General features: G+C 42.6%; 2 protein-coding genes across 2 annotated transcripts; both read right to left on the bottom strand.

The window, feature by feature from the left end:
* Window positions 1-29286: 29286 nt before the first annotated feature.
* On the bottom strand, window positions 29287-127276 carry PLB1 (phospholipase B1). Its single transcript, XM_026059479.1, has 58 exons — window positions 127213-127276; window positions 108495-108535; window positions 106834-106897; window positions 106308-106366; window positions 104814-104854; window positions 103849-103892; window positions 102816-102900; window positions 102220-102271; window positions 100985-101071; window positions 100439-100501; window positions 99017-99099; window positions 96916-96994; window positions 96156-96260; window positions 94523-94615; window positions 88163-88231; window positions 87273-87353; window positions 85739-85805; window positions 84723-84781; window positions 83613-83686; window positions 82159-82202; window positions 81240-81348; window positions 80248-80299; window positions 78244-78324; window positions 77053-77118; window positions 76244-76344; window positions 73501-73582; window positions 72650-72754; window positions 71897-71992; window positions 71314-71385; window positions 70566-70625; window positions 70092-70152; window positions 69309-69367; window positions 67550-67617; window positions 66476-66519; window positions 65086-65194; window positions 61305-61356; window positions 61087-61167; window positions 59907-59972; window positions 59451-59551; window positions 57281-57362; window positions 56762-56866; window positions 54879-54974; window positions 53697-53768; window positions 51739-51816; window positions 49653-49713; window positions 48902-48960; window positions 46476-46534; window positions 45172-45215; window positions 43844-43943; window positions 42410-42461; window positions 40363-40443; window positions 39228-39293; window positions 38576-38670; window positions 37347-37428; window positions 35891-35995; window positions 34683-34778; window positions 31063-31137; window positions 29287-30538 (listed from the first exon to the last, which is right to left on the bottom strand). The coding sequence occupies exons 1-58, from the start codon at window positions 127274-127276 to the stop codon at window positions 30317-30319; spliced, it is 4449 nt and encodes a 1482-aa protein (XP_025915264.1). The 3' UTR covers window positions 29287-30316.
* A 4758-nt stretch (window positions 127277-132034) lies between these two features.
* Window positions 132035-143915, bottom strand: FOSL2 (FOS like 2, AP-1 transcription factor subunit). Its single transcript, XM_026059490.1, has 3 exons — window positions 143665-143915; window positions 139837-139944; window positions 132035-138274 (listed from the first exon to the last, which is right to left on the bottom strand). The coding sequence occupies exons 1-3, from the start codon at window positions 143902-143904 to the stop codon at window positions 137765-137767; spliced, it is 858 nt and encodes a 285-aa protein (XP_025915275.1). The 5' UTR covers window positions 143905-143915; the 3' UTR covers window positions 132035-137764.
* Window positions 143916-144179: the final 264 nt, after the last annotated feature.

Genomic DNA, 144179 nt, shown 5'->3' with positions numbered 1-144179 from the left:
TCTGGATGGAGAAACAATCGCGCTGCATGGGAAGTTTGCCCATTCTGTAGCTGTCTTATGAAAAATGTGTATGGGCAGATCCTCTGCTTGGGTAAATTGTCAGAGTTTGGGTCATCAATTTCAGAGTAATTACCCTCATTTACCCTGCAGAGTCTACCCAACAGAGCTTATATACACTGATGTCAGTCTGAAGCTTTTGTGAGCACCATATATATTTCTTAAACATGACTTTACTGCAGATTAATTGTTCCATCTTTTAAAATTACAAAATGTGCTTCTCAAATGAATTGCATTGGATTTTTTCCACTCTCACACTATACCAGACTTCAAATTGACACATTCATTTTATAGTTTCATGTMTTGGAACAAAGCACATCATAGATTTATTTTTTTACAGCTCTTTATGTCATTTGTGCTAGAAAAATACTTTTAAAGGGTCTTTTTTTACTATTTTCCTGAGCCTGTATTCACTAATACAGTCTCAAATTCTGATATTTTGTCCTTTTCAACCTTTGGTAGGTATGAAAAGAATGTATCACAGTAGACAGAGAATTCCCATTTAACTGTAAACCTGTAACTTTCATCTACAAAATCATCCATCCTCCTGAAAGGGTAAGATATATTCCCCCAATAAATGATATACCGGATTTTAAATTGTATTAAACTCTAAGGCAAAAACCTAATTAAAAAATATACGTCATTGCATGTTACAAGACATGGACAGAACACCTGTTTTTAAGTAACTCAGAAACACTGTTGCAATCTTGTTGCAAAATTATAAACTCTTCTGTTGCTCCACAGCAGGTAAGCAATGAACAGGCTTTGTGATTACTGAAATTAACTAATTAAAACCTTCTCCAACCTGATATGAACATTTAGTTAATCAAACGAGTTGCTTACTTTTCATGCTACAAAGCTTCAAGGGCTACTGTAGTTAATTAAAAAGTAGTAGTAAATAGTTTTGAGAGTCTGGGTTTTACATATATTCCTTGAACGTTTAAAGAGTAGATTGAAAAAACCCTCCTCCAAATCTGAAGGAACCCTGCTGCCTCCCTGCCCTCAGTCTCTGAAGCATCCCCTCCCCGCCAGCCGAATCATCTGTGCGCGGCCCCTCCGCAGCGGCCCAGCAGCAGCGCCTGCGGGTCTCCGTGCTGGAGGTATCCGAGGAAAAGCTGGGGAAGCGCCTGGGACAGCGGAGGCTTTGCTTCTGCCCACGGAGCAGGCGAGGCCGAGGCAAGGACCTGGCGAGCCCCACGGTCCCTGCTGGCATCGCTCTGAGCACCACAAACCAGAGCAGGGAGCAGCCACCACATTCGCCTTTCCGTAGCCTTTGTCACGGCGCTCCACGCTCCCTTCTACATCTCTGCAACTGCCACTGATGTTTCATATGAATGYGGTGCCACATACCTTTGCCTCTGCCCCGAGTCTTTAACACATAAAACATATTAAAAAAAGTAAAACCCCAAAGCATCTCATCTTAACCACAGTGGTAAGTGGTTTCTTGTCATTTGCCTGGCTTTTTTTCAGCAAATAAATATTTCTTTTGGGGAGAGAGAGGGGGACCTATTGATCTACAGACTTTAATGTCAAACAATCTGACTGATCACACTAACCTCCCCAAAGCTTCTCTATTGCTGACTGCCCTACTTTTCCAGTAGCTTAGCAACCTGCACTCCTGGTAGCAGATTTACTGAAGTAACACGCAACTTTTTCAAGTAGCCAGTTCTTTCACAAACGCCTATCTTGATAATTAGAAATTCCATGCTCCTTGGCGCCCCTGGCTTCACAGTGGACCAAATATACGTTTATATACTTTAGGAAGATTTGGTGCTTGTAACTGCAAAGCTGGGAATGAAACTGGCTGAAACAAAGAGCTGACTTTGGCTTCAAGGAAGAAAGTTCACTCAGCCAAAAGTCTGGTGATCATAATGGAGAGGAAAGTAAATTTTACCTGGGTTGAATTTTGGCTTTGAAGAAAGGAAAATATAAAATATGCTTAGGCTTGAAGAGTAATTCCATAATCTGTACTAAGTAAAGCTGCTTCATCAGATAAGCATGCACTTTAATTTTTTCATCCAGTCTCATACAAAAGAAGTTAATTTCTTTTGTACTGACCAGATTATGTTAAGATCAGCTCCGAATCTTTGGAGAGAGTTGTTGTGCTTGGCTGTCTCTCTTTCTGACCCACGACTGAATTCACAATGAGGAAAAAAAAGACAAAAGCGCCTTTCTGTAGCACAGCAGCACATGTGTTAAGAGCCCACACTTCTGCTGAGCAGGTCTGAGAGGGGGGCAGAGGCACAGGAGACGCTAAGGCATCGCCCGTAGTCTGGCAGGGCAGAGGGGCAGTAGAGGAAGAACAGATATTTCTTTTAATGTTCGATATGAACAGAAGAGCCTTACAGTTAGCTGGCAAAGTGCCTGGTTCTCTTCCAGAATCAGGGTCCTAGATGTGGCTCTATTATAAAAAATACCTGAATAAATAACAACAGTAATGGGGAATATACATGGGGATAGGGAGGGAGAGCTGTGATATAATTCCCATTAACCTGACATTTTATTCTATTTTTTCCTTTGTTCCTTTTTCCCTCAAGTTCTCCATTCTTTTTCCTTCCCTCTGTCTCCCACTCGGACTGTGTTTAAAACAGCATTCCTTTCCATGGACTTTGGATCAAGTCCTACAATACACTTGTATTTCTTTAAACTTTTAAATGTACTTGCTCCACAATCTTTGTGCTGTATTTTTCTTGTTCAGATGAAACAATGACAAAATTTGGTTATTTGGTCTAATTCCAAAGAAGGTCTAATACTCTGACCTTGCCAGAAGAAGCCTGCCAGCTCCGCTCTTTAGCCCTTTAGAAAGCTGGGTCCCTCTGAGCACAGTTTTTCACTGCTGTTATGCAGCCACATCATTATACAGTACAACAAATTTCTTGTTCCTAGAGGGAACTGTGATCACAGAAATATGGTGAACTCTCTGCTTTCTCAGGAAGCTGTGTCTGGAAAAAACATTTTGCAGAACTTGATGTGCCTGATTCGGTACTATTTTGTGGCAATATATGGGTTCTGTATATTGACTAGATTTTAGGAATGTTTACTTTCTGAACTGTGTTCACTATATTTTCAGTTTAATCCGGGCAAGATAAACCTGTGGCTCACAGCCCCTGCCCACATGAGTCCCAATGCCGGTATGTTGAAAGCATTAGGGGAATCTAAATTTATGGCTCATAGACAGTATTTGAAAAGCCCATTCAACTTTCAGCAAGGAAAAGATTCTTCTCTCCTGGCTTAACCTAATAAGTAATAATAAAGAAACAAACAAGAGGAGAAAGAATGGCTCAGAATAAGTTTCTCCTCAGCAAACACTCAAAGATTGTTAAGAGACTCTGCCGGGATTATTGATTTGAAAATGAAGTTGGCATAAACAGGAAATATGAACTCGAGTGTGGCAAACAGTGAAAGTAAAAACCTGGAGCAAGGAACCTTGCCCGTACGTACAAGGTGATGGACTATTTTATCCTGAAAACCATGAGCTTGAAGAAGATTTGAGGTTGTAGTGGATAATCAGCCCCTGAGATGGTGCTTTGGCCGAAGAGATTTAATCAATGATTAGATTAGGAAAAAAATAAGTAAAGGAGGTTCTTTTTCTACTAAATTGATCAGTACTAAATTACTATACCCACCTTTAGACACCAAAAGAGCCTGACTTTCAGAGGAACTTAGTACCCACAGCTCTGCACATCAGCTGTTTCTATACCTCTGCAAAGGCAAGCTCACCGACAGGGACTAGGGGAGGCTCCAGCTCAGGGATTCTCCAGCTGGGGATTATAGCTAAATATACAGGGGCTCTGATACACCCACCTCACTTTCCCTCCCCATTTGACTTCTCATTTGCTTTGGTATCAAAGACCTTCATCCTGCAAGGCTTGTTACCTTGAACTAGTGAACAAATGCATGCAGGCCCCATGAATCCCAAGGGAGTGCTAGTCTCCCTTCCTCTTTACAACTATAACATTATTACTTTTGTCTCCTCTGATCCAGTTGCACTGGTGAAAGGCTGATTTCAGCATTTTCCAGAGAAGAATTAAAACTAGATGCTTCCCAATGATAATATTCTTAAAGTAGGATTCTCTAGGTCATTGCCTAAAAAACAAAACCAAACAGAAAATTCCCTACAAAGGGTAGAGTATTGTACCACAAGCAAGTTGGGTAAGCAGGGAAACGCTCATCCATGACAAATGAGTCTCATGACTGTAGCAATTCCTTCTAACTGTATGTGCACATCTGTCATGCAGTCTATCTCTTTATATTTGCTAGCAGCTTTATAAATATCTGAGCCACTAAGCAGATTTTCCCCTTCAAAACCTGTGGCCCAAATTCTTAAGGCCCTAAAATGGACAGATGTGTATGTGTGTGTGTGTTTGTCTTAAAGCAGAGCTGATGAGCTAAATTGTGATGCCTTTGCATAAGGATCAGCGGAAATTTGCCTGAATAAGACCAACAGAAAAAGATGCTCCAACAGATTTCTTGTTTTGCTGACCAGAAGCTGTCATGCAGTCGATACCCTTTACGTTGGTTAATTCTGCCAAAAGTACCAATAACGTGGTGGGGGGTTATGCCTAGAATTCAGGCCAGCAGCCACGTCTCCAGCTCCTCAGGTCTAAGATGCCTCCAGTTATGGCAGACTGTAGCTCCACTTTTTGATTGTTTGAACACAAGAACTTTGTTAGCAATGCATAGAGTAGCTATCTTGCCCAAGGAAGCTTTCTCAGTGTGAACTTTTAGGCTCAAATGGCTATCAAATGTACATCACTGACTTAAGGCTCCAGTACAGTCTCTATGCTTCTTCAGTGGCTGTATGTATCAGTACTGCTATTATTGTTCCATCTACCCAGCACAACGAGTCGACTGATTATACTTAGGAACTCGCCATATGCCTGTAAATTATTATGCTGTCATCTCTGGAAGAAGTATTGCTGAAAAAGAATGACATGGTCCTTCCTTTTTAATTTATTGTCCTAATAAAATTAATTACCCAATATCCAGCTCCTGCAAAACTCCACAGAGGAAATAAAATTCTAAAGATGATCTATTCTTATCAGTGGTAAATGGAGTAAGGAGTGAGTCATTGCACAGGCTTCAATGCAAAATAAAAATGACCTTGGAATAGCAATCAAACTTTAAAAGTTCATTTTTCATAGAAACCATCAAAAKGAATAGTTGGAAGAGGCTGCATTGATTTGAAAGCATCCCCATGCTTTTAAGTATTTTCTGGTTTAATGTAGTTTGTGGTTGTTCCAGGATGCATGAAACAAGGAGTGTCTATCCAGGGCAGCTGCAGTTCTGATCTAAATAGAGAGCTGCACAGTTGCATGTCTMTGACTATTGTCACATGAATGAAAATGCAGAAAATCTAATACAGCATTTTCTTTGGGTTCACCCCTCATTAAAAAGTCAGTTCCCAAGGAAGTTTATGACACCAAGCCACGGCGTTGCATGGAATGGGGGGAAAATTCTCAATAAATCAAGGATTGCAATTGCTCTGCAAACTCAAGGCAGAATGCCACCACCGTGGTCATTGCAAGGTATCAGGTAAATGTAAAAAGGATGGTGAAGAGCCTTAGGCTCCTGGGCATAGCCATGAATACTAAGATGGTTTGTCTTAAACACTTCCACCCATGAAGCTCACTATACAAGGTTAGATTTCCCAGGACCTATAGGGAAGGACCATACTCCTTCCGGCACTATTAGCACTGCTCAGTGCAGCATGCACGCTCCCCGTGACATAACGGGGAAGCAGCCGCACCACTGAGCAGCTTTGCCAATCACTCCAGCAGGCAAAGATGTGCTTTACAAATACTGATGTGAAAAGCCTTCTAACTCAGATTTTATTCTATTTACTCCATCCAAGAGTGAGGAAATTAAGACGTGGAAACCAAACAGCCCTAAAATTTTCCAGTGCTTCACAGATAGTGTCAAAAAGTTTTGAAAGAAAAAAAATCAATGCCAGAAATTTGAAATCCCATTACATGCTACATCCGAGTCCATATCAGTACTGTACAACTCAGTGAATGAGGACTGCAATTTTTAGGAGTCTTTAGAGGATCTGTGGAAATCAAGAGCATCATCCTAGCTTTGCTACTAATTTGCTGTGGTTAAGTCACTTACACTCTCTGTTCTCCCTTACTCCTACAGGTAAAATGAGGACAATTCTAATGACTGCTCTTCCTACAGAAATACTGAAAGATTTAATGAGCTAATGTTTTTCCAACACTAGAGATATATATATAAACTACTCAACAAATGTTGTTTGTTATCCCGAGAGCAGGAGCAGTGGGGGATAGTGAGAGTACGAGCACTTATAGCAAAGGAGGGGACAGGATAAAGCTGTTTTATCAGAGATGGAGCTGACATTCAAATGCGTTCAATCTTACAAGCCAGTTATGGGCTCACAATTGCGTGTCCCAGCACTTGTCTAAAAACCCAGACATTGTGGAGTCGCACAGCGTGTTTGCTGCCTTTCAGAATCTAGGAGCGTGACTCCCTCATCTCCTCAAACACGTCTCATCCTTGCTTTTACGGCGTCTTCACACACAGCTTGCCATTACGTATTCTAAAATCTCTCTTCATGCCAGAGGCAATTAATGAGTTCAAATGTCTTACAGAGGAGAGATTTACAGACTTTGCTGGTAGATGCTGTGCTTCAGCCTAGGCTGGTTTTCCATGGCAGTTGAGCAGATAAAACCTACCAAAAATGATTATAAAACACAGGGCAAGAAACTCAAGTGGTGTAAAAGTAACTTCAGTTGGCCCAGGATTTATACTTTGAGGATCTGGCCATAAGAGAAAGCTTGCCAAGCATAGCTTTTCCTCACAATCTGTGTTCCTTACAGAAGTCGGTCCAATCCCAAGTAATTTCCTCTATTAAACCCCTCTTCCAGCTCAGGAGTTCCTTCCTTTTGCAACAGCAGTGGGAAAATGTGCCCAACAGCATCATATCCATCTATAAAAGCAAGTTAACTGCCCAGATCCATGATTATTATTTCAATTTGCGTAATGTGCTTATCAAAGAAGCTTGAGACCCATCTACAATTCATATGGAAACGCATTTTTCAAACCCATCTGAGCTGACATGTTTGCTAAAGAACACTTTCTGACTCACTGAAATCAAGATTCTCTTCAGCAATAAAAAACATGGGAAAATTAGGCTTCGCATCTTGCTCAGAACATTAATAAGCTTAGAACAATGATAATGCATGCACTGATCAGCAGCAGCCTAAACTCACAGCATGGCATGCATCAGCAGTTATTGGAAGTCTTATCCTTGTAGATGTTTTAAACACATTCATAACTTTGCTCATTTCATTAATTCCATTAAAATCAAACTATTCACATGAGTAAATGTACACATATGATCAAATAAACCTTTGTGGTAGGATCATGCACTGTACTGGAGTTTGCAAAACAGCACTGCTAGCTGTAGGTTTACCAGAATGTGTAACTCTATGCTGTTAACTGATATATATCTATTCACCCATTTTAACAAATAACTTTCTTAGCAGTGCTTATACCTGTACTCTAGTTTGAATTAACATAAAATAACATTGTGCATCATTAACATCCTTTCAGCTGAAACCCTTTATGTGTTTGCAGCAATTTAAAAAATAAGCATTAATTGGAAGAAGGTGCGGTTGATATGTTGGGGGTCTTTCCTTCCCTACAAACACACCTCATGCTTTCATCCATTGCACCCTGAAATATGTCATTTGCTCATCCCAGCACAAATTCACTTTCACCTGTCACACACACTTATTTTTTGGTCATATACACCTTTCCTTTTTTCCCATCCCTTCTTCCCTTCTCTGTCTATATACACAAGCCATGTTGCATGCTCCTCTCGCCTCCCCCCTGCCCACACACCACCTCTCCCCATGCTCACGTCCTTCGCGCGCAAGCCCTCCTCCCCGAGCTGGACTCGTCCTCTCCCACGTGCCACCTCCTCAGCCAGGCCCGCGGCCCTCTGCCTTCATTCCCACTGTGTGTGCACACATTAACCTTTCTCATTGGCACCCTGTCATAACACACAGGTCCCCAGGAAACCGGTAAGTGATGGCAACTGTCATGGGAAAATGCCTGAGGCACACACAAAAATAAATGCTGATGCTCAGCCACTAACAGAGCATAGCCCATGTTTATTGTTTGGCTTGTGGTCACTAAGGGGCCTAATGCAACAATATTTTTCTTATTATTCACTTCTTTGTACCATTTAATTTCATTAGGTTTATAGCTTTCATAGAAAAATAGAGTGCTAAACATGGATGAGAAAATATGTAGTATAATYTTTCAGGACCATTTCTAGGTACCATATTTTTCTGATTATAAGGCAGCCCCCATATCACCTCTGATCTATACATGAGGGTTTGGTCAATACTTGCAGCAACAGCAAATGTTCGTTTGGGGTATGGACTCCCCCCCCCCTGCAAGCCAGACCACCCAGCCCCGTCCACGTCAGTGGCATGGGAGCCACCCGTGGGCACAGGGGGAGGCTGGTGGAGGCCCCGCAGCAGGGGCAGGGTGGCGGGAGCAGCAGGCAGTGACAGCAGGGTTGGCAGCGTCCTGCTCCAGCAGAAGAGATGGCAGCAGCAGCAACAGGAGGAGTGATGACAACAACTCTCTCCCCCCGCCAAACAATCTATTTTATCTAATTAAAAAAGCACAGGGTCAATATCTGTTCAGGCTGATATGAGTACAATAGAGTAACATCAAGGTATTGACCTGCTCCCATCTTTCCTGACATGAGCTGTATAAGAGTCATTTACTTAAATGCAACTTTGGCATACAAGTATTTTGACCTCAAGTACTTTTAACCAGCTCCAGGCAAACTTCTCTCAGGACCGGGTAAGTATAGCCCAATTTCTACTGTGGCATGAGGAATAATGTCATTTGATCTGTCTTTTTACTTTTTCTAATGCTTTTGTCTCTCTTGCCTACTCCTCCTGTTACCCAGTATGCAATATGCTCCTTAAGATATCTAGGATGCATTATCTCAGGAAAATAGCAATTAATTATTAAACTTGAACCTACAACAGCCTTCCAGGTGTTGAGACAATCTGTAAGCTAAGCACTGATGTTTATCTCTGTAACATGGCACTACTCCATGAAACGTGACAGGTGAACTACTGCACAAGCCACTTTTTTTTTGGAACTCTTACAGTGAAAAGGTGCCTTTCTGCAGGGGGAAAAAAAAAAAAAGAGAGAGAGAGAATTAACCTTGCACTGATTTTCAATACTGTACTTATCTCTTTTGCTCTGTATGCCATCAGGAGCCAGAAACTTTGAGCCAAGTTTAGATCTATCACCTGCCATTTGCAAGCCAGTTGATTTTCAATGGGGTTACCCATGATTACATGTCATCTAACTACTTTGAAGAATTTGTCCCCGGAACAGGAACAGGGTAAGGGAGAGCTGGGAATCTGGCACCAGCAAAAAATGAAAAGCTAGGAGAAAGGTTTGTCTTCCAGGGATTTGCAAGCGCTGCAAAGGTCCAATGAGCTTATGGATGATCAGGTCTCCTCAGATTCACAGACCTGGATAAGAGACAGCCAGAGAAGATGGCTATTCCCAGACTGTCATTTTGGTGGATCCCAATGATACAGCACTGAAATTGCCCTTAGCCTCTAGGATCTAAGTTGTAAAGGGGTAGCAGGAACATTGAAGAAAGCCCAAATGTCCTTCTGAGCCCTGTTATGCCACCATTTGAAATGAAACATAGATAAAATTAGAGCACTGAGACGGAACAAGATTTTTACAAGGCAGTGCCAGAGAAATCTATAGAGAAGTGCCAAGCCCAGCAGGACTGCAGAAAGATGCTGCCCTGAAAATACCCTCTTGGATGGAAAACACTCATAGTACAATTTGCCTTTATTACTATTATTAATATTATTTCGTAGTCCACAGTAACAAATCTAAAAAGTCCAGGTTTCTTATGGATTTGTGTCTTGTGGTCATTTGCAGGTACAAATTGAGGTGCTTTTTTGACATTTATGATGTCTCTTCCTTATGAATTCTTTGGTATCTAATAAGATGCAAATTTATCTTCTGCCTTTCTTTCTGTTGTGTGACTGAAGGGTTGCTCTTTCCCTCCAGCTAGCTGCCTACTTGCATAAAACTTGTAGGAATTCAATTATCTTTGAGTCCTCTCTCCATCAGCCAAATTACACCAACCAGTGTATTCAACAGTTATTTGAGGACATACATAGCATTATCACGTAAGCCTCATTTCCTGAGGAAACCAGACTAGTAATTCCTGCTTCTAAGAGCTAATGACTTGCAATGGATGCATGAAATAAATGGGAAAATATGAAGAGAAGAAGATGGCAGAAAGGCTGAAGTTGGGTAATAACAAACTAAGTATACTGTTGTGCAATAAAATGAACATTAGTCACAGTCCATCGCTGACAGCTGGCATCAGTGTAGCATCCTGGAGAGGCATGTAAATGAAGGATAGGAAGTCAGGAGGGAGGGGGCAAGGTGGATTTTTGTCCCAGATTTTCTAATAGGTGTAAGGCAGCATGTAAAACACCAGAAGTACTTGATGGAAAAGTTAGCTAGTAAGAGTGAGAGTGGTTATGTCAAATCAGCAGCGGCCGGCTGTTTACCTCTGCATTCAGCCGTGCTGATACAAGGAGGCTGGCCTCCCTCCAGCCTTGCCCCTGTAGCTTCTAGTTCATCCCTGGGTTTCTCTGCCCTCTGATCCTCCAGCTGAGTGGCTCATACAAACCTTCCTCCCGCTCCAGCTGAAGCGGAGCAAGGGGGACATGTACCTCTTTGGTCCAGCTTGTCCTTGTGTGGACAGGCTGAGAGTGCTCCTGCCGGACAAGAGGTGCAGTCACCTTTTTCAGCCCCATAGCTGCCGGCAGAATGGGTGTCTGTCCACAGCCTGCACAGAGCACTTGGTCAGCGTGGAGCTGTGTTTTCAAAAGCCTTCATTATGAAAGCACAAAGCTTGGGTTTTAATGTGTGGAAGGGGAACGGAGACAGCCATGTATTGAGAAACATCCCAACATGTTCGTGGCGTTATTTTTGTGATGGGAGACATCTAGGCTCTCACCTTCCCTTGTGAGCACTGGGAGTTTGGATGGAAAGAAAAAGGTGAATTTAAAGAAACATGCTAAGCCTGAGACATGTTTTGGCTGACATGGGTCTAGTGAGAAGAAGCAGGCTACCAGTGCTGGTGTTCAAATGGTGGGATATATAGGCCACAGTGACAAAGAAAGGCGGGAGACAGGCTAGATTACAGGGGAATATCAGACTGTGATGCTAGGACTACTCACCAGTTTGACTGTAAGTTTCAGTTAACCATAAGGCAAGGTGAAGTTTTACATTTGGTCATTTGGAGGCAAGCCTGAAACAGATAAATCTGCGAATTATTAGCTGAAGCTATGAAGAATCAGACACATGCTCTGCCTCTAGAAAACCTTCTGCTCTCCTTCCTCTGCTTGTATCAAGAGCAGGAGATGGCAGACTGATCAGAGAGCCACTTTCCAGCTTCCTCCTGGCAGAGCTACCTTGTTGCAGGAGATTTTTTTCCACTGGCTAAGCCCAATGCTTTAAGGSCCATGAAGGCTTTAAAGCTATTTACAGATTGCAAAGTGACCTTTTTAGACTGGAGAATCTGAGACCTGCTCAATTGAACTGAGAAACGCTGAAAATAGAGAGCAAATTTGCTTTCATATTTCTAAACTGTCATACATCCAACCTATTTAAGAATACTCAATGCTTATGAAAAGCTTTCTATCTTAAAATATTTTTGGTCTCAACCAATGTCTCCAGCCCAGGACCACCTATGTGTGAGAAGGAAAGAGAACGACAAATACAATACATTATACTCTTCCCTGTGAAAACGAGACACAGGGTAAGCCAAGACAAACCTTGGATGAGGATTCAGAGCAGATGCGGACAGACTCATGCGCGCAGTGCCCGCAGCGATGAGTCAGGACTCTGTGGAAAGGCCCTGCTTGCCAGGCAGCTGCTTGCCCGAGGCTGCACAGGACATTTAGCCAGGATCACTCCTGCAAACTCTGTCCTCACCAGCCTGGTGGCAGCTCTGCTTCCAGCCACCGTGCCAGGTAGGCTAGGCAGCTGCGTGGGTCTCTGCTCTCTCCCACTGCAACTGCACAGCCCTTCTGAGCCCCAGCGCTGACTGCCGTGCAAGCTGGGGCCATGCGTTTTGCCTCGGGAGAGGGTCCTCGGCGGGGAGTCAGGCAGAAAGGGTCCTGCTACCTCCCATGCTCTGCAATGTAGGACAGAAATAGGCTGTGCCACAGGCCGTGCGCTCTGCCGGCCTCCCCATCTGCAAAGCACAGCAAAGAACACATAGCTGGGCGCTGGGGGGACAAAAAACAGTTCCTCTCTCCTTACCAGCTCACTAAATTCACGTTTACTGTGCCCCTGCTAGTGCAGTTGAGTCTAAACCTGTGTATTCATATAGCTGAGTTTGTTTACTTTCTTTTAGAAAGTTTATTTAACAGCTCCTTACTAATGAGTTTGGCTTTTTCTGTGATCTGCCAGACATCAGTATTGCAGGCATACAAGGGCCTGAAGCACAAAAATCAAGCACTGTGTATTTCAAATGGCAAGTGTTTTGTTAACAAAAACAAATAAATAAATTCAGGAGCAGCCCAAGTGCTGAGATTGTGACTAAGAACAAAGAACGCAAAGGTTAACTGGCAAAACGTCGCTGGAGCCATCCTGCAGTGGGCACTTAGGATTTACAAGCATTTTGGTAGAAGACTGCTTCAATCACTAGATTGCACAAAGTACTTGCAAACTTAATACCAATATTTTCCCTACTTTAGAGTCAAAAAATACTCCCTTTTGAAATGTAGAAATATGTAATCAGATTCTTACGAATGACAATTTTTCCAGGAAAAGCATTAGTGCTATGAATAACACTGTAGGCATCTCCAAGAAATAGATGAAGAAGAGCAAGGGGGAAGCATCCACCTTTCTTTTTCTCCTTGCTTTTTGTGCCTTCCATAATGAATTCCCTGGAGGCACTTTCCCCGTTTTTCCTCTGCTCCTCTTTGGTCTGTTTCCTCCTCTTCTTGAGAGGAAGCAGACATTACCCCCCCACACACAACATGCGCTTTTCGGCCGACTCCTGGCACTGCTGGCTGGGCGGGATGCTCGGCAGTGCATGCCAGCGATGCCCCAGGGCAGCCAGGGCCAGCCGCTGGCTACGGACGCCCTGGCGCTGCCCCAGCCCGCAGCTCTGCCCCCCAGGGGCTGGCGCGGGACTCGTCTGCTGCTCTTGCTGGTGCCCAGGGACCTGCGCTGCCCTGCGGCCAGCGGGACGCCTCTGCCACAGCAGGTCCGACTGGGAGCCTGTCAAAATAGTACCGTACATATTCTGTTGTGTGCTTACACTGCATTTATAGAAACCATCAGTTACCCAGGCCCTAAAGGTGTTAAATCCAGATTCATTTAAAGACTAGTGTTCTCCTGGACTCCTGCAAAGGAAAATCAAGTTGTTACAGTCCTCAACTAAATCTTGTAGATTCAATTAGGTCTCTAATGTTCAGCAGGGCAAAATCTATATTCACAGTCAGTCTATACTGTTTATATTAATCACAAAGGTAGACAGATGCAATAGGAAGTGAATCTCAGGTTGACCTTTTATGTTATACTAAACAGGCCTCACAGTAACCCTACCTTTATAAATCAAGATTCAGTGGAGTGACATCAGTATGGAGCTAACATAAAATAAGACAGAAGTAGCCTCAGAACTGGTAAAAAATCAAAGCACAGGGAAAAGACTTAGCTCCTTCTCCAAGCTAGAGTGAACGACTGAACTGTTACACCACTTTTAAACTCTAACCTCCATGCATCTCTGACCATAATTGGTCACAGCTGGGCTCCCTCTGGTTGCCTTCAGCTAGAAGGAAGTCTGGAGCACAAAACGGAAAACATATGTGAACTACAGACCTTGTTAAATGAGCTGTAAGCAGCATTTTTCATTCTTGATGTGGTGGCATTTTAAGGAGCGTTAGAGTGTTTTTATCAGGACTGCAGCTTCTCGGGCAAACACTTTCTTTATAGTCATCCAAACATAATTTATGCAGCCATAGCACATACCTTATAGGCTAGGACATAGGGATAACAACAGGCAGTACTGGTAAACAAACTAACAGTGCAAAAAGTGATAGGCACGGTACCGCCACGGTCAATGGATGCATGTACAGTCATCCTGATTTTGACTCTTAGGCCTGAGGTGAGTTATTTATCCTCTGAGCTTGGGTTTCCCAAGCTGTCAGAGTTTTCATTTGAATTTACCAATTCATCAATGATATTTGCAAAAGTAAGGTACTATGTGTAAGACATTCTCAAGATAAGCATTTTACATTCTGAATTTTACTAGAGCAATGGTGCTAGAAACAGAAGTTAGGCATAAGACAGTATGACGTGTCGCAGGAATGCTGCTGCTTATTCCCTGTATAACTGACTTACAAGGGCAGAGCAATGTTAAGCACCACATAGTCCATAGATTTGCTTATGCATGCAAAACCACCTCTGCAAATTTAAGCAGTGTCTATACCTATTGTGCAACAGGGTAAGCTGTGATGCAGTTTGCTTTTTCTTTAGAATTGCAATTAGATCCCATCTTTTCCCCCCTTTCTTCATTAACTATTCTACAGAAAGCCAAACCACAGGCAGCTTTCTTCTACAAACCAATCTAATTAGCAAAGATTGTGGACAGATTAAGATTTCAGACTCCACAGAGAAGCCCGGATGAAAATTCTTTAGGTTACTTTTTATTCAAAAAGCAAACAAACAAACAGGAAAGAAGCGAGGATTGCAGCACATTTAACTTAGAGATTGGTGGGTGGAGACCCCTCCCCTGAGAATTAAAGGTCTCTCCTTTATTATCACCCTTAGAAAAGGGAGAGTCATATACGCCAAGCTATAACCAATTACAAGCAAGGACAGGTATGTAGGTTGCTGTGTCATAGAGAAAGATGCAGAGCAGAACCTGAGCAGCAGCCCGCACGCAGTGCCCCAGGACCAAAGGAGGATGCTGAGACACCTGCAAGAAGACCCCTGGCCCTGGATCAGGGACCACAATGGGGCCCCGCCATCCAAAGGAAAACCCTGAGCACAGCCTGCTTCTGCCTCTGGACTAAAGGGTGGCCACCTTGGCCACTGTCAGGAGGGAGCTGATGAAAAAAATCTTTGATGAAGAATTCTTAGGATTTTGGAGAGCCAACAACAGGGGGTGCAAACAGGTGCAGGCTGTATGCAGGCAGTTGCATATACAGCATGAGTGATTTCTCCTACTTGGTCCTACTCTTTGTTGTGTTCTTTCATCCAGAAAACTGGAGTCAAAGAAAGGAGAAAGGAACAAAGACCTCTCTCCTAAGGCCTAAAATACAAATTAGGCAGAGAGCAGGGTGGATACAAAGGTTTCAGACATTCATTTCTGGGAATGGGTTAGGAGAGCTCTGAATACAGCTTCAAGGGAAGTGAGTCATCAGCTAGTCTGTAGCTCAGGTTGAATAAYTTCTATATCTCTTAGAAATGAAAGTTGTCAGCATACAAAATGGGCACAGTAGGCTTAGAAATGAGTGTGTGATATCATCCTGCAGGTCCAGCTACCCAGCAGGAGTCAGTAGGGTCAGAAATGCAGTTTCTCTGCTGCTTTCCAGTGAGAGGTGTTTAGATCCACGTGATTGCAGAAGGTGCCACCGCTGTTGTTACCTGTGAGGCAGCTTCCTTGATTGTACTGTGTCACAGAGAAATAATATATGACTATTTCRCTGGAACATGAGGTGGGTATTTCAGGGCACAATATTTTAAATAACTGTTTATGCATAAACAGTGCACTGCAATGGAACCATCATGTGTTCCTCAGGTTGCTTGGTACCATAGAAAAATAGAACGAGATGCCAGCTGAGGTCCCTAAGCTCTGGCCTGGGTGCTATGAGGGGGCCATAAACCCCACAGAAGTGGCAAGGGCCCAGCACAGCACTAGGAGCTGCTTTGGCTGCCCACAATGCATGTGCTAGACTTTGGCAACCTTTAAGCTAAATAGCTTCAGTATGAAGGGACAACAGTAACACTACAAACATCTCCGTTGCGTCAGGTCTTCTGTCATCCTCAGAGCAGTGTTATGGTACCAAGTACTTCTTTCACTACCAGGCCTGAACAAAAAGGTACCAGTGTATCAGAAATATTTGCCATCAATAGGGCTATCTTCTAACTAAGAGTTCTATTGTGTGATGAATTGTGTATTTGAAATTTGCCTTCATTTAATCCTGGAACAAAATCTGAATGCTGCAAAACTCTGAAAAATATATTTTTAGAATTGTTCATAATGTTTCAGCTGAATGAAGTTTTTTTTAATCTGCCTTCTGAGTTTTTACGTCATTATGAAAACAAACATTTCACCTAGAAAATTGAAATGTTTATTCCAAAAAAGTCCCCAAAAGTTAGATTAGGACACTTCATCACTGTCCAAAATTTGCAAAACATGTGGACTTCTGTGGAACTGTATTTTCTGCTGGACTGTAGCAGCTACAATTGGTTATTGTTTTTCTGTCCGGTTCTAATCAATATAGCAATAGCCAGTAAAAGTGTAATGAAAAATCGTATCACATTTCTGTATCAGTAGAAACCCTACTGTTGAGGTATTTATAACGACAAAAGAATGTRTTTACTAATGTGAGATAGTGGCAAAAAGCTGGTTTGCATTAGCTGAGCCTTGGCTAGAAGTAGTGCTGGAAGATCTATACCATCAAATCTTTCCTAGTGAGCAGCAGGCTATAACAAAATTCTAAACTGGAGCATATTGGTCATTTTGAGCAACCTGCCGTTTAAAAAAGACAGGACAAGTGGCAGGTTTAGAGAGACCAGGAAAACAGAGTCAGGGTTCCATTATTAGCAAGTCAAATTGTGAACTGACATCAGCAACAATGTGATGATTATATCATGAATTTCACAATATTTGGTGTTGTTTATACAGCCCTAGCTTCTGCAACTCTGATTACATGAAAATTGCTATTCTCATCTAAAAGTAAAAAATGTTTCCAGCCTTGAAAGTTTAAAACCATTAAGCAAGCATTCCAAATGCAAAAAAGCAAATAAAAAAGCACCTCAAGCTAGTTATTAAAAAAACCAAAAACCCTCAGCATTCCAGGGGACAGCTTGTTCTGTGTGGTGGTCTGAGTTCAGCTGATAGCTGCCAGCTGTTTGACTCCTGGAGTAATTTTGGTTTCCTTAAGGGGGGAGACAACTAAGAGGAAGTATCTGTTTTTATAAGATAAGACAGTAAAATGTGGTGGCTCCGTGGTTGGTGTTCTGCAGGATCATCCATGGTTTTTATGTTTTTGGTGTGAGCCATGGAGCTGGGAGAAAGACTAAGAGTGGAGTCTAGCTAAATCTCTAATGACAGTCTTTGCAGTTGCTCCCTCTCTGTCTTTCTTACCCACCACCCCAGAATTTTTCATGTGTTTGGGAAATGCATCACTAACTGGGAGAGAGAGGTATATATTTATATATGCATTTGTGTGTATGCATGCATGCATACGTGTGTGTATTTTTTAAATGCCTGCAAGCCTCTTTTAGCCAAGTAAGGCCTTGTAAGAGGCAACAGCCACAACATACAGGAACCATGAAGTAGAAATATATCTGCCACAAATCCATCTCTAATCCTCCTTTAATTACACTGGTGAGCAGGGCATTAATGCTGAGACAGCTCCATGCTGCAGTGTGCTCCAACAGGCATAAAGGAAGCAGCAGCACCTGATGACGCATGACAGTACAGTATGGAGGGTAAAGTGAAGGCTATAATTAGGAAACCACTTTATTGTGAAGCAGGCGGTCTAATGAAAGCAGCTGAAGGGGGCCAGCTAACTGCATTTACATTGACAATAGCCTGCYAGCATCATTAGTATCTGTCATCCTTCCCCTCTTCCCGGTACAGCTCTGTTTGGAGTGAGGTAATCTCCCTGCACAATGAAGACTGAAATCTTTCTTTAAATTGCTCCACTGAGATCTCTCCTAGCTCACGCATTATGGCAGCCATTATACCAGTAGGGAGAATTTCACATATAGGCACACCTATGGCAAATAGCCAAGGCAGGGTGGATCCACCATACTCTTGCTTCCCACATGCTCACTCACAACATAAAGGATATGTAGAGAATATAACTACTCAGAGTAGATGAAGAGAAACAGATTAGGCTAAGTCCCAGCAGAAAGTTAGATAACAACAAATACAAGGCACTTATACAGAACTCTTCACCAAGGAGTTCAAAATGCCTTTATGCACTTAATTTATGAATTAATCACTCTGACTCTTGTGAGAAGGTTGTTGAAATTCACTTATCTGTTCTCTAGACAGGAAGATGGGGGTAGAAGAAGAGATCAAGTTACTTGTTCAAGGCCTGAGACAGTAACAGAAACCAGGTCTGCTAATTTTCAGTGTTTTGCTCTTAAAAATTGTGCTTACATGCCTCAAAGACCTTCAGAGGTCCCCAGTCCATCTGTCCCTCATGTCTGCTACCCTATACTTTTTTCCAGAGTATTTTGCCCAGTCTGGGCTAGAGAGACTATCAGTGTTACTGCATATGGTGACTGGACTAGCCTCTTGTCTTCAGCTTTCAGTGCGGGTGGAAATATATACGGGAAGACACTGGCCCTTTCGCTGTCCTGGATGTACCTAGTCTGAGCCTACAGGATTTCAGGTCTCCAGGACTCTCAGTCTAGCAACTTGTAAAAGCATTACCAATTTACTACTCTTTTAACCAGTAAAGAAAAYAAATCCTTCTTGCCATAAATGCTAATGTTTTCACACCAAGAAATTCTACGTGAGGCCACAGAGAGCCGGAGAAACATTCCCCCTGTGATGATTAAAGTGCCAGTTCATGAAAGCTGACGTCAGCATGTGCTTTTGGGGAGGCAGAGCCCTTTGCATTTATCCTCTCCTTGTTTGTGCTCCATCTGGACGGGCTCCAGTGGAAAAAAGGAGGAAAGGAGAAGCTAATGCCTTTCTAATACATTTCTGAATTTCTTCAGCTTCACGCAGGGAAAAGGTCCTGAAGCACCTCGCTTTGATTGCCTGGGTCCATTAGATAAAAGAAACCAAAGGCAGCTAGTGCCAGTGGCCAAACTAAATTATAATTAGACTGCAATAGCAAACAGTCAGTTGGTACAGCTCCAGGGATGACTGAAGGAAAGCACGTGGGCAAATCACATAATCCCGAGATTCAATAATTTGCAGAGGCAAACCTGTTTCCTGTCACCCTGAGTCATTCCAGCTCACAATTGCTTTCATATAAAGTCATGATCATTCAAGAAATAAAGAGTTAAGAAGCGAGTACGAAGTTTCTGCTAAACATGGTCCGACAGGAAGATGGGAGGAAGCCCCTGAGCAGCTCCCTGACCCCGAGCTGTTGCTTGGAGGTCAGAGGGTAGCTGGGGTCAGTGTGAGGTGAGGAGTCAATGTGGGTCTCCCTGCCCTTGCAGGGAGCAGTGCAGGGAGGGCTTCACGATCCCAGCAGTGGCACCACGCACCGGGTCACCCCRAGCAGTTTGCTGGCAAGAGCTGCTGGACCTTGTACTAACAAACAAAGAAGGACTAGTTGAAGATGTGAAGGTCGGGGGCAGCCTTGGCTGCAGTGACCACGAGATGGTGGAATTCAGGATCCTGCGAGGCAGCAGGGCACCAAGTAGGATCGCAACCCTGGATTTGAGGAGAGCAAACTTTGKCCTCTTCAGGGACCTACTTGGAGGAATCCCATGGGTTAGGGCCCTAGAAGGAAGGGGTGTTCAAGAAAGCTGGTTAATATTCAAACATCACCTCCTCCAGGCTCAAGAGCGGTGCATCCCTATGAGTAGGAAGTCAAGCAAAGGAGGCCGGAGACCTGCATGGATGAGCAAGGAGCTCCTGGCAAAACTCAACCAGAAGAAGGAAGTATACAGAAAGTGGAAAGGGGGACAGGCCACTTGGGAGGAATATAGGAACATTGTCAGAGTATGCAGGGATGTGACGAGGAAGGCTAAGGCCCGTTTGGAATTAAATCTGGCTAGAGATGTCAAGGACAGCAAGAAGGGCTTCTTCAAATACATCAGTAGCAAGAGGAAGACTAGGGAAAATGTGGGCCCTTTGCTGAATGGGGTGGGTGCCCTGGTGACGAAGGATGCAGAGAAGGCAGAGTTACTGAATGCCTTCTTTGCTTCAGTCTTTACTGCTCAGGCCAGCCCTCAGGAACCCCAGACCCTGGAGGCAAGAGAGAAAGGCTGGAGGAAGGAAGACTTTCCCTTGGTGGAGGAGGAGTGGGTTAGAGATCATTTAAGCAAACTTGACACCCACAAATCCATGGGCCCTGATGGGATGCACCCACAAGTGCTGAGGGAGCTGGCGGATGTCATTGCTAAGCCACTCTCCATCATCTTTGAAAGGTCCTGGAGAACAGGAGAGGTGCCCGAGGACTGGAAGAAAGCCAATGTCACCCCAGTCTTCAAAAAGGGCAAGAAGGAGGACCCAGGGAACTACAGGCCAGTCAGCCTCACCTGCATCCCTGGAAAGGTGATGGAGCAGCTCATCCTGGAGGCCATCTCCAAGCATGTGGAGGACAAGAAGGTGATCAGGAGTAGTCAGCATGGCTTCACCAAGGGGAAATCATGCCTAACCAATCTGATAGCCTTCTATGATGGAATGACTGGCTGGGYAGATGAGGGGAGAGCAGTGGATGTTGTCTACCTAGACTTCAGCAAGGCTTTTGACACTGTCTCCCATAGCATCCTCATAGACAAGCTCAGGAAGTGTGGGYTRGATGAGTGGACAGTGAGGTGGATTGAGAACTGGCTGAATGGCAGAGCTCAGAGGGTTGTGATCAGCGGCGCAGAGTCTAGTTGGAGGCCTGTAGCTAGCGGTGTCCCCCAGGGGTCAGTMCTGGGTCCAGTCTTGTTCAACTTCTTCATCAATGACCTGGATGAAGGCACAGAGTGCACCCTCAGCAAGTTTGCTGACGATACAAAACTGGGAGGAGTGGCTGATACGCCAGAGGGCTGTGCTGCCATTCAGAGAGACCCGGACAGGCTGGAGAGGTGGGCAGAGAGGAACCTCATGAAGTTCAACAAAGGCAAGTGCAGGGTCCTGCACCTGGGGAGGAATAACCCCATGCGCCAGGACAGGTTGGGGGCTGACCTGCTGGAAAGCAGCTCTGCGGAGAAGGACCTGGGAGTGCTGGTGGACACCAAGTTAAGCATGAGGCAGCAATGTGCCCTTGTGGCCAAGAAGGCCAATGGTATCCTGGGGTGCATCAGGAAGAGTGTTGCCAGCAGGTCGAGGGAGGTGATCCTSCCCCTCTACTCAGCCCTGGTGAGGCCACATCTGGAGTACTGCGTCCAGTTCTGGGCTCCCCAGCACAAGAGGGATGTGGCGCTACTGAAGCAAGTCCAGCGGAGGGCTACAAAGATGATTAGGGGATTGGAGCATCTCTCTTATGAGGAAAGGCTGAGAGAGCTTGGCCTGTTTAGCTTGGAGAAGAGAAGGCTGAGAGGAGATCTTATCAATGTGCACAAGTATCTGAAGGGAGGGTGTCGAGAGGATGGGACCAGACTCTTTTCAGTGGTGCCCAGTGACAGGACGCGAGGCAACGGGCACAAACCGAAACACAGACAATTCCATCTGAATATGAGGAAAAACTTCTTCACTGTGAGGGTGACAGAGAACTGGAACAGGTTGCCCAGAGAGGTTGTGGAGTCTCCTTCTCTGGAGATATTCAAAATGCGCCTGGATGCAATCCTGTGCAATGTGCTCTAGGTGACCCTGCTTGAGCAGGGGGGCTGGACTAGATGATCTCCAGAGGTCCCTTCCAACCTCAGCGATTCTGTGATTCTGTGATTCTAATCAATATGGTCATACGAATGCTGCAGCTGATACAGTAATTATATTGCAGGGTTTCTTACTGAAAACACCTAGGGATAATTTAGCTTTGGAAAGGTACTTGGACCATGAGGCAGTAGCAGGAGCCCAGATAGAAGTGGAGGGAAAAACTCTGTAAAAGGGCAATATTGCACTTACTGCTCGTCACGATCCCTTTACCAGGGGAGAGAAGAGGATCAGGAACTGCATCATTGCCACCACTTGACACAGGCCCTTATAAAAGTAAATTCCCTGCCTTGGCACTGACAGAAAGCTGCAGACTTTCCAAGCCAGAACTGGTTGCCTGTAATGAGTTGTCATGCTAATTCATTTTCACCCACATACCAAGAAAGCAGACAAAACTGTAAGGGCAAATACCCATGAAACTCAGGCTCATTGCCAGCACTCAGGCTGGGGGAGCACATCTGGAGCTACACGTTGACATCACTGAGCTGTGCGGATGCTGTGCACGACAGTGGTTTTGCTCTGCGGTCTTTGATGATAACTTTGAATTTAGTTGAACTATTCAGAAGAAAGAAAATTTTCCTTCTCCTTGCACACACTGACATTTTAAAATTAGCTCCCATTTCAAAATCAGGATGGCAATACAAAAAAAATCAAAAGTTTCCAAATCAGTAACATTTTTCAACTGTATGTTTTAAATTGGAAAAATAAATTCAAAGGCAAACATCCTATGCTTCTAAATATTCTGAAACTAAATAGTCTTTGAAATAACATTCTGAAATGAAAAATTTCACTTCAGATCAACTTTTCCTCACCATTTTTCTTCCACAAAATAAAAAAAGACAGACCAATAACCTTCTACAAGAAAAAATGTCATCCCTTTCAACAGCATCATTTTTTCCCCAATAGAATACTTTTCTGAGAAAAATTCAATCCCACAGGATATACCTTCCCCATGCAAAATAGATCTGAGATCAAATCGCAGAAAATCCTGACCCTTCCTACTCTACATGGCACGCAAGGATCCCCTGAGAGCGAAGCAACGCGACRGTGCAGCCTGCAGCCCTGCCTCTCGCAGGCAGGAGGTGGAACCTGGCAGGCTGATTACTGGGTGTGGGAAATGCAAGTGGGAGCATGACGGGAGACCAGTGAATTTCTCTCTCCTCTCTGTTCCCCACCCTGTAATCATTACAGGTTTGTGCTCTGCCAAAGCACTGCCGCGCACCCAGTGCCCCGGTGCGGAAATGGGGCATCAGGGCAGGTTCTTGGGGACCTGCACACAGCACAGCTTGTAGCACCCCATGCAGACTAGCRATGTTTTGCTGCATTTGCATTTAAGCTAAGGGGCAAACAGGCGTAGAATTGGTACAGCTACCAATGTAGCTACATTAGTGATAGAGTGATAAGTTATGTAGTGGTTACACAACTGGGCTGTGTCTGTGGAGCCAGGACTTCTGGGTTTAATTTCCTGCTCAGTCACTGACTCATCACACAGCCTGGGGCACATCACTTCACCTCTCTGTGCATAAATTTCATCGTCTTTAGTGTGGGGGTAATAAGACTATCTCACAGGAATGTTAGGACACACAAATTACCCTCATAAACATTCGCAAAATGCTTTAGATGATGCTTCAACAAAGGCATCAAGTATTTCACTATTGAATAAGTAACAGCCAGGGGAATGTCCTAATTGCGAGGATGGCTTATTTACTTACCTTGCACCATAGATTTCTGGCAGCCCTAAAGGATGTCTCAGGTAGGGGAAAGGGTGAAGAGGTTGTGCAACTAGTGCAGTATGAGCAGCAGCAGAAAAAGTTCGGCTCATGCCACAGAACAAGTGAGTAACGGATAAACGTTATATGGAAGGGTAAGAGGCATTTGCGTGATATTCAGACAAGAGTCAGAAAAAAAACCTTATATAGTAGACTTTCAACAATGACGGGATTTAGACATCTAATCCTAATAAGTGTGGTTCACAAAAGTCTAYGTAACTTTTTCAGACTCAATAGACATTACTGTTTTCAGGTTTAAAAAGTATTAAGACATTTCAAGTTCTGCTACTGCACATTACCGTCTTGCTCACAGTGAGCATCTCACTGTCTGTCTTCCACCTGAGGCTGTCTGGGATTCACAGCCTAGGTGTGTCAGCGCCTCAGATCCCCAGAGAATCTAAACAGGGAGGGATATTCAGATTGTATCTGAAATACAATGCTAGCATTAAGTCTAATCCAAAATCAGGAGTCCGTGACCTTTGTTCAGGAACAGGATGGGTAGTTTCTACAGTCCAGCAGTTGGAGCATTTTCCCAGGAGGTAAGGAATCCACATGCAATGTTCAATTTAATGCAGATTCACAGTGACATTTCCTACCTGTTAGAAGAACACCCTAGATATCAGGCTAGGCTGAGGTGGTGGTGGTGTTTGGAAACCAAGACACTGTGCAGAAACAAATGTAAAACACATTAGGGAGGGGAGAAACAGGGGCTATGGGTTCATGGGATTTTTTTCTGTTTCTACTGATCAGAGGGTATTGCTAGGTTCTATGACCTGTTCCTAACATTTCTATATTTTAACCTTAATATATAATACTTAAGCAGTCCTAGAAGCACACCAGTCATCTTCTGGTTGTGCTTCAAAGGAGGTATTCTAGGCCTGCAACTCCATCAATAGCCTATCACCTATCATTTCCCTCATCCTGTTCTCTGGATTTTGCAGGGATCAAGGCTCAGCTCTGTAACCTGCAAAGTTTCCCTGGTGTTTCAAATGGTTCCAATACTTTTCCTTGCCTCACTCCATATAATCATATAGTTTTGCTGTGGGATGGTAGAGTTGCAGCACTCCTGCCCCTAGAGGCTGTATTTGCACAGGTGAGCTTTCTGGTAGCCCTATGCCAGCACTGAAGTGATAAAGGTCATCGCTGAAAGGAGAGCGCTATGTAGAGAGCCAGCCTGAGAAACCTTCAGAAGATACTTGACTTCTGCTGTCTAATCTGTCTTGACTGTGTCTTCCCCACTATTTGTAACTTCTATGCTTTACTTTGATCCAAAAGCTGATTCAGAGGATACTTGTGGGGCAACTTGGCAAGTGCGTATAAATCTCTGGCGGGTGCTGGCTGAACTGGCCAGTTCCTGTGACTTTAGCAGAAAGCACTGACCACAGAACCRAGTTGGTTTAAGAGCGCTGAAAGTACATTCTGCTTCATTCACCCACTGTGAAGCCGTTAAACATATTTTTCTGAAATGCCCAAGGCCCTCTTTTCCTGCTGCTCCTAAACTGAAGCACTGCTGAGCAGCTCTGGCAGCAGTTTTGCTTTGGGGATTTTATCTTATTGCAACCTGAGCCCACTCAGGGCCTACAGGTGGTGCTTCCATTCACGCCTAGTCTCTAGTGCAGTAGCCATAGTGTTAAAAAGGACATAAAAGGAATTTTTAAAAATCCTTGATAGTTATAATACAGACACTTTAAAGGTAACAGGGCACTTACTTTCTTCCCATCAATAATCAGTTTATACAGGTGAGAAAGCAGTATTAGATATTCGGAAGCAGCCGGTTTCTCTTACTGAAATAACTCATGCCAGGATCAGCCCATGGATCAATAGCAGAATACTCTTTTGGTGCTCACTGACCCACATCCACACAACACTGCTAGTCCAAAGGGCCTAATAAATCCTTCTTGTAAGGAAAGTATATTCATAAGCTACAGAATGACAGATTCTCCCCTTTGAAGCAGAAGGCCTGGAGAACACAAGAACCCAGCCACAGAAACACATTCACGGATCCCATACTCCTGACAGAGCTCACCAGCACATTTTCATGCCTGACTTTTACAAATCCTGCTAAAGGACTGCAATCAGACAAGAAAGCGCAGGTCACTGAATCAGTAAGTACCTGACCTCCAGAAAGATGAACTTTCTCACTAAAATCCACATAAGTGCTTAATAACTTAATCTAGCACAACTTTCATTAGTGACAGTTACATAGATCACAGAAGAGGAAGAGACATAAGCACACTTCTTCTGCCCTCTGACCAGTGCAGTTTCAACCACCCCTTATACATGCTCTCCTGTATTTTATCTGATTCATTTCTAAAAATCCCTCAAGCCATGGGCTTTCTGTCTTTTCCCTTGAGTAACTGTTCTCTCTGATGGTCAAAAACAGGACAGTTTTTGCTTTGTGCTGGGAGGTTCATCACTAGCAGCTAAGTTAATAAGCTTTTTTTCTCCCCTGCCCTGTCAAGCATGTGTTGATAGCACTGGGTTTCAAAATGTATCAGAGAAACTTACTGAATTCAGACAGGAATTCAATGGGCAAAAGATGGTGTCACATGTGGTATCCAGAAAAGTTAAATTGTGGCAAGGCTGGTCATTTACAGTTAAACCAAAGATGCTCAGCATGTGCTAAGCTAAAGCATGCCAACCTCTCTCCTCTCTTCCATCCTCTTTTTTTGGATACAGACTACTGCTGTTACAAATATTTCTCCATTCCCTTGTTTCATTCCAGTAACTTGTGAGTCACTTTTGGAAAGACTTTTGTCTCGCTCCTTCCAAAATCCCAGACATCTTCCTTCCAAAAAAAAAAAAAAAAAAAGGGACTAAAAATGAGCAAGCATTGCAAACCTGTGGTCCTCCAACAGCAAATTCTTTAAATCCTTCAAGAAACATCAATCACCTGATTGCAGAGCTGTGAAAATCTAGGGCTCTTCTATGCCTGAGTGGCAAGATTCCCCAAGCCCCTCTCTTGAGGGTGCAGGGGGTTGTTTCACCACTTTTTAGCTAAATGCCCATCAAAGCAACACAACTCCTGCCCAGATGTCCCAACCTATAACACACTGATAAACTGTTAAAATGGAATTATCTGTAATCATTATGTTTGTATTTAACCAGCTAGAATGGGTTGTTATCTAGGTGGGGGAAACATCAGCAATCTCCAAAGCCACACAAAATTTTTCTGTGCAGCTGCTTTTCAGAGTTTTTCTTCTCTCCTCTAAGTTCACTGTGCACCTAAACTGGACTTTGGGACAAACTGATGCTAGGTGAAACTCTTTTGTACCATTTGATCATACAAAACAAAATGCAGATGCTGCACCATGACAACAGTGAGGTCCATCAGCAATGAAAAGGAGGCTAGAAATTGAATTCAACTGTTAACCTCAGCTGTAAGCAAGCTATTTGCAAACATCTGTTAGGCTCCATGACTTCCCTATTTGAAGACCAGACTACTTCCCAAGGCAAAACAAGAGCATAACACTTACCCCACCAGCCCTTCATAATGAGCTGAGTCAGGCAGCAAGGCCCATACCCCCAAATGTCTTGGGGACAGTTAATGCTCCCAAGAACTGAGCTGTAAGTCTCCTCCAAAGGAAGAATCTGTAAAGCATGTTTTCACAGGTGATTATGAAATCACTGATCACTCAGAAGAGATACTTTCCAGTGGTAGGCAAGATCACAAATGACCAAAGCAAAATCCTGGGCTAATATAGCAGCTGTTTAATGCATTTTTCCATACAGACTTGGAAGTTCCTTCTAAGCACTTCTTATTTTGCTTCAATAGGCAATGTGGACTACATTAGAGGTCCAGTGAGGGAAAATGCCATAGGGCAATTGAAACCAAAGGCAAGCTATTAAAGAAAAAAAGAAGAAACAGAGAACTGACAAATCAGGAGGCAAAGATAATTCTGATTTAATGCTACACTGAATGCAGTTGGACTAAGATCGAGACCTAATAATTTGTCATTCATTCCATTTTAACGTTACCTCTACTTAACGAGCACAGAGGGAATGCTCTGCATTAATATTTTCAAGAAAACAATTTTGCTTGTGCAGCAGCTGCAAACTGTATGACTCTTGATTTTTTTTTAAATGTCAGTGCAGTTCATCACGTACTTCAGTCTATACATGAAAAGTGCCAGGAGGTATTTCTGGAGACTAAATTAAGGGGCCCACCAAGCTTCAGCTCCTATGTGGGGCTGTAGTGCAGTAGGGCTATGCCACAGCTACAGAAACTAAAGGAAAAGTCTTGCGTTGCAGGAGAAGCACAGAGCAAATACAAGTTAAACTCTATAGTCTCTCTATTCCTGAAAGCTTCAGTAGTGAAAACATTCATTACAGAGCTGAGTGCTGAAGGGAACTAAGTACCTACAGTCCTGAAGCAGAGCCACCCAAACTCCCACACAGGAATTATTTCCACTCTGGGAGGAATCTGGACTTCAGGATGCTAGGGGAGCCAAGCACCATCTTTTCTCTTCACTTCCCAACAGGCTTCATCTCTGATGTTTTGGCTTTCAGAAGCTGAGAACAAAATATAGCCTCCTAAGTGAGGAAACAGGCTATGCAGTTATTCTAGTGAGGGACACCAGCATGAAAACTAAGATACTTTTGTACCTGTCTCCAGGCAGTAAGAACCCAATGTGAGAAACTGTACAGTATTTTGTAGCTCCGACTCATGCTCTAGGACCCGCATCCCACTCCCTGCACACACAAACACATCATTTAGAAGGGTAAATCAACACTGAACAGTTTGAGCTTCCTTTAAGATGCCTAGTATTGATGAAAGGTTCTGCAGAGAATGGTATCTTTTTTTTTCTCCCAAGCCAAGGGCAACTTAAATCGTGGCTATCCAGGGTCCCAGGAAAGAAGGGGACTTGCAAAAACAACATTTAGGGATAAGAGGAGATTTTAGCCTTCATGGTCCACTTGGATATTTGCTGAGGTTGCTCGCTAGCGAGGATGATACTTTACAATGTGTCTGAGGTAAGGAAGGAGTAGAATGCAGTGACCGCGGTAAATCTTGTCTCCTGCATCACAGATTTGAGGCTGTGTTTGCTTCCATTTACTCAGCTAAATAAATGTCAACAGTTGGGATATCAGACAGACAGCTGGTGATCCAGAGGGAAATGGGGACAGAAAGAGCAGAAGAGATGGGTTGTCTGAGCTTATGCCCAAGTTGCACACAGCTGCTTCTGTTTTGCATTCCAAATATTTCCCCATTGGGGGCTTCATATAGAGCTCACAATGGAACTCAAACACACATCTCTGGCTAACATTTAAACAAAAAAAATTCTACCAGCAATAACCCAAGCTGTGAGAACAGATCAAACGAATGGTGAATGGAACCACAGTTCCTGAAACCTGACTATACCATCTGCATTTTACACACTTTTTTTTTTTTATTTCAACAAAGACAATGATGGGAGTGAAATGGAAGAATGGTAGAGTTTGAATACCTTCTGTGTGCATAATGAGCAGATTTAGGAACCCCAGAACAGGTTTTTCCCTAAAACCATTTAATTTTCGGTTCATTTGCATTTCTGAAGTGGGAAAGTAGCATGCCTCACAAAAATCACACCAGTACAAAGCACACTTTGGCTTCAATTAAAAAAAAGGAAAAAAAAAGCACAATATTTATTAAAATGTTTGACACAGGAAATTACAATGATATGGAAAACAAGACCACAGAGAACCTATCAACCTGCAAGTATAAGACAAGGAATGTCTAATTTCCAGGAAAGAGCTTTTCCAAAGTCCTGATTGGAATCTTGAAAGAACTCAACAAATTCTTTCCTGGAGAACAACCACGGAGACTCCAGTTTGGGGGCCCTGAAAACACTACAGGTCCTATGAGAAGGGTTAAGCAGTTTAGGCTGCCAGTCAGATACTTTACGCTTGTTTAGATCCCATAGCCACATGCTTGCACAGAAATTCATTCTGGAACCAGTCACAGTACAGCCATGGCCAAGATGATACTGGACTACCTTGGGCTATTTAGCCCTAGGGAAGAAGCTGTGAGCATGGCACAGCTTCATTCTAATCCCAGATAGATAGTGCCCAGAGTCCAAGATAGTATTCCTGCCCAGCACTGCTCTATGGATGCCACATGGTTCTAGGTTGCTCAGAAGTTGGCTTGAAGATCTTGCCATGGCATTGTATTTCTCAGTGTAAAATGACCTTAGCACCTCCAACTCAATGGTCTTGCTGGAACCTAATGCATAAAATTGTGGCTTTTCTTTTCCTCTCACCTCACTTACCTTGCTTTTGAGGAACACCAGGCAATAATCATGGACTCTTTTCTAACATTTTATATCCAGTGTTTCATAAGAAAAAGGAACAGATGTGCAAGTAAGGTGGCAACATGCATGAACAAGTTTTCTCATTTCATGCAAGCAACTGACATCCTGGGTAATTCTCATGAAATGGAGAAATGTATCCCAGAATGAAAAATGTTTTAATGCTTTCAACTTCTTCCTCCACCTGACTGATCTGCAGAAGTTTATGCTATAGTATGTTTCTGATTAAGATGCTGGGCCCAAAAATCACTGGCCAACAAAGTTTGATTAATATTCAACAGTTTGGGKTTTTTTTTCCTGCTGCTCTCTGCATAACACTAGAGCAACCTCAGTGGAGATAGATATTTGTTCCACTTGCTTCAGGTTTACAGAGATGTTGATTTCAAATTCATTGCTGTGTCCATCTCATGTTGGCATTTCTTGGCTCTTCTTACTGACACAACCCAGATGAACAGAGAACCTGCCAGGACTCCAGCTATTGCTGCCACAATGACAGCCCAGTAGGGGACTGAAGGTTCGTTTTTCTCCAAGATGGGAGACGAATTTCTGAATCCACTGTTTCTTACTGTGAAAAGAAAGGGTTTCTCCTACAAAGGGAGATCAAAGGGTTTTACTGACCACAGATGACTCAACAGGCAGCATTCAGACAATATGCCATCACCCCTTCCCAGAGAAGAAATGTCAATCTTTAGCTAGATTATCAACCATTTCTCCCTTCTGTCTATTTTAGTCCAAAAGAATTAAAGACTATTTTCTGCCTTATGGCCTGAAAGTTCTTAGAAGAACAAAAGAGGACCCGTTTCAGAATCAGCAGTGGTGGCATCAATTCCCAATTTGTTTGTTGCAGACAGCCAAATGGAAACATGTAGACTAGTTAAAACTGGCTTAAGTGAGAGGCTTTCCACTACAGGGAGGATGATATTTTTGCATTAAGTCTTAAGTAGATTTTCCTGAAGACCTGCCGTGTGATCACCTGTTACAGAACAGGAGGATATTTTTGCTGTTTAAAACCTTCAAAAAGATACTCTTTTAATGAACATCACCAACAAGAAGAAAGGAGAAAAACAAAAGTAGTTCAAAGGAGAGTATGGGCATCTTCATCTTTACTTACTGCAGTTGGACACTTGAGTTTTGATCTGTCACGGGTAAAGTTGTTGTAACTCTGCTTCTCACCAACTGGCTCCAGCTGAAGAAGAGAAAAGCAATAGTAAACATAATGACGAAGTTTGCTTCCTCAAACTCTCCTGGCTTGGGTAGTTACAACTTCTTATCTAATCTTTTGATGCTTKGAGCAATGAAAAAATGTAGGAGAAGATAGATCGCAGGAAAGTTTCCAAACATTTTAACACTCATGAACCAAAGACACTGAGAATCTGATGAACTGTCTCCTGAAATGCTCCCTAGGAGTGAGGGGCATGAGAAGCCTTTCCTTCTTTTTGCGCCAAGTGCAGGAGAAAATAACTCTGAATACCACATACATTAAATATTCTGCTAAAACAAAGAGGTTCAATATACACCCAGTTCTCCCCCCCACCCCCAACACACATCCCAAATGACAGTATAAGCCATTGGGAACAAACCACATGACAGATGTTAATCATGTTACTTAGCATGGTACTGAAAGAAAGTAGATGCCACAGTGGTGGCAGCGGCTTCAGGAAAGATACAGAGTTACAGAGACCGGACAAGATAGTACCAATCTTTGCAGTCTTCACTTGGACAAGAAATTCCCTGGGAGTTTTAGCTAAGGCTATGTTCACCAGATTGAAAGAACTGAGTTAAATAGAGCCTTTTACATTATCAACTAAGCTGCACTAAGGTGACCATAGGCTCACCCTGAGTGCATTTCAAATGCAGAATAAAGTACGTCCAGGCTAATGCCATAGCATTTGTGGTTGGCTAGGAGCGCCACATGCCATCAGTTACCATGGTTAAGCTAACAAGCAGAAGCTTGCTCAGTCATGTTAACTGAAGTGTTTACAACTGTGTATGAAAATGCCTGAAGTAAAGGCTTCAGGACTGGTCTATAGAGAATAGCAGAATTGTCATCCAACACTTCTGGGAATACAGTGCAGAGCAGTGCTGTTGCTTCTGCTGTTATCTATACAGGCATTTACTGTCCTCAAGAGATTAAAGTGTCACCTGTATGGTGAAGAGAAACAATACCTCAAGAAACCAAACACGGTGTGGAGAAAAGAAAAGAAATTCTACTAATAAGATTCCCATATGGAAACACTGGGAATACTTTTTCTCTATAGTTTGGTGATAAAAAGTGGAAGTACACACTGAAAACAAAATGAAAGCAATGAACCAAAACGAGATGCGGAAGGTAGCCTCTTTCATATTAAAAACATAAGTAGGGATGGAAAGAAAGCTAACAAATGTGGAAAAGTTGAGAAGCAAAACCACCAAATTGTAAGTTTTGCAGATTGTCATGGAGTTCTGCTGTTGGATAAAGGCAAATGTTGCATAAAAGTCTTAACCATTTGGCCTACCTGCAGGCAAATGTTGAGAAGATTGAATTTGGAAGTTTTGCTGTATCTTAAAGGGAACAGCCAAAATTCTGATGTTATTATTTGTAAGCTATGTGGCTTGTATCCTACAGTGTTCTGTCTGCAGTCCAGCTGGTTATTTGTAGATAATTGTAACACTTCCAGTGCCAAAGCACTTGGTAAGGAGTCTGGCGTGGAGCCCAGACAAGGATGATAAGGTGCAAAATTCTGTAGCCAGCAGTATTCACCTCATCTCTACGCAATCCCTACCTCAGAAGCATTAGTTTCTGAGCACTGAGGATAACCGCATCCCTGAGTCCACATGTGTAAAGGACAATTTTTGGAAGAGAGCAGCACACAGTTCCTGCAGAGCCTTGCAGCAGACATGGAGACAGAATACAAGCTAAATGCACTGTCCATGTGCTCTTCTCCTGCGCCAGTGGACTGAGGAGGTGGATTTGCAACCACTGGGGCCCCTTAAGACAACAGGGCCTTCTGACTTCAGAGAGTGTTTTGCAGTGTGTGAGGCAGGCAGGGCAAAGAGCATCAGGGGGAGAGAGAGGCTCCTTAAGCCATCCCCATCCCTGCATACCCACGCAACAGCCAGGCACAGTCTGGCCCTTCATCTGCACTGATGTGAATCCATGTCATTTGGCCATGAGTCTACAGCCTGCTGAGCTTTTCAGTGAACAAGAAAACAATACAGCCTTAGAGTAAGCTTGCACAACCTCTCTGTACAAGGATGGCAAGTGAAAAACAGAAATGTGCTACCAGAACTAGATTTAAATAATAAACAGCCAAACCTTCAGTTAACACAGATCAACAGAGCTCTATTGAAGTGAATAGTTTTGCTTTACATTAGTAAGAATCTGGTTCTCAGTATCCCAGTAGAAGGCTTTGTGTCAATATTCCTATGTGTGTAGAAAATGAGTGACAGCCTGGACAGAATAAAACTTGGGTGGCATAGAGAAAGGACTAATCATGATTCAGGAATGAGTAACGGCCAGCAGAAACACCATGTGGCAACAGAAATCCAACCTAAAGCTACCATATGCCCAAGTACGATCTTTTTTTTTTTCTTCTTGGAATCTACAGCCATGCACAATTTGAATGTTTTCTACATTTGTTTGGGGTTTTCAGGCCACTGTTAGTCCTACTGCACAATAAAGCTTATCAGGCTGCTGACATCTGGAAGCCCAGAGAGTGAAGCCTGGCATTGGAAAACAGGCAGATTTGCTATGTGTGCACAAATCAACGGTTTAGTGCAAGTGCATGCACTGTACACCTRTTGCTTCCTATAACTCTGGCCCTCAGCTCATATGCTATGCCGAGCAACTGCATGGGTTTCTGCCCTGAATTTCCCAGTCCTTGAGCTCATGTTCATTCCAGAGGATCCTGCAAGTTTCTTGTCTCACTCAAGCTTTTCATTAAAATGAAAAGCAATTTGCCTCCATTTATGTCTATTTCTTGTATAAACCAGGATGCAGGACCTATGCTAGCACAGTGTGTTTGGGAACTGGTGTTTATGAGACAAGAGGAAGAAATGTTGCTGCAGCATAAAAATGTCATAGTATTCCTTCCACAGTATTGCTTTGAAAGTGACGGCAACATTGGAATAACCAAGTTCATCATATGCCCTTTACACACTCTGCCAGCACTATTCAAAAGCTGCCATTTCCCCCCAAAATGACAGAAGGAATGTGGCTGCAGAGGAAGCCTAGGTGCGATTTCAGCTCACCATTAGTTTCAGTGACTCTACTAGAATTGCCTCAGATACTAGAGTAGGTGGTACAACATGTCCATACTATTAATGGCAGCAAAAATTCAATCACATGTATATTCTCCTAATAAATCTAACAATTCACTGTAGAAGGGCAAGCTAATTCAACATAGACATTTTTAGGAAACCTACAGGATTGAATGTTTAACTAGACTGAATTTGATTTAATGCAAAACATTTGCCAAATCAGAAGGGAGTTTTTCTTCAGAACTCATGGGACTCTCAGAATTTCTCATCTTGAATGAGCAAAGGCTTATACTGTTTTATACAACATGATTGCTTCGGACTGTGCTCCCAAACAATGCAACCTGAGAAGGACCTCTTCTTAGAGCTCAGGATTCCCCCTCCTGTTAGCCTACCCATTTTATTCCTCACTGTTTTATTTTGGACACCTTTCTCATGATTTTGTGTGGGGACTCCTACCACAAACACATAAGGATCTATTCCATAATCTCTTACCATATTATTCCAGAGAGCCATAGCCATCTCAGCATAGCCTCTTTCACTGAAATGAAAGCAATCTGCAGAGAAGAAACTCAGATCTGGCTTTCCATTCTGCAACAAAAAGCAAAATACTTTTCTCAGCACTTACTAAACTTTGAGATCTGACATACTGCATCTAAAAGTACACTATACTTGGCATATCCCCTTCATAATTTTGGAATTTTCTTAGAGGCGATATATTCTTATTTCAACACTATACACAAACTTAAGTACCGTCTAACCGCAAGTTGCGTACTGCATCTTGAGACCTTCTGTGTAATGTAGTCTGCTCAACTTCACACAGCACTTTCCATACTAAAACTAAACTTGTCATTAAACTGACAATCATAGCTCTTACATGGACACTGCTATTGACCCATAGCTCACCCTGCAAAGAACTGGTAGGAAACTGGATGCTTATTTTTGCTTGTCAAGTTTCTATAGCTCAGCCTCGGATTTATAATCTTTCAGGTTTTGAAATTTGTGCTGTATTTCAGGTGAATGTCCAAAATTGTGGGCTTATCCAGCTGTGGCAAATGCCTTTCTTAGGGAAAATTTGCCTTATCACTGCCAAAATGGTAACTAGTCAGTGAACTTGAAGACTGCCAGAACACAATGGTGATGATATGACAAAAGGATTATGCACAATTGGGTGCTTTAAACTAGGATTCACACTTAATCTTCATATTCTGAACTACACAGCGTACAAAATGCTAAGGCTCAAGAATGAGAGAATCAGCCTTTAGCTTCCAAAGTTGCTTTCTATTTCTATGCTGGGATAAACTGGACATACAGCATTTTCCAGTGAGTGATCTGGTCTCCACGTGAAGAAAACCTGAACGCATTTCATAACCTAGATCAGAAGGGAATTCTGGCATATGCCAGTTCTAGTCCCATACACAGGCAACAGGGGAACCAAAAGGGGACCAACATACAATCTAGATTAAGTCACAGGGTACTTATATTTAATGTATGCACACCTTGAATGTTTCCCAAAGCCACTTTAATTCACAGAAACTATGGTCTTTCCTATTTTTTCCTTTGTTACCCTTACTTCTGGCTCCACTCTGCACTGCTAGACTATGCAGACAGAAGCCAAGCCAATCCTTGTTCCACGGATCTTACTAACTTTGATACTCAAGATGCTGGTCCTTGAATGATGAGCAAGAAAAAACAGCACTCACGCTATCCAAGGGCACAAAGGCATTTCGGAAAAATGGTTGCATGACAACTGCAAAGTCCTCACGCTGTTCATATCGACCACTGTTGACCATCTGTAAGGCTTCAGCCTGTGTGGAATTGCATGGCCAAAAACAGAAAAGTAACTTACAGGGTTCATCCAACTTCTGTCAACAATCACAAAAACATGCATATTACACTTTTCTCACTGTAGTCAACCATAAATTATTAATATAAATCCAGCTGGATAGTGTAAAGCAGTCCAGAAAATGGCAAAGAAAATAAATCTGGTTCATGAAGAGATTTTTCATGAGAAAAATGCAAAGAGGCTAGGACAATTTATCTGAAATGTAAAGATGATAATTTTTTTTAAACATACTTCATACCTTATAAAAACAGTGCTACACAATTGCAACAAGACTTAAAGTTTACAGAGAATTAAAAAAAAGGAATAAGCCCCAACTTTTTAGGAGTGGCAAATGAGTTCAGAGTGCCAACCTGAGACATTAGAAATCTGCTTGCTTTTTCAGAAAGGTGTACTTGAAGCAAAATAAGACAGGCATTGAAAATCAGCTGCTACTTTTTAAAATTATGGCCATGGACATTCGTGTGTATAATGAAAACACCTCATTACTACTTGGCAGCTTATGGGTAAAAATTCTCATGCTTCTGGTCATATCTCAAAATATTCCTAACCCCATTTCCTCAGTTAAGAACCGCCCCCCCCAGTAGGTTTATATGAGTATTTTCTAGGATAGATTTTTTGAACGTTGTCAGACTCATCAGGCAACATCCTCTGCTAGAGACAGAATAGTAACTAGAGAACATAATTTGATCTGATACAGCAATTCCTATGTTCATAAGAATAATGATGGAAGATTCTTCTGCTCYGATAGCTATTTATAGCTTTTGTTAAATTGGAGTGAGTCTTATACCTTAGGCTATGAAAAGTTACTATCAGATTACAAGCTGACCCATGGTAAGATATCTGTGCACACAGATATCTTTACTTGTGGCAAAAGAAAGGAATATCAGGTTAGTTCGGTTTGTTTTCTTTACTAAGAGTTACCACAAAACAGCTGATGTGAGGTAATTTGTCACCCTTGCAGTGACATGTTAATTCATGTGAACTATTCATCGGATTCATAATGGACAAAAACACATAAAACAAAACAGACATCATAGTAACTCCTTTTCAGCTGTCCACACAGTAACTGGAAACAGAAGTGGTCTCAATCAGCCTCCAGCTCAGAACTGAGGTCAAATAATAAGGCAGCACGGAAAGACTTGTACTGCTGCTAACCAGGTAGCTGGCTAGGGTTTTAGATTGTAGCCACACTTAATCACCCCTATCTGTACTGCTAAGGGTATGTGTGAGAGAAACAGAAGTGAGGGAAGTAGTCAAGAAAAAGTAAATGGAGACAGAGGTGAAGATGACCARTTACAGAATTAAGGTATTACCTGAAAATCTCTGTTAACTCTTTTCATTTCTTGCAGTTCAGAAGAGCTTTCCTTGGGGGTTAAGAAACACGGGCAAACATTCCTTCAGAGAAAGAAATACTAAAATTAAAAGTTAGCATGGAACAGTCTATGTAGTTCTTTAGCAACATGTTTGTTTTCCAGAAGCTCAGAACAAGTGCTCAAAAGCTCAGATGGAGAAGGAGAGTCACCTCATTGGCTTAGAGATGGACAGGTACTTCAGAAAAATATCCCTATTGAACACCTATCATGTCCAGTTAAAGTCAATAAGAGCTGCAGCATTCAGAACCCTTGAAAGTCAGGGACAAAGTGTATATTGTGCCATACATTAGTAGTAAATCACATGTGTTAGAATTTAAAATCTATTCTGCTTACAGCAGAATTTCAGAAATCTTAGAGTTTAAAGACAGAAAAGACAAATTGTTCATGAAATCTGACTCCTCAGACTATTGTGTTTCATTCTGTTACCCCTGTATCTAGGGTAATGTCTGCTTGACTGAAATGTATACTCTGAAAAGGGTCTGGAATTAATATGAAGACATCAAGCAAGACAGTCAATTCACTATTTTCCTTTCTAGTGTATTTCAGTAGTTAATTGCTTTTATTATAAAACGTGCTAAACTTCATGAGGCATCAGCTCCCAGCCACTGGTCTTTGTTATACCTTCCTCTGTTAGACTAAAGAGCTTTTTCATATCCACACTGACTCCTGTGAAGTCACTTCTGCTCTCTAAATCATGTCTCTCAATCTTCTTTGAGTTAAGATTTTGGTCTCCTCCCTTGGGTGTGAAAAGCAGCTCCTGGTTCTGCATTCTGCCATACATAGCCCARCCTGCACCATAGGTTATGCAGCACTGAACGCAAGTAGAAACGTCAGGGATGCCAGCCTCTATTGCTGAGCTGTGAATGGCTAGGTGAACAGGCTTTGAAGTTCAGTAGTATGACAATTATATGGTGACTTGTGCTGTGACATGCTGCCTTAGTCAGAGCTGAGAAGAAAAGCAATGACTTAGACTGATATCTACAGGTGCATGCCTTTTAGCCAGAGTATTGGAAGAAGCGATAGTAAGTTGATGGGAATTAGTGCATTCATTTAAAGGCAGCAATGAAAGCAGCTTGAAAAGCTTGATGTGGATGTCCTACTGTAGCAGCAGTTTAGACTGATCCCAAAAAAAGCACTTTGAAAGGTGAAGATCTGTTCTACTCACTCACATTTCTGATATAGCACACTCTGAAGAGCTTGCTGCTATCTGACGCAGTCCAGAAAGCTCTAGTATCTCCACCATGTTGACAAAGACTCTCGGGAGCTGCAGGGTTTATAATAAACAGTCATACTGAGTCAGCGAACATGATACCACTACAAAGTGAGAAAGAAGTACGATCCATAGGTCAGAGAGTGAGTGCAAACTGCACTGACTGCAACCAATGGCATGTGCAAGGATAATGTATAAGGGAGAGGAGGGGGGTTAGGGAGGCACATAGTGGATGTCAGCCAAAAGATGAGTGGCAGCTTGTAAAAACTAGCTGAAATACGGCTTCACTCCCTGGGGCATTTCCATTTTCTCTAGGGTAAATAACACCTTGTGCAGTTGGTTTAGCCATCAAGATTGGCAGCAGGACTGTACTATATGTTTGGCTCACAGCAAAAACACCGTGAAACACACATTTTTTCTGAAACAGCAGCCCACTTTCTCAGGGCATTATCTAACATGGTCATTAGACTACTCCTCAGTGCTGCATTACAACTGYAGCTATTTGGAAGATGACCTTGGATGAAATACAATCACTGACAGTCTATCAGAGGTGAGAAAAACGTCACTCTGCTGCCAGGAACATAGCTTGCTAAGGTATCTTAAAACCTTACCTCCTCATAGAAAATATCCAAAGTGTCCTGAAGGTGCTTTATATACTTTTGTGCAGAATAGGTTTCCTGTGTAATTAAAAAAAAACAGATCAGTCTCCTTTCAGTAATCAAGGAGTTTACTGTTTTAACTGAACAAAGAGCCCCGTGAGAAGATACACTGACTCAATGCTCCTTTTTGCCTCTGATGGCACAGATGATATTTTTTGGATCAAGAGATTTATTGCCACACACACACAGAGGTTATATAGTGTTTGTTTTTCCACATAACTAATCTTCCCTTAATCTCTGTAGAACCACCCTCCCCAGGTATATAATAGTTCYTGGCAAAGTCTTTCCGTGATGAATGACTCCATAAATCACACYTCAGGATTTCATGGTGTCTTTCATGGGGCCCAGGCCGGGGGTATTTGGTTTATGAAGAGTGACACTTTTTTTTTTTTTAAACTGCCAATTTAGGGAAGTGGAGATGGAGGCAGTCAGGCTCCACAAAGCTCTTGGGCAAAACAACTTTGTGAGGGTAATTGTAGAGGTGTAGCTGTGGGGGCAGAGATGCGAGTTAGCGTCCTCTAAAGGAAAAAGAGCCAACCTGACCAAGCAGTACCCGTCATTTCCATGGGCTGGGGTCCAGGCCCACAGCCTGTGCTGTGGGAACCTTTCTAGAGAGGATGACTGTTGAGAGCTAGGCAAAAGACATCTTTTTCACTAGAAACTGATGTATTTCATTTGGTGTCACTCTGATGCAATAACCAGGCACCTCCAATAATTTTTGCATGGAGACACTTTCCAGAATAAAACCTCACCCATGTCTCTTTAGCAACACGCATAAGACACCATACTGTCTTGATTGCTCTGTCTAGTTAGACTGGGAGATGTCTTCAGTTTATACTCTGTGTTTTGTTCAGTATGGCGCAGATTGCTGGTTCTTAAATAATGCATTGGTCCAGAGCTACAGTGCCGCAACATTAAAAGCTATGCACTCCTTTCTCGTACAATACAGATGAAAGGAATGGCAGTTCTAAGTGCTTTTTAGACAAAGAGGAGCTTTGTCTGACTGAGAGAGAGAGGAAGGCAAAATTTCCAAGGCTGGTCACCTGCCAAGCACCCAGACTAGCATGCCTAATTCAGAGATACAAACCTTGTCCAAGCAGTACTGACACAGGTCGTTGCCTCCAACAAAGACAGTGATCAACTTCCAGTCCTCCTTGAAGTTAATGTTCTAGTGGCACATAAAATAAACAGATTGCAGTGTCCTACCAGCTCAGAATTGCTTAGTCACACAGAGGTAACGTTTACAACTAGGGCTAAACGGGCTACAGGCATCAGGTCAGAACAGCAGAAAGAAGGCTTTGAGCTAAGAAGGCAGAAGAAAACTGTCCGAGGGGAAAATGTGAACTGCTTGCTAGTCTGGCCACAGTTCACTTTTTCTTTCATAAAGAAATTCCCTTCAGTAGACAAAAATTGTCAGGGTGGCTAAGTAGGGAGATATGTTTCTGTGGCAGGAAGTGTGCCAGGATGGATGTTAGCTTCAGGACAGGGATGGACAGGCGAGATTTGCCAGGCACGGCCAGACACCACCAGCAGCGTGGCAGTGAGCAGGGGCAGGGAGCGGATTCAGGAGTGACTCATGGGAGCRGTGGAGCTGGAGCTGCTGGGGATTGCTGCCAGCTGAGCAAGTATTACCCTGACTGCCAGGAGGGGAGAGGGGTGCCTCAGGGGCAGGCAGCTGGATTAAAATAGAAGAGTCCAGGAGGCTGGTGACTTCAGCAAGCTCATATAAGGGCAGCTGCAGCATCCACGTCACTGCAGCTAACAATAGGAGCTGCCAAGAGCTGGAACTCATCAAAACATTTTGTAACGTTCAGTACAAAGAAAGGAATCAAAGGCAACTATTTTTGGAGTGGTGTATTTACATAATAAACATCTGTGAGAGGAGCCCACAAACAGAGGAAGGGCCTGGGAATCACCCACAGGCCTGAATTCTCCTCCTTAACCTCAGGCTTTGCTCGGAAAGCCTTTTACAAGAGGCAAAGTGCAGCAGGGACTTTCCCCCACTCTTTTTAAAGCAGCACAAAAAAATCAGGGAATAAAACAAAGCTCTGGCGCTACCTACTATTTTACTCAAGAGCCAGTGTTTCCAGTGGCAGTTCCCCTCACTCTGCCAAAGAGTCAGTAATGAGGAGTAACTGACAGCGGGGCTAGCATGCAGCTTCCGTCAAGCGTGCTGGCACAGAGAGACACGTGCTTTGACAAATCCTGCTCATTCAATACCTTCCTTTCCCATTCAGCCTGCGCCAAGGAGCACCAGGCACTCGCACTCCCTCACACAGCACTGTCCCTCAACCAACAGATCACACCCAGACAGCCATCCACCCGGACAAATTCAGCCAATGCTTGGTGAAGGGCAGCCTCAGTTTTCTTCCACATTTGCCACCTTCCGACCCAGCTTACAGCAGTGGCCACTATGTTGAAAGCAAAGTAGCCCTTTTGGTCCCTTTTGCAGCCCTCACTGAGGCAGGAACAGCAGATTGTTTCCAGGATGCTAGATCCCTTACCAATTCCCTGAAAGCTTGTGCCACTGCAGGGATTCATCCCCCCACCCTGAGTATCTTGGCTGGTGATTATTACTTGCCAATTAAGAACCAGAATTTCAGAGGTCCTAATCTCCTGGGAGAGCTTCAGTCATCCTCCTTCCTAGCATTGYCATTCCCCAGACCCAAACTCAAAGAGTGAATAGCATGATTCRTGTTAGCCACCAGGCCCCTACTTGAGCAGCTTTGCACTCAGTCTTTATGACTTCCAGTTTCAAGGCCACTGCTCACCTGTACAGTCCTATGATCTCCCTAGTCTTCACATCTCCCCCTTCTCCCCAATACAGTTCTTTCAGTCCCTGGATGAATCACACATTAAATTAGTCTCTGCCCTATCCCCTTCCTTGTGTGTTTGCACACTACCTACATAGATTTATATAGGTAAATTATAATCTCCTAATGGTAGTGACTAATCCATTGCACTTTCACATTGGAAAGCACACCAGAGACAAAACCACTGATTTTTCTTCCATCTATAAAGCACTCTTTACCACTCAAATGTCCCATCAGTTATAGTTATCTACCAGAGACCACAGGATCATTGAGGGTGGCTCAAGCTCCCAGCCTGATAGCTCAGAGGAGCAATCCACTTACCGAGCTGCTTCTCATTAGCTCCACCAATTCACGTGCTTGGGATGACATATTGCTATAGAGAGAGGAGAGAAGCATTTTAGATTTATGCTCTGAAAGCACATCATCTTCCTGCTCTCCCACTCCTCCTTTCAGGAAACCTTAGGAACAGCAGAAATCAGTACAGGGAAAGCAATGCCTCAAAAGGGAGAGCAAACAAACAGGGACTAAGAGCAGCAGCAGCTGCACAAGTGAATAATCTGACCTGAAAGGGCTTTAGCTAGGATGGCTGCCAAGTGGCAGGCAACTGGGATGAATATTTCCCATTTCAGAATTCACTTAAACGCATTTTGTTTGGAGAAAAACACTTAACCCTAGATGCACAGAGACATTTAGTTGCATAACTCCCTTTGAAATCCAGTGAGAGAGTTTGATGCTTACACATAAGCTAGGCACCTAAACAGCTTTCTTGACCTGGCCTTAAATTCCCATGGCTTGTCTCAGAGCTGGAGGACATCACTTACACTGTGGAATTGCCAGGCTGGAGAGTCCCAGCCCGTCTCCGAGCCGGATGCAACATCCATGGAGTGAACCACAAACCATGTCAAGGTACCAGGTGGAAACCTGATATACTAGCATGAGACTGTACTTGATCTAACAAGCCCTGCCTCTCTCCAGCAGCTACACAGATGTGACTACATTGTTTGCACTCCCAGAACCATACTGATTGCCCTGAGTCTTTGCTCAATACATCCATGAAGTATTTCACAACCACACAAGCTTTGCTAGCTACCCTGAAACTCTCTTGCGGTAAATGTAATGACAGTTAAGGCTGTCACACAAAGTCTTGGAAACAAACTCCATGAGTATCCACAGAGCAGGTACAGCATATGCAATATATACTCTCATGTATTTTGGCTCTCAAACTAGAGGAGTTTTTCTTCAAGAGAAGAAAGAAATTAATTCCCAACCGCTCATTCTGTTCTTCTGCTTTGCACCGCAAACAGGGGTAGTTTTTAATGCAATTAGGGTAGCAGTAGGCTTCTATTTGATAATTTGAGGAGCATGTCCCAGAAATCAAGGAATAACTATAAAATGATCATGAATTTTGTCTGATTATAGACATGGCCTGACAATGAATGAGGGACCTGCATACCAAAGGCTGGGTAGAAAAAGGAACTGATAGAATTAGAAACATTATCATTAAGGCATTGTCTTGGAAGTTCTGGGCAAAAAGTCAGATGAAGAAAGGAAGTTTCTCTCTGTCTCTAATTTAGAAAATGATGCAAAGAAATCCCCCAAATATTGAATTAAAAAACAACAGTCAAACCACAGAAACATGCATAGTACAAGGAGATCATCAGTATTAACTCGACCTTAACATGCAGCTCAAAGCTAATCTGCCAGGCCATCGGTTCTCACCCCTCTTTGCCCTTCCTTGGTTACGATTATGCTTACAGTGCTTTGGCGCCTCCCTTCGCTGCATTGAATCCAGCTGTTTCCTTAGTGTTGCCAGTGGAGAAGCCAAAGAGGTTTGGATTGAATTTTTTCAAGATATCTTAAAAGGAGGAGAAGACATGATGTTTAGCCATCCACAGCACAACAAACAGTATTGCTTCCCACAGAAGTGYAAGCCAATCTTGTGGTGAAAATACAGGCTTGGTTTTCCCCTGATTCACTGTGACCTTAAGTAAGCTATGGACACACCTGCCTTGGAGGCTCCAGATACTGTCCAAACTTAGGTGTTGCAACTATTTCTCTCAGTGGTCTCCCAGAAGCCAGGGTCTGGCAGACCTGGAAAGTCACGTGTCTCAAGAAACTCGCCATTCTTGAATATGAGTGCCAGAGTGATCACAGCTACTTCCATTAATACTTCCCTTAATTTAGATGCTCTGAATATGGAGATCTGCCTCCCGCTTCTTCAGCTACCTGTGTTTGTTGCAAAGAAGTGAAGTTTTATTCACATTTAGAGATTTCACCCTCAGTGGGGAAGCATGATGKCTGATGGCTACTGTGTCTGTAACGCTGTCTGAAGCCTCTTTATAGAGTCATATTTACAATGCTGCATACATAAAAAAGTGCCTTTTATTCTTCTTTAGACACAGACGTGTGCGGTACAAGACAAAGCGTAATGAATTTTATTACCAACTATGACAGGTATTGTCAGACTGCTTCACAGCATGAATCGCATACAAATAGATGAACTGTTGTGAACCAAGTGCCCTCTAATTTATGGTCACACTGACCACTTGCAGTTTCCATGGCAACTACAGCAACTGGTTACACAGAACACTAGGACAAGAAATTTATAGTATTTTTAGATTTTTTCAGTGCAATTTAGCAACTTGAAATCACTGGGAGGAACCATAACCTTGTCAACAGCCTTCTCTAGATGGACCACTAATTGCTTCACAACCCTTCATTTGCTCACAGCCATTACAATCACTCGTTGGAAAGCACAGAACAAAATAAAGGAGGGGCAGATCTGCCATGAACTTCTATCACCTTCAGCACATTTGCTCCTCACCAGTCCTGTCAAAAGGATGTTACAATCACATGCAGATCCTGTAGTGCAGAGGAGCTGAATCAGGTTTATAGCTAATAAGGTCAGTCTGTGTTGCAGCTGTGACTCAGATGAACTGCTTGTATCCATAACAGACAGGCATCCCCCACTGTTCGCAAGGAAAGCATGATCATTTCCAGATGTCTCCTAGCATCTGCCTGGATTGCTCTCAGAGTAATACATGCCTTTCCCTTTTCTCATGTTGGTTTTCCAGGATACTCACTGGGTAAAGTAGTCTGAGTCTCCAGGGTCCCGTCACCTCCAATACTACAAAGGGAAAGAGCAGAAGCACTAAGTAAGACTAATCCTGCAACCATCTGTCTTATTGTCACCATATGTTGTTGCTGTAGCAGCCAAGGAAGGAAAAAAAAAGAAACCTTGAACAGGACTGAGAAGATAAACTACAACACAAGTRGGAATTCAGGGAAAGTACCGAAAGGAGATTTTAGATTAAATCAAACTGCTAAGACAGATGCTATGACTATAGCCTAGCAGTAGAAAATGCTGGCAGAAATACCTTTCTCATATACACATGCTGGGATGTCCATCATCAAAAAACAACCACCCCTCTCCCCCCCCCCAGCATATTTCCTTACTAAAGTTGCTCCATGTGACCTTGCTGCAACTGTACTTGTGTGCATAGAAGAGAGAGTGCAGTAAATGCCCATTAACTACCTATCTAGGATCCTGCAATATAGACTATAAAAAAAGTCTCTGCTTCTACCATTTAAAGCTTGTCTATGTGTCTGTGTGCACAGCCAATACCTTCCTATACCAACTCTATCAGCCTCTCCTAAACATACCTATCCCTGCATATACATGGGTGGGAGGGAGAAAAAGGATCAAGGAAAGAATGTATACATGCATGTGCTTTTCTACATACTTCTGCCCATATAAAGCAGGCAGTTTCCTTCCACTCTGTCATGGACATTGAGGTTTGCACCCACCCAGACATATATCGTCTTTGACCACTTTGCAATTGCCTTCAAACAAACTTAGTCATGAAACACATGGGACAAATTTTTTTGAATATACATGTAGTGCTCTCACCATGTTCAGGCCAATCCACATTTGTATTCATAATCTCTATCATTAGATATGGCAGTAGATAATCACAGTATCAGGAATGTTTTGAATCATCTCCAGGGGGACCAGCAGGAGGCTGAAAACTCACTCATATTAATAACCTAATACTGCCAGACTGGGGCACAGGACTACACTGGCAGCAGTCAAATCTGGTCAAGAATCACTCCCTTTCTCTTCCAGTCTTGACAAGCAGATCTTCTTTCCTCTCTTCCTTCCTCTGCCAATCTTTATCCAGCAATACTTGCTCTTAACCTCCTAACCACACATTTACTCCTTCTAGGGAGGCATTGCTCTGTAGGAGTAGGATTTAGTTACTACAACTGTGGCAGCAAACCCTTATTTGGGACACCTCATTCTCATCTTCTCAAGTATGTGACTACACCACCAGGTGACTCACACTTCTAACTGTGTCTGTAGATAAAAATACCAGAGCATTTTTACCTCCAGGAAAGTCCCCTGCAGTCTCCTTGTGGGTCTGTTGCTTGGGCTCCTACTGCAGTCTGGAAAGGATGGGAAGAATTGTTTATAAAATACTAGATGAAAAAAATGCTGCAAGCTGAGGTAAGACAGACATAGTGATTTCAAAGTGCTGAAAGCATTTCATTAACATCACTCTGCACCCAGCTAAGCTTTTCAAGTATTCCTTTGGGACTTAAATGCTCCATACCCTGATTCACCRACATACTTGGCCCCCTAGGCAACCCTATGTCTCCTATGGTTCAAATTCATGGGCTTCTCCTCCTATGCAAGAGCAGSTCATCTAGATAATAGACCATGGGGCATCAGAGGAGATGCAGTCCAACCACAGGGCATCAGACCACAAGATCAAGAAGATACAGCTTTGGAATTACTACTCTAATAAAGTTACTTCAGCAACCCAAGGGGACTCAGATTAATATCAACAGCTTTGTATTTTGGGGGGATTTTTCTGATGGAAAATGCTTCATTCTGGCATTTTCGAAAGAAAGCTGATTTGAGAGAGACTTTATAATCCGGGGCGGGGGGGGGGGAACCACTGATGAAGAATTCCCAGCCAGTTTTAGCTGTAAATAAATCAGTAGAGGAGCTGTTTTTTAATCTTCCACAGAAACAAGTCTTTGGTTTAAAATCCACTTTTCTCTGCTGGACCTAGTTTCCTAGTCTAGCACACAGACTTGATGAGATATAGGCAGGATTTTTTTTTTTGCCAATACAGATAAGCGTGTTGGCAAATCTATTGCTTTCACTGTGCACTGGTGCTGAGAAGTCAGAAACAGACGCATTCCAGCCAGTGGCATGACTAAATTGCTCGATGTTTCATTAATCTCCAACTGCATCTAGACTGAGAATAGTCTTCCTGCAGTGTGAACTTAAATAACTTTTCTTTTAATAAAGAAAAGCTATCAGAACAAAAGAGATAGGTGATGGATTTGAGCAACTCAAGGGCTCACAGGAAAGAGATAGGATTTTTTTTTTTTTTAAACCTCTAGCAAGGTCAGCACACTGACATGCATTCAGGTCAGTAATCATGAAAATGGGTTCTTCTGGAGCTTTATAGTTTATTAGTGGTTTCACTTCATTTCGTTCTCTTCAAAAAGCCACAGTGCAAATTCAGCTGTAAACACTGACTGCATTCAGGGCTCTTGTGGGACCTGTTAATTTCCACCCCCAGTCAGTAGCACTAAATCCCTTAACAAAAACCCCAGTCACATTGCAGTGGCAAGTACCAGTTGCAACTGGCAAGAACAGCATGAAAAACTGCAGCCATGTGTCACCCAGAGTGGTCTCACTCAGCTGTTGAGACAAGGACCTCAAACATCAGATTCTGTGGCCCTTGTGACTATGGCACTCTYGGATGTTTCATGTGCTAAGAGAGTGAAAATTTAGAAAAGACGTGTGCACTTGCAGGAGGAAGTCAAGCAATTAATTTTAAGAGTCATGGCAACAATAGGAAGGAGGCTTACAGGGTCATTGCTGAGGTCTTCTAAGAAAAGCTCAAAGCTCAGCAGGGGGCAAAGCCAGGATTATCTCAGGTCATGCAAAATCAGTTATCAGAGCTAACAAGGAGGTGAAGACATGCACACCTGCCTGTAGAGAAGCCTGATCATTTGAGGGCCTCGGTCCCCTCAATTTCCTCTGAACCCTACAGGAGCTGAAGCTGCTAGAACTAGCACTGGTTTTGCTCAGGAATTACAATTCATCAGAACTGTTGACACCAAGATTTGCTTTCATCCCATGCCAGAACAATTCTGTACTGCTGTGCAATTCTGGAACTTCTTCCTCAAAGAAAGTCAGTGCAGATCTGCAGTATTCCCTGCTATTCTTTTTCACTGCCTTTCTTTTCTGTGCCTATTCTTTTTCATTTCAGTTCTTGGTACATGAAATATATCAGAGTTTTAATTGGAAGGTGCCTAACCCAGGAAACAACATTTGAAAGCAAAATTCTGAAATACTGAATATCAGAAATTACCTTAAATGAGGAACACTCCATTTTGCAGTCAGTTATTTCCACAGGAATTTTCATCAACATTTCTCATTGTATGAAAATTGCCAATTGTTTGTTTTTGATTTTATGTCAGAAAAGACTATTCCTTCAAGACAGACACTCCTCTTTTCAAAAACATATGAAAGAAACCTCTGTTCAATACAGAATGTGATCGCATTTCTGCTTTGGCCTGAGTTATTCATTACTGATTTACACAATTGCCAGTATCACTCACATCCCTTCAGGCTAGCTATTTCTTTTGCAAAGGGACACAGGTGGATGAGTTTTGCTATGCCAAGTCAAAGCAATTTGCTTTCTATCTGATGATGCCTGACTTGACAACAGATGGAAAATGACGATTGTTTTTTTTCCATTTCAAACCTGGGAATACAGCAGTACTCACAGTCAGGGAATCCCCCAGTGCTCCTATGACTTTGATGTCAACAGGTCGCAGCTCATGTACTAAAATAGAGTAGGAAAAAAAAAAGGCAGAATTATTGATAACTGACACAAAATGCTGCTCATCAAAATAAAGATCCAAAACTTCAGTTCCAACCCGATGATATTTTTACAGACTTTTAGGGAGAATAAGCCTAAAAAAGTTCTATCCATCAGCTAAGCAAGAGGCATAAACTCTTGCAACTTGCTTGCAATAATATCCTCAACTAACAAGAAAATAAATGGACCTTAAAACAGCTTTCCACATGTCACCTTAGGAAGGAATGAAAACAGATTAGATACATTTAGAGATGCATACTTTCATTCTCTTTTAATTGGTTTTAAGGTTTGGACCATAGATCAATACTTCCCATTAGCTGTATTCCTGCAAAGCATTCCAACTATGCACAGCGCACCTACTGCRCTGCTTATCATAGCAGGTTCACCAGGCAGGTCAAACTTGCTGAGCCACTAACTTGCCTAGGAGATTTTAATCATGTTGCTGTATGATCACATGTATCCACAGAGAACACACCTGCTGGGCTGCAGAACTTKCTGCATATGGCAAGACAGACTTTCTTGCTATGCTGCTAAATGTGTCAGCCTTTATTGTTTCCTTTCCATCTAGGATTTACAGTTTCAAGATCTTACTGTTTTTAAAAATAAAAGGAGAAATCTTTCCTATTTGTGATTTTAGCTTACAAGTTCTTTCTCACCTGATGTTGGGACAGATCTGGATGGAGTCTGTTCGGAACACAACAGGTCACTGCCCCAATTCTGAAGTGACAAATAACGAGACTGGTCACTTTATGGTTAGAAGACTATATGGAATATTTATGTAGTTGAATTGCACAATTAAAAGCAAAACAAAATCAAGATGTATATTCTAGTTTGGTGCTACGTAGCTCAGCAGTCTTTCCCTTTTCTTTGTGTAATGCTGTCCAAATATTGTCTTTGGTGAAATCTTCTAGCTGAAACATACCATTTTCCAAAGTCAAACATTTCATCTAGATATATCACTTCTGACAAAGTTTCTTAAGGAGAATAATTTTTCCCCTCTTTTCAGCCTGGAGATTTTGTCCTTGACTTAGGAGGTGGGGGCTCCAGGCTTGAAGTCCTGCTCTGATCTGAAGAGACCTCAGATTTAAAAAACAAGCAACAATAAAAAACAAGAAAACTCTCTGCAAAGCTATATTATTATTATTTTCCACATATCTTGCTAGAAAACTCTTCTTTACCTGGAAATTTTCAAAAATGCCTTGCTTTCACTTAATATAAAAATTTAAAAAAWTTTTGAAGCCTCAGAAGTTTCAGATAAACAGAGCTGTCAGCCTCTAATCAGCTTCAGTAACTATAATTTACTATATATTTGCAAACGATATCATAGGTTGTATATTTACTCTGCCAATGATGAAACTGAGTCAATCAAGCACTGCAGAAACATCCTGGTTCACTCACAGAAGCAGCTGACGAATGTACTACCTATGTTCTTTCATAATGACAGCAACAATATTAGCTGAAAACGTAATAAGGCAAAAATTGTAAACATTGCAATGGGCAGTTCCCTGTAAGAGCAGAGATATCTGCTCATTCTGATCTCAGAGCTGACCCTGCTTCAAGCCGGAGGTTGGACTAGGGATCTCCTGAGGTCCCTTCCAACCTGAATTATTCTATGATTGCATGATTTGATCATTCAGACAGAAGTTACACAGACCAATGATCTTAGGAAGTATGAGAGTCTCATGAGGTTAGCACTAAAAGAAAAAAAAAAAAAGCCAAAAAGGTTCTCATGTATAACACAATGTAAGAGGCTGTACAATCAGCCATCTAGTTAAAAGCTGCTTCAAGAGGCTAGAATGGCCAGCTGGGCTTATTTTTAGATGAGAGAAGAAACTCCTCCTTTACTGTCTACTGTCTCTCTCCTTTATCATTTTTACCGAATCTCAACAACAGTTTTTAAAGTGCAGGAATTACCCATTAAAAATATAACTCCTGCCTACAGACAAAAATCCCACTTGAACATTGCAAACTATGGCTTGCTGAAAGAATACTAGCTGTAGCTCTTCATAACCCTCAAGGTATATAGAGGATTTCATAATTTTGCTAGGCATTGAAGACCCTCAGTGTGCCCAGCTAGTCTAGGCCATTTTGACAGCCATCTCCAGCTACTTTTACCAAAAAAAAAAAAAAAAGGGCATCCRTTTGCAGGAATTCTGCATGCCTGCAGCCATTTATCATGAGCAAGTTGCTGCCCTTTTCTTCAAGTTTTATGCAAGGTTTGTTTCTACAGTTTATTTTATCTCCCCTGTGCTAGTTGCTCAGTCATGATGGAAAGTGAAAGCCTCCTTTTGAGACTGGATCCCTGCCAGTGGACCCCTACTGCTTCCTTTGCTGCTGGAAACGTGTCCAACACATACAGGTGACTGCCCTCTACAGGCTAAGCTTACTTGACTGCATGGAAGTAGGACGCAAACTTCCCCAAATTGTGGGGGGGCTCATGGTCCTAAATCCTCTTCCCCCTGTTATGAGCACCTTACCTTTTGATATAGTGGTGCATCCCACATGACTTACTGTTGAGCACAGTTTTGATGAAATTGCACCAATTGGCATAATTGATTTTATATGGCTTGTAGGAAAAAGAAGAGTTTAACAGGAAGATATGCAATGTAAGAGAGACTTCCATGTTTGAAAATTGGTAATAAGTTACCTCATTTAAAAACTCAGGATGACATGCAAACAGTCACTACACAAGGACAGCTTTGCACAGTTTCTATAAAATCAAGCAAAAGATGCAACAAGTACCTCAGCTGGCCTGTTAGTGGGATCCACAGGTGAGTGTGTGTAGTTGCTATTCTTGTAAGTTCCCAGGAAGGGTGTGTTCTGGTGAAAGAAGAAAAAAAAAAGAGAGAAATAGAGATTAGGCAATGAACACATGGCACAGCCCAAACCAAGTGACACTAAGATAGGATGCTACCAAAAAAAATGGCATAATTACTAATTGCCTAAGCTGAAAAATRGGGATCTAGTTTTTGAAACTATGCTCGTCCTTGAAATTCAGAAGTGAGATTTTTGTTCAGCACATTATAGTAAAAATGACATGTGCCAGACATTCAGATCCTGACTAGCAGTCTAACATTCCCCTCTCTTAGCTCTTCCACAAGTTACTTTGACTTGATTAGATGTCTAGTCCTTCCAAAGACACCACCCTGATGTAAAGCCCAGAGAAACCTGGGCAGATCTGCCTGCATCAGAAGAGGAGAAAGGAATATTGAATCCCGCACTACTCACTTTTTCCCCAAAGAACGGCTGTACAAATTGCATGGTTATTTCTGTCCCCTACTCCTGCAACATAAATTCATGGAGATATGTACATTTTATAGGCTAAAAGTCTTCACTGGGATGCCCACTGATCTCAGACAAGAACAATTCCAATAACTGCATGAGGAGGTGTTACAAAATACTAGAATCAGAAAGCATATTTAATTGACTGGAAGTGCCTCTGACCCTTTATTTATAGGTTTTTATCCTACTTTAAGTTGTCTCAATACAAATAATTTTTCTTGGCCCTATGGACCCTTACAGTCTGGCACAGTCGATATTTTCATGGACATGAACACCTCAAGTATGAGTTTAAAACTGTTGTGAGAAACTATGGGAACAAGGGATGGAATTTGTGGATGTCAGAATCTGAAATCATTTACTACTCCCTTTAGTAACAGAAAAGGCAGAATTCCCTGGAAACAGCCAATTCTGTTGCTTTGTACTTTTATTTTATAGTCTTTACCTCAGAGCCTTCTGAATAGGGAAAGGTACGGTGATTACTATCAATGACTTTTTCAAAGCACTGTGGGCATACCATTTCTGAAAATAATGGTTATATATTCTTTGCAAGGGATATAAAACTTTGTGGCTAATTCTCAGCAGCACCAGCATCTTTGAATGGGATTGGATGAAAGGAAAGAAATATGAAAATCCACATTATTTGGCACTGAAGAAGTTGATAAGTTAATTTAAGCTCCCTGGAAAAAATACAGAGTGAAATAAAGTAGGATTAATTTAAGTGAATCTGAGAACTTTTGAAACATGCTGATTAATAACTCAGCAAATCTCCCTTTTCCCACAGAATGGACATGATATGGACAAAATCCCCTTGTATGACCTAAAAGACCATCTTCAGATCTGAGAGCATAGCTCTACACCCTAGTCTGTTCAGTTCTTTGGGATATTCATTGAAGAAAGGGAGTCAATTACCATCATCTGCCATGGTCATTTCCACATGCTGATATCTAGCAACTACACTTCAAATTCAGCAGTTTTGATTTATAAATGTAGAAGCAGTTTCCACAGAGTCCAAAGCATCTCAGTTATGGATGAGGATAGGAAACCCAACCTACCACTAACTCAAGATAGAACAGATGCTGGGATTTTCAGAGCTGCTATCATGCCCCAAACCTATTGATTCTAATTGGAAAGATCACTCAGAATATTCCGTTATTTGCATCTTGAGCTGCCTCAGTACTAAAAAATGTAGCAAAACAAAATCTCTGCTACAACTGAAAACACACAAATCAGCATGCTATCAATTGGTATTAACTGCACAGTTAAAGACCAAGCAACACCTGAGCACCTGTTCACACAGAGTTAATCAGAGAGTGAAAATTTTCAACAGACTTGTTCCCGACATACCCAGTCCCTGCTCTCTCCAGCAAGCACAAGCACAGGCAGCTGATACCTGGCTTCCACAGTGTGGGAATATTTACCTGAGTTGGACAGCTGAGGGTAATGTCAGCCATGAAGTCAAAGGAGTCTGTTTTCTGGCCTACAGGTTGGAACTAGAAAGGAAGACAAAAGAAATTATCTTGTAGCTGTGTCTTCTCATCTTACATTCATATAACAATTCTAATCCAAAAGAATCTAAATACACCTTTCAAATTTATATAAAGCTGCCTGTATTTACAGATCTTGATTCACCCAAGACTGAGATGCATCTGCTTCTCAGAAAGAACATGACAACTGTAAAATAAAACAGCAACTCTAGAAAGAAGTTTAAAATGGGAAGTGGAAAACTACACTGCATCAGTTTAAACTCCAGGAGGATTTTGGCAGGCATATGCAATTCCTCTGGAATTATGCCAGAATACAAGGTCATAAACTATCTTCTCCTGCACAAAAGAAGATACTAAGAGTCCCTCAATTTTTATAGCTAAGCTGCATGAGGCCATCTCCAACAAGAGGTGGTCTATACGCAGAAAATTAAAACAAATTTATTTAGAGGTACTGCTTGACTGCAGGCAATCATGTTAGCTGTTAAGACAATACACTCAAACATATAGAAGTTACCATCCAGGATCTGAGATACTATCTCTGTCTGYCTGCACGCTCCTACTGCACTGCAACGCTAAGAAAATGGGTTTGCTTAAGCAACCTTTAACTTAACAACTCATTTTTATTGAGTTTTATTCATGTTCAAAGGTAGTGAATTAAAGCCACTTTAATTCCTAATGAGGAAACCTACAAGGTTTTAAAACAATTTAAGCAATCCATTTTAAATTGGCATATGCAGTTAGGATTCTTTTTTGGTGGTTCCCCCAAATAAGTCCATAGAAACATCATCTCTACTAAATATTATCCTACCTTTAGTGACAATCGGTGAAATAAACTGGAAGTTACTCAGCTGAAATCCCTAGAGGCTCAGATGATGCACTTACACCACCCCTCCCCACACACTTGCAGAAGCAAGAGCTTCTAGGTTGAGATCAGTTCTAAATTTGAAGGCATCTGACTAGTAAACTAGGAACATAAGCACTGGGAGCTCATCAACAAGATCCAGAGTTATCCAGGCCTTCATTGCAATGTTTATTACATAAATAATTACATAGATAATTGTAGGGGTAGCCAGTTCTAGCTAAAGACTGTATTATGTGCCATGCATGTYACCTTACCATAGCGTTCCAGAGAGCCCTGGCAAGCTGAGAATGACCTTTCTGACTTGCATGGAAACAGTCAGGTGAAAAATAGGAGACATCTGGATGCCCATCCTGAAAACGAAAACATAAAGGACATCTGAGTGCAGAAGAATCCACATAGCTCCAACTTTGGGTTGCTGAGGTCAAACCAGAGCTGCTAATGGAAGCTGCATGCTATATGTATTTGATGCTGCAATGCAGAAAGTCTCTTGATTATCTGGTGATACAAAGTATACTGCAGCAGGTCCACTAGCTGTTAGAAATGCTTAACCTCTGTGTGCCTAGAAGCTCAGGTTCTTTGATGTGCAGATCCACATAGAAATAACAAAAAACAGGATTTTGAGCTTGGTGGTTAGTCTCTCTCAAGGTTCGCCAATAAGGATAGGTTCTTCTCCTTGACACATCATCAGAGCTGCTCCACAGGCAACACTATGCTGTGCAGTGCCTTCACATGGTAACAAGTGTATTACTGATGATGTACCAGAAGGAACAGAATCCATCCCATTTCTCACAGCTGTGTCAGTTCTGCAAGTCTGAAAGAAGTAAAAAGCAAATAAAATGCTTTTGAGTGAAGGCAGCCAAAATGACTGAATACACCAACACAGTGTCCTTCTGAGCACAGCTGTACTTTAGTACAGACACTGGAACATCTGAAGGAAACAGAGTGTGGAAATTTAAAAATCTTGGCTTTCATGCGAGTCTACTGAGATGAGAAAGACTAGATTACAGATGATTGAAACCTTTTTTTCAGAGCATTCCTTCCTCAAAGCTTGAGCAGGTTTTGATCCAGTATGTTTTGGCTAGCTCATTAGAGGTCTACCACCAAAATTTGGATCCATATTTGATCTTCTGCCAAGTTTAGAGGCAGAATTTTCTGTTCGGGAACAACTGAATTTTGTGCAAGGTATTAAAAAAAAAAAAAAAAAACTTTCTTAAAATCTGAAAGAATGATTGTGAGATTAAAGAGTTCAGAGATTTTTCTCCTCCTATTTTTGTTTCTGTGTTCTTTTCCTCTGTACCAAAACCCATGGAAATGAATTATCGCAACAACTAACACAAATAAATAAATAAATAAAAGCCTATTTTTCTGTAAAGTATTCAGCCAGTTTTGACATTTAAGAGTTTTGTCTAGCATCTGAACTTTTCAAACTTATCACAAGCTATTTCCAGGATCACCCTGATCCAATGATACCAGAGCCATATCTGCTGCTCACAAGTTTTTTTGTCCCATCTGCTACTAGTCCCACCTGAAGTCAGGAACTGCAGATGTGTGAGAATTAGCACATGGGGTTTCAGTTTCAGAGAAGGTTTGGGTCACTTCCTAGATTTATAGTTTGCTGGGACTTGCCATACAAGGAACTGAAGTACATTCTAGTTGCCACTGACAGGGAAAAGGGCTCACTGCATAAAACTACTACCTCCATTAGATCTTGTGTAAACTTCTCTTTCTGAACAGGCACAGAAGAATTGGTTAGGGGACATGAAAAGGAGGTGATGTTGTCGTCTCCAGTGAGCACCTATGTTGCTTTAAGAGCTGTAACTTAATATCTTTGTCTTTATTAACCATTTTATATTTTCAGAAAGAAAAATATTTACATATCCTTGAAAACAGACAGAGAACAATCTCTTAATTCAAGTTTTGATTAATTTTTCAAAGCAGTAATTCATATTGACAGCACAATATGTAAAACAAAGAACTGATAACCAAAGAAGTCTAATAATCTGTTATACCAAAAATCAACAAGTTCTGATAAAAAAGAATAAAACATGACGAGCTGAAACTATTTTGCACATCAACTTTAAAGGCTAGATACTTGCACTTAGTCCTTTACATGCAGGCAAGTGTCTTCAGACCATACCTGATGAAGAGGAATCTTGGGATTTTGGAGGAAAGGCTGGACTACCACTGTGAAATTTTCATGGGTGTCATATCTGCCAGACTCCACCAGTTTCTGAATACCAAGCTGCAAGAAACAAAAATGACTCATGATAACCCATCGACATTTTTCTTTGAGAATGCAGGTATCAGTAGGAAGCTTTGTTTTTAACTGAAATACCCAGGGAGACTGACAAAAAGGTGAGCCTTTGCAAAGTGGCTGGGAAGGCTTGAACACACTACTGCAACTGTTTTTGGGGGGACCGGATTTTGTTAACTAAAACCCCACCTATCCATCTGTACTAGGGAACAGAATTTTGCTGAACAGCTTGGCTGCTGTCATATAGTATTTTGAATAACAGCAAATTACCTCCTGGATAGCTCACAGGGCCCATTTGGGTAACACATTGCTATGATTTGCAATAAACAGACAGGTTGCTGGGTATTCAAGAGCTCACCTCAACTAAAAGCAAAGTGACTGCACCACTCCTGATAAACGTACCTGGTAAGCTCTGGTAGCTTCTCTCACCATTGTTACATTTTGTGAGTTTTCTTCTCCTAGAAGGACACAACTACACAGGTAACTGGGGGAGAAGTTAGAGGAGTAAACAGAAATAGAGACTGTTAAAACCTGAGAATGCAGAAGTCACCCTTTGCCACCCAAAGCCCTATAACACGGGAGCAACAAGGAAATCTACACTCTAGTGTTTCTGTGAAAGTGTCCGATGGTCCTTGCCATCTTTCAACATTACAAGTTGAATTAGTCTTATTTTCTGCCTCACATGAGTGATGCTACTCTAATATCGGTTTAGTTTCACCCCCAGGCATATTGAGGTGATGATCACTCTACTGTGCCAGTTTATGTCCCATTCATTGTATCCAGGCATCCAAAGACCCTTTGGCCTGACAGAGGTGCATGCCATTCCCCCTGGAACTAGTAAACAGGTCTTTGAAATTTACTGGCTGCATTACCCCTGAGCCTTTCCAGGCAACCACTCCTTCTGCATTCCTGAGACACAGAACATGCCCCTGTCTAGAGGGTTAGCAAAGAAAGCAAACCACCCATCTCAGTAAAGCCTCTAACCAGGAGAAACTTGCCTACTCTGCAAATACTTCCCATTTCCTCAAAAGGCCTGAAAATCCAGATGCTTGTGGACTTCAACCCACTTTGAGGAACCCTGTATCAATAACTTCAACCCAAGCCCACTGAGGTCTACCTTACATATCACAGGAAGCCCTACAGTTCTAGACCTAGACACTTCACACAGAGGGTCTCTTGGCCTAAGTGTCCTAATCTTTAAGGCACAGGCATCTATACTCTAACCTTAGAAAGAGAAGCCCAGCTCACTACAAACTACTCTAGTGTGGCAAATTCTGTTCCCTTGAGACCTGTAAGACCACAGCAGCCCTAACCCAGAGAAATCTATTTATTCAAACACTAAATGAAGATTATTAGGTGAGCCGAGCTTCCCTAAAACTAATGGTATGTGGAGTGCTAACTAGTGTCTCTACTCTGAGGTTAGAAAAATGGAATGGCCTCAACTGTTGTAACATGCTTGAAGGTCAAACAGCCCCATAATACTTTCAGCCAGAAAGGGAATGATGACCTACAAATCAAATCCACCCCTATCTTAACCAAAGTCCAAGGAACTATTACACAAATCCTGATTTAACCAGCGTAAGAACGTGATCCTAATCTGACCTGGAAGGGAATCCAGCAGCCCAAATCAAAGCATAGTTCCATAAGGGTAAGCTACCTTTAATACAACCCTGCCTCAAGTCTAAACTTGTTACCCCAAACCTTGAGCAAAAGGTTAAGCCTGTTACCTCACTCTTTTTGATCATACCAGGCCCAACCTTCATTCTTTTGCCAGGGGACTTTACCACTTTGCTCATGTTAAATGTTGTCCTGTGCACTGCCTTAGTCCACATCTTTGGAGTCACAGTGAGATCTGTAGCTTCCAAAATCTTAGACGCAATTTAGACCACTGACTTCTAACAAGCCTGGTTCTACCCCTAACCCTTATAAGCCCTCTCAGACCCAAATGAAATCCTCATGCAGCTAGCTCCTCTCCAGCCCCAGCCCTAAATCCCATGCAAGCTCTACTACCTCTGATGCAAGCTCTAGATAGACATGTTCTAATCTCTCTGATCCTGACCTAAGGAGCCTCACCACCTTCCACCCTTATCCTAACTCAAGTATAACCATAGTCCAGGCATCTAAAACTTCTGCTACCTTAATCATAGCCCAGGGTGCCCTATCTGATCCAGCCGTAACATCAGGAGTCCTTACGCGTCTCAGCTAGGAAACCCAATCTACTATTTAGCACAAGCAACTCCACTCTCCAGAGCCATAAACTTTGCCAAAGAACATCTTTGAGCCACTGTACCAAACCTGGTCCGGAGTTGCTTACACTCTGTAACCACAAATTAGTATAAGGAGCTGCCTGAAATACCTGTAGAAACAATACTTGTTCTTGGGAGCCTTTTAAGTGAAAGACAAGATAGGCAGCCCCATCAGGCAGGATGGTGTCAGCACTGGATGGGATGTCCATAGGACTCTAATGCTATCTTTGAACATCAGGTCAAATGATGAGACGAATGGAACAAAAATGTGCTTTATCATCATAGACAGTAAGTTTAGGTGCAAAAGGAAGTAAAACAAGCCTTACTCTGCCAAGTAAGTGGGGCACTGAACTTGAGTATCCACAAAAAACTGCCTCAGAGGGAGAAGGTCCATTACTTCAACCAGATTCACTAGAGCTTTTGGAACCTGAAAGGAAAGTCAGACCTTAGCTTAGAAGGAACTGGCTAGGTGGTCTTAAATGCATTTATTTTATATCACGAAGTCCAGCCACTCCTTTCCCTTTTCTTTTCTGCCTTGTTGAGAAAAAAAAACAACTTCTCCAACCCAGCTGTTGATCCTTACCCAGTCCCATGGTCCAGTATTCCTGTCTGTCATTTCAGACAGCATCTCACTACCCTCAGGTAGACAAGACAAAAGAAAATGTTTTTATGGAAATTAATAGAGTACATTTGGTACCAGAATGGAAGGAACAACAAAAGCTGGCACCAACAGTTATATACCAGTAAAAGCTAGAATGCCGGGACAGTTTCACAGCACTTGCCTGCTCATGCAGAATATCAAGGGTTTCTTGAATTCGTGTGGTGAAATTTACAGCTGAGTAATGATCCTGGTAAAAAGAGAAGAAAAGGGTTTACTGCTAATGGAGACAAGACATTTGAGTAGTGAGGATGGAGACTCACATTAATGCACTTCTTCTGTGCCACAGCAGTATGTTCAGTGGAATGTTCTTGTTCCTTTCTAGAGACCAGGAACTTTAAACCTATCAGTTAATCTAAAATGTACAAAGACTCAGTTAATTTAGGGTTTAAAATAAACCCTCTTGAATAGCAGCATGTTAAACCTGAATCCACTGCGTCCTTCATGTGAGGATGGAGGAAGGAACCTAATATGTTTGCGTGTGAAAAACATAAACCAAGTAGACATAGGCAGGACCACAGTCAACTGATAAGCTCTCAAAGTTAGGTGAAATCATTACTAGTCAAGGACATAGCTATAAATATAGCTATAATTAATATTTGGCGGCAGCAGCAAAGACACCTATCAAGGTTCCTGCAAAAGCAGAAAATTCCCCAAGCGCAAGGGGTGCAGGGGAACTGAAAGTGCTCACAAGTTCAGAAGTTAGTGTATTAAAAGTGAAAGAGTAAGAGCTGGCAGAGGAAGGTGGTCTCTCCTCACCACCTGCCTACTCAGCTCCCATGATCTCTTCAAGGCAACCCTCAAGATAGTCCAAAGAAGCATCAAAAGATACTGAGCACCACAGCAACTTCCCCTATATACACCTCACCTGTTCCTAGCACCTCCCTGCACTGAGTTATGGGGTGATGACAAACATTGCTGGGTTGGACTGAAGGTGGTTCAAAGTAGTATAATTCCTTTTTGGGTGTCTAATTGCTGGCAACAGAGTTACCATATCAGAGGAGTGAAGCTCTTCTTCCCTTTGGCCCTTCCACTTTTTGCTCATGGTCATAAAAGAGAGTAAAGATGACAGTGGTTCCTACCCCAGTGAGCCAGAGAGAACACAGACTTCCTAACTCTGCTGCTGGTGACTGTTACTACATCAGGGCACTGTCAGCAGCACCCCCATCAAAACATACAGCAGCACATACAATTCATGATCGTTCCTGTTAAAGGCTCTAAGGATTCATGGATTTCCCTTAAAGTGTTTCTACTCTGACATCACAGTCCCACTATTGTTTTAGTTAACCATTTCTACTACTCACAGGGTCTTTGCAATAGTTGCACAGATCATTGCCTCCAATATGCACCGTTATGATCTTCCAGTCAGCATTGAAGTCAATTCTCTATGTAACAAAGAAGAAAATAATGAGCCCAATTTTCTTTGACTGGTATGTACATGGTATTTTTGAAGATGGATCTAYCATGGGAAGTAACACCTGTTTCTTTTCATGTTGTAAGATTAAAGTCCCAGACAACTTACAGGATCAGTTTTCATTAATCTCAGGAGAGTTCTTGCTTGATCTGGTAATTGCCTGTGAAGAAGGACAATCAGTGAGTGAAAGAAACACCCTTAGGGAGAGGTCAAAATTATGCTCTTCAGACACCTTAAATACTATGCATTTTCAGATATCAGAAGAGTCAAGAGAGAGACACTACAATTCTCATTTTGCAGTTATCAAATTACATGTTTGCATCTTTGCGGGAAGTAAACATCAAATTGATTGATACAGATCGCATGCAAGTTCAGTAATTAGTCTGGAACCAAAAGTTTAGCTTCTTATTACAGTGTTTAGCACCTAAAACAGCTGAAATGCCAGACACTGCACAGCATCTTGTTTGTTCGCAGACGGTCTGATTAGAACTGGGCTGCTATCAACCTATTCCTTGTGCACTAAAACACCAAAGGAATCATATGTCCCAATATTTAACGGACCTCCTGAGCAAGTTTGTGCACATACCACTCTGTGCTCATTCCCCTGGTTTCTGTAGCTTGCGCCCAGAGTCAACACTTAAATTTTCAATTGTGTACTAACAGCCTTGTGTACTCTACCTTTCTAAGCTAATTAAAAAGTCCAAGCAACTTTCAAGATTACTCAGACAAGTTGACAGCCTTGCTGTTTTGCAATAGCCATTTAAGCACTCTCTCTCTCTCTTTCATGTATATACACACATACATAACTGCAACTGCCATGAATTTTGAGTTACCTAGACTGAACACTTCAATCTTGTTCCACTGCTCTGACACATCGATCCTCAAATATGCTTAAAGAACATGGTTGGAAAGCTTTGGCCCTCCAGGCAGTTCTRTAGTCTGAGATGAGCTGCATCGCTCTCCCAGCTCTTGTTAGAAACACTTCACTGACTGTATATAATTTCTGGAAGTACATCAGCTGACATTAAGCATGACACACTTGTTTTGTATAGTAACCAGAGCTCAGCTCTCCTTTGCAATGCTGTATTTACTGTAGAAGCAGGAGATATTTCCCACCACCTCCCTCCAACTGAATATTGATCTAACACTAACATAAGTGTATTTACTGGGGAATGAGCCCTGACACACATCTACTTGTGACACAGACACTGTATGAATCTAGTAGTTCTGTTCACTCTTGCCTTTGTCCAAAGTCATAACCTACTTATTTATATCCCAAAGCTATCACAGGCCACAAGCTGTAAGGATTTTCCTTCTGTTCTCACTGTGGAAGCCCCTAAGTTATGGCACTGACTTTGGTATTCATCCAGAGGAAAACACCACTTATTGAGTAGACAGCCTGCAACACCTTAGATTTCTCATGCAGTCGTTGAACTGCTGATGCATCCCCAGCCAACAGTCAATAAGATCTAACAATATCCTGAATGAAGCAGCATCAATAACTTTCCATTCTTGAGCTGCAGTCTCCAGAAAATTTACATCTTGATCAACAGAAACATTCTGCTAATGGGAAACACACTGATATTCACAGTTCCTGTCACCTGTTCTCTCTTCCGAGCCTTCAATTCTTCACCTCATGTTTTCAAGTGAAATCAGAGCTGTCAAAAAGACTGTACACTTCAGCAATATGCTTTAGCTACGTGCTTAACTCCAGCATGTACTTAAGCACTTTGGCAATGAGAGGAAAGGGGATAGGCTTAAGAATATTTTGCCGAAAAAGGTCTGGACTCCTACATCGCCATCAAGTTCACTAAGCATCTCTTCAAGGCAGCCACTGATTTCATCTTCGTAAACCCCCACATCTGGTTTTTAAAAGCCGGTAAGGTTGCAGAACTACTTGGTTTCAGCAAGTGCCCAGCACCTCTGGAAAACAGTTTCCATATTGGTACCCAAAAATAAAACAGACCAGGTAACAGTTCTGAAATATCAGCATTAGATGCTTTCATTCATGGAGTATTTTTGCCCTCTGGATAATAGAAAAAAAGGAATATTTTTGGCTGATGAAGAATAAACCCTGGATTACACTATCACTCCAGGGCCAAGTATCTAAAGCTGGAGAAACATTTCCTCTCTCCCTTATGTTGCAACAGTTTTAAATAATTTTACTAGGAGACATGTAACTCCTCAGATACATCAAGAACCACAAAAGGACAGGAAAGAATCTCAAAAAAGGCATCTCAAGTTCAGGGATGTTACTGAAGTAGTTTACTCTGAGACACTGAACTTCTTTTCTTTACTCTTGCACACCTTTCTACAGAGAGGTAACAAATAGAGAAACAACAGAAGACTAGCAGGAATCATGAAGAACTGTCTTCATCCCATTGCTAAATATTTACAAAATAAAAAGGTGGCTGCAGAAGTCAAGACAGCTCTACCTCTTCATGCTTATCTAGTCCAGCTGGATTGAAAGGGAAAAGACTAATCAGTATGGATGAAAAAGACAGTTGTCCTTTGAACTAACATCCATCAATTCATTTCAAATGGCTACCAAATAACTATCTAATATTAATGCCTTGGTTGCTACTGATACGGACGGCATTCATATTGATGACTTAAAAGGAAATATTATCCTGTTTCAATCCTTCTCCCCCTCCAAACAGCCTCTTTAGGCTTTAACTGATGCAAAATGCAAGGCAGCCACCTATCTCATTCTTTCCTGTAACAAACAAAAGCTGAAGTTAATCTGGATATATGCTCCATATAGCAGTCTGTTCATGAATTCTCATGAATGGCTGAATCAGAGCCATAATCCATGCATGTATTTCACTGACACAAACAGAAACAAATTCAGTCACCACTATGAAATGAAATTCCTGCTCTCAGGTATGGGACGCTGTATGATACTTCAGGGCATCTAGCAGACTATTTCTGTCCAGAAAAATAAGCATTTACTGAGAATACTGGTATGAGTCAGAAGTTACTCAAGGCCTGCAGGAGAACCATAAGTAATACCTGATAAATCCTAACTGACATCGCTTAGATGCAGCAAACTCAAAGACCTCACTTGGCTTCTGGATTTCACTTTCAAGAGCTCTTTGGAAATCAAGAGGATTTTTTTTTTAAAACAAAAAAAAAAAGGGGGGCGGGATCTGGGTATTATCAACTAACAGTGTCAAATCCAAGCATGGTCTGCCAGGTCCTCTGCCCAAACTGTGACTGAATCTCAGCAACCATATGTTTTGTTAATTAAACTGCACTGATTCAGTAGGAAGCCAGGAATTTCTAGGATAAGAGTATATCAAAGTTCAACTCATACAGCCTCCCAGGTGTGATTAAAAGTAAAGGGCCAAATGCAGATGACTGCAAGACATTACAGCCCCAATAAACTGGCAGAACTGGCTGCAACTGCACCAGGTCTGCAGTGCACCAAAACTCAGATGTGACTATCAGCAATTCTTTCTTCAGATTCCAGACTGTGACTATTTTTTTCTCTCTGTCAATCTTGCCTGCCTATCCAGATGCCTGAGGCCAGAATTATGGAAGGTTTCATTGAGTTTTTCTCCTAGTAATTCTTTACCAACTCACTACATGCTCATTTTCCTAAAACATCCCTGCTCTCAAAGATTTATAGAGAGATAGATAGATAAATGGATGAATGTTAAAGACAAAGAGTAGAAACCATCACCACCAGTTTCTGTCAATTTCTTGCTTGTGGAGCACATAACCAGGACTGCTGGTTTCATTTGAAAGTTCAGCTAAGCCAGTTTTCACCACCAACTAGACTGGTTTTGCCTGCTGCTCAGAGCAAGTTATGACAGCACATGAGACAGTTGGAAGGGAATTAGATGAAGCATCCACCACCTGAAAGGTAAAACAAAAAGCTACATACTCAGCCTCTGCTTCAGGGACTGCCTGGTTAAGGAATGCGCCTGATTCATTCGCACGCCCTGTCCCAGTTGAATAGCCCACGATCTTAGCATTGAACTCTCGAATGATGTCTGAAAAAGAAGGATGGCAATGAAAGGAAAATGACCTTATCTGTTTCCTGCCTCTTGGGACCAACACACACGAGCACTGCCACATTTTTGCCTTCAGACAACACAGTACAGTTGCTACAGTCTCCATTCATCCACCAAGCAGAGGCGAGAGGAGCAACCAGCTGGCAGCGGCTCAGATAGCACTGGGTCAACTTGCGTGCCCTGTACTGTCACCAGAGGATAAGAAGATCAGAATTTAGAATTTTATTGTATGCAGCTATCCTACTTGTTACAGTGGATAAAGCCTGAACTAAAACCCTCACAGTCACCTGATGGGGACTTGTGAAGCGAGTCTGAAGGGGGTGTCAGCCCTGTAGTAGCTATAAGTGCTAGGTTTCAGCTGGAGATTTTGGGTCGGTCTCACGGCTGTGCAACATCTCACACTATTGACAAAGTTGAAGAAAATCTCAGATGCATGGTTCGGAAGTACTCCCACCTTATGCTCTGTTATCTCAATAGTAATTTCCAAAAGGAGGTAAACAGCAGAATTCAGAGCCGATAATGAGAACAAAGCCACATTATAAACTATAAATGCTACTTTAACCTCAGAGATTCAATTAAACACATTTTAATGGTTAAAAAAGGCTTTATCAAAATGTAATAGCATCCAGTGAATCAATTAATTGCTTATAATTGCTTATAAAGATGATATTCTTGTTACATTCTGTTCATAACAATGAGCAACACAGAGGGCCAGTTTATTGACCCTCTTGAGGCGGAAGTTTATTATAGACAATCTGAACTCAAACTCTGGTGGCTTTACATTAACAATAAGCTGAGTTAGGAGAAGTTGCAGGTTTCAGTGAAAAGAAAGTTAAAATTATTTCCCTCAGGTTACATGTACAAGTAGTTAGCTGTATTTACCAAAGATGCCTGCTCTCTGAAAGCATCCCTTTTTAGGAAAAAAGTGTGGTAGCATATTTATTAAAAGCAAATGCTAATTGCATCACAAACATGGACATAGCAAACTTATTTAGAAATTCAGGTAACGCCCACSAAGCAGTTTGAAAAGGGAGAGGAAAAAGAAAGGAAGGGAATTTCTAGTTTCTTCTCAGTGTCACTGATGAAGCAAATGTTTTTTCATTAGTCTTGGGATATTGTTTCTTTGAAAGGTAGTTCTTGTGAATTACTCTCAGATATCTTGAAGGCATTTAAGAAGATCTCTCTGCAAACACACCGCTCAAATCAGCCCATTCCCTCTTTTTAATCTTGCCAGTTAGATCTAGGAAAGCATTTACTTACTAGGTAGAGTTGTCACATTCTCTAAAGAGGCATCCCCTCCAATACTAAAAAGAGAAAGAGAAATCCCAGTCACTCATCTCTTAGCTGGACACAAACAATAAGGAAAGAGAAAACCTACCACATTGTCTGGAAAATGTGAAGGGTGATTAATCTGGAAACTATACAATCTATCAGACTAAGTGGAAGGGCCAAAAGTGGAAGTGTTATTTGGGAGAATAGCTGAGGTTTCCATGGTAGAGATATTTGTCAGAAGGATATATGTTCTTGCAGTTGTACAGGGGTTTGAGTCAATCATTATGAAATGGCAGAAAAGTGCCTGAGAAGGCTGCATCTTTGAGCGACTGAGCCCTAGAGCACGGCAGACTCCAAGGCAGGTTTGCAGACCAATTTCAGCCTCATGAAGTCGCCCTAAGGCGGCACCGTGCAACCAGCCCCTCTGGTGACTGAGATTGGTGACAGCAGCTCCTACAACTCTTTCCCTGCCTGCTTCCTGCGCAAGAGTTTGTTCTCTCAGGTTTTTCAATTGCTGGAACACACTGGGACACTGATTTATGGGGGGGAGACTATGACAATACAGAACCGCTTCACTTTCAGCTGTGCTGTATTGTCACACCAAAAAAATCTAGCCTTTCATGACTGTGTGTGTTACATGTGCTAAAAGTTCTCCAGTTAAACAGAAACTGTATTCCCTGGTCCAACAAAAAGTTCCAGAATAGCAAAGTTTGAGAAGAACTCCCAAAAGTAAAAATTTCTGATTTGTTCGACCAGTGATTTTTCTCCAGTTCTGTAGATCTCCAATTCCCCATCTCACCACAAAAAGACAAACTGTCATGAGCAGCCCAAGAAAAAAGCATGACAGAAGCCAAAAGATTGTCTGAAAATCTATTGCTGAAAATACTTCATGTAGAACCACATTTGTAACAAAACCAGAACTCTTCATAAAAAACACCAGCCAGAGAAGCAACTCTTTTCCCACTTTCTGACATCTGAAAGTCCCAAAACATGTAGAAGAGAAAAAAACTTTTCATGGCAGAGAAGACTTGTATCTCCTCATCACCTTGGATGAAGACTTACCTCCAAGACAGTCCTCGGTATTCGGTGCTCAAATCCATGAGATTATCTGAGGCAATTCCTGTACCAGCCTGGACATTAGTTTTCATTAACCAAATGAAAATAAAGCACAATTACTAACACAATAGCCATTCACAGTGATTTTATTTATTTTTGAATGGGTCTCTTCAAAAACTTTAGAAGGCATCTGGCTTTTCCCCAAACTTCCTCCTGAAAAATGCATCAATTCCTTTCATGATTATTCACAAGTGTTGTATTGTACATAACGCACAAGATATATGATGGAGCAGTGGAAGGAAGGCTTTCTTCACATGGTTCTAGATGAGGTGAATAATGTTTATAGTTGCATTACTCATGAATGATGAAAACATCTCAAACAAACCCATAAAAATTTCAGGCTAGTGACAGGCAACACTATATGAATCCAATACAGATGAGAAAAACAGGTATCTCAGAAACAAGAAGTCCTGTAATAACATTACACTGTTTTGAGAAGTACTGTGCTACACAGAGAAATTTGTCATAGTATTACAGCAAGGAGGGAAGCACTCTCTATACTCACGCTAACAATGGGGCAAACTGACAACTACGTCCCTCTTTAAAAACCACCAGAACTCAAAAGCAGAGTATTTGCCCACAGTAATACTATAGTGTCATATTAAATTTGAGTACCGGGTAGACTGCCCATTGCTGCCTTAGATTAAACAATACTACATTTTCTCCTATATATGAGCTTTGTCAAATTAACAAAAGACTGGAGTTCAAAATATCTGTGCATTGGCTAAGTGCAGCTCTGAAACAGTAATACACAAATGCTGTTTCTATGAAAACAGATTTTACTCTCAGTTCCTACAGGCTATACTTAGAAACACCTGTAGGGTCCTGGTTATTATCATACAGCAACTGCAGCTAGATACTGACTATCTTGTCTTTGTCAATATTGCAGATTTGCATTCAAATACTTCTATTTATTTCAGTAGCCTCTTGTGTGTAGGAGTTTCAGCACCATGCCTGCCAGATAGTTGTAAAGGCTTCATAGTTTGTACACACAATGTCTTTGTTATTCAGGCTCAGATTCAGAGAACCTAAATTCCAGTTATGGCTTTCTGCCCAGTGTTTCCCATGGGCTGGCTGTAGGATTTCAGGGGATTTGGCCAACAGAAAAACATTAGGCAGAAAGATGTAATCAGAATTTAGGCTGTCTGGATCTTGATACAAATTCCTTCTAGCCTACAAAAGATCCTCAGTGAGAATTACATCTCGGGAAGAAACTGGCTATGAGTTAAAACAGGCACAATAAAGAGACTGAATATTTTCTGAAATGGGTGAAGCCAGAGGACACTCTCCCTTGTAGATCCATATCTCATTATCCAACATCTCCTAGTCACTCTGTTCCTGAAAGAACTGAGGCAACAGGACAGGTTCACTAGCTCTTTCCTATTCAGGAGGAAACTTTGAAACACACAATAACTTAAGACTTGTGCTAAGTCCCATTAGTTTCAACATCACCTGATGTCTTCTGTTCCCTATTCAACAACCCATTTAAACACTTTCTTAAATGATTTGCCTGTGTTCAAGAGCATGTGAATATGTGCGTGGGGGAACAGAGTGTTGGAGAACTGATATCCTCTTTCCCGTTTTAGCTACCAGCCCATGAATGAACGGATCTTTACTTCCAGGAACAACAGCTATTTCCCCTCCACCAGAGCAGGGACATGTTTACAGTTTTACCAAGAAAACAGTAAAATCACCATCTTCTTACCGTCAAAGAGTCCCCAAGGGCTGCTATAATTTTCACATCAGCTGGCTTTAGGGCATGCACTGTAGAAAGAAAGAGATACAGCTGAATGTGCCTAGGAAACAATTATGCTTTTTCACCACTATATATGTGAAATGTGCCATTGTATATTCTGATGCTCAGCCACGTTGTTTTTGCAGTACCCAAATGACAAAACAGAAGCTCTCTGCAGCTCATCTTACATGATTGTAGCAGCAGCACGTGCACAATAGCTAGTTTTTTAATGGCTAACATTGCTACCAAAAAAGACAGAAGAGCGAGGAGAAAATAACAATACATTGTAATCAATATCGAGCACCAAGATGAGGGTGAAACAGTGCAGTATTAGACAAAGCAGGAATGGCATACTAAGTGATGTAAAAAGGCCTAAAGAGACAGCAATATGATGTTCATTGAAAAACCAAATACTGTCACGTCCCAGACTAATGTGCTGAAAGCTGGACTTCCAGTCCCTGTCCCAGAAACGTAGGTGATAACATTTATAGGCTATGTCAGCACCCAAATTTGGATTTTCTCATGAGATATTTTGAAGCTCTCCACAGTCAGTGAGTCAAGGCAAGCTACTTAGTCAGAATGCTACCTTGTGTGATCGTTTGGCATTGTATCTATTAACCTGCTGCTGAAAAACGTGACATCTCTGCTGAGCAGCATTTTTCACAGTCCAGCAGTCATTTCAGCAAAACCAAAAACCATTCTAGAAAGAGATTTGAAAGTATTTCAATCTCTAGACAAAATGGGTAAGACTACCTGAAGCTGCAGAAGGGGAGGAAGGACTCCAGTCCTCACATAGCAGCTGGCTTCCATAACTCTAAAGAGAAGGAGAGCCAAAAGAAAGCTGAATAACATTTGGCTAGAAAATAGTCAGTAGTAACTAGTTATCCTCCTAATAGAGGCCAAGTGGATAAACCAGAGCCTGTTTAGTATATAATTAATCAGACAGACCTTGGTTGCTTGATTCAATAGTCATATAAAGTATTAATCAGATTAGAATAGCATCCTGTGCCAATAACTGTGCTGTCTGAGCATGTGCTCTTACAGATCTTTCTAGATGCATTTTACCTAACTCAGGGAATACTTTCCTGTTCTGTGCTGCGCTCTCCACCTCCCAAACCCCTCTGGCCAAAGACCAATTTTGTCTGTCGTGCAAAGCATGACTCCTCTGGTTACCACACAGGAACACACGCAGCAGAGTAACAGTGGGATGGTGGTGTTGACACTTACTGGAGTTTGGTTAGGGTATGTGTAATTACTGTTCTTATATGTCCTCAGGAATGGCTCAGCCTACAAAATAAGGCAATCTGAGTCAATGCAAAACATCAGAAGAATAAGCAGAGATTTCTATTCCCTGAGCTTCAATTCTCAAGTGTCTGTAGGTGATTAATAACTTGATGCAAACGAAACCCAGGGATTTAAAAAAATTGACTTTTAAAATCCATATAATAAAAGTGTAAACCTGGGGTACTGTTTTTACACAGCCAGAAATTACAGAAGATTTGCAAGACCCTGATGTGTGCAATTAACAACAGGACTGTTGTTAAAGGCACTGCCCAGGCTGATTGCGCCTGTGCCAGCCAGGATAGYTTCACTGACCTCTTGCAGAGCTGTGCTGACTGATGTTCGCATAGGAGCCAGCGTGGCTCTGTCTCCCCCACTGAAGCCATTTCATTCAGTGTGGATACTGAAGTCTAAATGGTCTGACTAGGTAGGCTGAACACCCTGCCCTCATGTTTCAGTCAACCTATGCATGGCTGTAAGGAAGTTTTTTCCTAGGATGAGCCTGCCCTCCATCTCATGGGGTGTGGGGAGGGTGTTTTTACTGCTACAGGTTGTAGCAGCACAAAACATGCAGGGGAGAGACCAAGACCCCTCTTGGAGATGGTACTTCAAGCTGTTGGTAAAGGCTTACCCAGACTCCCAGCCATCCCCAGCAGCACCACACATAACAAACACAGATACCCTTGTAATTTACCTCACTTGGACAGTTGAGAACAATTTCATTTTCTATTTGCTGATTATCTGTCTTCTGCCCTACAGGTTCCAGCTGTGGGGAAAACAGGTGGGGGGGAACACAGAAGAAAAGCAAATGAGTATTGAAGTGCAGAGGTAACTCTGTTTGGGCAACCACTGGAAATCATCTCTACAGCACAGCAAGAGGATGGCCATGCCCTGCCTATGCTCTGACCATCCCCTCCAAACACAGTACCTGCTGTCCCAAGATTTTATCTTGAAAGCTGTTTTGCATACTAAACAGCCTATCCTATTCCCATGATATGTCAGGAATGTGGTGTAATAATCAAAATGCCAGCTATGCGTTATCTCCTGAAAGAAGTCCAACCCCCGTAGCCTTAACATGTCCTGGGATGCACTATTTTGATATGGGTGATTTAATACTTCAGGTGACTTTCCTCCAGATGAGCCTTCTTTTCCTTTGTAAACACAACTATCAGTTCAGAAGAGATAGGGCTATCTACATAGTGGTTCCTTAGGTTTTTTACTGCCAAAGGCAAGATAGAGAAGACAAGGAGAAGCCAATATAACCTTTAAAATCTTACCATGTTGTTCCACAAAGCACGTGCGGCCTGGGAATGAGTTTTCTGGCTGAAGTGGAAACAGTCCGGGGCAAAATATGAACTGTCAGGCAACCCCTCCTAGAGGATGAAACAAGGGTTGCATTATCCCCTCTTTTTTCCAGTGCAATATCCCTGCTGACTTTGAACCAAGTAGCTGCAAAGGCCTTTGAGACCAAAAGAACTGAACCGGGCCAGAGAGCACTAGTAACTCGGAACTACGAAGCCCTTTAAAGCTTTTTAATATATGATTTCCAGAGTTATAAGCAACACAGACAACCCTGATTCTGGGTACCAAATACCTAGGCACAGATATTGATCATATCCTTGATCTCCCCTGACACTCGCACATTATCGTTTTTTTGTGGCATTTGTGTTTTCATACTAAAAGTCTTCTATTTGCCAAAATACTGGAAGGGACTTTGTAATGTATAGGGGATGCGGGATGAGTGTTCCCTGGGGAATATTTTGAACTAAATGTCTACTGCATAATTGTTTGTGATTACAGGGGAGTGGCTTCAGTGCCCCAGATGGTATCTTCAAGGCCCATATTCCTATTTCCGATTTTCTCCAGGCTATGCCACAAGTGTTTTCTGCAATTTTGGATGGTAGCTCTACTGAATACAGTAATTATTAGCCCAGAATAACGCTGGTCACATTTACAGCCAAGGCAATCTTGAAAAGTCAGGGGAACGGCACTAGGATTTAATGTAGGGGTTTTTTTATTGTTATTTTTACCTGTGTCTTTGGCACATTCACATTCATCATAAATGGCTGCAAAACCACAGTGAAATCTTCCTTAGTGTCATACCTTCCACTCTCCACTAACTGGCGAGTTCTCTCCTAAAGAGTCAAAAAAAGTTGTCACTGTTCCTTCTCTTACATTCAGATCACTGTGGCCCTCAGTAACTTRCAGCTCATCCATGGATTCCCCCACCCGAGTGCAGAAACCCAGAAGTGACTGTGAGTTCCAGCCTATGCCAGGCAGCAAATGCAGAGGTTTGAGACACTCATTTCAGATTTCTTTGTAAAAAGGCAGCCTGTGGATTGTTACCTGACATAGGCAAGGCTCTGCTCATTAATTAGATTTTCTATCAAAAGAGGTTCTTCCAGAACCACTGAAGTGCTTTTAGTCTGGCTGACATCCCATCCCTGAGGTTCATTCTTGAGTTATCACATTCTTTGACGTAATCTGATTTCCAACAAGATAAGTTGTCAAAAAACTGCTGGTTCCCTGACATACTCTACTTGCTATGTTTCTTTAACAAATTGTTCCTTATCTGCTTTGTTATTTTATTGAATCAGAGTTGTAAAGATCTTGAGCAGTGCAATTACCCAATAGCCTACTCCCATCTTCCCTCCCGCCCTTTTTTTAAGCACTACTGCAAAATGTCATTAAAGTGAGCAGAAACTGTCCACCAACTCCAAATACTCCCTCAGTGGTCCCTCAGTCAAGTCAATGCCAACAGACCCTGGTATCACTGATAAAACTGTCTGTTATTATTCCCAGCAGAACAAAAAGAGACTATTGCCAGAGAAGAAGAACAGAAGGACTACGTTTAATCTTTAAAAAACTCCATTTGCCTTACCTGATACTTTTTATTAAAGGAGACCAACATGTTGAATTCAGTGGAATTGACATCATAGTTTAGTACACAAGGGCATAAACTCCTGCAGAATGAAACAATATGCTGAGAGTGCTTGTCTTTGGTTTTTTTCCCTCCCTTTCACTAGCTGAAAAGCTGCAGCGTGAAAAGCTTCTCTGAAGGGGGATTTTTCTGAAAGACTAATCAATGATACCATTAACTCCCATCTTTGAGTTTCTACATATCCCCAATTCTTGAGCAGAAACACATATTTATTAGGGATAGATTCAGGAATATAAAATAAGGAAAAGGTTACATGCAAGCAAAAAACTATTCTTAGGTGCACCTGTGCAACATGATTTGCTTCAGTAGAATGATACAAGCATACTTAAGGATGGCGTTTCCACAAATTTGTTCTAATCTGCTATAATAGTCACAAGTTGCAGTGAGTTTCGTGCTGGTGGTGCAGCGCCACAACAGGTGCCCAGAGAGAGATGCTGGAGAATCTCTATCCTTAGAGAGATTCAAAACTTGACCAGACAAAGCCTGGAGCAACCTGCTTTACCTTTGAAGCTAGCCTTGCTGTGCATGGGGGTTTGGGAGGAGATGACCTCAGATATCCCTTCCAATCTGAGCTATTCTAAGTTTCCATGAACTAGCACTGGCCACTTTTAACGTTCCCTGCAGTTTTGACCCTTCTAGCACATGATTTTTTTCTTCTGTTGTTCTCCCGTCCTGGACACACCTCATTATCACTTGAGAAATCCAAATGAGAACAAAACACTCTTTTTAAAAATCCTGTCATGTGATCATAGTAAAGCACCCCTGAGGGAGCTCTTAGAAAAATATCTCCTACAGTGGTGCAGTTATTATGTATCAAGAATATATATATCCCTACCTCCAAACTGGCAAGTCTTAATGGAGAGTAACTAACAAGCAACATGATTTACTTATGTAGGACATCTATATGAAAGAAAGTACAACGCTAAGTATTTTCAGAAGTATTTTGGTAACATAAGYAAGGCAAAATCAGTAGAGACAATTTTTTTTAGGTTATTGGCTATTCTTGGAAAAAAAAGAAACAAGCTTTCAGAAACAAAAGCCTCCTTCAGGCTCTTCTTCAAATCAGCTCCATGGCATTTATTACTCCACATAGGGTCTGCTTAGTACCCTGTAAACTTGGATTGCTGCCAGACAGGAACATGTTAAATTCAACATGATACTTGAAATGATGGGGGAAGGTTACAGGTATCTCAAGATAATCTAATCCTACAGGCTCCACTAACTATAACTTTGCGTGATGACTAGGATCTTGAAATACGTATGCACTCTAGCCAGTAGCCTTAGTTGAAGAAAAATTACAACAGGATATCTGAAGCACCAGCGCTCTGAGTTTAGAAGCTAATTTGCCATTGACAGTCACCATGGAGCCCTTAAATCACAGCAAGAGGTTTGCAGCTATGTTCCTCCTGTAAAACCACCTTCTTCCATGAGACCCTTCAGGTGTCCTCGCTAGCCCAGCCAGGTGCTGCCAGCCTGCAGAGTCCCTCGTGGCTGACAGGACCCAGCCAGATGGCTGCAAAGCAGATGTCTTACTGAGGTGGCCGGATGCAGGAGACCCTGCAGCTCTCCTATGACTCTAGCCTCCAAGCTAACCATTACAGTCTGTGCTGCCCAATATCAGATACAAAATTCTCAGCCCAAGCATTAGTAGGAGCAACGGCTGCCCACGTTCAGAGAAGGTTGTCCCACGTGTCTGTTTAGAAAAGCGTAGAGTTCTTGCTTTTCTGAAACTAAGAAAATCCTGTCGGGAGCACATCTGGGGGGGAGTAGCCATCCTAGCAATGGCTACAAGCCCACACAGATTAACCACACTCAGTCACAGCAACTGCAGTTACTGTCCCTGTTTTACAGGGCATTGCACAAGCAAAGCAGGCAGCAGAGCCAAGGCTGTTTTACAGCTGTCTGTAATTTGTTGCCTGAGGCAACTGCCTGGTTCGCTTGTGTTTGGACTCTAATCCTCCCGCCCTTCCCATCTCCCATTCCTCTCTGCTCTCTCCTCTTGCCCACAGCCAGGAAGAAGGGAGTTCATGCAGGGCTGGTGTGATGGCCCAGCACAGCCCACGCTCCACACAACACCTTTGCTCTCCCAGCCCTGTCCAAGTCACAGACCTGCCACCTCAGCTGGGCATTCATGCCAACCTGTGAAGGTTACTCAGCCGAGGAGCATAAGGTAGCACAACGAAGCATCCCAGATGTCTACCTGAGAGGCTAATTAACAATGCAACTAATAACCAGCAAGGAGACTACAGAGATCAGGAACTACAGAAGCAAGAGGGAGAGTTTTAAGGCTCCAGAAAGGTAAATCTGCAAATAAAACTAGATTAATGTAATCAATTAAAACTCTGTGTCTGAATCTCTTCACCGTCTTTGCCCCAGAAGTGCACAACTGAGCTCCTTCTGCTTGGGCTTGAACTCTTGCAACATGAATGATGAGTCATTAAAATGGAAGCTCCACAAAAAGTGATAGCAGTAGGRCTCATAGATACAGAGACAGTGAAAGAGAGACAGGTATTTCTAAATGCTGTTTTAAAATTAACATGTGGGTACACATGTATACACAGAGAAAGGTGTTTGGTGATCTGAAATACTAGAACCTTTTCCCTTTAAGTAGAAAGTTTCCCAAGAAGACCTTGCAGCTTTTTTTGAGCAACAGTGAGAGCTGTAACATAAATCATCTTCAAACCTCATGATCAGCCTTGGGCAGCTAATGCTTTTCTCTGCGTACAATTCCTGGAGGCTTGCTATAGAAAGCACTGACACCAGATTCACAAATGCCCGTGGAACCTGCCAAGAGAATAAGCAAACCCAGAGCTGGCATCAGGAGCACCAAGTGCCATCTTTRCCCTTAAACTGCCACAGCAGACTTCAGATTGGTGCTAATATAACAGGCCTGCTGATTGAAACAGCTTGCATTATTTATAATAGACACATTTGAAGTAATACTTAATCCCACGCAGTTAAAATACTAAATTACAGCCCCTGCCTATGTGGGCTAGTTCTATTTTAAATATTGGTAGCCAGTCATTTAAAAATGATGATTTCAAAAAGATCCCAAAATGTTGTTACAGGTGTTTCTCTGCATGGCTCAGACATTTGCTGATTCTGAGTGGTCTCACCATCAACTTCACCCTCATCCTGAGTATCAGATTCTCACCCTTAATGATCAGTAAAGTGTTACTTTGCAGTATAACGAATGAGCAATGCATTTTCTAGTTCTTGAATACCATATGTTTGTTCAAATTTGTTACAATACTTTTTACACTATTTGTCTGCAGCACATCAGCTAGAACTCAGCACATCCTTATTTTTTCTGCAACATACTTCTTCCAGTCCTCTGTCTCTCACAGAGGTTTTCCTGTGTGCAAACACCTCTGTATACAGCAGTGCCGCACAGATGAGAGTGAGGAACTAAATTCTCAATCAATAACCACTGACTGCTTTCCAAACAGAATGTGATCCCCACTCCCACATTACTAGAAAAGCTTATTTTACCTCTCTGTGAAGCATGTCCAAGGCTATTTGTATATTGTGTGTGTAGTTTTCAGGAGAATAGTGCACCTGTTGAAACAAGAGGGTCAGTTTATTCAAGCAGGCACAACTGTGGCAATCTGGAGTCTCACCACAGCACTCGCACTTCTAACTCTTGGGTCAAGAGTAATACTGTCCTAAGTACAACTGGCATGTCTCTGCTCTTCAATTCAATAGAATTTGAATTCTATTTCTTCACATGAGGAGCAAAGAACACACTCCACAGTCAAACAGACTTCTGCATTAGAAATGTCTTCCCCCCCCCCCCAATCTTCAGCCTTAATTCTTGATTTAATTTCACACAGAAGTTCCTTGTGAGCCCCACTGGCCTACTCTATAAAGCTAGACAGTTCAGATCCCTTATTTATTTCCTAAATCACATTGTGGTTGGCACTATTGGTAGCTGTGTAACATAAAGGAAGCATCATTATGGTCTTTGAATGCAAGCAGGACATCTCCCTGCCATTTACCTTTATGTGCAACAGCCATTTTTGGTCTGAATCAGGAGCAGAAGGTAGGAATGGTTAATTTGCTCATTCATTGTTTTAGAACCATTGTGCTTCTTTGTTGTTTTTTCCCTTATCTGAAATTAATCATGCAGAATGGAAAGTATGTGCTCTGCCGCTTTTAAGTAGGTAAAACAATAAGGTCTCATCACTATGTGAGAAGCCTACCACAGTGTTTCATCTCCTCTATAATCACACAGAATGAAGGTTATGTGAAGGTTTAATTGCACAAGCCCGAGCTGCTGGCAGACCACCCCATAGCACCGAAGCTGGTAACAGCGCACTAAGAGAGACACTAGACATGAGTGCACACAGGGCCAAGGAAGAGGGCAAAACCTTGACAATCTCTTTTATCTACAGGTGGTAAAGCAGCTAGATCAACAGAAAGTTATCTTAGTTAATAGCAAAATAAAGCCACAGTTATGTAATTTACAGGAGTTCAGAAGATATCACTGCATTTATCATAACAACAGGTTGAACGACCTGAGGGTCACAGAGCAATTACATACCAGAGCTGCACAGCCGCAGTCTACCTTATTTTGGTCTAGCGTCCCTACCCTGCTGAGTTCTGCCTTCTCAYGCACTGCAACGCATATGGACCCAGCGCCCCGGCCAGCCCAGCTCACACTACATGCAGCTGAGGACTTACTGGATCGCTGCAGAATTTGCATAGGTCATTTCCTCCTATGAAGAGTGTTACAAGCTTCCAGTCAGTCTGAAAATTTATTCTCTGCACATACAAAAAAAAAAGAGATGGAATGAAAGTTGTGAAGGGAAAAAAAAAAAAAAAAAAGGTCAGACAACATACTAAAGAGAAATTTAACATTTCTCTGGGGGCCTGGCTGTAGTTTCTAGGTGTGTTCACAACAAAATGAATTTACAGTCATGATTTTGAGGAGAAACCACTATGATGTAAATAAGTTTACAATTGTTGCTTTACAATTTCAATAGTATCACACAAAACTATTGGCTTCAGAAAACTATTGCTCAAGCTCCATCTGTACACTTCTCTTAGTAGTATCTTATGTATACATTGACTGACTCCTCTAACAAATTTTGGTAATATATCTTCATTGCAAAAAAGGTGGCATATGTTTTATTGTGTAATAAATAATGCAGCTGTCCTACTGGAAAATCCTGGAGGGCAATACATTTTGGCTTTATTGTGAGACAAACTGCAAAGAAGGGGGGGGCAGTTTCGGCTCTGTCTAACAATATTGGTAAAAATTGTAGCACCTTTTCTCTGGAAGGATTTTGCAAAGAGATGGCTAATGTATAGTAATTATACCAGAGTAAACACAAACCTTCTTAGCTGCGAAGAAAGGTTCAGATATGATTAGTACCACAGACCTGATGTGGTACTCAGTATCTTAGCACTTGAATTTCAGTGCCTAACACCACAAGGAAAAGCAGTAACAGTACATCAGCCTCAAGTGAGTTAAAAGTATCTAGCTTCCAGTACTATATATCCCAGCTGGTAAAACCCCTGTCCAGTGGTTTGGTCTCAAAATTTACTTATGAAAATTAAAACAGTCTGATGAGAGACTTTTCCTCCTGCTCTAAACAGGTGTTTTAGAGGATAAAGAAGCTCTAAAATCAAAGATATATCACCTCTAATATGAACATTCTTTCTAGTTAATTAGTCAAAAGAAAAAGCATTTGCACTTATTTTTCCATGTGATGTTTCCAAGCTAATAAATATGACAGAATACTGCTTAGAAGCCTTGAACAAAAAACATCCAATTGCTTAGTTGTTAACTGCTATCCCTTTTAATCTCATTTCAGACACAGCCATGAGAGTGAAACCGTGTTTACCAGAAAGTGCACTGAAAAGGAAGGTACTGCAAATATTTTTGCCAATATGTTTTCACTAGGATATTTATCTTGGACACACACACAGTTATCTTGAAAGCTTTTTGACTGCTTTCCAAATGCACGATTGGCAGGCCAAAATAATACCATGTAACTTAGGTCACTGATTGCATAGCCTATTTGTCAAATTACAAATAGAAAACACTCAAAGCAGTAGTTGAGGTGAAAAATCTGCAAGCAGTCCTCAGCCTGATATATATATTACAGACCATTAATCAAATGATTCCTAACAACAAACGTAGTCATCAGCTGATTTCTGATGTATAACTTGCAAAGAAGGAGCTAAACTGGTTTTAAAGAAAACAAGCCCTTTCCTCACTTCACATGTTCACTCCATATGATTACAGTTTGGAAAGCTTGTCCTCCGCATCCTAGCGTGTATCTTCGCAGCTAGCAAAAACATGTGCTTGCAAGGTAATTAATAGYGCCACAGTAAAATACTGGCAGACAAAAGGTTCTGTAGTCTCAAAGGGTGAGGTGACTTGGGAGGGGAGACTGTAGCACTGAACTTACCAGTTATCTTGTGGTAAAAATGATAGGGAGATTTCAGTTAGCTGGATTTCATAGCAAGATAACTATCACATGCTTGTACACATCTAGTTAAGACAAAGCTGTAGTTGATTGTGTGCTGAGGCACACTCTGCACTGAGGAATATTACATTGCACACTGCTGTGCCCACAGCTTTGTTTGGCATCTACTGTTGGCCTGTTGCGCGGTTAGAGACTAATGGCGCCACTTAACTTCATCCTCCTAAAGATACTCGTGACATGTTAAACTCACAGTATCGTTCTTCATTCGGTCCACCAGTCTTCTAACCTGTGCAGGGACATGCCTAAACAGGAAAAAAATAAATAAATTAAAATTAAAATTAAGGAATCCTGCATAGACAGCAGGGAAAAGAGAAAAGTTGATGTATGGGAGTCCATCAAATGTTGTCTAAAAAACTTGGGAAACTCCAGTTATTTTTGTCTGCTGGATGAGAGACATGAGAAGGCTACATTTTAAGCTACTGATGGAAAAAGAAAAAGCAAGACAAAACATTTAGCATCTACCAGGCACTAGACCACTTTGCAAACACAGCATAGTTACACTTTTACAAGCTATAGTAGAAAATATACTGTACTACAACAGAACAAGTATACTTCACTCCTCCCCAACATCACACTGATGCTATTGATACACATATCACTGTGAAGCATCCACGCATGTATCAGTATTATTACATAGCATCAAGCCACTGATGCATGTTTTATAAGATGTGTTCCCAAGGGAAAAAAGGGTTGATATGAATTTCACTGAAGACTCATTGTATCTGGCTCTGGTTAATTCCCAGCTTTGCCACAGACTGACCATAGGCAAGTCACTATTTTCTCTGCCTTAGTTTCTCTAAGTGAAATCTTGGTCCTACTGATATCAGGCTTTGAATATCCTTCACAGCCCTCCTATAACATGAGGATAATTTTTCTGTACTTCACCAAAGGGATGTGAATCTCTTTGATTAGTCCTTGTAAAGTACTTTGAGCTTCTTGGAAGAAAGTGCTAGAGAATGCTTTGCCATTGCTGTTATTTTATTTGACAAAGATTAGAAAAGCTGCAAAGTCCCCAGTGCATTTCTTAGCCTTTGTGCTAAAGGTGGGCTAAAGAAATATATTTGGGTGTGCCTATCAGCCTTACTGCACTCCTGCCAAAGTTTAGGGTTTGGACCATTTCAGTTGGAACTGAATTTTAAAGAAAAGTCAACCTTCTAATCAAAAAAAGAATTTTCTTCTTACTCTGCACGATCACCTGCCACAGCTTGGTTGAAGGCGGCATTATCTGTAGTCTCCCTTCCAGTGCCAATGGAATACCCTCTCAAGGAAGGATTGAACTCACGAAGAATATCTGCAGAAAAGAGTATCTTGAAACATTGCTTGCTTCAGCAGATAACRAATGACATTATAAAGATTAGACCTTAATAAAAGACCAGGTTTATCAGATACCTATCAAAAATAAACCTCTACGTACACTAAAGGTGGAGATTCATCATGAGACAACTATTATCTTGCCTTCAGGTTGCTCAGTTGCATGAATTCAGATGCTTGTGACTTAACATGACCATCTTGGCTAGCAATGTCGTTTTGCCTGGTAAGCAAGGCTAAGCAACCCTACACCCAGGAGGAGACTCTYCTGCTGTCACACGAACTGCAGAGGGGTTGGAGTCAAATCCTTTAGTCTGATCTCCCCAGACTTATTAACCCCAAAGACCTAGTTCCCTTAGGTTGCAAACAAGCCTTACGAACACCCTAGATCCAATAATGCCCCAGCCTCTAAACCTCTAAAGCATGTAAAATCTGATCTTGTAACATGATTCGGCTCCTACCTAAAACGACTTTACCTTACAGTCAAAATAGTTTCTTTAGGCTATGATCTAAGATCTTTGATTCATCTACCCCAAACACAGTTTGGGCAGAATTATAACCAACAGAAGTACACTGAAACAACCAAAACTCCTAGAAATTACAGAATACATTGTTATAGTCATTCACAACAAATTAAAGTCTGGCTATTAAGCAACTTTTGCTCAGCAGTCGACATTGAATAAGAAGCGATTGGTTCTGCCATGATGCACATTTTAAGTTTTCCTTCTTGTCTTTTCTATAAACTAATAGACAGCTCCACATATCTATCAAGTTTACAGAAAAAGGCACTTACTTGCTAGTGTCGTGACTGTGCTTATGTTTTCATTTCCTCCAACACTGTTAAAAGGAAATAAGCAAGAAAAAAATATTCCAAAATATGATGGACTTCTTAAGGTAATGGAATAAGTAAGAGAGCTCCCCCTTATGGTGTTTCTGTGTATATACACATATACGTAGACACACGCACACCCCCCCACAAGGTATTGTTTAACAATCAAAGAGAACAAGTCAAAGCAAGCTCTTTGTGTGCGTAGCAATGGGGTCACAAACATAGAGACTCTATCATAATCATTATATTAAAAACCCTGCACACTAACTGCTCATTCTATTCTCTCATGTGCTTTAGCACATATTAAATGTAGCAGAAAGAAATGAGAATTTTTAAAAACTGAATAATTTCCATCATTTTTGCTAATGTTATCCCTATTAAAATATGTATTACTTCCACTTGTAGTCAATACATCCATTCTGTCCATAACAACAAGTTCTAAAGGTAGATATTTTAGAGTGATAAGTATACTGAACATCTTTTTCCCCAACCCCACTCAGTTGGAAGACTACTACTAGACTGGCAAAATTCACCATCTGTCTGTGTGTTCTTTATCCTTCCTCATATTATAAAGTAATGCTATTATAACTGTTTTTCCATAAATGTCAGTGGAATATTATTAAAGACCAAAATACAAAAATCTGGATGTACCTCTATAGTATCCCTTTAATTTAAAATGGAATAGTTTGAAGCACTCTAGTGCCTGTTTAAACCTCTATAAAGCTGCAGTGTCTCACATGAGTAAGAAATGAGCAGAAAATCAGTTGGACAATGCAGTGCCATACAGCTGCAGAATAATAAATGAACATGATTGTCTGTCTGCAGTATGGCTTTTTGACCTAATAAAATGCTGCATAAGTAGAAGTCTGATAACTGATGAGCTATTCTGCATGATACAAGTAAAACTGGGAAAGGGTCAAGAAACTAAGGAATGTGTAGGAAATAGCAGCATAAGTGATTCCATTCTGGAGGCTGTCTGTAGCCCATTCAAACAAGACAGATGGGCAACATGGGCCATGACTTGAACAGAAGACAAGCTATAGAAAAGGCAGGAACAGAAATACTGAATGCAAAAGTAGTGCAACTGCACTGGGATCCAGAAATCCCCTTTGCAATGGCTACTGAGATGAAAGTAGAGAAAGGGGCCACCTTAACATGGACCTCATTTCATCCATTAATCTAGGCCTGGGCCAGTCATGCTACACCTTCCTCTAGATGGCCACTAGTTTCAATGTTTTCTTTATCACGAGCAAAGGTGCAAGCAGGTGCCTACATGCAGGGTGTGAAGTCAAACTCACTCTGACTCACAAGTCTGGATTTGTTACAAGAATAAGCAAGCATATCATAAGCCAAGAAAATGGAGATTTTCACCCCACAAAACAAAGGGAATCTGGTTGGGGGGAATTCTGGGGACTGACCTCCAGGAAATACCTCGGTACTGAGTGAGGACATCCAGAACATCATGGGGTTTTGATCCTGCCCCATTACCAGCCTACAAGCAGAAGAGAAGTGGAGCTCACCTTCAGAAAATAAGGCTTGCTACAGTACTTAGCTCTCCGACTGATCACAGCAAAAATAATTAAAAGGAATTTTAATGAGGCAAGCTACATAATCTTCCCAAAATATACTAGATCTCTGTTCTCAGGAGGATYAAGGCCTGAGGATATTTCAGCTCTGCTCCAGTGATTTATCCTCTTTTATCAACTTCTTGATTAGATCAAGTGGCAGAAAAGCAGCTGAGAAAGTTCAAAAGGTTCAAATAACTCTAAATTTACATAAGGAATAAATAAGATAGCAGTGTTCTGAATGTATAATTTATTATAATATCCCTTATGTCATAAAGCAGTACAGTGATTTTCCTACTTCCCACTCCCAATTTCCTTGAAAAAGGAGATTACAAGGATTTAATGTAGCAATTAGTACAGAATATAAGAAACATGAATTACAATATGAGCAGCGAAACAATCACTGATCGGAGAATCACAGCCAGTCTAGGAGTAACCATTATAGATAGTCTAGAAACAGCGTTAAAAAAATTCTCTAGATAAGTTACACTTAATATACTTGATGATCTACTGTAATTTGACTCAAATATTTAGTTAGTATAAATGGATGTGGCTTTATAGACTTTGGTAGTATATCTATATACATTAGCTGAAGAATTTGTTCTTTCTATTTACGCTGCTCACTGATAGCTTCAAAGGCAAATACCTGGGGAGCTGCCTAGAATCAACAATGCAAATCAAATGTCGTGGGTTCACTCTAGCAGGGTGTTTTTGCTGCTATACAATCTAATCTTGCAGTTTTTCCTTGTGCAGCACTCTTGTGGACTTTACATGGGAACTGTGCACACATTAGACCTGTGAACTGATTAGTTGTCAGTCAAGGTGGAGCATGGAAAAGAATGCATGAAAAATGTGTTTGGCCCATTAGGGCAGAACTGTATGCATTCACTCTCTCTCTGGTTAAAATTCAAAACTGCTTTTTTACTACTTGCTTAAGTGAGTTACTCAGTGATCTTTACTTACTGTGAGTGAGTCTCCCAGGGCAGCAATCACCTGAATATCTGCCGGTCTCAAATTATGAACTTAAAAAAAACATGGTATAAGGGAGGGAGGGAAGAAAGGAAACTTCAAATTGTGGTGCATATCAGAACTTTTCTTTAGGATAAGCATAAAGTGTTGCAGAAACTGTATTTTAATATTCATGATTGTATCAACTTAGAATGACAGATACTGACAGTCATCAAAACAGAAATGACCCTTTGTACCATAGCTGCCCATTAGCTACAGTGACAGGGGAGGCAGCAAGATTTCACTCTCATATCTACTCTTATTCAAACTTGTTTTAAGCTATGAAAATAGCTAAAAGGCAGGCACAGCTGCAGTGACAGTGCAGAGTGGAATTTTTAGGATCATTGCAGCTTCTGAAAGAAGACAAATGCACCTGGGACAGGATTCCCCATGACTTTTTTGCTTGTCTGAACTGACAAGAGTACCCAGTCCCTACTCCATACTTTGCCCAATAGTGTGGCTATCTTTAACTGATCATTAAGGATCATATTTCAAATTAAGCTCCACTTCAGAGCAAGCATGGAAAGACATCCTATTTATAAACAAGGCTACCTGAGGGAACTTGGAACCAGTCCTCAGGAACTCCTACTCTGACAGATCCCAAATTGCACAGATACCTAAGAAGGTCCACAGTATGCTTTGAGATCACCGACTGGAGGAGCTGGGGTTATATGCAGCTTTACTGCTTCCACACACAGTTCAGCTGAAGTATCCAGCTCCCTCCTGTCTTTTCCACTGTCACTTTTTTGTTCATACATGCAGGAAGCAGTTGCATAAGCTTTCACTGTCCTTGAAGGAAGACTTGAATCTTGCTATATAACTATTTATGTTGCTCAAAAAAGCATTTTAAAGACACAATAAATAGAATGCACTGCTAAAGAAAAGTGCACCTTTCCTAACCCTAACCCATCCTTGTTCCCCTTCTCTCATCAGCTGAAGTGGTTCTACAATACAATTGCATAATGCTGTACCTGACGTCGGGACTGTATCAGAGGGACCATGGCCTGAACAGGGAATACTTGTTCCATAACTCCTTTCCTGGAAAGACAGACAGTGTAAGACTATATCAGACCCTTTATACTCTGGTTGTGACAAACCATTTATGCCCCAGAGCACTAGGTTAATGGATTTTCCACGTACTTTGTATACATCCACCCAACTCAGACCTTCCTCAGGCCATGCCTACAAGTGCCGCTTTTGAGGCAGGCACAGGCTTAATCTGCTAAGAAACTGCACAGCCATATTAGTGCAGCACTGCCCTACCTGTCAGCAGGGCTAGTTATTTCAGACTCCATGTCCCGCTACACCCAGCTGCACAACTTTGTGTGTGCCTGTACTCCAGGCTTATTGAGGTCACATCTTTCTGCTAAAGACTTCACGAACATCCCTGGACTATCCCAGCAYGAAACTGCCTTTGCCAGCAGACCGTTTGCCTGCCTTCTCTGCATGCGTGACTGGGCAGCTGGGCTCATTTCCAGGGAAGTGCTGGGCTTATGTGTGTTCCAGTCTCTCTGTGTGCTCCAAGCTCTACTGTGAGTGAAGATGCACAATAGTACACCAAGGTGAGTGGACCATGGCACAAGACCCAAGGACATGCACTCTCTCCAAATTTCTCCATGGCAGGTAGGTTAACTTGCCTGAGGAAACTCTTTGCTGTCTTGCCCCATTGCTCCAGTTTATCTGTTTTTCCCGCCCCCCAAAACAGTGCTGCTTCTTATCACCTCACATCATAGCTATTACTGAAAATCAGATTAGTAGGTAGTGTTGCCCCATACACAGGTCTATATCATAACTAACAAAACAGATCATTATGTTAAAATGAGTGGAGAAATGTACAGTGCCACTGCAATGTCATATTCGCCATTTTGAGTGCAGATACGGTCTAGATACCATATCTAGGGGCATGAAGATGATAATGCTTCATCTTCATGCATTATCACCTCCCTCTGCAGTTGTTTGAAAGCACCAAATTCTGCTCAAAAGCAGAATACCTCATGACTGAAAAAACATGCTTTTTATCTCTGAACAACTGCAATTATCTCTTGAAAAACTAAAAAGAAAAATCCTTTGTTCTTCTGTTTTACTAACAGGTAAACTAGATTAAATCGGACCCACACAGTGGTGTCATGTTGATCTGATCTAGCTTCCTCCACAGCGGGACTAAAGGGCCCTGTTCTCACTATTTTCTTATCACAGGAAAGTTAACATTGTTATCCGGAAGTTTAAAGAAAGGTTCTTAGCCATGAAGACAAGACTTCAGGCTGACTGAAGACATCTAATTTGATTCACACTCTACAAATTCCATCAAGAAGAAAATGTGCCATTATGTGTCTGACTATTTAGTAACGCATAAGCATGGAAATAAAGAGTTTGAGCTCTGTATTGTTTTCCCCAGTAACATTGTTTGATGAGACTACACCTACAAAATGTAGGTGTACTTCCACCCACCTGCCCCACCTCCCTGGAATACACTTAGTCTGTGTGCTACAAACAGGCTTACTATACCTGAAATGTTTCTTTGGTGTTTGACGTCACTGGGAAAGATGAGTAGTTACTATTCTTGTATGTGAACAAATATGGATTTTCCTACAGAGGTAAGAAAGTATTTTTACCAACAGTAGCAGAAATACACTCAGCTGATGCTGAAGTCTTCTAGATAGGTTTTCCCCAGAGAAAAAAAATCTATATAGCTTTAATTTTTCAATGAACATTTCACTAGTGAAGTAAACCGAGTTAAACCCGAAGATTAAGTACTGGTAAGCCCTAGGCATAGCACTACCTCTTGCCTGAAACCTAACATCAAACAAAACAGATAAATCAGTTTCTGTAATGCTTTAATTGCTGTTCAGTGAAGGTTTTGGATGCCAGTAATATTTTATCACTATCAAATTACTGAAGTCAGTGCTTAGATGCAAAAAAGCTCAAGAGCCTGTTGCTCGAACCTCAGAGATGTTTAGATCCTGAAGACAGTACAGCTCTATTAACAGCTACTAGGACTAAAATAGTCAAATCTGACAGAAGACAGAGCCAAGTCACAGACAGCCCAAACTATATAAAATACGTGGACTCAATTTTATTGCTAAGACTGATTTTAATACTGATGTTTCTCTGATATTCACAATCAATAAATTCAGATTAGCTGATCATCTTTTGAATCAAAAAAAAAATCTGACGCAGTAAGATGATTTAACTAAACTTTGTCAAAAGTTCTTGTTTTCAAAATTTCATCTTTATAAAATAGTCTGTGTCAATGAACTTCAGTAATGATAAATTTCTAGCAGTGGGAAAGTTCACATTCCCAAAAACTTCAGAATAAGGCAGCAATATCTGAAAACTTGGAAATTCTGTAAAGAGTAAATAAATAAAATCTCAAAGTGATAAGGAAATCCTTTTACCTGAGATGGACACCAGACCTGAAGCATTTTTGTGAAATCATAAGGCTTCTTCTGTCCAACTGGCTCCAACTGGAAAAGGACAAAGCACAAGAATTTTACACATACTATGAGGGCGAAGGAAGGGAGAGCAGCAATAATTCAAAGGCTTTAGTGCCTGGAGTTTTCCATCAGGTTCATATACACTAAAAACTTGTTTTGTTTATGATGAATATTAATCTATGCATTACTGCCACATGTATATCTACAAAACAAGGAAGTGAAAACAAGGCTGCTCACATGATCTGACYGTCACTCCATCATTAAAGCTGCCATCCACACTAACACATCCACTCTCTGGCAACGCTGGCCCTGTAAAGGTTCTTCCCACCAGGCACTGATTTTATATCACATAATTTTTCTACTTGCAAACAAGTTATTATTTATCAGCTCAACCATGGTAACTATGGACATCCTCTAGAGGAACATCATAGCTTAAACCATCTCCATGATTAGTTTTCATGCTCTTATGGTATGTAGTTTAAACTCCGCTGAGATTAACAGGTCAGTTTTACTTCCCTGATGGGTTGGGTACGAGCAAGCAGAAGAATTCGTCTGACAGGTAACAACTCTTTGCAGTAGTCTCTCTGTTATCCCAGACCTCATCTGTCACATATTTTTTGTCTACCCCTAGTTTGTGAAAGCCACGCTCACTAGCACTTGAGAAAGGCATGGTTAGAAGTCCTTTCTTCATCTTTCTGCAATGTGTGGTTCTAATATAAAAATAAACAAGAAATTTATGGACTTTTGTGGAGGAGAAAAAGCAGCTTTTAGCAAATTGAAACTCTGAAGAAAAACAATTTTATTGAAGCTCCTCAGAAAATTCAGGTTTGACTCAGATTATACTTTGAAGGTTTGGATAAGTCCACACTGCTTTACCTGAAAAGTCGAAAGCACAAGATCCCCAACATAAATGGAAAACCAAAAATCTTCTATTTCGTGACACATTCATGCTGCATCAACTCTTTCCTTCTGTCTTGTGAGCACTATATTTTTGTACTCCCTGTGCTGCAAATTTATTTTGCAATAAAGTCAGAAATATGGAATATAACACCATAAATGTCTCACACAAAAATATGGAATATAACACCTTAAAGGTCACACACCAATTCTGTGATGATTGTAGCTTCCTTACTAAAAGCTTGCTAATTTATCCCACTTTCAGAGCTGTTTCTTTATCTACCTTTTTATATGTGTTAGACAGTAACAGAAGTGCACTCCAACTCTGTGTAGAGGATTGATAATACTCATATTTGTTGGCCTTTGTTTCTCTTCCCACAAGAGGGCAAGGGGATTGTTATTAATGAAAAATTATGAAATGACTCAAAACTCAATACTGACAACACAAAGTGGTAAATACTATGAAGAATCTTTTCATCTGTTCATGCACCTTGCTGGGTGCTAGTTAAATTGCAATCACACTCAAAAGAGTTGGGCACCGTTTTAGATTTCTCAGTGAATCTCTGCTCAATGTGCATCAGCAGCAGCTGCTGCTAGAAAAACAGACTACATAAGAAACATGATTGAAGGCACTGCAAAATATGGCAATAACAAGCTTGACGTCACTGATACATTCTGGGCAGGAATGTTATATTCTATTTTGGTTGTTCCATCAAAGACAATAATGGAAAAATTCAGAGAGAAGYAGAGAAGAGATTTACAGAATTAGATATTCTTTAAAAGAGGCATTTGAAGAAACTGAGACTGCTTTTTTTGAAAGATAGGAATAAAAGGAATGCCACTGAGATCTGCAAAATAAAGCCCTAAAGAAAAGATACAGTGGGAGCTGGTACTTCTTCCCTGTCCTCATAAGACAAAACAAAGTAGCTATTTAATGACACTCTTAAAAGGAAATATTCTTCTTCCAGCACAGAGTTAACCCACAGAACATGGGACCACAGTGGTTTCTCTTGGCAGGGAATGAATATCAAACAAGTATTACACACTTATCTGCTGCTGGGAGCTGGGTGAGGAGAATGAATTTCTCCAGTAGGCAATTCTTTCCCTGTCACTTGATGGCACTGTTTCCTCGGGGCATGGGGGGACTCACAGCTCCCATGCAGCTCGTTTCTCATGTGGCAAAGGTGCAAGATCCTGGTCATAGGAAATCAGGCACTGACTCTGTATTGCAGCCTGCCAAAATTTAGCCCTACTTCTAACACACCTGCCTTATAGACAGGTTCGCATGCTGGCACGATACTCTAATGCAATGGTTTCCAAGGCAGTGTAAACCACTGAACGCAGAAGAGATGCATGCACAGCCTCCGGAGGGTGCTGCTCCCATTCAGGTTCTTGCCTGGTTTCAGTTTGTTTTTTTCCTGTTCTGTAGGATGGGTTTTTTGTGGTCTTTTCTCTTACACAAAAGGAACACAGGAGAAAAAGCAGCTTTGTCTAAAGTCTTTACACACATGAAAGGAGCTTTGCCTCTAGATATATTTCCAGAGATAAAATTGTAAGCATTTGCCAAAATTAATCAGTCAGACTCTCTGTGGTAAACATCAAAGTTATCTAAATAAATAAACAGCCTCTCTCAGCTTTTCCCAGCTACTCAATGGCTTTTAGCAGACTCTTCTCTGATGTCTGTAGTGCAAGAACCACATTGCCCCTAATTTACTAAGAATGCTTCASTATCCACCTATGTCTAAGACAAAACTTTAGCACCTGCCAGCTCAGCTTCTTTCCACGCAGAGCGAATTTCAGTTCTACTTGCCAACTGCCACTAGATTTCCCAGGTTTTACCCTTTGGTCAGTCAGCAGGTTATCATTCCACAAGGGAGGCTGGTGCCAAGACTCAAAGCGAGTGTGGCCAACATAAAGACAGCCTGGCAGCCAGCGGGAGGAGGCAAATACTTTGGATGCAGTTTTTGTGTACCTCCTCATACTGCTATGTTTGCTGCCTGACTTGATCTGCCACGATCTTGATCTCATATCAGTTCCCAGTGATGCTTTTTTTTTTTTTTTTTTTTTTCCTGGGGAGCGTAAATAGTTAGCTGCTATTCTTAGCAGAGCTACAGCGTCTCTTATCAGGTAAGTGAATCTGCCAGCACTTTTTAAACTGAAAGCGTCTTTCATATCATCTGCTCTTGCGCAACGGCTGAATACGATCACAGGYAGGTAGGTAATAAACCTCGCCAGGGAGGTGCCTTTCTGACAATCTCCAGTTTTCCTAGGAAAATTCCACTAAAGAAAGAAGGCAGGAAAACAGCAGTGGAAAAGAATTGTCAAGGGAACTCTACCATTCCTGCAGCCTCTTTTCAAACCAGAAGCTACATGCGGTTTTGCCACATCTTGCTCTTCCCCCAGATCTCCTGACTGTCCCCTCTCTAAAGGTGCCACCGGACAGTTAGGTAAAACACTGAAATAAAGCAAAGTTGGTGTTTGTCTCCCCTTATGACAATTTTCTGGTTCTGGTGAATCCCTAGTGTGCTCAGTTGCTGAGACAGTGTAACTGGCCCCCAACACTCCTTGAAAGTAACACTTCATTTGGCTTATAGTATTTTGCCACTCGCTTCCACAAAATGCTCCCAGGTGTTAAAGTGACAACAACAGAGTAACACGCCAAAGAATGGGACACTGAAGGACACAGCCCAGAGGATTAAATAACATCAGGGCAGAAAAGGGGAAAACATGCAGAAAAAATGGTGAAGCAGAGTGAAGAAGGAAGGCTCTTCCAACAGCAGAAACTGCAAAGAAAAAATATCATCTGAATGGACAGGAGGAGTTTCTTGCAAGAAGTGTAAGAATTTGAGAGGAGGAAGAAAAATCAGTGTCAGGTTAACTGAATGTGCCTGCATGAGTTGTTAAACTCCAGGAATCAAACCCCAGCCCTCTTCCCTTCTTTAGAGCCAGGATTTTGAGGAAGCAATATAACAGTTTCAGAATGGGGATGATACTATCATAATTCCTTGTAAAGAATGTGAGGTGCCTAGCACTGTCATTCTGCATAAACTGATACCTGAAAAGCTGGGCATTAAGAGGTCACGGAGAACTATAGGCTGGACTTGAAAAAAATGAAAGTAAAGCCCATTAGAAGCACATGAACTCTCCTAATTGCAGAGACTGGTAAAAGAGAAGGACAATACTCAAAGCTGGAGGACAGGTTCTGGTTGATAAGCCCTGAAAAACATAGTAGTTCAGGCTGATCTATTGACATAGGTAAATGAAACTCAAATTCTGATAAATCTGGTTCAGTTGACCCCAAATATTTCCTGCTGGAAAAGCACAAAGTGGGATAGCAAACTGGCAGCACTGTGGTCCCTTTCCTGTAAGAAGTACTGATTTTCTGCACTATCTGAAAAAAACATTCAGCATTTCATTTCAAAAATTTGCTGATGAAAATATAGTGGTAAGCAGATGTAAGGAGCCATTTTTCACATCAGTTTGGATGTTCATACTTCATGTGACTTGCTTCTGACTAGGTTTAAGATTTATAACAGTTAGTATCTGGGGAGGATATGCCATCTCTTTGAATCGTTTCACAGATCATATTTAAGTGATGGTAATAACTGTGTGATCTAGGTAAATATCACCACCACTGATGGGGACACTAAGACATGGGCAGTTCAAGTAACTCACCCAGTTTCTTACAGAGAACTTAGAGACACAGAGAGACTATGTTTAATCCAGAATTCAGGAACTTGACTTTCAATCTCAGGCTTGCTCATTTGACTAGAGAAGCTAGTTGCCTGGTGAAAGTAAGGCAAAGCAGTGATAAAGGAGCCAACATGTATCTTATCATGGCATCTGTTTTACGATACAGTACAATACTGAGATGGGAACTTTGGCATTATTATGAGGAACGTTACGGGTAACAGTGAAGAACAAGATAACTAGATGCAGCACTTTCGTTCCAAGGTTATAGTTTCAGAGGATCAATTTTTAACTCTTCAGCTGCTACTACCTAACTAAAGTGGCAGGTGTAGAGAGAGAGGTAACACCTTTTATTGGACGATTTTTCCAGCTATATCATCTGGTTTAATAAGACACAGTCTCTCACTACAAATCCTACTTCTCTTGTCTTTAAATGATCAAGGGTACAAGAACTACCAGAATTAGCATAAGAGGCAACAGGAACCTGTCAATCTGTATGGATTTATTTTAAAATTTTGTTTGTTAACAGGCTGTTGCAATATATACTTTTTCCTTCATGTATCTGACAATCTGCACAGACACAGGAACAGTAGGTGCTCTCATAAAAGAAAAGCTTAATAATATCTGGCCTTTAAAGCAAGAAAAAGTCTTTTATCTTTAATCTAACTTCATTTGCCATTGTGGATTATTTTTAATTAAAATAAGATTATATATGCTTTTTTTTCTTAAATAACCATGTATTATAAGAGGGTTATTAGGAAAAAAAAAATGGAGAATCTTGAAAATGTCTAAACCAAAAGGAATAATAAAAATCAACATCTTATCTAAAAACCACTGATATCAGAGCACATCCAACCATGATATGCACTAAACAGTAACATCCTAATTTGCTTTGGCAAGTACAAAATCCAGGTGCCTGGCTTTTTTCTCTCAAACACACTGGAAAGCAACTCCAACTCCTTCAGTTGCCACCACCATCAATGCTGATACGCAAACCCCTCCAGCTGTCTGTGCACCCACAGGGTCAAAACACAAATGCTATGTGTCTGCAGCTCAAGCCTGCATAAGGAAACAGCTTCTTACAAAATTGGTCATCGTGGTAAGACCAGAGGGGGTAGGAGAGTCCATGTTTCCTTCAGACACCCCCTCCCTCCTCTTATAAGCCACCATTTGTTGGCTTTCCTTAGCTGGGTAAAATATCCAGCCCTTGAGGCTGTACAGGGGGCTCCTCAAGGCTGTTTATCCTTCTCTTACTATGATAAACAGCAGCAGAAGGATGAGAGTTAATGAGGAAACCAAGGTTATGAAACTCATTAGTAAAGGGGAGGTAGATACAGCATGCAGGAGAGCAAAGACAATAATCATCATAATCTCAGGTTAGGATGAGCCTCAGCTGTCACTGTCCCACTCTGCCACAAGTGTGGGACTAGCAAAAGAAGGGACTGTCACAGTTCATTATTCCCTGAGACTTCCTGAAGGTCTACTTTGGAAATCTTTCTAAAAAGCTTGCAGTAGTAACAGCTACAGAACAGAAGAGAGAGATCTCTTGGGACTGCCTGACATTCAGCATTACTAGACAGCAATATCTCTGCACATCTGAAGGCAGCAGTTATGGGACGGCTTTGCTCCCATATTCTTTCTTCCCCTCCTTGCTACTCAAAGCCTGGCTAGCGTGGAGATGCTATTAGGTATCCATACTAAGGCCAGTAAGCAACAGTGTGTGGTACTGCTCACCATGTTGTTCCAGAGACCCACAGCCATGAAAATGTAATCTTCTTCCAGAATTTCCACTTGTGTCTTTGATATGGTTCTGAAACCATCCCTTTCCTGAAAGAGAAAGCACTTTAGAGCATGATAAAAGGCCTTATTTTATAAAACAGTATTAATATCTACAAGGATCACAGTCTCTGGTACTCTCAGTAACTCATTTGTTGCTGACCTTAGTTACTGCTGATATGTCAAGACAGAACAAATACTGTTCTTATAAGCAACTGCTGCACCTACCACTGTAAGGCAGCAGTGAAGGGACAGCACATCCACGAGACAGTAGGAAGAGCAGAGCAACAACAAAACAGTCACAACAGTGACATTCAGGAGATCAGGGAAACATGCGGATTGTGATCAAATGAACAATTTGGAATAAACAACTCTTTCTGTAGCTGACACAGGCATTAAAAAGTGAGAGCATGACAAATTTGTCTAAGGGTTTTCTTTGTTTTAATGAAATGACTGAAGAGTTCAGTATATTGCACATAGTGGCCTTCAGATGTATCAAAAAAAAAAAAACCATCAGAGGAAGTAAAGACTGAAGCTGTGATATAAGATAACATTTAAAGCAATAATWAATAATAATAAATAATAAATCCACTAAGAACATTGTCACAAGAGCTAAGTCTGCTATATGTTTACAGACAAGTCATTCATGAAACAAGCCCAGCATAAGAAGACACTGCAGCAAAGAAAGATTTTGCAATATAGCAAATCCCAGCCTTCATGGAAAACAAATTTCCTTTTCCCAGTCCATTTTGGGCTGATTCTGTGGTGTGGGGAGCAATTCAGGGAGCTGTTATGAGGCCCAGGAACTGGACTGTGACCCACCACCCACTCATTTTACTATAATCACCAAAGGTTAGATGTTAATAGATTTTGATCCCTTGCTCTGAGTGAACCATTGTTCAGAAAGTCATATTTTCACTTTCCATTGCTGGGTCTCAGACAACCTTGACCTTTGAACTTTCCTTTAAAATCACCTGTGGCAAAATGCTATCTGGCATCCCAGACAACCCTATCAATAGAAATTCCACACTGGCTATACCAGATATAAAGTCTGAACAAAATACGTTCCCAGGAACCCAGACTGCATTAGTCTTAAAGTGTTTTCAGGGAGGTAACTCTACTCTTCAGCATGTTTTACAAAAATCTTTATCATTTTTTTCCTTCACATTTTTAAGTATTTCTTGTTACTCCTTTTTGGCTTTGTTTCCACTAATTACAGTCAAGTCCTCTGAATTCTGACTATAAACACACGAGTGTAATCAGGAATGAATGAGCCAACAACTACAAGTATATGGAAAAGCTAGCAGACCTGACAGTTTCCAGACACTTGTGACCTAATCTACAGAGATGCCATGAGTTCAGCTCTCCAGGAACATAACATTCAAAAACTAAGAGTCTCTGACTGACACTGTTTGAAGTGAGCTCCATTCTCAGGACCTCTGTTTCTGATCCTGAGGTGTGTTCTGCATGCCTGACTACCCTTGTCCTCTGGCGTTATACACAGCCTAGACGGGAAAGAGCCAGCTGAACACTGCACTCAGTGTCGCTAAATACAATCCAGAAAAAAATGGAACGACAGGATTTTGCTCACCAGTCTAAGCAGCAGATTTATTTCTTGGAGAGAAGGCTGAAGAATAACAGTGAAGTCATCCCTTTGATCATACCTCTCAGACTCCAGAAGTTTTTCCCAAGCATCCTGAATAGATAAACATTTAATCAGATGGGTATTACTAAGTAGACTGTGTAATATATATGCAATTCATCAAGGCTTAAACTCGACTAAGATTATCCCCATCCCTAATAAACCACAATAATCAAATCCTGTAATGCAAAACAAAGACAGTAATTTAATGAAATCTTCTTATACAACAATTGGAAACCTGCTTGTGGCTATGAGAAAGCTACATTGAATTATCATCATTTTCTTTGGAAGAACAGCAAATATAGCAAGGCAATGAAATCTCAGGCTTACTGCCTCCCTGTCATTTTTAATGGAATTCCAGCCCAATCGTCCTTGCTTTATGGAAAATTTCCTTCTTCTAAAACAAGTGGCATCAACAGTCAGGTTACTGAACTAGATGGATCACTCCTCTGTTGGGATATAACAAATCATAGGTGGCTAAGAGCTATGTAATCATTAGTAATTACAAAAGATACTGAGATTACTCAGGTATACAGAGAACTTCTCTCCAATGTTTCCAATGCCAGAAGAGGGGTCTGGATTGCTGAGGACATGTGGTAAAATGGCTGTCATAGCTGAAGAATAACTCCTCGCTTCGGCCTAACCTTGAACATGAACAGACACACACCTCTAGCAATATGAGAGCCAAGCAACACCAAATACACCATACCTGATAGGACCATCTCAATATGTTATCATCTACAGCAGAGTGTTCACCAACACAATTGCATTGATTCCTGCCTGGATTGCTGCAGAAAAGAATAAAAAATACAACATTATGAACTTTTGATAAAAAAGACCTGCAGCATGTACTCTCATAAGCCACTGACAAGCACACACTGAAGACTAAATTGTTGCATATATTGACAAAGATACATGCAGAACCCAAATTTTCAGTATAATCGCTGAATGATATTTATTTCCACGTCCAGTGTTTTGGGCAGCTTCTTGGCCTGAATGCCTATTCAGCTGATAAATGTGCCAGACTTGCATTAGCTCAGGGTCTCACAAGCTAGCAGCATGCTCAGGATTAAAATAGCTGCTGCACTAGTTTTCAAACACTTCCTTCTGTAGTCACACTGGAAAGTTGAATACTCTCGAGATACTTTCCACAGGAACTTTTGCCTCAGTATTTGGCAACAGCCCTTCATCTAGAAGTGCGGATAGAAGCTCCGAGTTGCAAAAGCTTATATCTGCCAAAGGGTGGCCAGGCATTATCTAACAGCTAGTCAGTCTCAGCCAAATTCCTGACCTGCAAGTGCATACTGCATATTCCAGCAGCTGATGGGAGAGGATTTGAGTTTTCCTAAGGCTGTAGACAGGAACAATATCAAGTACATTTGAGATTAGTCTGGTTTCAAAAAAGCTACGTTTAGCCAGAAATGCATGRATGGACTGGAATCTGAGAAAATTTCAGTGAGGTTTGCAGGTATAAGTGTTAAGTAGCTGTCAGGATCAGACACTCTCTCCTTTTTACAGAACTCTAGCTAAACCTGTAAAATGGGAGCTTTTTGTTAATGTGCTTTTATTATTGCTGGCCGAGATGAACCTATAAGTGYATCAAACAGTGTGAAGCGCAAGACGTGCAAACTGGTGGAACAGTTCAACCACATAAACACGGCTACAAGAGCACGATAATGAGATAATGAAATAGATAATGAGAAAGAGGATCACCTTAAATTGAAAAGGAAATGTAAGAATTCCTCAGGAAAAAACAAACAAATGATTTTTTTTGAAAGGCCTTCAATATATGGCAAGGTCCATATTCCTAAATCCTTCCTTTCCACCTCTCATCTACCTGCCTCACATCCTTTCCTTCAGTGCCTGTGCAGGAGTAATAAGCTTGCTAGAATGCTCCATGCAATCACTTTTAGATGAGGAAAGCTTATACTTGCTATTAAGCACATGGTTAAGCAGCAGCCAGACTCCTCCCTTGACTGATGAAATGTCTTTGGAGCTGTATATATACAAAACATGAGAAGCACTTCAGGATGACTATATTAGTATGTATGGTGTCTTGTGCTATAGGCACAAGAAAAATAATTACTGTGGAGTAAGATGGAGTGTAATCTCGTAGGCTGTAAACTACTCCATCACAACTGTCCATGTGCACACTCCTACTCTATGCTAAATTGGGACATAAGCTACTCACACCACTGAGGGAGGGAGATGGTTGAAAAAAAWATATATATATATATACACACTCACACATATACATACATACATACACACACACACAYATATATATATATACATGCAGTTACCATAGAAGAATTGACAAGTCACAAGTTTCCCATCCTGCCATACTCTAAGACCAAACAGCAGCTCTCTCAGACTCATAGCCTAATAAAATGTTTTGTTAGGTATTTCTTTTGTGAACCTTGATACCTAGAAACTTAAACTTTTAAAGACACCTAAGATTTTTTGACTTGAGAATTGCTACTAATAAGGAAGGGCAGGAGTAGCACTAATTAAAAGGGTGGGTGTGGACTGTACGGTCTTATGACCATAACCACAGTGTGCAGTACTGAAACACATTATACAAGCTGGCAGTTAAAAGCACCTACTCTTCCCAGTAAATCCATGCCTGCTGAGAGAGTGTATCAGAAAAACATGGAGATCTAAAACTTTTACATGCTTTTGTATTAAGGGCAGAAAAACTGCTCAGAAGACCCTACTTCATAGTGATAATGTCAATAAGTAGCTAACTAGGTATCTGAATACTAGTAGGAGATTGTGAGGGTCAAGCAGTTTAAAAGGACCTCTGTTACCTGGCATTATGACRACCTTGGCGTATATGAGAGGAAGTTGCGAACTCAGTGGAATCCACCAGATTTACAAAGGCTTTGGGAACCTGCAGTGATAAAGTAAAAAAAATAATCCCAATGTATTTTCAATTAGAGATCAGAGCATAGTGATAATGGTAAGTGAGGATGCCTGCCATGTGTGTGTCATCTCTGACCTGGTATTCTGCCTTCATAGAATCAAGGATTTCAGTCTTTCCCAATTCACGCCCRAACCCTACTCCCATACATTCCATCTACAATAATATTAGTGATCATCCATGAAGTATTTGTGACCATGACTTCTTGACTGAGAACCAGCAATTCACTTTACATTACTCAAGGGGCCACCAGCTGAAAGCTTTCAATTACAGCTAAATTGAACTCAAATGAACTAGGAACTACCCTTTATGTGGTAATGTACCAATGCAAAAGCCTGAAGATGCAAGATCCTTTATAATAGCCCAGCACTTCATTCTCATATACCCTGCCTCACCTCCCCCCAAAGCAGAAAGCAGCTTTCCATTTACATAATGATATTTCACTTTTACAAGTGCACATATACAAATTCTAAAAAACATAGTGGAGAGAATCTGAAGAGAACGTATGGGTGGAATTTCACCCATAGACAACATTTGCAGAAGTCAGTCTGAGAAAAATGAGCGGATGTGGTGTGATGCAATCAAAATGTGGCATGTTTAGAACACCCTTTAGGCCTTCACTCCAGCAAAACAAAATTCTTAGAGGATGCTATTGAAATACTTTAGATAAACAGCTAACAGCCTGCTTTAGTAGTGATATATCCTCATCTATTCTACTATTTACAAGAGCACTAAGACTCAGAGCATTTCCCAGAAACCATCCTAGAGAAGCTGATGAGTCCTAGCTCAGCCAGCTAGATAACCTTACAAAATGCTGAGATCTTAAAATGAGCACTGAATAGGAGGGAAGACCCATTATACTAGGGCATTCACCTGTTAAAAATATGTATGTACAAGTCATCACTAGATAATTAGCTGCCTGTACACTGCCAAGGTAGCTCCATGTATCCAATAAATAGATATTAGTTGTTTTCACAGATCACCCTGTTCAACAGGAATGACTTTCAGGCCTTGGTAGATGTACTCCATTATTAATGCAAATCACTTAAGTCCTAAACACAAAGATCAAGTGGTACATCAGCGTGTGCTACAAAGATAAGCAGTTACTTGTCCATCCATTCTGTTTGCATGCATCAGCTTTTAAAAACATGAAGAAAACACTTATTGACAACAAATAGAATCAGTGGATTGGAGTCGATGAGACTGGTGTTCTAAGTCACTTGAACTTTGCTGCAAGCTGTAGCCTTGCAAGGGAGACAAGATAACCAGCAAAGGATTTAGGTATTCAAGGTTGATGAATAAGTCTTACTTCTTGATATAAAAAGTCCAAGACTTCTTTAAGTTTTTTCAGGTTGTCCAATATGCAGTTCTTCTGTAAATGAGATGAGAAATACTATCAAAACTAGTAGGGAAAAAAATTATCAATTTGTCAAAAGTGACAAACCTTGTATGTTGAGCTGTGTACTGAAATGTTACTAATGACCATCACATTCTGGATTCAGCCTTGGACAGCACCAAGGACAACCATGGAACTGGTCGTGCAGTTTGACTGTGTATCATGAGGCAACTTTAACATATAAAAGAAGACAAGGATAGGGGAGAAAAGTATCCATAGACCTGAAGGTGGAAGAGAGCTAGTCTTCTGCTGTGGCATCACAGACTTGGGATTCCAAATTAAGTACAATTGCTTATAAACACAAAACACATTTTTTGCCAGGGGGTTACATCACTGCATAGAGTAGTCCCAACATCCTGGAAACATCTAGTGCTTTGGTTCATTATGGCAAAGAGCAGAGCTTAGAAAAGTGTATTAACCATCTGCCCTGATTGCTAAATCACTCTACAGAAATCTTACCGGTTGTGTGGAGGCACAGGAAGAACATGGGTTTTCAGCACTAAAGAAAACGGTGATCAACTTCCAGTCATTTTGGAAGTTCATCATCTGGAGGAAAATAAAATAAGTATGATGGTAAGAGCCCTATTTGACATTTTCTCACTCTTTTTCCACCCAAGATTTGCTATAGGTTTACATCAGCAAGACTAAACAGTAGTCCATGGCCCAGCCCTGGCCACCCTCATCACCTTCACCTGACTCAGCAGCTTTTCCTTAGAGGAGACAGCAAAAGGATGTTTAGGCAGCAAATGCTACCAACGTACACCAATAAAAATCTCAGGATAAAACCAGAAATTGCTACTGCCATTGGAGAGTCCATTGGAGAAGATGAGCACGCACACTTAGCACAAAGCCTGATGCTGCTTCTTCCCATCACTGTTGCAGTCTGCTGAGAGGGTTAATGTTCCTGAACTGCTGCAATTGGGTCACACTAGTGGGATGAAGATTGGAGCAAAAATCTGAGAGCCAGAGGACTGCTCAGCTACACTAAGCACATTAGACCACACACTCCAGTCCCAAAGAGCATTGGTTGGAAACATTCAATTCCACAAAATCTTATGCTAATTCATCCATGTTCAAATAGTTGATTAGGCTCCCAGTAGAGGGAAGAGTTATGTCAGTACCATTTTACAAAACTATAACATGCCTCAGAGGTTTAGGCTACAAGAAAAATGAGTGCATAAAACTTCAGGGTGGGATTTTCAAAGCACTCAGCCATAAGTGATAATCAGTTCTCACCAGTGTCAACCACTGACATCAGCCAAAAGTATATTTAGAGCTTTACTGGGCTTTTGGAAAATATCATCCTAAAAGACTAAGAGAAAACTAAAGAGACATATTGAGAATTATAATTTTGGATGGCTTCTCAGAAACCCTGGTGCAGTTAAAGAGTGTAGTTAGAGGTCTTACATCCTTAACCAATAGGAAACAAAACTGTTAGTTTCCATACCAAGCTCTTCAGCCACTCTGGTGAACGTATACTAGGTGGGATACTTTCAAGAACAATACTCCATACTTTTAAAAAGGTACAGATTTGATTCTATTTACAACAGAAACACCAAAGTTCATTAAACTTAAGAAACAGCATTTTCTATTTTGAAGAGGTCTTTGAGTTGTGTTTAAAATATTTCATTATATTTCCCCCTTTTTCTGCTTCAACATCAAGCTCTCTGAATTGTGCTGTGCTTTAAACAAACCTGATTCTCTTTCATGACTTTCAACATTTCTTTAGCTTGATCCAGCAKGTCTCTGAAAAACAGAAAGGAAAAGAAAAACTGTCGAGCTACCAGTAAAGATAAAGCTTTGGCTGATATTTACCATTAAATCAAAGAGCATTTGAGACTTCAGGTGGGATTCATCTGCTCTCTTAAATGCCTAAAGATTAGATACTTATCTGAGCTGCACAGGGAGCCTGGAGCAATCAGCTCATATTCTGATATCTCACTTTCAGACACATGCAGTTAAGAGAGATGAAGCCGACAGACATAGGTTGATAGGCATACCACTAATTCCATTTGAGTCCAGAAAAATTGTTTTGCAGCTATAAAGAGGGAGACCTGATGTTAAGTCAGATGATCCAGCCCCCAAAGCATACAGTGGGCTCATTTCCTCCTGCTCCTCACAGGCGACAAGTGAACAGCAGTGGTACRGTCTGTCCCTGGAGTACCTTGTGCCCCCACTACCAGTACTGAACATATTCTGGGTTCACTGAAGTGCTCCAGCATCAAAGGCCTCCATCCTATACCCTTCCAGCCAAAAGTGAACTGTTCAGCCCAAAACCCCTCAGACTTACCTGGCTTGACCTTCTGATGTTGCTCCCTTTGTGCCAGGTGGAGGAAACTGCTGCTGGACCGAGGGATTAAAACTGCTAATGAGAGCTGAATGATACATACAGGTTAGGCTGTTTCTGCTTACAAAGGACTGCTGCTCTGCAATTTCACTATAAACACAACTGATTTAAGCCAGCCAGAAACAACAAGGCCTGGGAACCTCTTGGCTGGCACTACAGATGCAGCCTGTGACTCACTGCAGCTAGTCTCACCAGCGTTGTTCCTTAGTACTGTGARTTTTGAAGCAGAGATTTGAAATACGAGTTTGCCTCCAGACTCTCAGGTCAGAAACCCCCATTCTCTTCTCTCATGCCAGCCACAAGAAGTATAGGGGGAGTCAAATGCGGGCAGCTATAGAAACAAGGCTACTGACACAGACCACACAGAGACAGCTTCCTGAAGTGCCGAGGAGCTGCCAGGTTTTAAACCCCTTTCATGCCAAGGGGAAATGGAGGTGACATTAAGACACTAGGAGGAAGATCTGGAGAGGGGGACCCTAGAGTTATCTACTCCTGACTTAGGATTTCAGCTGACGTGAAAATTTTACCTGCAACATCCTTCAAGTGAGTCAAGGCTACCTTCAGAGCCAGCTGGAGCTGACTGATGTAGTGAATGATGAATTTACATATCTGGTGCTTCTATGGCATCCCCAGCATAAATCCTGAACACATTGTAACAGAAAGAGTACTGGACAGGCAAAACCATGCAAGATTTCACTTGGCCAGTATGAGCAGCAGGCGCAGTGAGGACATGCAATGTGGGTAGCAGTATTCCTAGAGTCTCTGATGGGCATGCAAGACCCCTTTACTGCTATTTATCTATACCGAGAGTCTGTTTAAAGCCAGCATGGATAACCTAGCCTGTACTGCACTCATGTTCCCTGCATACACATTCCCTCAGCCTTCCCCCGCACCCCTGCCCAGCAAAGCCCTGGATCACCTGTCAGCACATCATTCAATCTATTTGCTCAAGTTTTAGTGTGACAACAAGACGCACCTGCTAAAGTTTCCATGCTTACTTCAAGGAAGCACTTTTCTGTGCTACAGAGAGGGAAGAGAAAGCATGAAGTTGYCATGATCCCATTTCTCAAATAAAAGATATGTTACAACACATCCCCAGTTTCTTATTAGCTAGGCTAGAGTGTGCTTATTAGCTCAGAGGGTGTATTCACAGCAGCTGCTGAAATTACGAATGGGGCCTTTCTCTCCCCAAAACAGACATGTCATCAGCTACTGCTGTGTAAGAACAGTGCACTGGGTCTCAACTTCTGCGTCTCTGTACACACCGCATGTTGCAGTAATTGCGTTTATGCATATGAATTAACAATGCAGGAATCTCTCTATGTGCACACACACACACAGACATGGGTGCTTGTTTAGCTATTTAAAAAACATTAATCTTTTAGAGTTTGTCTATGGAGTGCCAGATCCTCAGCCAGGGGTCAATGCTACAACTCAGAAGAGCTAAGCAGATCTGCATCTACAAGGATTAGCCATAGGTTTGTCACTGATTTAGCTCTGGTAAGAGGGGGTAGAAGATGAAAATGGTGTAAAACTTGTCCATGAAGCACTGGGAATCACTCAAACAGAGGGCAGGGTATCAGGACTCCTGGGTTCTTTCTCTGCTTTGGCAAATCTCTTCTTCCTTATTTGTAATTAGTGCATGATGATATTTACTGTACAGGACTCATCATGTAGTAATGAGGCTTAATCAAGGTTATTGCAACCTTAAGATAGCTGCACATCTGGGATAGGACACACATTGTAAGTACAAAGAATTTCTGCTAACTAAGGTTGGGGAAGGATCCAATGACCCAAAATCCTTTTTATTTTTATATAGGCTTCCTTCTCCTTTCAGGATAGCAACAATAAGAATTGCTTGGGCCTCATTCCTACTCTGTGGCACCATATAAATTTGTGTATTGATACATATCAGTGTTAACCTTAACAATTCATTGTTACCTTTGGAGCAAATCTTCATGATGCATGCTAGATCCTGGTGTCTGTGAATGAAAAAGCAATAAAAATACCATTAAGCAAAGCACAGACTAGCTCTGCGCACTCTGTTGTCCTATTGTACTCCACTCCTTTTCTCAGTAGTGTTGTTTTGTACGTATTCTTGCTTCACTGTGTTGCAGTTAACTTATTATTTTATTACASTGTGTTCTCATAACCTGGTAATCCCTTTTTTACGTATGGCTTAAAGTAAAATTTGACTAGTTGATGTCAAATTCGGGCAAATGAATTGCTTTTCCAGACTGTATTGAATTTCTCTGGATCTACTCCTTTTTGACATAGGATATGACCTAAAGCCATTTAGGTAATTTTCATGAATGGCACTCACTGKCATCTGTAGAAAAAAAATAAGATAAACAGAGGGAGTTCATTGATTTCCGAGTCTGAGGAGGAAACAGTGACAGAGATGTTTGCTCTAGGAAAGTAGACATTTCTTAAAACAAAATCATATATACAATTTTGCACAGCACCACCCACAGGCAATAAAGACATTAGCATTAAAAAAAAAAAAAAAAAGGAGGATTTGCTCTAGAGGACCATGCRTCTGATATGGGTGAAGCACCTTCAGATTTATGACAAACCTTCTTTTCTGAACAGGGAGGCACACAGGAGGAGTCCAGGAATGTTAATCTTTTATGTAAAGCTCTTAGCTCAAGGAAAAGTATGAACTTGTTGTGAATACCAACTCAAATTTGAGGTTGTTTTGTGATAAGGAAGCATCTCCTTCATTTCTTTGCAATTGTAGCCCCTGCAATGACTCCCAATTTTTGTCCAGTACATATTTCTGAAGTTCCTCAAAGCTTGAGGATTCTGATTAAGTGCTTCTAATTGGGCTTCACTTCTCTTCCAGATATTTATTTCCAGCTCTTAAGATCAGTAACAATCAACCAAGCCTGACTGTATTAAAACAGACAGAAAAATGTTACCCAGTGATTTATCAAAGGTGTATCTTTGTGATTCATCTAGAAGTTTTGTCTTTCAGATAGGAACACAATCTCTAGAGAAAACACTTCATTAGGATGGAAAATCTACTTCATTCCATGATAATTTGTTCTAAAGGTGACCACCAAAATTGCAAGTTTTTCCAATTTGAATTTTCCCAGCTTCTTCTTCCAGTTATTCGATCTGTTACGCTCATTGTTAGGGAAATCACAGCACTCTAATCACGTATTATCTTTTTCTGCAAGAGCACTGTGATCGAATTTACTCCCACATAAAGTCAACTGGCTATTTTTAGACTCGCAGTATAATGGAACAATGAACAGCAGATATTTCCAGTCATTTTTCACTAGAAACCTTTGATGATTGTGGGAAGTTTCAAGTGCTGAAGTCCCCTAATTGGGACCCAAAACTGCATCATCAGCTCAGTTCATCATCAGCTCATCAGAGTCAGAACTGAGGAAATGGGTCACATTTGACATACTTCATGGTTGTACTTACCATTTGCAAACTTCCTATTGCAGTGACTGTTTTAATGTCAGCTGGCCTCAGAGTATGAACTGCAGAAAAGTGAAAAGCATCAGGTTAGAAAACAGAAGTAACTTTGAAAGAAAATTACATTCACCAGTATACTAAAACATAGCAAAATTAATTAAGAGGTCTATACTGATTTTTTTCTATTCGCTGTTTTAAATCAGCAATAGAGGATGCAAAACTTTTCTTAGGTGCTCAGTAAATACTTTAGGTACTTGCATTCATTAAAGTGCTCAACCATCAATCAACAAGAGAGCACAAAACACTGTTTTGTCTGATTTAAGTAATACCAGGATCCTCAGTTAGCAACTGAAGAAACTAAGGTATAAGTGTAATTATGAACAGAACAAAAAACTCAGGCGTTCATAGGACTCACCCCCACTTAAGTTACCTCCCACCCATATACATCCCCTCGAACAGCTGTTTCCCGCCCTCCTGTTCTCAAATAGTTTTAAGAGGGAAAGCCACTATAAGGATACTATTAGATACAAACCTGAAGATGAAGGAGTCCCAGGTGACATCACCTGCTGACATGAAAACTTGAAGCTTCTTAGAGCCTTTGACATAAAAAATTAGCACAGTTGATTGCTTAATTATAACAAGGAAATTTAGAGTTCATGTAGGTGCCGAACTGAGAAGCCTAAAGATGGGGTCTCTGTTCACAAGCAAGGTCACAGCAGGGACAGCAGCACCTGTAGTGCCCCACCAAGCTGTCACAATATTTAAAACAGAGCATATTTGTGGATGGAGGGGTCCTACAGGGTCCATTCTTACTCAGTCCCAAGCTCTCACTGACATAACAGCAGTTTTAAAGAACAGTAACTCCTCTGCTAGAAATACATAGGAATGCAGATCAGGACAGCTGCATTTTCACATCCACTCTTCCAAAACTGTATACGTTTCTCTCAGCATTCTTACTGATGTCCACAGAATTGGGATGGAGCAAATAGTTCGTGTTCAGCACAATTTACTGTTATGTTCATTGTTGCAAACAGTGAATGCTTAATCTAGAAGAGTTCATAAGACCATCTACTCCATGTATCTTCACATGCTACAAGGCACACAGCACACAAAGAAAAGCCACAGCTCCAATATGCAATAGGAAAGGCAGAATGAACCTAGAGCAGAATGAACCCAGGGCATCAGCCATGCTCTGGGTCCTTGGCAACAGGCAAAATTCCCATGCGATGATAGAAAGCACTAAAGAGGAAAAAAAAATTAAAATGAGTTGTAGTTGATGCAAGGATGTGAGTGATCTGAACAAACCCAGCATGTCAGACTGCTTAGTACCACTGAGAATATAACTTCATGCCTCCCACAACCTGACTGTAGCTATGGCCAATCTCTACTGCCTTAAAGAAAGATGAAGGACAAAATCCTCCAAAGATGCACCAAGAACAAGCAGGATCCCTGAAGCGCAGGGCTGTCATCATAAATATGGTGGAAATACACACAACTGACAAAGCAGCAATCTCCCTTCAACCTCCCCTCTGCTGGTTCCAGACAAAAATCTGTAAAAATGAGACCTCTGAGAAAGCACCTACACAGCACCACCCTGCAGATCAGCCCTGAGAACAGAGTGGAAGAGGCTTAGGTGGACTCTGCCATTGGTCATTATGTTCCACGGTCTGTCACTCCTGCAGGGGCTTCCTTTTGTCACTTGGGCGACTTTCCTGGGGCTTCCCTCAGCACTGTGACCAAGTGTGGCCAGCTGACCGTCACTATAAAGTAAGATTAAATTTGCATTGTGTCAGGGGCCACCATGGTCCCTTCCCACCACCTCAGTTGGAGGACTTCAGTGGTGCCCACACTTGCACCATTATAGCACAAGGATGAGTTTAATCTTGCCTTTCTAAAAGAGCAACAGAGCATCTAAGAACAAGTGCTAACCGCAGTAGGTCTACATACAGGATGTGCAACCTAATAACAAATGTTGCTCAGAAAAACCTTTATTTCCTGATTAGGGTGTGTAATCTTGCACCTGCAATGTTACATTGCTGAGTCATTTGTTTGCATTTCTTTTTGCAGAATTAAACAATTTAGACCATCGAGCTCTATTTTTCTTTTATTTGTCTCAGAGGAAGTAACAGCTAGACAGCTAGACTGATAGATATCGAGAAAAGGAAAAAAGATAAAGCTGTTCTCATACTTTACCTTTAGTTTCTCCTGTTCTTCCAGGACTTGACCTGCATTACCTTAAAAAAAAAAAAAAAAAAAAAAGTGCTATTTCCTTACTTTAGAAAAATGCTTCAGAAGACATAATATACCTAAAAATATACAATACTGAGAAAGGGGTAACCTTTCTCCTCTACCCTAATTTCCAAAGGTGATGCTCACCCCAACAACCAAATGTATTTTCTCAATTTTTAATATACTGGAATAAACTTTTAGTTGTTATAAGCAGATGAGGTCTGTTGAAATTAGTGGAATAAAACAAAGTTAAACACACAGGTGATGGACCGCTTGTGAACCTCATCTACCAACTGCATACTCCACAGGCCTTAAAAAAAAACTTTTCAGTTTTGTACCTGTTTTCCTCTTCAGCACACAGCTTTTCTGCTGTGCTATGACTAAATTTAATGATGTTTCTCAAAGAAAGTGACCTGTCTTTATTTGTTGCATGAAGTACAATATACCTAGGGCAGTAAATAAATACTTAACTCTCAATTAACAAAAGGAGATTTTGCAATCAACAACAAATATGTGCATGAGTCAGCCTTCAATTTTTATGCATTAAGAGCACACCCTAGCCTTATTCTGTAAAAATTTAGAACAATTTAAACACATACATGGTAGAACTCATTGGAAAGGAGCAATTCATATTAATCTACATCTTCCACAGTCAGCGAGCAACACCACAGTGTTGTGAGAGTTTGCTGAGGTCATATAGTAACTGCTGCATTTTCATCTCTTGATAAGAGCGCTGACAGATAAAGTAGTTAGTGGAACCAGAAGTGAGACCTGCAGCTATTTGAGCTAGTTATTCTCTTTTTTTGGCATATACAAAGCAGCTGGCGCTGCAAGGCTTCGCTCTGCTGCCTGCTGGCAACAGCACACCTTTCATTTCACATCCTAAACGGCGTACATGTGGCAGCAGCTCAACACAGCCATCGGGGTCGCTTGGGCCGGGCCAGCAGGGCCCCTCTCCCGAGYAGCCCCATGTGCTTCCTGCTTCCCCTACTGCTGCTCCTTCCTGCCGCAACACTGCGTAAATACATGAGTCGTATCGCATAACTTTGTTCAATAAATGCCATAACTTCTATACATTTTTTTCCCACTTGGGTTTCAGCCATGAACTATTTGTGGATTTATACTATTTTTATTGTACTTGATAGACAGTTGAGACTCTCACTGCCAGGCCGTTGCGTAACATTTTATCCAATGTATACGCTCGTCCTATCTGTGGTTTTAGATGACAGTTGACTTCGGACGATAACCGGAATCCCAGCTCTGTCGCCCGAGATACTGAAAGCATGCGCAACGAGGGGCACACCTGCACTCTGCTAACCTGGTGTAGAAGCTCAGTATCTCCGAGATGTTTAACATCAACAAACTTCAACCACATTTGAGGATAGATTCAAGGGTTACACTGGGGGAGAAAGAGGGTCCAAGCACAGTTTCCACAACTAAGAAAAAAAATCGTCCCTCCCTTAATTTCAAAGATGCAAGAATGGCTGTTCTGTGTCAGACTGAAGGTCCATCTGATCTGGGACTCTGTCTTGGACAACAGCCAGATGCAGATGCTTGGGGAAAGAATAAGGAAAATACAGTTATACTTCAATGCTGTATCCTCCCACTTCCCAGCTAACTGTGCTCCTGGGTCTTCCTGAGCAAGCAGTCAGTTAGTGTTGAAGAACCCCTGCTAGACCTTTCTTCCACAAAGTTGCCTATTTGTTTTTCTAACTCATTCACACATTTGGCTGCCCCCCCAGTCCTGTGGCAAAGGAGCTTCATAATTTAATTATGTATTGCGAAAAATTTACTCCTCATTGGCTGATAACTTGATTTGGTGCCTGGTTGTTCTTGTACAGAGTAGTCATTCCCGTTTCCACAAAATTCATGATTTTGCATACCCCTGTATGCCTATATCATATTCCCATCCATCTTTCTTCCAGGCTGAAGAGTCGATCTATTTAATCTTGCCTCATGTTGAAGTTGTTTCATAAGTTTGATCACTCTTCTCCTTTAACCTCCTCCTAGACTTTTTTAATATGATTTTTTAGGTGAAAAGACTAGACAAGGTGTGGGTGAACTATGGACTTGCACACAGAAGGAGAATTGCATTTTCTGTTCTGTTCTCTACTTTTTTCCTTGACTCCTGAAATTCTGTTTGCCTCTTTCACCATTGTGAATGCATAGTTAGGACAATTTTTGCCCATATACATTACTTCTGAGCTCTTATTTTGAGTATCCTGCATAATTTTGCATCACCAAGCTAGTTTGCCCCCTTATCCAGATCACTTCTGACTATGGTGAAAAGCACATGTCTCATCACAGATCACTATGAGACTCTGCAGATTCTCTCCTCCCTCTTCTTCCTGTTTGAAAACTTACAGTCTAGTCTTATTCTTAATTCCTCATCTTTAAACCAGGGGCCCATAAAAGTCCTCTCACCCTCATCCCATGTCAGCTTAGCTTCTTTAAAAGCTTTCGGTCAAAAGACCTCAGCCGAGTTATCCATGGGCATGTGCCCATAGTCATGAATTTTCTTCTTCAATTCCACAACGAAGCTTTCCCATTGTATCACACTTGCCCTGAGTCAGTTCATTCTGTTCTTTACTCTAGTATCACCAATTTGCCTAGTACAGAAGTTATCCTTACTACTGTACAACTACCACTGCAGTTCCCCACATCTTCCTAAAATGGGGGCAAGTTTAAACCCTTGCCATCTTCCATTCCCAGTACTAACACTCATTCAAGAAATAGTTTGCAGCAGAGCTAACACACTGACATGCTCATCTTTCTGTCTGGCATGCCCCCTTGGGTGAATGTCATCTAGTCCTGGCACTCTTTTTCCTCTTGCATTATCCATTTGTTGAAGGATTTTACCGTTTCTCAGGCTTGTCCCCTGCACAGAAAGATTCTGAGTGCAAAGCCTGTTTCAAACTCCTGTGCAGAGGACACTAAAGAAAAAAAGAAATTAGCTTTTCTGCTAGGCTTGAGCTTTCTTTTATATTTCAGTCAGCCCTACAGACTCCCTGTTTCAGGTGTATTTGAAAAAGGATTTATTAGTTTTTAATTCCTTTAGCAATGATTTGTTGCTTTCCCTCAGACTCTTTTTTGGCTTGCCTGAATATAGTTAACCTATCAGAGCATATATTCTTCAGTTTTTCTTGTTTGGTCAGGATTTATGCTTTCCATAGGATGTCTTTTAACTCCTACTGCTCCCAAAATTACAGTTACTCCCTTACTCTACAGTTCAATAATTCTAGCTTTTAATTTTCTCAACTATGTCACCAATAAAAGTATTTCTCTGACAATTTTCCCAAAATAGTGGAGAAATTTCTTATCCTCCTTCCTCCCTTGCTCTTCTAGTTAACCTGTTGCAACAAATAATTCTTACAGGCTGCTATCAGTCACAGTTTTTTCATGAATCAAGTTTTCACAGGAACTCCAGTCACCATGCATTTTGTTCCCCTAAATTAAAAGATGAATTGTGATCATTTCTTCTGCTTATTTTAGGAACCAAAGCTTCTCAACAGTTAGTTATTTACCAGAGCAGCTTATAGTCCTCTGAAGATATTTATCCTCAAAATCTACTGGTAAGCTAAAGCACTACTATTGCGTACCACTTTCTCACAGATGGAGAGATGAAGCACAGAGCCAATAAGCGTTTTCAGTACTAGAGCACCTACAAAGTCAGCATCTTGCTCCAAGTGTAAAATACACAGACCCAGTATAGGTAATAGAGTCTTTTTTGTTTGTTCGTTTAGCTACATAATTTGCTCGGAGTATACAGAAAGTCTGTGGAAAAGCAGGAATCTAAATGAAGATGCCCTGAATGCCAGGATACTGCATAACCCATTTAAACAGTCTTCCATCACTGGAAAAGCAAATGATCACAGGCACAAATTCAGAGAAAACCTCTGGCACTTGCTTGCACCTCTGCACCATTTGGGGACAGACCTTATTACTAGTCTGATTATTTGATGTTTTTCTCTTCAGAAAACCTTAGTGCCTGCCTCAGATGAAGTTGGTCCCCAGAACAGTGCAAACCAATGCATGTATTTGTATCTAAAATGATCAAACATAACCAAAACTATACACAAGATCAGAGTTTTACTCATAGATTTTCCTCATCCTACTTCTAAGATTTCTGGTATACACTAACCCTGCAAAAACCAAAAATATAGGTTCCTATATACTGTGAAACTGGAATTTTCAAGGTGCCTTTCAAATCTTACCTTCTGAGTAGAGAAACCAAAGAAAGAACAAGCCTAACAGTAGCTTCATGATTAATGCTTCCATGAATTGAGACTCTTCAAGTGCTGTTGCTTAGGCTCTATGGCTGTTCGCAAAGAAATTCTCTTCTTTTTCCTTCTTTATATTTTATCAAGTTGATAACTCAGCAGCCATAAATTTTATTAGCCTCTTCACCTTAGGAAAGCAAATTGACTGTGATAACATTTTCATACCTTGTTTCAAAAAAGATGTGTAACCCTAGTTTATACATCGCCTCATCTACGGGTCAAAGAGCAGAGGTGGCACGGCTTCTCCCACTTCTCTCCTCTGCTATGCACTTTCTCCCCCATTCTGCTCATCCTTTCTGTCCGTATCTATGAGAAATGAGCCACACTATTTATTGAACAAGTAATGTGATCACAAGTGAAAGTAGCTGCCAGTAAAAAAAAATTTGGGGGTTGCTGCTGATGGTTAAAAAAGCTATCCAGAACATGATGTGCATAGCAGGTGTGTTTTGTTGCTCATGCAACAAATGAACTCTTAATAAAGATGCATACGCTTGGTGTAAGCGTATGTTACCCTAGTCCTACGCTTTTAGGAGTTTACTGGTATCACACAATGCAAAYCATACAAACTTTCTCACAGAAGAATAATGAAGTTAAGTGTCCTGCTAAGAATTTGTCTTGTTTTCAGAGACAGCTGGCCGCTTCATAAGAGTAGTCTCACCAAATACGAGCACCTACAACAGTAAGCCATCTCCCGGGACACTCAAGGCTCATACAAGCAATGTATTACACCTCAGTTTGGCACCAGTCTGTCTCTGTTGGGCATGGAAGGAGACCCCATTCCTGAGGTTACGGGGCAGCTGAGACCTTTGTAACAGCCCACATCCATCCAAAAGGGGAAAGTTGTACTCTTCTCACCTTTCCTGCCTCTGCTCCTTCCTTGCTTTCACCCATCCTAATGCTGTGCCAATCTCTCTTCCACCAGCTCCAGAGCCACCAGACCCTTCTAAGAGCTGATTTAATTCACTGAAACTGCAAAAAGCTAAGCTTAATTGACTTCCAGAGAGGTGTGAAGCACATCAGAGTCAGCACAGGTGAGCATGGGAAGGCCATGATCAGAGCAAGGAGAGTAAGTCCTCCTCCCAGAGCTGCAGTCAGCTGTTGTGCAAGGCAGTGCTGCTCTACCCTGTGCTATGAAACCCTGCTCTAAAGTGAGACAGTGTAAATATCCCTCACAACTCTCTGAGATCAAGCACTTCTTCAGGGATGTGTTACCACTCCTGAAGGGTCTAGAGAGGCTTCCCTGCTTAGTGATCACCTAGGGTTATCTTTATGTCTGGAACCAGCAGAGCAAGCACCAGCCATCACACAGAGGAAAGAACCCTAGAAAGCAGTGCAGGAGGTTACTTCTCTATCACTATCTGATGTCAATGGTGAAAGTTAAAGCTCCTAGAAACATCCTGAGCCCATAAGATTCCCAATACTGGGAGAAGAAACCATGAGGCACTGAGGGAAGTAGCGCAAAGCCTTGAGTGCCACCAGTCCTGGCACTAGGCATATTAAACCCTACTTCTGCAGCTCCAGGTGAAGTTGCAGCCCATGGGATATGGGCAGTTCTGCTTCTGGAGAATTTTCCTATACTGAGGCATTCCTCACAAATCCTTTCCAAGACAGGCCACCTGCCCACAAGCAGTACAGGTAACTCTGTTCCCATTCCACCAGAGAATTTTCTGCAAATATCAACCTTCATACTGAACTGACCAGAAACTAGTATGATCTTAAGGCCTGGGCTGATCACACTCATGCTCAAGTTTTTCCAGCTTGAGCAAGCTCCACAACCTCTCGGTCAAACTGCAATAGGTGTAATTCAGGACTCACCAAGCTTACAGTGCATCATAGGCACAGCAAGCAGTGCATAAGAGTTACTGCATATGCACAGAGCAAGTCTCTAAGTAAGACTGTACTGCTGCCTGTATGCAAACAGTCAATCCAAGCATCAGAGATTTGGGCATGTAAGCCACACGCCCAGGTCTCCAAAATCCCAGCTACAACACTACTGCAATAGCCCAGTCACTTTTGCAGATACARAGAGTCCACACAAGTGCCAGTTAGACTGTGATATTACACTCCCTAACAAGACTCCACTGCACCTTGATTACAGCATTAACATCAAGCCTCTGTAAAACACCCTGCTGTCCTCAGACAAAGCCCTGCAGTGTCCCCAGGTCTCTTCTGAGCCTACTGATACCCAGCTAGAGCTCCTACAGAGCTAATGGGTGACTACTTAAATAAATAGCTTCAAATGCTTTACTAAACCTCTGACACACCTGGTGTCTCAGGCAATCTAGCCCGTCCTTCAAAGGGCTGTTTATTTTGTCTTTTTGTTGTTTCATGACTGAAATTTGTCATTCTTTAAGGGAATACATTGGAGATTGATTTTATGCCCACTTAACTTTTCAGAAGTGGGGATGCAATATTAATTGTGAACACACCTAGATGTTATTCAGGGTAGCACTTAAGCAGGAATCTGCCTAGATGGCAAAAAAGTTCCTCCACCTCCTGAGTCTCTAATTTCATCCCAGCCCAAGCACAGCATGGACCTCGTCAGTGCAAACAGCTGCTCCCCGGTTCCCACGTTCATGTCTGAGAGGGGAGTTTGTTCCACCTGGGCGTCTCCCAGACCAACACACAGCTTGACAGCCAAGGCTCTTTTGGCCAGGAAGGTAATGAAGAGGTAGGAGTTTACTTGTGGTCCAGGTGCCACGAAGCTGGGGGCTCCCCATGGTGGGGGCCAGTGTCAGGCACTGCTGCGGGGCCGGGCTGGGAGGTTGCCTCGGTTGGGGTCAGGGGTCCTGGCCATGACGCTGCAGCGGTGCTGGGCTCCAGCCCCAGGCTGGGCTGACGTGGGGTCAGGGGTGGTGGGGAGGCCCCGGGTGGCAGCAGGGACAGGGAGGGCTGGGGCTGCCTGCAGGGCCTGGACACTCATTTTCAGGGTTCTTAACAACACAGCATTACACAGTGTCAGTGTAAAAAGCAGTTACCTTTAGTGTTTTTTTGTCATTACATGCAAGTGCCTGTGGCTGCATCACTCAAGAGAAAGCTCTGGTTATCAGGGAGTCTGAGAAACAGCCTCCTTAGTGAACTGTGAGTGCGTAATATCCCATAGAGAAAGCTCCCCGGCTCACTGTACATCAGGCAAAGGGTGGAAAAGGGGAGAAAGGTAGCATTAATTTGTACATTTGCAATAAACCACAGCTGCAAGAGTATCAGTTTAGCCACAAATGCCTTTAGACACTGTGACATGCTCCAGCGCTAACTGCAAGGCCTGTAAATCTGCTGTAAACGCACCTTCCCACCACCCAAATGTCAAAACAGCCCCTAGACTGAATAGCAAATGGCAGGTGGAGACAAAAATGAAAGAAACATGCAAAAGGAAGAGCAAAAAATTTCCTCTTAGATGCAGAAAGTGTCAGAGACAAGCCAAGGCTTTGGCATTATTGCAAGCCCGGCAGCTGCATCGCACAGGATGCAGGGAAAGCCCCACTCCCTGAGACAGCCCCCAGCTGCCAGTATTCAGGAACACCCCGGAATTGCAGCCATGCAGCTAATTAGATAAGGATTCACACAGACAGGACACAGCGCTAGCTGAACCTGGCATCCGATCCTGCCTGACTTGTGTGATTTTCTTTGCCATCCGTCCTGGACAGAGAAAGCTGACAGCACACCCGGCACGGATGGGCTTTGCCTGGAAGATGCTGGTGAAGAACAGCAGTCTGCTGCCTTTGTATATTCTTAAGTGCACGTAACCACATACCCAGCTCACATGTCTAGGCCCAACAGAGCGTAACACCACAGAAAGCAAAACTCAGCTCTCTATGTCAGCTCTGAAGGAAGCAACACCCAAACATATATTCAGTTATATGCACTCAACCATATCAGTCAAACTGCTTGACCCATTACTACATTTTTAGGTAGCTTATAATATACCTAGACCTTCACTTGGTATCAGAACTACAGCTGGGAAAGCCTATGGATTTTTCTCCTTGTCTTCAAGTTTTCCTCAGCTGCTCACTTCAGGAGAGCTTTTTTTCTGCGTTCCTTTTGCTTACACAGAATATTGAAAACCAGAAACTCTGACAATCAATTTATGTCTTCAACTATAGGACCAATGTTTTAAAATACAAACTAATGAATCTATAGTTGCACATTAAAAAAGACCCTTAGCACTCAGTTGTTTATTTTTAAACCCAAAATATTGCCACCAGAAGCTAATCTTTTACCGTATACACTAAGGAAGTAGCTCTTTCAGCTGCTAACAAGCAGAGGCCATATATCAGAGCGTAATGTTTTTGCACGCACAAAACTATCATATTACACCAGCCTGGCAGAGGACTTATTGTGGAAATATAAAGCAGACTAATTCTCCATTTCATCTGAAGATACAGCATGTCTGTGACGTGTGAATGCTTCAGCTAATCCTACTGCCTAGACAAGGCCTTAGATCTTGACATTTTTTTTTTTATTTAGGAAGTATGTCCCTGTATTGTTCCAGCTATTATACCGCCAACCAGAAAGGGAAGAAGACTATAGCACCATGAAATAGTTATGAATCATATTACAACAGTGAGACATTTCCCATTCCCTTGTGATGTTACGCCATTGCCTCCTGTTTCTGCACTTCACATTGATGGTAAAATTAGTGCTCGCTCTGGACCTAAACAGCAGTTCTTCCTTCACAGGAGGATTCAGGCATGCAGCAGAGGGGTAGGGGATGAAGCTAGGCCAAGGGCAGCCAGGGACATTTACCCTAGCGCAGGAATTTTGCAGCAGCAGGCAGGAAAGCTGCATATTTTGAAGGAGACTGCTACCATCTGCTGGAGAGAATGCAAATATTCAATGGGAAGGAAGAAACCAAGGCTAATTAAGTCATTTCGTGCAGGAGTTGAACACCACCACTCTGGGTATAGCAGGGCTACTGAATAGTCAAAGGGCCTTGGTTCCTTCTTAAAAAAAGCAGGCTTCTGGAGTTGGTGGCTATAGGAGGATCTTAGCTGTTTCTAAAATGGCTTTCAAAAATAAATACCAAATGTAAACACAAAGCCTCAAATACACTTCTTTAAAGTGAATTTTTCTAAGCTCATCACATGACTGGAGCACTGGACTCTTCCCTTGGATATTTGGGGTTGGCAGAGCTGCTACGGAGACTCGAGCTGTGGCAATACTGTAAATAAGCAAGCTCACCCCGAAGCTATGCCCATGTTTTGGATGAGCTATGAAGCAGCAGCCTCCTGCAAACACCTGGCAGTTGCTCAAGGCAGCAGTATTGCAGTGAAACCTCAGGTCCAATGTCAATAAGTGAAACTCAAAGTTTCTTCCTTGTGCCTGCAGGAGGGCACAAGCTCCCACACAGATTGCGTCTGGTTGCTTGGCATGGACCCAGGCCCTTTAGCCACTGGCCTGAGGCTGGCACCAAGGGAACGCACACACTCTCTTGCCACAGGCTGTGCCAGGCGCTGCCCGAAGGCTGGCGCTATCCCAGGCTGCCTTTGCAGCTTGCAGAGCCAACACAGGCCCCTGCCCGGTAGGCAGCTGTCCCCATCCCCTGCCCCTGTCACGAAAGAACTGGCATGCCCATGCAGCAAAAGCCGGAGCTGCTCCTCACTGCCTTTTGTAGCAGATTCTGGGCCTTTAATTTAGTCCAAGGTAAATAAACGACTGAAAACTAAACTTCAGATCCAGAAAGATTGAGGCAGCTGGTCAAGGAGGTAAGCTTGAAACTTAAAATAAGGTCATATTATGAAGAGCCACTGTCTCCCCCTCTTAGCTGTGAGTCCGAAAAGGTTGTCACTGTGCTCACAGGAGAGTGAGGTACAGGGATTTCACCCAGCAGGTAACGTGAATCCTTTCCCGCATTCTGATCCCAAGGAGCCCAGGGCTGCGGGCAGGGGAACGAGGTGGGTGTGCTGCCTTCCTGCTGGTCATTGCCCTTCTGTGGGCCAGCAGGAGCCAACGGTGGCTGCAAGCCAGCTGAGGGCTCCAAAGACCCTGAGAACAGCAGATCCCAAGATTTAGAGACCTTCTGCAAAAAAGCTCTTTATTCATTTTACTGCAGCATAAAGATTTATTTGAGTGTGTAAGCAGCAAGAAGCTGGGGACCAGATACTTCCCATGGCCTCTTCTTTAGCTGGCCTCTCAGATACCAGATCAGGAGATAATGCTTATGTCTGGAGAGTCCTGTTTACAGCCACAGTCTTGGGAGAGTCAGCCAGTGCTAAAATAGCCTTGAGAGAGCAGCAGTGGCAGGAAGGCAGATAGCAAAGGAAAGCAATCTGTCTGCCTCTGATATATGCAGCGACAGTGTTAAGAGTAGGGACCTGAAAATACAGATTTTCTTCCTGTGAGTCTCTATGTGTGCTGATTCTTAAATCCAGAGTACCTAGTTCTCAAAGATTTTAATGAAAATTAGGCACCTAAATAACTGAACTTAAGCGTAGGTCTCAAAGTGATGTGATTCTCTGTATAATGGACACACTGGTATTTCCCTTCTCCCATTCTTTTCCATTAAACTACAAAATTCCCAAAGCAGTGCCTGCCTTTTGCTATTTGTGTTCACACCACAAAGGGGATCTGTTTTCACCCAGAGCCTGTGAGCACAGCTATAATTGCAGCAACACTGTGGGAAGGTCCTGCCTCTTCTGTGCTCCCTGAAGCTCTTCCCACATGAAGGCACGACACACAGACTCCATGGGGTCAGCCTGTCTGGGTCCCAGACTTGCTGACCCATCTACCCACACCTCAAAAGTTCTCTGTTTACCTGACTCCCCCGTGGAGCAGTTTGCTCCTCAGCCTGCCTCTACAAGTAAGAAAATGTATCCCTTTGACCTGGATGAGCCAGCCCCAGCTGTGCCATATTCCTTTGGTGTCTTAGAAAAGAGGGGACTAGCAAGTAACATAGTGGATGGGATGGGGAAAGAGGGGGAAGGCTGCTTTTTTTTCATAAGGGACGAAGCCCTTTGACCCTTTGGTTGCAGTTGCACCAAACAGTTACAGACTTCTGAACTCCAAGGTCCCTGAGGCTGATCATTTTTTGTCCATTTCCAGCAGAGGACCCTGGAGCCAGGAGCTTACGGCTCAGCATGCTCTCTTTACCTACTTTACACGCTACAAGTTGTGGCAAAAACATCCTCCCACCATAGTGTTTGCCAGCTATGCAATGCTCTGAGCTGCTCTCACCTGTTTTGTGGCTGAGCCAAACACGGGCCATCCAGGTGCTCTGTGTCTTCTTGCTCACCAGTTTCTTTGCCTGGTGAGTGGAACCACATTCAGGCAAGCCTGGGGGTAGTGGATTCAGTGCTTGCAGAGAAGTGGGTTAAAAGGCCTTTGGAACCGGCCACACGTATTTTGCTTGGGGACGGGACAAGAGCAGGTAGCAAAGGCTTTCATTAAGCATACAGAGGTACTTATAGAAGCTATATTTATTTTTGTACAGAAGCTACATTTCTTTTTGTGAGGCAAAGAAATCACAGTTGAACAGCAAGTGAACACCATCAAGTCAACCCCAAACCCAAAGTCACACATACCTCCGCAGCACTTCAGAAAGGGGAGTGGCTACCAAGACATAAAATAAATAGGAGGGGTGAATGTACTGGAACATGAGAAGCCTAACTGGAATAGAAATATTTATAGTGCAGAGTGCAAATATCAATGCTCTACCTGGAGCACATGGCCTAGGTAAGGCCTGCTGTTTAGAACAACAATTTCAATTTTGAGGGTCACACTTGCTTTTGCCAGCTGTAACTCTCATAGTTGCCACCAGAGGACACCAAATTCCTACTACATTTTCACTCCTGAAAACAGCCTAAATCGAAACCCAACAGGGGCCCTTCAGCTGGGAATGGGTGAAAATTTTATGGCAGAGGACCTGTACCTAGCCTTAGGAGAGAAAGTCCTGGGATCCTTGATGACGTTTTTGTAGCAGCAGGAAGCCTGTATGTGGACACAGCTACACAATGTAAGACCATGAGGAGGAAGGAAAGAAGATACCTTTGTTGGTACAGTCCTTCCACAAATCTTCCTGGGCAGAAACATAATCTACACTTTCTTATTAGGCAGGAGGGGAAGGAATACATCTAATTAAACAAGTCAACTGGTCTACATTCCCAAGATCTGCTAGCAACTACTTTAACAAGCCATGGTAATCTAGTTGTACTACTGCACAACTATAGTTCAGTATCTTCATAGTCAGAAGCCAATGTCAAGCTTGCATATTTCCGGGCACCTGGATGCTTTGAAGACCAGTAATAATACAGAAAATATGACTGTTTCAAACCAACATGAGATGATCAGAGACCAAAAGGCACTGCCAGCTGAACAGATGCTCTCATTCCATTTTTTCATTGAAAGAGCCTTCCAAAATTCACAGCCTTGCCAGGCTTCATCCTGACATTTCAGCTGAATATTGCAAGAATGCCATCAAGTGCTAGAGGCCTTTGTTTTTAAGACAGAAAGGCTGGGCTCTGGAACCAGCTATGGGTGCAGGCATGGGCCTGTGCATAGGGTTTTCTGAACAATTAATCTGAGCATTATTATTTCAAGTGATCTCAATAAATTGCAAAAGCTGTTTAAAATCAACTGGATAAAATTCAATAAAAACACAGCAAAGTACTATGTTTGGGAAGGAGAAATTAAATCCACAAATGCACGACATGAAATAATTGGCTAAGTAGCAGTACTGCACAAAAAGGATCTGGAGGAATTAGAGTGGATCATATAATAAACATGAGTCTAAGGTATGCTGCTGTTGCAACAAAAACAAACTTTTACTTGGGGAGACGTTAATGGAGTGTCATAAGTAAGTCACACAAGGTCATTACTATGCTTTATCCCAGAAGAGTGCTCACTGGTGCTAAATGTTGTGCCAAGTTTGGGGTGCTTTCAGAAACATAGACTCTGCACTTTCAGAAAGATAGAGTCTAGCGTAGACCAGCCAGCACAGCAGGAAGTTCAAGAAATCACAAAGACACTGGACTGACTGGGGGAGCTTTTTGCAGGAGAGAGAATGATGATGATGATGGCCTTCCCAAGGCTGTTCTAGCAAGCAGCAATTAAGGCAGATATGTTTTTCCTGGTAGGCCAAAAGAAAGATACACAGAAGGGTCCCAGATCAGTGTGAAACAAAAAGTAAGACACCAAACATAGCGACAGTCTGGATTTCATCCCGTCACCAGGCATCTCTCTGTTTCTTATGTAAGCAAAAAGGCATGCAGGTGGGAGACAGGAGGGGTCACTAGTTTTGATGTGACTGTCAGTGACGACCTGGAAAGGTACTTTGAGGTGAGGAATGGACCTTTTAACACAACAAAGTGGCACACCCAGGAGTGCATACACAGACCACACCTACTGGAGCCAGTTTCCATGGGGTTGTTTGTATAGCAAGCAAAGAGGAAAACACAGGTTCGAGATGGAACTTCCTTTTTGCCCATTTTCCCCACAAATCAGCCTAACCTTATGAACAGTATGGCAGAGCCGTTCACATGTTACTGCTTTCTGCAGCTCCCAAGGACCTTCACAGGCCTGCTAGCCTCACAGCTGCTGATGGACTCCCTCCACTTCAATCTGGTTTCCACCAAGCACGTAAACAAATTTGGGCATGTCCCCATTCAATAAAGTCCTTAAGCTGAAGCTTAAATTTAAGCACGAGCTTCAACCTAAGAGTGTATTTAAGTGCTTTTGCAAACAAGGCCTTAGCCTTAAAATACATACATAGATAAAACATTTTCTCACTCCAGCTATATTCAAATGCTTTACTGAGACTCCTTTAAATGGTGTACCACCTCACTGACTCGGAGATGGATGCCTTGCATAAGAAGACTCTCTTGCTTCCTCTCTGCTGTAACTCATCGGCTCTTCCCTGCTCCAGGGCACGTACCTCTAGGGACAGATGAGATATAACCCTGTTTGTTACTACACAGAGCTAGATCTCCGAAGCAGCGATAAAGGCCCTTGCACATCCTAGCTTGCTTTCAGATACTTCCCTTTTCTGTGGAATTCTTCCTCCCCTCCCGCCCTCRCTCCCTTCCCCCTGCCCCGCTTGCTCATACTTCTGGAAAGATGACTGAAGGCTAACTAATGAGTAAGGCGCTGCTGCACGTCATCGCCTGTCTGCTGCAAGAAGGGGTGAACAAGTTCGTTTGTCCACAGGTTAAAGTGAGGTTGCCATTCGAACAAGGAGCATGTAATTGGGAGACCAAGAAGTGGGAAGCCTGTCCTCTCCTCTCTCTTGGCTGGAGCATTTAATTTCTCTCGTTTTCTTCCTTGCATATACCACTTTATGCCTGCACAGCATCTTTCAAGTGAGGATCTTAAAGGACTTCACAGACCTTAATTAAACCTCACAAATCCCTAATTGATAGATGAAAATTCTGAGTCACAAAAAGGTTAAGTGATGTGCTCATGGTGAAACAGTGAGTCAGTTGCAGAGCTTGGAGCAGGGCTCCGGTGTTCCCAGTCTAGCGCTCCGACTTCTCCCCCCTTGCCTGACATCTTAGAAGATGCTTTGAGAGCCCTGGCAAGGTTCAGGAGCTGTCTGGCGCAGCTCCCGATGGCCACTCAGTCACTGGGGAGGGACAAGCATCAATTGCGTTCATTACCGTGGTGCCCCAAAACCGAGAACGGCAGCCCGATTGCGCGCACACTGTTTAAGCACGAAAAGAGCAGCCAGTCCCAAGGGCTTCTGCGCACGCAAAGGGGTGAGACACTAAAGAGGGCTCGTGCAACAGCGCCCCACGGCTCGCCGTCTCCCCGCGCGCCGGGGAGCGGGGCAGGGGCGGCACGCCGGGGCAGGAGGAGCCGCCGAGGCAAGGGGACGCCAGCAGGGCAGGGGCAGGCGGCAGGGAGGCACGCGGGAGTGCTGCAGCGGGCGAGGGGTGGCCTGGGCTCGGGGACCCAGCCCAAACACCCGACCCAGCTTGTAGCTGTTGGGTGGCCCCGGGCAAGTCCCCTTTTGTCTCTGCTTCCCTCCCTGGCCTTTGTTTTCTTTTATTTAAACTGGGAGCTGTGCAGGGCAGGGACGGTCTCCGGCTGGGAGTTTGCAGGGCGCCTGCCCTAACGAGGCTCTAATCTGGGCTGGGGCCTCTACCTGCCGCAGGAAAGCAGCCGCTGAGCAAACACCAGCACTGGCTGGCGCGCGGGCACCTTCCCTCTGGCCCCTCGTCCCTCTGCACTGCCCACGTGAGTTTCAAGAAGCTGGTCCCATTTGGCGGACATCGTTATATATTGCTTTCCAATTATAGCATTTCAGGGTTGCAACTGCGTTTAATTGTCTGCAAGTTTTATAAACACTGAATTGTCTTGGCTGACGCCTCAGTTAATGATCCCCTGCAGAAGCGACTTTGGCCGGTTGGCTCCGAGTGGAGCTTTTGCCACACCCACCAGAAAGACTAAATTAAAAAAAGAAGAGGATAAAAATGCAGAAATGTGACTTAAAAGATGATGTTACATCTGAGGAAATGACACATAACTCCCTCTTGTCTCTGACTGACATCCGATACTGCAGCTTTGCTGAGCTTTCCTGAAGACATAAACAGCAACAGCTCTGTCTTTTCAAATCCACCTGTCTGCAGCAGGCAGAGCAGAGTGACATAAACTTTCCACTCCTCCTCCAGAGCAGCCCTTCTTGCCATCCCGGTGATTTCCCTGGACAAGGGCCCGTAATGGCAGAAGACCTAATGTGGGAGAAGCAGTTAGACTCACCTACACCTGTATTTCTTTCCTTGAGTTTTTATTGTTGTTGTTGTTGTTGTTGTTGTAGTAAATATCAATAAAGCAAAGAAAAAAAAACCCTCAAAAATGCAAACAGAATTTTAAAAAAAGTCCACAAGAGTAAATAGTCAGGGCTTTTATGTTAATGCAAAAGTCACTGACAGCATCAAAACAAAGGAAAAATCGCTGGGTCAAATTTGCAGCTGATGTAAATAAGCTGATTGAATTCCAGCACTGATTTTCCCTGGCTGCATGTGTCTAGCTCTGTACACTTACTCCCCTCAGCCCCCTTCACTAATGAGTTCCAGCTGAGTGGTAGGAGCTACCTTGGAAGGGGAACAGATGACACTTTGATATAATCTGTACATACGTGCCACTAAAAGCTCTGCATTTATATTTCAAAAATCAGGCAAATGCCGAGCTGCAAGGATGCCTGGGTAATTGTGCAATGCTGGGAACTTTTAGGTAGTTAATAATTATACTCAACCTTCGGTCTAGTTCCTAACAACACCCCTAGGCGTGTCGCTCTTACAGAATAAGGGCACACGCCCTGCTGTGTCTCCTTGCTTAACAGGAACACAAAGTACAGTAGTAGGAGGTGTTTCCTTGAACTCTGAACAATTGGACATTTAAGGATTAATTACTGTTAAGGAGCTTTGGACTGGCAAACACACTAACTCAGCTCTTGGCTGCGTCTCCCAGCCAAGTTCTCTCAGTCATCCTAATTAGACATTCTGATACAATCTTTAATTATATGATCTCACATGCTATTTTTTTTTCTTACACAGAACCCCTGTCTTATGTAGTGCACGGAGTGGACARAGCGCTAAGGGGTGAACTAGGGCTCTCGCAGGGAGGAAAGCGCTTGTCTCCGAGTCATCCCCCCCCTCAGCTCACTTGCTGCAGACGTGAGGCCGGGTGTGGGAAGCCGAAATTCGGATCTGAGCTTGCCACATTGCTGAAAACACTCGGAGTCTTTCACAACAGGCAGGAAAGCACCAAGCCTGCTGCAGCTCCCTTGCTGCTGTGGGCAAGACGGGACGTATACTATATTTGTCAGTATTGACTGTAGCCTGGCTGGAAAATTCTGCGCCAAGCGGTATCCCGCGCCAGCCACAGCGTGTGCGTGTGGAGGTACATGTATATACACACACACACACACACACACACGCACACATGCACACACACACGCACACACTCTCCCGTGCACACCTTCATCTTGTTGAAACAGCAGGAGGGGCCTAGTGCGTGTTATTAATGTTTTTCCCCTCTGTAAACACTGCATCGCTCAGGCAATATTTCTGCGTCCTGACGTGCAGCACCCAGCGGTGCTCCGGGCCGGGCTCTTTCCCCATCCCCCTTCGCAGCCTTACCCCAGTGCGTGCCAAAAGCTGTTGAAATTGCTTTACATTTAAGCTGGTCCTCTTCATCTGTAACATCATTCCTAGGAAGTGACCTGGCTATATCCTAGAGTAACTAATTCAATGTCGTCTTGGCATGTATCTGCTCCCTTTTGCTGTCCACCCTCCTGCAGCCCCCCCCACCCTCTAGATGCAAGGAGAGATGTTTTGGGTGGTATGCGCTTTCAGCTGAAATGCTTCTTTGCTTCGTTGAAAACTCAGTACCCTGAGGTCAGCTGAGGTTCACTAAGCTGAGGAACTCCATAAATGGTATAGTCTTAAAAGTGTGCTCTCCTCCTCTTTGCAAGGAGCATGGGGACGAAGAGGCGAGTTCCCACCAGGACGCCTTTTTAAATGCTGCACCCTCAACCCAGAGAGAGCAGGGGGGTGAGGAGAGCAATGGCGTCTCCTCCCCTTGCAGCCTGGCGCACAGTAGGCAGCCACAGCTTCAGTCTCTGTGTTTTCCCAAGTGCCAGCACGCTCCCTGGAAATGGCTCCAAGATCCACCCCTCCCTCTACCTGCCAGCAGAACTGGTTGGCCTCAACAGGGAGGGTGTGCAGCACCCATGCTCGCCCCGTGCGCCAGGAGCTGGGCGCACCTTGCGTGTGCAGGGTCTTTGCAAGTCCTCCTGGAGGGTCAAGGCTAGCTTGTATTCATAAGCCCAGCATGGTGCTTTGCCACCTGTCCCAAAAGTGGAGGGAGGAAAGGAGGACCTGTCTGTCCTAGGCAGTCAGCACTACCCCACACAGGGAGGAGCCCTTTCCTCCCAGCTCCTTGGCGTTCCTCGCTGATTCAGAGTCAACATAATGGGACCGAGATGGCGCCATTGATCCTGCTGGGCAGGCGGAGCCACCATGCAGTAGAGATTAGTAATGGCTTTCTTCCCTCATGGCACCAGGTCACAGGACTCAGCCCTTCGAACAGGCCCATGTTGGAGACAGTTCTCCTCCCTTCCCACCATCAGAAACGTACTTGTGGAGCAGCCACTGGCCCTGGGGAAAGGAGCAATGGTAGCAAGCACACAGGGATGTGAAGTTAGGAGCTAAAGCCAAATGAAAAAAGGAGAAACAAAATAGGGACCAGATAGTCACTGCAGGTGGGAGATACCCTGCCAAGATGACCCACCATATCCCTAGGAGTGATTCCCTGAAGGGGTCCTGCCTCCAGGCCCATAGAACAGGCAGGTCCATGCAATTATGGACCTCACACAGTCAAGGTGTGTCTCAGGGGAGAGTCATGGGTCATCAGGACCTTCACTCTACAGCGCCTTCTGTTCTGTGCCACCACCGCACACTCTCACTCACCTGCAGCTGTCTGGGGAAGGCCTGGCGAGCAGTGACTGCTCTTCCAGCAAACCCCCACTTCCATTACGGCAATGAGAGGAAGAGGGAAGATGAGCATCATGGCAGGATGAACTCAAGGATTTCCTGCCTAAGTGCCTGCCTGTCTCACTAAGGGCTTTCCCAGCTGCAGGTGCCAGCAGAAAAGCATGCACGGGGCCAACGGAAGAATCTAAAGCCAGTGAGTTGAGGTGTCACTCTCCTCGCTTATTCCCTCCCCTTCACCACAGACAGTTCACAGACAGATCTTCATTTCCTCAATTGCCAGAAGTGGAGAAGGTGATTAGATACCAGCAAGGCCTCAGAACATTACTCGGAGTAGAGATTTAATCACGGTCCTCATTGCTCATAAATACAATGTTCAATATGTAGCTACAAAAGGCAGCTAACACCTCCATCACCCTGGTGACCTGTAAAAGCCAGGGAAGGAGTGGTGGATTGCAGCCCTCTCTAAGCTATCATCAGCCAGAAAGCCCAGAATGAGAACTGAGGTGAATTGCCTCCTGCTAGATGAGGTCCTGATGTTGCTGCCCCAAACCCCAGCTTTGAGAGGTCAGAACAGCGCTGTGCCTGGCTAGATCACAGGACAGTCTAAGATACAGAGGGATCATGAGCTCACCTTTTTCCCTAGATTACTGAAGACATTGATGGGTCCCTGGCCTGTAACTTTTCTTTTAAGCCCACAGGCTGATGTCTGCTGCTCTAGCCTTATTAACATGAAATAAACAGTTTCAAAACTAAGTTAAGTGCATTTCAGAAAAATAATATGATGTAATCAGCCTAAATATGAATTAGGTGAACGTGTTTTTCTGGCCACGTTAGAGCATCCAGCACTTGAATAACTGAGCTACTCAAAAGAAAAGCACTGACCTACTTCTTCCCTTTGTCCAAAATCAACATCATCTCCTCCTGTGGACACTCACATCAGTAACCACTGGCCAGAAATGTGTGTCATCACTGGGAGTCACTGAGGAATTAGCCAGAGCCTGGGAGCCCAATTTGCATTAGAGAAGGGTGGGGGGAGTCAGGGAGAGTGTATGCACTCAATATTGATGGATTCTGCCTGACTCATGAGCACATCTAGGATCACTGGTTGTATATCCATGTTTACCTTTCCAGAGAACTTGAAAAACAACTTCTTCCTGAGGGAGAAAAAATGGTAGGAGAGCCCACAAAAGCAAGGAGGCAACAGTTACTGGCATGGCCTATGGATTTGCAGAAGGATGCAATCCTTTGTGGGATCCAAGGTCTAATTAAGGCCTGTCTCCTTCTCTTCCCCCATGCTAGTCTGTGGAATGGAGCATGCAAAATAAAAAGAGAAATCTGAGGCTCACACTGGCATGCTGAACAGTTTACATTCTTGTCTGCCATGATATCCTCCTCCCAGCTTAGTTCTTATCTGTTTGACCTTGCATAGCCAGCATCAAAAAAGCTGATATTTAGTACAGAGGAATTCTAGAGTTCAAATGTGATAGCACTGCAGTGGGGAAAGAAATATGCTTGCAGTATACTGCGAGGTGGAAAGAGCCAGCTTCTGGACTATGTGGATTCAAAAGCATTTCACAGAATCACAGAAGGGCTGAGGTTGGAAGGGACCTCTGGAGAACATTTGGTCCAACCCCCCCTGCTCAAAGCAGGATTAGTTAGAGCTGGATGGCTAGGACCAAATATCTCCAAGGATGGAGACTCCACAACCTCTCTGTACAACCTGTTCCAGGGTTCAACCACCCTCACAGTAAAAAAAGTTCTTTTTATGTTTAAGTTGAATTTCCTACACTGCAATTTGTGACCATTGCTTCTCATCCTGTCACTTGGTACCACTGGGAAGAGTCAGACTGGATCTCCTTTCCTCCCTCTCCTGTCAGGTATTTATACACATTGATAAGATCCTCCCTGAGCCTTCTTTTCTCGAGGCTAAGCAATCCCAGCTCGCTCAGCCTCTCCTCACAGCTTTGTCCTGTCTTCTTCAAGGAAAAGCTTCCTGAGGTGTCTTGGATCTCACTATGCTAGAACACACAGGAAAAACTTTCTTTTAAACCTCAGCCTTATGAGAGTGCCCCAACAACTTCCACACAGATTAATAACCTATCTGTATTGCTCCTTATGCCCACAGTAACCAATCTGTACTGCTAAATGGGGGCTCACTTGTGCCATGTGAGGCAGAGCAGAAAACACTGCACTGGCACATTTGAATGCAAGAAGTTTATTGTGATGACGTGAAACTTCAGGAGGATCAGGTCACAGCCATCAGTAGAATAGGACCATAAGGTGTTTTTTTCTTTTTTCTTTTTTTTTTTTCAAAAACGCATCATTTGTTCCACTTTGGGATATCTGATGCAATATTCTTGTCACAGTTTTCCTCTGTCACATCCTTCCCACATCAAAGTGGAAACATCACTTCAAACCAGYGTTCTGGATGCTCTCCTTTCCCCCACACTCCCACTCCAGCTCTGCTTGCCATTAAGCTTTCTTAAAGTTTAGCACATGCTTATTCTTTCCATTGGCTGCAGAATTTCCACAGTGTTCCTATAGCTGCTCCCATAGATTCTAGATTAAATTAAAAGGAAAATAAAAAAACAACCTTTCAGCTGCCTTACTGCTGTCTCTGATGTGATATATTCAGGCCACTCCTTTGGGCTACAGTTTTGTTCTTGGCACAAAAGTTCTGCCTCAGGCAGGGTCTCCCCTGCAGTGAAGAACAGCGGAGACCACAGGGTTAACTACACTCGATGTGTGGAAGGAAACCTCTGAATTTTTAAGACCGGGCTACCCTCACATGCTGCCTAGGGAGATGAACCATTTCTCGGTACTTCACTAAGGAATGTGACTGTGGAGAAAGTTCAGAGATGAATCTCTCTAGATGGGGAGGGGACAGGCAAAAGAGAACCAGGAGCTGCTGTTAATTCTTGTGCACAGTAAAAATGCCACTGAGCCTTATACTGATCCTAATAGAAGAGTTATTAGTGCAGATGTTCCTAGTGTCTTTTCCTTGCATAAGGGATGAGCTACCTCTCTTCCAGCATGACTCCACACCGGAACAACCACCTGCGTCATGATAACACGCAGATCCCTCTCTTGCACAACAAGATCTGTACATCTGGGCAGGGTGTGTGTGTGTGTGTGTGTGTGTGAACTTGTGTAAGAAAGAGGGGAACTTCCCTAGGTGAAATGGAGATCTAAAACAAGGTGAGAATGTTGGGGAAAACACAATTTCCATGACAATGTGGTCGAATTCAGCTCCCCACAGCTAGTAGACTGGTGGAAAACACTTTGCTCTGCTGTGTAATTTCAACTTTCAGAGCCAAATTGTAGTAAGTGTGTGGACATTCCAGTGTCTGCCAGCTAATGATGGTGAAAGACAGTCACAACCAGTCAGTGCTGGGAGGAAATCAGGTGGGAGGACTAACCTCGCAACTAGCATTTGGAGACAAGTAACATTAACCCCTTTTGAAGAGTGCTGTCAGCAAACAGGAGGTTAGGGAGCACTTCAGGTTGTCAGGAGGCAAGCAAGAACATATCCTTCTGCTACCCTTTTTTTGGTGGTGGGGAATATGCTGCCAAAGGAGCCGGTTTGACAAACTTGAGGCTGGACGCCTCTGTGCATCAGCATAATGGGAAAGCCCTTAGTGAGACAGGCAGGCACTTAAGCAGGAAATCCTTGAGGCACTCCCCTTAAAGAAAGCTTGAGTACAACAGATCAAAGGGGGACTTCCCCCATGCCTGAGGCCCCATGGAAATAGATATTAGAAGATGATGCTCTTGGGTTCTTCAGTATATTTGCTTATAATAGGCATCCCCTCAAAATAGCCAGTTTTTCCTACAGCCCCACCAGGACCAGTGCAATTGAAGCAAGCTTCCCAAAGGCTCCCCCCTCACTCCTTTGTTATCCTTGACCCCCCCCCCCCCGGGATACACTAGAGCTGGCTCCAGCTCTACAGCCCACGCCATCCTGTGTCTACTTCGTGTCAGCTCTGTTACAGTGTGGATTCCTGACCACTGAGCTCACTGCACGCAGGCGGGTGCATGTATTCCCCATTCTGGTGGCTGGTACTTTCAGCATTCCTCATGACTTCAGAAGTGTTTTCATACACTAGCCACAAAACTTACTCTAGCATCTCTTCTCTTATCTCCTTCCTTCCCATGCCATGAGAGCATAGTGGAAAAAACAGCTTCCCAGAGAAGACAGGGACAGGGACCAGGAGGAAGTCAAAGCAGACATTACTCCTAAAGAAACCAGTGAGTAAGGAGTAGGTTGGCCTGATGCCAGCTTGGCTAATCATGACTCATCTAACATCTCCCCCTCATCACCATATTTTTACTTGAATACAGCATCCTGCATTCCTAACCTGGAATATCTGAGTTCCTTCCACTCCAGAGACTGCAGCTGTTCCCAGGTGAGCAAGGCAATCCCATTTCAATCTCCTCCTTATTGCTAGTGAAGAAACCACCCCAGACGAAGCTTTCAGAGCAGCTTTTGAGTCCTCTGGCTGAAGAGGTGGTTTAAAAAATAATAATAATGAAGTCATCTCATCATGTGTTTTCTTAGCTCCATCCCTTTCTTTTTGAAAGGAAGATGAAAGGATTAATGCATTATTTGCCTTTTAGCCCAGGTGGTCTCCTCTGTTAGCCTCTGCCCTATTTACCATTGTTGCAGCTAACAGCTGTCTGGATTGCAGCTGCTCTAATGAAAGAAGCCCTGAAATGTGCTACAGTCGGGCACCTGGCAATGCTGTACCCATTTGTTCGGATTGAAGCAACATGCAAGCTTTTAATTGTTCATGGCAAAGGGAGCTTTTTAATGACTTCAATTAACAGAGAGAGAAGAACTCCAGTTAGCTCTTGCTATACAAAAGTGTCCACAATGTCATTAAAACAGGATTTACAAGTGTCATAACTCTCAGCAGCATAGTCAACAATACAGCCAATCATTACAACTGAGCACCAAAGGAGGAGGGAAAAAAAACACTACACCATGAAGGAATGGAAGGAAAAGAAAGGAGGATGGGGCAGGGTGGGGGAGTGCAGAGGAAAAAAGAAAACTCTTTTTTTTTCAATCTAAATTGATTTTATTCTACAAAATGCTACTCAGTTAAAATTGTAAAAGCAAAACCATTTTAATATGTTCTTTCTTTCATAGCAGCAAGCTTTCTCTAACAAGCTTTTTGTTTTAGTGCAAATACTGTAGGCCTGTATTACAGTAAAATAACAAGAACAGAAACGAGAGAACACCAGAGAGAATGCCTCAGAGCTGAGATTCTCCAGGACTGCAAGAACTATATAAAGATCACAACGAGCAAAGAAAGGTCCCAATTCAACAGTCACCTTTAAGAACCTCCTTGGCAGAAACTATTTCACCACAGACAAAAAAGAAAAACCATGATCTAAAACTTCTGAGGAAAATAAGATAACGGTGCCCCCAAACCTTCAATAATCCTCATGGTTGCACATTAATCACTGAGGCTTGATTCCACCTCTGACACCTGCTTCGCAGCAGTGAAACACTTGATGCTCTCAATTTACCCACAAGAAAGTGGAATCAGTGTCAGGCCCTTTTTATATCTGAGGATCTTAAAGTAGACTTTAGTGACACTAGTAACATCACTCTAATAAAGATGCACTATCCCTTATTGATGTTACTTTGAACTACACAGTATATCAATATATATACAACATTTTATCCTCTCACTGAGCAAAAACAATTGGATATCTATTTTCTACACATCTTAATATGGTTTTAATATCAAGTAACCACAAACAAGAAAGTGGAATAACCCTTTAATCATACAGGATAGGAGGGGAACAATTAAGTAAAACAGGATGGGATTTTATTATTATCTTGTATTCTGAGATTTGTCCTCAACTCCACCTACTGTTCACAGAGGAATGATAATGCATCTTTAGAAACATATCTCTTTATACATTTTATACAGACAACAACAAAACCCAAAATCTTTTATTTAAAGAACCGGAAAAAAAAATTATTAGCCTAAAAAAAAGAAGAAGATTGGAGTATTTTTAATGCTTTCTTTATTATATCCAAGTCTTGAACAGAAAAAAAGATGTAAACATGATAAATAAATAAGAAATAAAATGTAGACTGTTCCCCCCACCTCTTAAAATGTTTGACTTGGCCTTCCTAATGAAAATGAACTTGTAAGTGTCATAATAATAAGATTTCTTAATATTTCAGAAGTCTGTTTTAGAATGGAAAAAAAAAAACAACAACAAAAAGCAAAAGAAAACAACAACCAAAAACTAGGAATGTGAGTTGGGAGGATGTTAAATTAATGGCGGGCAGATCTGCTGGAGCAGGCACAAAACAACTGCCTGCCAATAAATAAGATACTGGGGGAATGCCTTAGGTTTGTTTTCGTTTTGTTTTTTTCATTTAGGATGAAGGCCAGGTGGATCCTACATACAGTAAGCAGCAAAATTAAAGGTTCAGATGAACTAAATAGATCATTTAAATAATAATTATAAAAACACAACAGAGAGCTACTGTCCCCAGCATGTTGGTCCTAAATCCCATCATACCACAAGCAGTTTGAGACTTACCCAGTCTCCACACCTACAAGAAAGGAATGGATGAAGGCAATGCCAGAACTGGGAAGGGGGAAGGAGGAAGGAGGGTAAAACTGGAATGGCAAACATCACCTGGAAGCTGAGTGTTTCCTTCAGTGTGGCTGCTACTGCTCCTCCCCATTGGGCATCGATCAATTTATTATTATTTCCGTTATTAGATGCTTCATTGGGCCAGTCACTAAGGGGTTGACCCAATACCAGCTGAAATTCCCTGGGCATTTTTCTACTGACTTCAACAGCTTTTGGTCAGACACTAGTTCTAATAGCTCCCACACCCCTACTGCATGCAGAATGTGGAGACACTGTACATTTAGGAATCATCAGGGGAGGTACTCATGGAAGATACCACTTGTGGGATGGGGAAGACTGTCAATTCCCAAAAGCACATCAATAAACTTGGAAAAAAAAGAATCCAGGGCCAGACCAAAACAGCTGGACAGTTCAAGCTATACCTGCCTGCTAGAACCTAAAATAAGGTAATGCTGATCCACAAAATACAGAAGGCAGGAGACCAGCGATTCCAACACAGAAATCCTCTGAAAGGACTGAGGGACAAGATAGGCAGGCACAAGGTACTCGGGTTCTTGCAGATAACGATCATCTTTCATGTGTAGTTTCAAATGGTTCTCCTCGGTATCACAAGGCAGGAAAGGGGATGCTTCTGCCTCATCTCCGAGATGATCAGTGACAAGTCAGTGGGCAGGGGCCAGCTGTAGCTCCTTGAGGCAATAATTCAGTGAAGCAAAAGTAAAGGTAGAATCACATATTTCCTTGGGCTGTATGCCTCTCCCATAGAGATGAGGAGAAGGGACTCCCTGGTATAAATGAGTGACAAGGCCCCACATTTAAAATCTTGCTAAGCTGAGGACTTCATACTTGGTTTAAAAAAAACAACCAAACAAAAAAACTTAACTTGTTGAGAGCACTTTGGAGCTATCACAAAGGACTGAGCCAAATATGAAAATAAACATCTCAGATTTCTCGGATGGCTTTTGCAGGCTGGCAGCAGTGGGGTTTGAGTGCAGCGAAGGCCACACCTAAGGATTTTTTCAGAAATGCAATTGGATTTTGCCACCTGCCTACTCACCAGAGCTAGATAAACCTCTTCCTTTCCAAGAAACTTGCCTCACACTGCTAAAAATGCTTGTTTGCCTAGGAGACAGATACACAGCTAACGAGGTGGTCAACATAACTGAACTGCAACTGAAGAGGGGACAAGTCACTATGTTAAAAACATCACATCTTTAATTAAGGACCAGCAAGACTTAAGAAGAGGTTATGTTGTCCTACTATGACTTATATTAACTCAGGTTTGAGAAGGCACCTGACTTTACCTAAAGTCCCTAATAGGAATGCTCCAGATATGTCAGCTGAGCCTTGACTCCAGGGATCTCTCGCAAACCCGTGATCAGCTGGCCTCAAAAGTAGCTGCCTCGCTTTAGGATTCACCACTTGTCAATGTTACATTCCGCCCAGAATAGGTGGAAATGACACGTAGAGACATTTTATTGAATAGCCTTAGATTCTAAATCCAGATTGGCCCAAACAAGCATCTGGCAAAATGGAAACAATTAAAGAAGCAGCAGTTTCTCCTAAACTGACATCATCTACATAAAACTGTACAAAAACAGGATCAGCTGTGCTAACTACCAAAAGTTTAATATCTACTTTATTAAAAAGGAAGCCTTGATGTTCATGTAGGGACAAAAGAACTCCCTTATCAGCTTTACTTGTTGCATAAGCTCAATTTCAGACCTCTAGTACTGGTATAATGATGGAAATGTTTAAACAACAAAAGAAAAAGCCTGAATCACTAAGAGTTTTACAAAGGAAAAATACCACTCATCTCTTTCTATTTCTGGCAAGTCTGGTAAATATTGGGGCAGGAGGGAAAAAAGAAAAAAAAAGAAAAAAAAAATCTACCTTTAGAGCCAAAGTAGTGTCCCTTTGAAATGATTCAAGGAATGGGGCAGTGGCCAAGGTTGGAGGGAATCCAGCCCTGCTGAGTAAAGGTCTGGTTCCACAAGACTGAACTCCATTAATTCCCTGTGGAGTCAGTGGGAGCTGCAAGAACAGTCATCTCACAGGACTGGCCCTACCATTGCATACTGCATTTCTCCAGGTCTGGCCTAACCAAGAATTACTTTTTTTTTTTTTTTAAAAAAAAAAAAAAAAAGAAAATCCCACACCAAAATAAATAGCTGCCACCACAGCTTCAACATGCTGGACCAAAGCAGCTGACAAGCTGGGCAATCTTAGTGCGCACATGGCCATGACTTGTCAGTGCCTTGACATCAACAGGAACTGAGCTTGGGTCCAGGCAGGAATAGGTTCAGCACATTGCTGTCTTCAGTAGTGAACATCAGTGTTAGAGATGCGTTAGAGCATCAGCTTGTGCCCTCTGGTGTYCTCAGTACTAGCAGCCAAGATAATGGGTTGGAGGAGACAAGGACCCAGGACTAAGAGCAGAGCTCTCTGATGTGTTTCTGGTCTTTAAGCCAATCAACCCCAACAAAATCAGATCAATTACATTGCAAAAAAAACAGAGGCCAAAGACTGAGGTGCAAATAATGATAATAAATTTTCTTCCAATATCAATTTGTCAATCACAACCAGAGGTTGCCAAAAGCTCTGCTGTAATTTAAACACGTCATTGCTTGGAGTATGCAATGCCTGGTAGAGAAGTGCCTTGTGGCCTGTGTTGTACCTGAGGTTACACCATCACCTTCCTCCTGACCTCAGGAGCTGGGAATCTCTGAGCAAAGACCTGCTAGTATTAACTGCAGGGATGTGTGCTGCTTTGCTTGCCAAAGAAAAAAGGCACTGAGGGGACAGCCAGATACTTTCACCCTCTTATCCACTACCAATCTCCCTCCTAGATTTATAGGCATGTGGTGCCACCTCTTTTTCAGTAGCACATTCTGCAAAGACAGCCAAGGCGAGGGGAGGATTTGCTAATAGGAAGAGTTCAGCATCTGAGTCAGGAGCCGTGATGGGAGGAAGGTGTAATACTCCCTAGACAGCAGACAGCCCAGGAAAAGTAAACAAAGGAGTCTAGTAGCAGATTTGGTATCTACCAAATGGGGGTAAAACCCTGCCAAAGACAATGATAATGCCACCCCAGCAGCTGTTCTGATGCTACTCTGGCCCTGAGATGTTAACTTGGGTTTTGAGGAGACCAGGAGGATAAATATATCTACTTATTAAAAAAAAAAAAAAAAAAAAGTCATATGAGCCTCCTACTGTCTCTGTTCACTATGTCTGTGCCACAGGTCACGGAATTACAAGCTCTGACCTTGTTGCTGAGCCCTTGCACTGCTCTCAGACCCCCACTGCCCTCCCAGTCATCCCGCTCCTGCCTTTACAACCCCACTTGTTTCCCCACAGCCCTTCCCAAGAGGATAGATCCTAACAAGCCTTTAGAGTTCAGAGCGACTGGATGAAATGTCATGGGATTGACAACATTGGAAATGATAAACAGAGAGAGAAAGAGATAGAAAAGCAAGGAAAGAAAGAGGTCTAGTAAAATTCACTAACCAGATTGATCTAAGCACAGAGCATAACCGATCAGATCAATTCACAAAGGAAAGGGCCAACTAGCGACTGTCTCCAGCTCGCCTTCAGTCCTGGTCAAGAGTGTTTCCTAAGTCCACTACAGCCATGAAGAGGTTTCCATAGGCAGCCCCTACAGACGGGAGATCACCCTCTCCAAACAGTCCTGGCACGTCAGTCCCACCCTTGCCGTTTCCTGCCTCCAGTGAGTTGGCATTGGTCCTCACTCTCCTTCCTGGAGCTGCGGCACTTCCCCATCCTTGTTCTTGCTGCCCTTGTGCTTCAACGATCCTGTGCCTGTCTCTAACACCATGGAGGGGGGCTTCCCCCATGGTGCTGGGTGGGAATGTAACACACTGGCAATGGGGGGCTGCGGGGGGGATTACAATGCCAGCAAGGTGGGAGAGTTCAAGGAATCCGAGGACTGGTCACCGCTGCTGCTGCTCCTCCGGTGAGCTTTAGAGCAGGACTCGGACGGGGAGAGAGGAGACTCCTGATCCAGCACATTGGGGTAAGTGAACACCAAGTTGGAGGAGCCAGGAGTGATGGCTGGTGTTGAGGTCACCACGATGGGAGTGTTGAGTGCCTCCTCCCCATAAAAACCTCCGGCAATGCTGATGGGCTTAATGACAGACCTCTGGGCTTTGTCAAGGACCAAAGAGGAAGATGGGATCTCTTCCTCCACAGGCTCCTGTTTCACCACCACCGCTCCGCTTGCTCCAGTCCGAACGCTCTGGAGGCTGCTGGATGGCGGGCTCCGGCGGTCCTCCGGGCTGATTTTGCACACGGGGCTATGAGCCACCAGCATGAACTCCAGTTTCTCCTTCTCCTTCTGGAGCTCAGCAATCTCCTTTTGCAGCACTGACTTCTCCTCCTCCAGCACTTCAGTTTCCTGCAGACAAAGAAGGAATAAGTAAATGTCAGAGGCTCTGACACTGCTCCTCACCCAGAACATAGCCATCAAATCCAGTCCCCTGCCATCATGAGCAAATACACCACAGTCCCTTCATGGGCCAAACAAGCACCAGGCCATTTCTAGTTGAGCATTTTGCATCTCCTGCTTTTATTGGGAAACTATCCCCAAACCTTACTAATCTAAGGGTTATAAATGGTCTTCTCATCACACTGCCTTAATTTTCTCATGGCCAGTTTCTACCTCTGTTTTGTCCTCTGACTTGCATAACTCTTTTCCCTCACTGCCTACCTGCCAGATGCCTTTACAGAGAGCACTCAGATTCCCTCCCTTTGTTTCTTGTGTTAGATTAAGTCAAGTTCTTATTTCCTAGAGGGAGGGTAGCATAGAGCAATCTCTAAACTGTTCCCATTTTCTCTCTGTAGCACATATTCTAGATGAGGTATGGCCTGACACTTGCACAAGGGACTAACACTTTTACCTCTGCTGGATCATCTCTTGATGCATCCTAGAATTATTGCATTTACTTTTCCCATGGTCACATCAAACTGATGGTTCATAGTCAATCTGTGAGCAATTAGTATCTTCCTGTGTGAGGAGCTCACCATTTAAGAGAAGTTCTGGCCCTCGGTCCTTCAGGATATGACCTCCCACTTCATACTCATTTCTATTAGTTTAGTCATGAGGATCCTTAAATTCTTCTTGTATGATGTCCTTTCCCCCCACACTGAAAATACCTCCCAGCTTTGAGTCAGCAGCACATTTCATTGGTGTGCTTTCACTGCTTCTGCTGTTAATAAATTCCAATGGTTAATAAAATCAGATACAACCAATCCCAGGCTGGTTCTTGAGGAGTGGTGCTGGAACTTTCCCTCTAGCCTCACACCTCCCCTTGCCACCCCCCAACCCATCCTCACCCCCTCTTCAGCCAGTTCCTTATCCACCCCACAGTTCTTGTACCCGTCCCTATCTTTTCTAGCGGAACTAGTAATTTCCCTTGTGACACTGGACCACATGTCTCTAGGAACTGCAGACCAAATATATCTATGGTGTTTCCTTTGTGCAAAAAAAAAAATCAGTTATCTCCAACCAAAGAAAGGTTAGTCTAAAGGATGCAGCTTTGATGGATACACATAATGTTTGCCTCATTTTCTACTGCTCTCAGGTGACCGTACAGTGCTTTTTTTCCTCAAAGCATGCATTTGAGGCACACAGCATCTTTGTTTCCACTTACAGATGGAGACCAGAGGTAGGGAGACTAGTGCTAGCAGGCAGGCTAGAAGAGAGTGGAGTTGCTAGGATGTTTTGGACAGTCAGCACTGGGAATTTAGGCTCCTGAGCTCCAGACCTGAGCCCTCACCACCCAAGCTGTGGTAGGGGCAACACCACCAGTCAGCCTCGGAGCAGCAACGTCAGAAGGTGAAGGCAGCGTATGTTTCGCAGCATGTTCTTCAAACATGCTTGCAGAGGGAAAACAATGCCCTGCAAGCTAGTCCAAAGGGCAGGCGACAAGGAAAGAGAAATGCATGCAGAGCACGTACCGCCTGGAGTTTCTCTGTTAGCTCTCGACGCCTGTTACGACACTTAGCAGCTGCCAGCTTGTTCCTCTCTCTCCGGATCCTTCGCTTCTCTTCTTCCTCGGGCGACAGCTGTGGGCAAGTGCCAAGAAAACCCACAATCAGATCTGAGCAAGGCATTCCTTGAAGTTTGCGAGGATTTAACCACAATGCAAAGAAAAAAGGCCTGATCCAGCAGGATGCTCCTCACTCCCCCTCTCAACTGATGTCAGCAGAAGATGAAAGTGTGCAGTATCTCTGCTAGCACCGGGTCTTAGCAGAAGGGTGAGGAGAAGACAGTGGGGAGCAGGGGGAAGATTGTGTAAGAGGACAGTGAATCTGCACCAAGGCCAAACAGATAAAAGATGCTCTGATTGTTTCACAACTTGGGTGGTAAATTAAGCAAAACCAGAGCATGATGTTGTAAGTGCCTCTTTCTTAAAAGAAAATATCTGCTGCTTCCCACACAAAAATAGTTGTTAGCTTGAAGGTTGGAGATGGGGTGGGGGGAGAGGGGGAAATCAACAGAGCTCTCATGAAGTCCATGAAGCAACAATGATTTATACCACCCAAAAATCTGACCTCAGATTTTCGAGCACTAAGCAAGATAACACACTGTGCTTCTTGCATCAGCAGGCAAGGCTCCAGTGATATCAAGGGCTTCCTGAGGCCAGCTGACATCCTCACTGATGTAAATCAGGAACAGTTCCATAGAAACCCATAGAGTTACACTCTTGCGAAACCAGAGGAAGTGAGCAGGAGCCCACAAGACCTGGTCAAGTCAGGCTTAGCATTTTAGGTTTGAGACAAGGTTTTATAAATCTCAGCAGCGGCAGATGTGCTTGTATCATTGCAAGCAACAGGGGAGCAAGTCCAGCAACGTGAACGGGGCCGACATTGCCAGGGTCACCACTGTCTGCCCGTTGTTCACAGGAGCCAGTGCAAACACAATGGTGTGGGGATTCACGGCACACACTTGGCAAACAGAGTCACACGACACATCCTCCTCTGCCATGAGCTGACCCCGCGCCGTGCACTTCAGCCTCACTGGGCTGGCATGTGCTGCTGGGGCTTTGGCCCAGTGACTGCAAACCAAACTGAAACAAGTGGTCTGGGTGAAGCACTGTCTGATCTCATGTATTCACCAGTAGAGAATGGAAAAAAACCTCTTTCCTTAATAGCTTTCAGTTTTAATATCTTCTGGGACTGTCGATATCACAAACAAGATAGTCACCATTTTACTATCTCTTCTTTTTAGTTTTATTTTTACTCTAACCTCATTCTGGTTTGTTTTGTTATTTCCTTAGTTTCAATCTTCAGTTTCAGAGAGTTTATTTTAATCCCTGGGCATTCCCCTTGCTCTGTTCTGCTTTTTTCTGGACACTACAGGTCTGCCATTTCAGCCAGATACAGTGCAAGTCCCTGGATGCACACTGAGCAATACAAGCACTTCTCAGACTAGCAAGGACTTCAGGACATGAGCTGTGCACCTGAAAGCTTTTCCATCAGCAGGTTATAGCAATCCATCTCAGAGCAGGCCGTTCTCTCTGTCCTGGTGGACAGCAGCTGGGGCTTTTGCATATTCACCCCCCCAGCAAGGAGCCCCCTCTGAAGGGCAGCCCCGGCAGGCACCACTTCCCCTGGTACGGCTCTGCTTGCTCAGTTTCCAGCCCATACATGTGTAGGGTAAACATGTATTTGCACAAAAGTATCCTCAGTACGGCACAGCATTAAGCATGCGTGTAATTTCTGTACTGACTTGGGGCCTCTGTATACAATTTTCAAGTGCCCTTTTATGCTTTACAAGCACAGATCTCATTGAAATACTTGGGGAACAAAATTATTCCTCCCCGGGCCTTCAGTCATTTTTACATTATCCATCTCAGAGGCTATGTTTTTTAAAAATCTCAAAGAGACAGGACTGAAGACCCTAATGTGGACGTGCTTAACATTATAATGGCTCTAAAAAGGAATATTCTGTAAGCAGTTGCTGGATTTATTTGAAAGCAGTTTGATTTGGCACTCTTCATGCCCCTGCTACATGCATTATCTGTGGTTTGTCCAGGTCCAATACGTGCATTCACTGGCATCAAAACAGGCTCTTTTCATAAAATGTTACACAGTGTCTTCCAAAATGGCACTCCAGTTCAGCGTTCACAAGCACCAACAGCGGAAATCTGAGCCAAAGAGTCATGGTAAACCGCCTGGGTACTGACTTAGCACGTGCCTAATCAAAAGGACTTGGATTTGAATGACCCACAATGAACGGCTTGCAAACAAGCCACAGGCCAGGAATTGCTTGGCAGACATCCTTCAGCAAATAACTCCGAACAACAAATAAACTGGAGAATATGGTGATCTCTTCACGGCCAATTTGTGAACACAGAGGCAGCATTTGTCAAACAAATTAGTTGCTGCTAATTATTCTCCCAGTTCTCGTGAGAGCTTCCCTAGCTTTGGACACGAGCCTTGTGCACAGGGAACTGGGAAGTAACCGTGTGGAAAGGGCTGGCACACACCATAGGAACCGCATCTGCCCCACAGAGGGTCAGATTCATCTTTCCCAATTAAAAAAACAGGTCTTAAGTGTATCTGCACTGGCTCCCTGAACAGAGGTGCAACTCATTCTGGACAAGCACCTTTAACCCCTTCCCTGCCTTTTAGGTCTATAAGACCAGCAGTGACTCCACATAAAATAATTGGACTGTGAATCAAAACAGATGACGTGGAAGTAAAAGTAGGGCTGATGTGCCTTATTAGAAACAGACCTCATGCAATAGCGCTCTAATGTACTGAGGGTGTGCAGTGTGTCTCATTACATTTCTCTGCAGCGACCCACACAACTGCTGCTTGGGAACAATTTGGGGAGATCTAGATTATTCATATCATCTATTAAAAAAAAAAAAAAAAAAAAAAGTCAGCCTAGCACTGTGGATAGATACTCATTAGACAGTCCTGGAGAATGCGGTTTCTGACAATGAGATTCACAGGACTGAAAGGATTTCAGGATAAGACACCTGCATTTAGTCCACCCCCTGCCTGAGCACAGGATCCAGGGGCCTGGCTCTGCAATAAAAGCAGGAACCGAGCACAGGCAGCAGCGGTGCAAGCTACCTCACCCCAGCTATGAAAATGCCACCGTGACAGCAATGGAAAGAGCTCTGCTTGTGGGATCATCACCACGCTGCTGTAAAGAGATCAGGCGATTGCGTGTTTGCAGCAGGAAGGTGGATTCGATCCTAGACATGCAGAAGGCTCTTTCTAATAAACTTAAGATGTTATAGGGGAGCTGCTGCTCCTCTCTGCACAGTTCTGGTTGGTGCTGGTGGTATCACCCAAAAGTGAGACTAGAACAGGGCTAGCTGCCACAGAGCATATATAAAATACCAGTTGATGCACTTAGGTCGTTTACAAAACTAACAGCCAATGTAAAGCTCTTTTGTTGACTCAGAGGTCTCCTTCTGCTTGGAGTGGCAGTCAAAGACATTCAAACCGAAACCCAAGGCTCGACTTCAGAGTTTCACCTGCTTTTGATACCAAGCCGCAATGTGGCCCAGTGGTGTGAAGTGTTTTATGGAGATTGGTTAACTCTTGCCATATGATGAGGAAGCAGTAATAAAGTCACCCTCCACCTTATACCGTAGTCATCCTGAGAAACCCCAGTGCATGTCCAACACGCAGGACAGACCTCAACTCTCCCGCTTGGGGCTGGGAGATCCTGTAAGGGGGCAGTGGGGGACTCCCCCTTGTGCAGGGGAATCTCTGTATGCCTGTTTCTGAGATACCCTGAGTCACTCTCCCCACAGCGAATACCTGCTCATCTCTTCGTCTTCTGCCCACTGTGGTCCCAATCGTTTTAATCACGCCAGGTCGCTGAAGGGCCGTGTGTCCAGCCACCGAAGACAGCGGGGGCAGTGGATGGCTGTAGGGATGTGAGCGAGAATATGGACTTGACATGGAGGTGATGACCGTGGGCTGGACCATCCACTGCAGGTCTTGGCTGGTTGTGATGGCGTTGATTGTAGGGATAAAAGCACTGCCTGATCCTGGCATATCTACTCGAAATTTCTAGAATTCAGTAGGGGAAGAAAGAGCGAGAGAGAAAGAAAAGAAGAAACTGTCAATGAAAGCAGAACATGGGGGATTGCTCAGAAACCAGCTAGGCCCTAAAGAGCAGCACCAGTGAGGGCCAAAGCAGGAGCAAGAACCTGCTCAGAAGCACCTGAAAAAAAAGGAAGGGTCTGTTGGGAGCCTCTGTGGGATCCCAGGCTGCTCCCACCCATCATGGCCCTCTGCAGAAAGCGTTTCCCCTCTGGATTAACCTTGCC

This window comes from Apteryx rowi, unplaced genomic scaffold, assembly GCF_003343035.1.
Source record: "Apteryx rowi isolate R43461 unplaced genomic scaffold, aptRow1 scaffold_158, whole genome shotgun sequence".
Taxonomy (NCBI): Eukaryota; Metazoa; Chordata; class Aves; order Apterygiformes; family Apterygidae; genus Apteryx; species Apteryx rowi.
This window is presented reverse-complemented; position numbering and strand designations above follow the sequence as displayed.

Bases quoted from the DNA above. Each gene is read 5' to 3' on its own strand.
- FOSL2 (XM_026059490.1), bottom strand. From the start codon at position 143,904: ATGCCAGGATCAGGCAGTGCTTTTATCCCTACAATCAACGCCATCACA. The intron at 139,945-143,664 runs GTATTCGCTGTG...ACTTGCCCACAG, and splicing joins GAAGACGAAGAGATGAGCAG to CTGTCGCCCGAGGAAGAAGA. The intron at 138,275-139,836 runs GTACGTGCTCTG...CTTTGTCTGCAG, and splicing joins TAACAGAGAAACTCCAGGCG to GAAACTGAAGTGCTGGAGGA.